Below are 121,737 nucleotides of genomic sequence, written 5' to 3'. Positions count from 1 at the left end.
TAAAGTTGAATAAAATAAATGGAATAGTATGTCGAAAAATTCAGTCGAAAAAGTCATGAATAAAGTCATAGAATAATATGTCGAAAAAAGTCATTGTATAATATATATACCTTTGCATAACTTAAATAATGGATAACTTACATATGCTGCTATTATACACCTGACGTACATGTAGTGTAAGTTTAAGCTTTCTTCTGCTATTTGCAGTATTCCACTTTCATATGTATCAGTAGGAACCAGTGCATATTTTAGTGCCAAATATTATGGACATTGATTGAGTTCTCTATTATCTTTAACTTATATTTTAAGTAACTGAGTGTTTTACAAGTAATTCATGTTTATACAGTTGTTGAAATCAGAGCATCTTTACTGTATATGTATTGAGATCATTCAATGTGACACACTGCCTCAGACACTTCAACAGAATGCATCTTCATGGGGTCTACATTTGAAGGTATGCATCACTGCATGATCAGGTAATAATGTTAGGATTTGAATGAAAGATACTTTAAATTTCCAGCAGCAATGTGCAGCTCTTGGATCAGAAAAATAGCAATTTCAATATGGCCCTGTTCACCCACTACTAAAATCAACTGGGAGGCTCTCTGAATGACGTGAAAGATCGAAACAGACCCCAACACTTGCAGGGGACACAATCACGTTTGTGGAGAGGGCTCTGCCCAGAATGCTGGACATAACTACACTGTCAGTATCGGTCTCCAGATCAGGAACGATAGTCTGAATGGACGGACTACCATTGCAAGATTCTTGTGATCAGGGGATAGAGTTTGTATTCTAAGAGACAGGAGAAATTTGGTAGATTGCCAAACATATTATGATCTTTCAAGATTTCTCCAGGGTAACTCCAGCGAGACAAGATAATACACCTGAAGTTACTACTCCATTCATGGGGGTAAGTTACTTTCACCTCTTTACAGTCTGTAAGTTTTGCTGAGTAGTAATCTATTTATTAATAATATAATAGAATTCTTAATTTTCTATACAGTATTGCTATGTTTATTCATGAGGGCGGTCACATGTGACTGGATCGGACCATGGCATACAGTGTTGAGGTAAGACAGAAAGCTCACAGTCATTTTGTGTGATTCAGATGAGCTGGTAGACTGAGATCATTAAACTAAGGTTATGACTATGGCCACACCTCAAACACTCCCTGTTTCATCATGTCTGTTCTTGTTTTTCCTCACATGCTCCATTTCAGACAAACAGCAATGGTCTCCCATGAGTGGCACAACAATATCTGTGTTTGTGTGTTGTGTGTATTTGAGGCAGAGAGCGGCAACACGTTCTCACTCCCAACTCGTCACATATTAACGTTTGGTCAGGACCCCCTTGAAAGCCCAGGGTACCCCTTCAGTGCCATTTTTCAACTTGCAGGGTAGCCTGATATACTTCAACTTGTGGTTAATGTGGTGAATCCCAACAAAACTTGTTTAAGTTTAGGCAACAAAAAAAAGTTGGTTAGGTTTAGGAAAAGATTATGGTTTGGGTTAAAATAAGCACGTCTGTTACGTAATTTAAGTTACATTTGTAAATTAAGTATGCATGTAATGGGTGTTAAGTAGGTTACCTAAGTTAAAGTTACTACAAGGAACTTTCATTTTGTGTAGATTTTGGCAGTGTCTGTGGATGAAAGCATTAGTGTTTCCAAGCACCAGTCTCACTTAATAAAACCTCTCTTTTTACTGCAACAGGGTCTAACAGTTTGCTCCCCACAATCCTGGTTCTGGTTCTCCAGTGCGTCCCTTCTCTCCAGCGAGCCCAGCAATACGGCCTGGGCCTCGAGCAGCTTGGTTTCTGTGTTCATACCAAATCGGACCAGTTGGCACCGATGACAAGCATTAAGAATAACTACATAGAAATAGCTACTCCTCTTGCTGATGGTCGTGTTTACTCATGTAGGTCATGTAGAGTTGTCAGAATTCAATTGAGGTTTCATAACCAGTTTAAACTTCCTCACAGTAGCTTAAGTAGGTAGTAGTATGTACTTAAGTAGTAAAATAAGTCAGCGTTTTTGGTTTCACACAGGTCACATACAGCAGTCTTTTTCGTTTGTTTGTTTGTTTGTCCCATCCATTCACCCTGACCTCCTCCCTAAGCTGACTTTGCTGCTCTTTAAACTAAGCTTCGCCTGACTTCCTACTAAACTCCCATCATATTTATCATGGCCACTATAGGCAGCCCTGCACATGCAAAACAGACACTAGTGGGAAGGTTGAGTATCATAGTTTGAGGAGGAGGGCCACTGACCAAGCTGCCGTAATTGAAGAGTTGAGTGAGAACATGTTACACACCTCACTTTTACCAAATTTCCCATTAGACCTCGCAAAGACAATAGCTTATATATCATATACAACAGACACAGCCAATGGTATACATGACAACATTTCATATTTAGGACAAGCATGACAATAGTGCAGGGACATTGCATAACATTAAAACAACATAATACAGTTTTGTTCATTTGTCTTTTCTATTTGTCGGCATTATGATGTGTGTACATTTACTCTTCTTTATAATCATGAAAGTCATTAACTTGCATCTATAGGTGTTTAAGCCAAAAATGAGCGCACATGAGAAGAAGTAATACAGCAGTGTTAACCTCTAATTATAAGGCATACCAAGCATGAATCAGTTACTTAACAACAACACAAATTAAACAGAAAAAAAATTAAAGAAAACTCAACAAAAGCACAAAATCAACAGCAAACTGAAAGCTTACCAGCATTTTCAAGTTCTGTAAATCTTAGTAAATGTTACATATTGTAGTCCAGAAGGACTTATATACAAGCTGTACAATTCCACGGATTCTAGGAGGAAACGTTGAATCTCCTGAGTACCTATTGGTCATTTCAGCACAACGTGGTAGCCAGCAGTGTTTTCATCTGGGTAACAGAAAACAATGGAGTAAAATACAAATAATCAAGCTACACGGGAGGGATACTGAATGTTTGACAGTGGGTTGTGAATTAGTTGTTGACAATGACAGTTACCTCTTATAGTGCTGAGTATGTAGCTTGTTTCCTCCCTGAAGTTCTGCACCATCTGAAACGAATAGATCGACTCATATAAACTCAGATCATTTAAGTGCTGCATACCGAATACGAGAAACTCTCCACTTGTGGTTCATCATCATGTTTAAATCCCAATCCTCCCGAACAACCATCCTTTTACAGCCTTAAAATGCCAGTGGTATGACTTTTATTGGCATACTATATTATTGCTTTTTGTTTTACTATTTTACAACAAACTAAACTATGTAGTGACTTTTTTAAACTTATTTCCTTTTTTTGACATACCATAATATGACTTTGTTTAACTTTTTCGACATATTACACAAACACGCTTTTGTGACTTTTTCAGACATACTATGACTTTTTGTTGACATTCCAACCCACAACTTTTTCCAAACATGCCATAATATGAACTTTTTATTGACTTCTTTTGGAATACTATACTATGATTTTTTTTTTTTACTTTTCTGACATGCTACACTATTACATTTTTTCAAGATACTATACCATGATTTTTTGGAAATACTATACTATGACTTTTTTTCTCTTTTTTACACATAATATACTATTACTTTTAATGACTTTTATTGACATACTTTACTATGAATTCTATATGCCTTTTTTGACATACTATACTATGAATTGTTTTCGACACGCTTCATTTTCTTGATGACTTTTTTCTACATACTATACAATGGCTTTTAAGACTTTTTCCCATTGACAAAACTATGACTTTTTAATCACTTATTTTGACATACTGTACTATGACTTTTTATAATTTTTTAAAATACTATACTGATTTTTTTTATGTCTTTCTGCGCAAATAGTATACTATGACTTTTTTTGCCATACTATTCTATCGCATTTTTTATGACTTATCGTCATACTATATTATGATTATGTTTTTTCAACACACTATGGCATTTTTTATGACTTTTATCAACAAAGTTGGGTATGGCTTTTTATTTTTTACTTTTTTGACATACCAAAATATGACTTTTTTTCTACTTTTTATGACTCACTATACTGTGACGCTTTTATGACTTGTATTAACATACTATACTATGACTTTTTAATGACTTTTTTCAAATGACTTTACTTTGAAGCTTTTAGGACTTTTTTCAACATACTATACTAAGGAATTTTTTAATGACTTTTATAGAAATACTATACTTTTTCTTCCCTTTTTTTCTTTCATTGGTCCAGGACACACACCGACCAATTGCATGCGTTGTAAATCATCTCACGCAATGCTGCTCAGCCATCAAATATGTGTATTCTGAGATATACACATACAGGGGAGAGACGGGGAGAGAGACCAGTCGGAGAAGTACCTGAGTCAGATAAGATATTTCACAAGGCGCACTCCATCCAACTTAAAGTAGTTTATTTTAGGAGTCACATTTTTCAAAGCTTCTGTTGTATGTATTTATTTTATTAATGTATGTATGTTTTCTGTATTTATTATATTAATGTATGTATGTTGTATGCATTACATTTTTTAATCCAACCCTTGAAATGAGAGAAGAACATTGATTTATTATTAGAGTGTGCATTATTTATAATTCATCCAGTTCAATTTGGAATCTGACAATGCATGCTGTTGAGATATAACTAAAATAAACTTTCTTTATTAGATTTGACAAACAGTTGTTGACTGCATACATAGGTTAAGAAAATCCTTAGGTTACTTCAATCTTTATGGCACTAAATTATAACAGCAGTTAGACATTGTAGTGATGTAGTGGACCTGTAGGTCACCTGTAGGTCACCTGTAGGTCACCTGTAGGTCACCTGATCTGAACTATAAATCAAAGCCATAAGTAACAGGAGAGCAATTAGCCCTTCTGTCAAGAATATATCCAGCTTAGTTGCGCTCACCAGGCCTGGGCCCTCTAACAGCACTCGTTGGTAAATGGTTCAAGGTACGAAGAATTAGCGGTTATAGAGGGGACGTAAGGATACCTCGTCAGAGACTAAGACGTGGATCCCGCTGGGTTTCTGTCTGTAGATGTGTGTTATTTGCTGTGGAGTGATGCCGTACAGCAGAGCGATCTTTTCCGAGAGGTCCAACAGTGTCAGCTCCTCCAGGTACAGAGCGTGATAGACTGCAGAGCACACAAACGGGACAAGAGGGAACACATGAACAATTCCATGACTACATTAGATCACATTATTCATTTTTTTAAGTTTTCCTCTGGGAGTTTTACCTATGTTTTCACAGTCCAAAATCTTTCTTTATATATTTTCCTGAATGGTGAATAATGTGTTAAAGAATTCATGATTTTTCAGATTTCCCCCCAAAATTTGATAACACCCTTTAAGGAGCAGTCAAATCAATTAAATTACGAGTTTAAGAATCATTTTATAAAGTATGTACACCTACTGTTTCCACCACCTGACTTGATGGGAGGTTGATGTCTGGTCTGCTGCTGACACACATAGATGGTGAGACGGGGCTGTATACACCTGGGGAATGTGAGCAGAGACTGTACTATTAATACTAGGTAGAACATGCCGCAGTAGTAACATGACGCAAGATACTTCTTCATTCGCCCTCTTGTCTAGGACTGAAATGCAGGTTATGGGAAGGTTCTGTTTTGCCAAAGATCTCTTACACAAAGCTATATTCTTTTTTTAAATACAAATCCGTATTTTGAGGAATAATAGCTGGCTGAGAAAAATGGCGGACTGAGAGGCATACAGTTAAGATAACTATCCTGTTGGATAAAAAATGAGGTACAGTAGAGAGGAAAAGCATGGGAGCTCATATATATATATTGTACTGTAGAAAACAGATTCTAAAACATTGAATCATTTGAATTAGTTTTAAAATAATACTGGAATAATACTATTACATTCAACGGTAGCGCAGACCTGTAACATCGTGATCGATACAGTCATGTGATGTAGATAAGACAAATAACTTGGGTTCACTTCAGTGTGAACAGTCTGCTGGTAATGGCATACCCATACTAACCAGTAATTGTTAATTTAGTATGCAGTATATACAGAGTATGTAGTAGGTTAGTATGCAACAACATTTTTATAAACTCAGATCATTTCTCCTTAGGATTTTTGCTTTCTGACAGTCAGTTTCAGTTTATTACTTTGAAAATGAACCTGAAACTCTACAAGTGAAGGAGACAAAATAGGAATTTGGACATGTCCCTGTCTTCCTCAGGGAAAATGAACCGTCTGCAGATGCAAAGTCAATTTGTGTGGAGCTTTCACACAGACTTCGACTTGTTGAATGGTGACATGTTTGAACCAAAAGCGGAACAAAACGAATTAACCCAGTTCTGTTGTGACTGAGCACTTAGAGGTGCATTTTAATGTCTCACCTTCCTTTCATGGTGTTAAAGAGGCGAATACCATCTGCTGGACCGCAGATCTGGATCAGATCCTCCCTGCTCATCCTCAACAGATCGGCACCTGCAACAACAGCAGAAGATCTATCCTTCCTGCTCACAGAGGATTTAGTGAATTCCTCAACTTCTTTCCCTATTTAGAATTAGACACACAGCTGTTTGCCTGCTGCATTGTTGTTTTTAACCCTGTTACCTGAGAAGCTGCAGAAGAGCCTTGAGAACGGTGAGAACCTGTAGCGGTGCAGCCACTGCTGGGTGTCCTGAGGTGAGGATGTTGGCAGAAGGTGCTACGTGTCAAAGAGAAGAGGAGCCCTTGAAATGAGAATAGTAGCACAGCATCCACTGTTTTCAAAAATAATGGGCTTAAAGGAATCAGAGAGCAGCATGAACACTTTCACACTGCATGCTTCTCTGTTACTTACTTCAGAGCAGCCGGGCAGGAGCAGCTCCCCTTGCTGGTTTGGAGAACAGTTGCTACAGAAACGTCCACATGAGGAGGAGAGAACAGATTGGGGGGATCAGTCAAGTTTTCTGACTGCTCTGCTCTGAAACACATAATTTACTGATAAAAACAGTTTCTAACGACACACACACTTATAAATAAACTATAATGTGTACAGGTTGTGGAAGTGCATTCTTCTGAAAAGTGTAGAGTAATCCCAGTAAGCACCCATAGAGGGAGCTATTACCATTGTTAGTATTACCCCACTGCTGTAAGCAGAGGTTAACCCTGGGCCCAGAGAGACATGTAGACTTTTATACAACTTTAGTCCACCTCGACATTGATCTACAGAGCAATGCTAAACACAGTCGATTAACTGTATCCATACTATTATGGTGATATGCGGCAGCGTGATTATGCTGACTCACCCATCTGTGAAGCTACAGGAAGTTGGGGAGCTGTGGTAAACTGGTGACGGAGTGCTGCTGCTGCTGTGGCTGCTCATATTTAGGGCATCGGGCCAAGGAGAACACTTGAGAAAGAGAAAGAGAGAAAGAGGAGGGAAGGTGTTTTCTGATTACTCAACCTGACAAAGTACTAACACTAAAGGCATAAACATTTTTCCAAAACTAAATATTAATAATACCATATTAAAGCTTCATTTATCAGTATTTTTATAACAACAATGGATCAAATGACTATATGTAATGTAATAGGTTTTGCACATAATAACAAACCTTCAAAGAAGAATCACTGAACTAAGTTGCTGCAGGTCTCAACCAGTCTCACTCGCTTTTTGGATCTTTATTTTAATGCCTCTTCTCAATGTTTTCAGCAGCATAGTGCAGTTCAGATGTACATTTACTCCAGAACTGGAACTTTTTGCTGTATTTTTTTAGTTCAGTGGTTCCATTTTATATAATGTATAGTTCTACTTCACTATAGCAAAATATTTTACTTTTTACATAACTAATTTATCTGACAACTATAGTTACTGATCGATACTACAGATTATTGGTTTGCATGAAAAGCATATGATCATTCAACAGAACATGATCTATTGATATGGATTAGACCAACCAACAGACCAAAAAAATGTAATCTCCACCTCAAGCTGTTATTAGTGAATTGCAGTTTATATGTCAATGCAGCAATAATTATAATATAATAATACATACCATTCTGAAGGAGGCCATTCTACAAAATAAGTACTTGAAGTGCATTTTCTGATAATACCTCTGCTCTTTTACTGAAGTCAATCTTTTAAGGACTATTATTTAAATGCAGTATTTTCACATTGTGGTATTGTTTTTTTTACTTTAGTAGAGGGTCTAAATCAGTGATCTATTTTGAAGCTCATACAGATGAATGGTTCCTAGTTTTAGCTTTGATCAGGTTTGTTTTTCATCCAGATGAATGACAAACCAGAATAACACCTTATCAGAATCCGCTGAGTCACTTGTCATTCAAAGACACTGAAGTGATGCACCCAATCATTGACAGAAGTAAGCGCCAAAGCAAGCACACTTCTAAAAGGAACAACTTAAAGCAACATATTAACATGGAGTGATGTTGAATGTTCTGTGGAAGCAAAGTGAGAGGAGGATTGTATTGTAACTGGCAGGTGAGGCACAAAGAAATGAAATGGCTGATAAGATTAGATAACACAAAAATGTACCGCTGTGGGATCAATAAAGTCGACAAAATGAAAGCAATCAAAGGGTCCTCTCAGATCTGGTGTGTTATGTTATGTGTCCAGACACGGAGGAGGCCTCACCTCTTTCAGCACCGTGTTCTCATGGGACAGCTGATACTTCTCCCTGTCTTGAGGGACCTTTTTATCTATCTTTTCCCTGTCTGTCTTCAGTTTGCGATCAGCTCCTTTAGGCTTCCAAAAAGAAAAAAAATGTAGATTAGGAGTCCGATTTAGAAAACCGTCATAGGAGTTATATTTCTGATGGACCATATGGCCCAATGATTATTAGAGCTTAGTATAACAAAGGTTACTGAACTGTAGGCCTAGTTCAATAAGCACAGGCTGAGCCCTCTACTGGACTCTATCCTCCATTATGAGCATGCATTGGATTACTGAAAATTTGCATAATCAATAACTATTCTACATCTGCTACAGCGAGCGCCGTAGGAGTGGCAGAGCCCCCCTGGTAGAGTTCTGCCTGTGCTAATAGAGCTAGCGCTACAGTATGGTTAACTTTGTTCTCACTCACAAAGGCTCTGCCCTCTACTGGACAGGATGGGTACAGTGGGGTCCGCACCGTGTTCGGGTAGGAGAGTGATACCCATAGAGTCCAGTAGAAGGCTCTGCCTGAGTCAGTTAGAACTTGGTGCAACACAAATATGAAGACAACCGTCAGTCAAGTTTCATACCTTGAAGACTTTGACCTGGCAGCCAGAAGAATGGACATGCTCCATGTATTCTCCGTGTTCGTTGGTGGTGAAAGTGTCCAGCTGGATACGAAAGGGCACACCTTTCTCCCCACCGTGCTTCCTGGGGGTGAACTCAGTGCTGATGCAGTTGACCTGAGGAAACATGATAGAAGAGGGACTGTAAGTTTGCCCTATTTGTATTAACGACCCCCCCCTCTAGACCTTTTACCAGAATCCATCCATACCTGGATGAAAACAGAAGAGTCCTTGACAGGATCCCAGAGGAACTCAATGGTGTTGAGATGCAGAGGGTGTGAACGGGGTTCCAGTATCCCCACTGACAATGGGATATCTGCATATAATGCAATAATGAGTCAGTCAGTTTACATTTGCTAACAAGACCGTGAAGATATGTTTTCTCGATCAGCTTCTTGCTGAGAGTGATGGGGTCCTAACTGAACAGACAATTTGGATCAGACCAATGGGTTGGATGACTTCCATGATATTTGGTACAGACATTCAGCATGCTGATGTTATCACAAAGTACTGCTGTGCCTTAGTACAGCCTCATAGTGCAGCCTGCATGGCTGCAGACTCCTCGTCTTGTATAGTGACAAACTCATAAATAATACCCAAAGATGTTTTTTCAAAGCATTCACTATGATTGTTACTTATTTAGATTTAGATAAAGTTGGACACTGGTGTCTGAGCCAATCAGAATTTAGTTCTATCAACTTATTGTAGCATGTACGCTCATAATTTAGTTTAATCAACTAATGTTTAGATGTCCGGCTCCTACTGAATTCAGAATTTTGTTGTTGTTAACATACTTAAGTTTTTCAATGGTTTGCTGGTCTTTTGGAGGCAGGAGATCAGCGCGACGCTTTGGTGTTTGAGCTGTCATGCTCACTTGGTTTCTCTCTTGCTTTGGAAATAACCAAAGTTTCCCGAGCCATCCGTGTCAACTTCTTTATTCAGTCCAGTATTTCGGAGAAATACCAGGAACACTTACTGAAAACACGATAAATGGCCCGAACAGTGTTTCAGAACAGCATTAGGCCCTGATCAGACAGAGTGCGTTTAAGCACACTGGTGTGGCTTGAGCGCTTCGTAATCATCTCAATGAAGCGTTTCTCATACTGATTTTGTGTAACTGTGAGCTTCGTATTTTCCTCTCTTTTAGAGGAGCGCACTGAACGCCTGAGTTTAAAAATAAATAAATGTGAAAGTGCCCAACATGGTAACTTTTGCTGTATACCCAGAGCTATATGTCTTTAAGAACAATAGTGGCCATGATGGAAAGATGCAAATTAGTGCGGTACTTTAGTTTACCTGTAATTTGTCTTCATTCATTTAAATTGTACTATTAAATATTTGGTAGGGTACAGTTCATGGTTTGTACTAAGCTTAACGTTAGCACTCATTTGGTTGTTGCCTAGCAACAATATTAAGAAAAGACATTAAACAAAGTGCAAAGAAACACTGTAAATGCGCTCTCTCTGATCAGGGCTGTAGTCAGACATCAATGATCCTCGTTCTGTGGGTGAGCTTAGATTATCAGCCCATATGTTAGTACACTCACCTATATCCAGGATTCGGTCTCCTGGTCGGTTCCACCTCCATCCTTCCAGCTGCTGGTGCTCCATATACTGCAGCCGACGGTCATGAAACACCACGCGTACAATGCTCTGTGAACAGGCAGGATCAGTTTAGGCCGGAGCACGGCTACAGCTCACACTTGGCCCAACAGTCCAGCTGTTGGGCCAAGTGCGAAAAACCCTCTCCCCTCATTTATTCATTTAAACATATTCATTGAGCAAGGGTAAGGAGCTGGAAACCCCATCTCCATCCCTACCAGTCAGTCACTCTTTACACTGAAAAAGAGCATCTGCATATATCCATGAGGGAAATGAGACTCCAATGAGCTACGTGTGATACCTGTGAGATGCACCAACTGTGATTTTCCAACATTAAATCAGGGTTCCCACATTTACTTGCACAACAAATTTAAAGATCCCATGGCCTCATACCGCACTAGTGGGCGCAACTGAAACTCCTGTTGATAAAATCATTACAAATATGACTTACGTTTTTTCCCTCTGAGTTCACTAGTTCAAATTTCTTTCATGTCATGTGGGAACCCTGAACGAAAAGACAGTCCACGTGTTCGATCTGTCAACTGTATGTATTGCAAATAGTAGATTTTGTTACGATCAACCAACTTTGTGTTGGCTTATAAATGATCTTTATGACCATTACAAACAGTAAATAAATACTACCGTCCCTGCTCATTGAGTAGGAGTTCATTAAGGGGGCGCTCCACCGGATTTACACATGAAGTTCGGTTTGTTCGTCTCGAGGAATACTTTCTTTAAGGACCAGTGTGTAGCATTTAGGGCGTTCATGTATTCATAATTTGAAACTGAGAATCAAGTTTTTGTTAGCTTTGAATGAGCCCTTCATGTCCACACAGGGTGCTGGTTCTCTTCAAAGAGTCCACCATGATACTGTTGTTACAGTGGTTTTGAACAGAAAGGCTGCACTGCCTGAGATGTGGAGTAGGCGGCATTCACTGTAGGAGGCAGTGAGGGTCATTATCCAGTTGCATTATGGGAAATGTAGGATCCCGTATTTGTGACCCATTCTAGGGACTAAAATTCAGGATATATTATCCTCTGCTGCTTTGATTTTGACCATTCTTCATTTTAAATATGTTTCTTGTGAGTCCCCTGACTTTATGAAAGTACACTTCTAAAACACTGGAGTGCCTCTTTAGCAGCAACCCTCTGAAATCCTGCGACGGCCCTCGGTCGGTCTGTCCTCGCTGCAGGTTCCCTGTAGGCGAGGTCAATCAGTGCAACTGGGAGCACCTGGCCAGTCTCCCAGAGTATTTAAGATCTGGCTGTCCCAGTCAATGGGCTCTCTACTTCCTCCATTCCTATGGCACAGTATTCTTGTTTGGTTGGCTTAGGCTGTGTTTCTAGTTTGGGTATTACACCATGATGACACTGTTTAACACAGCTCATAACCTCAGCATGTAATTTAAGTTATTGCATGTGAAGTTGTACTAACTTTTTTGTACACCTTTAGGTTTGAACCCTCCTGTCTCTTGTCATTAGTCGGGTCATGACACAGGACACGAAATAAATCAACAAATTAAATTAACAACCTGTAAAAACATGTACCTTTGGGATATTTATGGAGGGAGGCTCAAGCATGACTGAGCACCAGAGCTCAAAAGGCCCGGACGAGCCTGGCATGTGTTTGCATAGACGCCACCTGTCCCATTCTGGTGTTTCTAGGATGCTACTGCTTTGTTTAACGTTTCAGTCTCAAGCAATGTCAGAAGACCTGACAACAGAGACATGTCAAGTGGATGCACTCACACAGAAGTGAAATAAAAATGACCTCTCCTGACTCTTAAGTGAATGTGTTGTCAGTCGGTAACAGTGTGTGTGAAATGAAAGTGGCATGACCGAAATTATGAGCTGCTAGTGGGTTTTTATTCAGAAAGCCATGACATCGAGAATATACCACTTTATTTGTTTTAATTTCCATGAAAGAAACGTAATATTTACCAAAATAATATATGTATAAAGATGCCTAAGTCTTTAATGAAAAACAGTAAAGTAGAGAAAAGCAGATTGTCACGAGTTGAGTGTGTATTGTAAAAAAAAAAAAAGTGAGAATCAGATGACTAGTGTGTTTGTAAGGGGTTTGTGTGAGATCTAGGAGAGAGGAAAGGTAAGTTTGGGTGATAGTACCAAGCTCTCCAAGGTCGACACCCCACCCCAGAAGTGGAAGGGAGGGTCGAGGGACCTGTGACAAACCAGGAAAACGGATACATGAAAACAGATAGAGGAAGAGAGGAAGAGGTCATGTGAAGTCAAAAAAACAGACAAACACAATACCTTACACCTACCTTCACATATTTGCTGCTTATATCTGTATACTCCACTAGTTTTCTGTTAAGCATACGGATTTCGTAGGACTGACCTACATTTTAAAACATTAAAAAAAAAAACCTGATTAAAATTGAAAAATGGGAAAATCAGTCAATCAGAAAAGAGGGGCAGTGGAGATAGAAACTGAATCAATTCAGAAACCAGATAAGGCAGATATCAAGGCCAGCCACTGGAAACACTAACATATCTCCATCCTGATCAAATATGAAGTTTAAAATTACAAGAAAATATCATTAAATTTGCCAAAGAGGGACACTATAAGACTAACGATCAATGCTTTCTCAGCATAGTTACAAATCTAAACTACACACCCTGATGGCAATTAACTCCTAATCACTGCATGCCATCTTAACATGGCAGTCAAATCGTTTCAGGTTACAGCAAGCTCACTTTCATTGTGTTTTTACTCAAACCAAATTACTGTTACAGCAGATGAGCAGGGCAACAAATAAAAAATGTCAGCGTAAACAGAAACAATCAGAAGGTTCCAGAATGATGTGAAGAAGAAGAGGGAAGTACAATTTAGAAAGGAGAAAAAAGACAATAAAGAAAGAAAAGTTTAGATGAAAGTTAAAACACATGTAGGAGCTCATGTTCACACATACATCAATAATGCATAGGTTGGGATTCTATTCAAATCTTACTGCTATGATTTCAGTCAAGTTAGTAATTCAAAAGACTAAAATGCTTTATCTCTTCATCTTATTATATCTACAGTGTACAGCCTAGTCTATATGTGTGTATTAACAGCTGTCTACTGAAGCAAGAAAGGACCATAATAATTTGAAGCATCTGAATACCCAAGTGGGAAATTTATCCACGGCTGAACACTTACACTTTAAATACCTCTGAATTTATAGCTTTGAAGAATCGTACTCAGAAAACTATATGTCTGCATTCATGTGATTTGTTTCCCCATTTCGAAATTTACAGATTTCGGATTCCAAAACTTAATTTCAAGTCTTTAAGGATTCACAAATTCAAATCAGTCAAATTTAAAAAAATAAAATAAAGAAAAAGGTTGCTGTAAATTGGGACAGTTGATTTCAGACACCACTGCCGCCAAGGATAACTGATACTCCTATCAGTTCACTGAGAGGACCTCAGTCAAAACTGCATAAACTCAGACGGATGGTTTTTAGAAGTAAAAAGATTCAGTGCTACAGATTTTAATATTAAGAATACCCCAAAGTGTTCAGTAGTTGTTAAATTTATATAAGCAACGATTGGTTGATTAAGCAACTAATTGTTGCAGATCTACTTTTAAAAGAATGTTATCAGAAACTCTTTTGATAATTGATTAATCGATACTAATTTTACGAGCAAAAATACCAAACATTAGATTACAGAAAATAAAATATTCTAAAATTTAGACTGTTGGTTAGACAAAGACATGGCCTATAAGAAATTGTGAATAACAATTAAAAAAAAAAAATCTTCATATACCATTAACTAAATGATTAATCAAGAAAATAATAGGTGGATTATTCTAATGAAAATTGTATTTGCAGCCATAAATAAATTTCACAACTGGGTGTAAAATTATATGATAAAGAAATATGTATGTGTTGTAGTTGCAGGGTCCCAAACTCAGGGTATAATTAAGTGTGAATGGTAGTGGGTTTGAAATCCTGAATCAGCATTAATCTAGCCCTGCTGCTGGGGTTACATGGGACAAATGAGCTCCAGTCCATTGAGTCAACGTGGACATTCAGCTAGCGGGACAGATAGCTACCTTGATTGAGATAAGTGAGACTCTCCTCCTGCTGCTTCACAGCCGGCGAGGTGGCTGCACACAGAATGTACTGGAATGGGGTCCTCTTGGCACCGTGTTCAGCCATAAGCCTCGCTTCTTCGTTTCTCAAGAAAGGTGCCAAGGCCTCTCTGAAAGAGAGCCGAAGGAAAGAAGAGGGGCTGAGTGTGGGGGTGAAGAGGTGACTGTCCTTTCTCTGTACTATCTTATATTTCATCATAGGAACAAAGGGGCAAAAGGTTGATGTTACAAAATACTGCGTTACTCATCCAGCCTAACTCACTTAAAGTGTACTAATTTGAAAAAGGCAAAAAAAAGTAGTCCTTACATTTTATATTTGTAGTGTTAATGTGGATTTTGAAAGCAATGCTCCTTTAAATTAACCACAGTAGAGCACTTGAAAAAATGTTGTCTAACATGGCAGTTAATAGTTAATAAAAATACTGAAATGAGGCAGAATTACTGCAGATGTGCACATTTTAAAAATGAACTTCAAGCCACGGTAGCACTTCTACTTCTCTCTGTATACTATTGTGCACTTTGATTTAACCTGTTGCATCCAGAAATCCCCAAGTTAAAGCATGGTTTGTGCTTTACCTAATGTGACCAGCAGAGTGCTGGTGGTAGGACTCAGGCTGGGAATGGCAGAACAGCATATTTCCCAGTGCGGTGTCTTCTTGTATCCCAGGACCACGGGGGGGGAGGGGACGTGGAGACGGACTCAGCTAGCTTTGTGCCTGCTGGCTTCCTCCGAGTTCAGCTCAGAGAGGTTTTGCAGGCAGACCTCGTCGCCTGCCTCTTATATCTGCCCCGGTGATGTCATCAGGACTCATGACTTTTTCTTTTTTTGCATACCTTGGATGACCTTTGAGAGGCGGAGGCCCACCTCCCACTTCCAATGTTTAGCCGGGGTTGATGCATTAATGGCTTTCACCTGACCGGTTGTTGACACTACCAACAGTGTGGCCCTAAAAGTCGCCTTTAAAACTCACTTAGGGTAATCAAGTTTAGAGGTGAGTTTAAAAAAAAAAAAGGAAGACAAACAACCACAGCTTTTGGGGAACAAAGAAGGGCATGCAGCCCTCATTGAATGGAAGTAAACGGAATCATCTCCTGTGTGATTACAGGTCTGAGAACAGCTGCGGAAGAGCATTGCGATGCTTGTGATGTTTAAAATCTTAACAAATGTATGACTGCTAATATCACACTAACTAATGCTATAACAGAGGGACTGGAGTGGATGCTAAGTGAGACACATTGCTGGAAAAACACAGTTTGATCCCATCATGCTTGTTTCATTTGGACAAATGATCTGAGGACAGCAGGTTGAATACAAACCCCTGCAGCTGCTCTCCTGTCTCTGCTGAGCTCCTTGACCGGGTCAGAGATTAGGAGCAGGTCATGTGACAGTCTGCTCAGGTTAATGTTTATACAGAGCAGCTAAGCACACCTCAGCGTTGGGACGCGTGTGCTTGTAAATGGATGGACAACTGGCCCACGCTGCCGCAGGACAATCTGGGATCAATAACCAAAAGACGTTCAGATCAGTTCTTAGTCTGTTTATTTCTAGAGCAAACAATTTCTTTACATTGCTGCAAACCTATCACAGGTGGAAGTTAACAGCAACAAAAAAAACAAAAAAACCTTTCTGTACAGTATATCATGAGGACAAAATAAAATAAAATATATAAATACAGGTATGAATATTACATGACCGCTTGAGACAAAAGAAAGACAGTGTACTGTAGAACATGCATAGTGATCGGTTTGCAAAGAGAACCATGTGGTCTGTTTCTGGGACCAGCGGTGTGATAGAATGGGCCAGTATGTTGATTGGTGAACCTCCCCATTATTACTAGGATGATCAATGCTCCGGAGCTGCTGAGGGGATTCAGGAGAGAGAATGCTAAGGTAGAGTGCAGGCAGGCATATTACAGGGCGGCATGTTGCCAAAATCATTTTCAGTACCAACGCTTAAAAGCTAATCATAACACGTAATAAGTCTGTACATTCATTTACTTAAATAACCATCATTGGCCCACTCTCAGTGGATTCCCTGAATGAAAACACCACTCAACTAAAACAGTCCCCACTGTCCCCAAGGAACTTCTGGAATACTTGTATTTCCTTAATGTTGTCTTAATATTTAAAGGCATAATGAGGGTGATCCCTTCCTATCGTAGATTAACTGTAGGATGATGATGGGGGAAGCCTTTCCCGGTCAGGGATCCATGGACTCTGATCTCTCCGGGGAAAACTACCATCAACTTAAAGAGAGATCTCGGTGTAAGATCCAACATTTTCAAGCTTCTCGATATCTCAAACGTAACACGGAAATAAAAAAAATCACAGCCGATCCCAGATGTATGGATTCTGGATACTTAAATACACCAACATGAACACATTTTGGTCAAAAGAGTGTGGCCGATGTGAATTCCTCCTCGACTGAAACATGAAATCAGACTGAGTACTTTGATGATGTCACAAGTGCACTTTAACAGCTCGGGCCCTTCAAACAGCAGGTTGGCATGTGCTGCAGGTTACATGCAAGCTATTTCGCTAACGTGCAAAAAAAGTGACATAGTCGACCTGTTCACTTCTCTTCTTTTTTCATTTTTTTTTCACCAACATTATGTAAAAGTTTGCGAAGCAGTGGTCAAAACGTGTGTATGTACAAAACACTTTTTATGTGTGGATTGTGGACAGTTATTGCAGAAGCTGTGGTTACGTGATGGGGAACTGAAGGGGACCAGAGGAAACACTTAATACTGTATTTGCATCATCACAGGTCAAGAACACTGCCGGGGTCCGTTTTCCTGCAGATTCACATTTTTCGGAGAGTTACAGTGCTGAACGTGCGGCTCACTCTCCGAGGTCCCAGTCAACTGAATGATGTGTTGAAGTGAATAAGGCCTGGTAATGTCTTTTAGACCGTCTCCCATCGCTTGTCTCTCCCTCCCGACTCCAAGCAGGGAAAACATCTGCAACTATTTACAAAGGACTTCCTCTTCAAACAGAGCCAATCGTCTGAGCAGCAACCTGTTGGACAATAAGCACTGTTTCCAAACTCAATGCAGAAAGTTCTGTGAGGAAATACAGGCAACACAAACGATTGTGTTTTTAGACTAAGGAATCAGCATTCACACACACTTCAATTTGGAAGTTTAACAGAGATTAAATCTTCTGGACCTCAAAATAAAGTTCTTCGCTAAATTTGAAGGATTGTCAATTCTGTAGCTGAAAGGTTTTGACAACTTGTCGAGTGTAACAAGGTTTTTGTAAAAGGGATATTCAATGGATTGAGCCACTTTTAATTACAAATTAGCATTAAAAAAAACAAAACTAGAATCAATGGACATGCTTCTATGAGCCTCGATAATCATCAATAAACTTAAAATATGAACTTAAAATATTTTTTGCTGTCACATTGTTCCCCTACACATTTCTTCCTTTTTTTCATACAATATTTGGTTTTCATGCTCCCCAAACCAGAATTATCCCACAACATATGGGCTTATTACCATCACTGGGCCAGCCAAATGACATTTCATCCCAAACTCTAGTCGATCCGACAGAAACGTCTCCACTCTGATCACAAATATTTCACGGCATCATGTTTGAACTCAATCTGCCAAATGCTAGGGCTCAAGGAGAAACGGGCTTCCACAGACAGAAGGCGGCGTTGAGGTTGTGGGAACCGTCGAGGAGGAGAAAGTGCATTTCCTACATCCAAAAATTCCAAATATGTTGATTCCCTCCCCACCAGACCCAAACCACAGTTACATTCAAAAAGTTCCTAGAGCAAAAGTGGGGGGGAGGGGGGGAACTACATGACAAATAGGTTGCTGACAGGATCTCCTCCGAACGGGAGAGAAGCGCAGTGGAGCTGGAGGAGGAGGAGGAGGAGCAGGAGGAGGAGGAGGAGGAGGAAGCTGGAGGAGGAGCTGGAGGAAGAGGGGAAGCTCGGAGACGGAAAATTCTGACAGAAGCCCGGCTTTGCCCCGGAGATCTTCCAGCGTCGTCCATCCACAGGGTTTCTGAATGAAACCTCCCTCCTTTAACTGTGAGAGGAGACGTCCGAGGAGCTGCTGCTATTACTGTTGGTCGTCTGGGCTCGCTTGATGTACAGGTTCAGTAACTTCATCTGCAAACAAGCAAAGACAACAGATGTTAGTCTTTTCCTCAGCACAGAGTACTTGAAGAGAATCCCATCTGACTTCCCTTTCAGGGCTGAAAAGGTGTCCTTTTTACCTATTTGTCATGTTTTTTGTGTCTAAGTAACAAACGGTGACGCTAAAGGAGCAGCTAAGTTAACATTCAGAACGCCACTAAAAGTTCTTGTTTTCCCACTGACGGGCTCAAGTGTCTGACAACATTAAGGAAAGAACCCTGAATAGAAATACATCCCAGGCCTCGCTGAAGAACCGCCTACTCAACTGACGTCTCATTCATATTAACCACATCTGACAATTTAGAAAAAGCCCACAGATACAGAGGTACTAGTCTGTCAAACATACTGGGTGATGAGTTTGTCTGAAACTCACCAAGTTATAGACCTAGTGTGTTTTGTTTTCATTTTGTTTCTTCTTATTCTTCTTCTTCTTCTTCCCATTTAAATTCCCACAGACTAAACACAGAAAGTGCAGCTTGCCTAAAAACAGATTCTGCATATGAATGCAGAATCTGCTTGTAGGCAACAGAACCAGATTTTGGTGTCTGAAGCATTCTGGTTTGTGGTTTGTAGTCCGAGCAGTATTGACCAATCAAATTGGAGCCAGCTTCAGTTGAATGCAGGTAAACAGTCCGTGTTGAGATCAAAAGAGTAGGAATAAATTGACCGAAATGCAATCCGGAAACCCAGCAGCTATCATCTGATGATGATTTAGCTTTTTATTAGCTTGTAAACTAGCTACTTGTGAAACAATCCGGACGCAGATGTCGTCTCTAAACTCCAACTCCTGGCATGCATCTGGAGTTGCTTGTTGGACTGAAGGAAGTTGTGACCACTGGCAGCTACACCAGAACTAAAGAACCTGCTCCCTGAGGCTTCTCTGTCAGACCGATGGGTTCAGAGATGCTAAATGGACTGTTCTCATATAGCGCTATTTTTAGTCTCCTGACCACTCAAAGCACTTTAACACAACATGTCATCATTCATCCATTCACACCCATTCATACACTTATGACAGGGGCTACCATGCAATTTGCCCTAACTAACATACACACCCACACATACACAGTAGGCACAGCCTTAGGGAACAACTTAGGGTGAAGGGTTAAGTGTCCTGCCCAAGAACACATCGACATGAACTTGTACTTGTATAGCAAGTTTTGGAGGACAGGGATTGAACTGCCATCTTCTGATTGAAAGAGGAGCCGCTCTGCCTCTGAGCTTGGTACTTGCAAACAGAAATGATGTAGGTTGCGGGTGAGTGAGATCCGATCACAGGTGGTCACTGGAGACCCACGGGGAGACGCATTCTAATGCCAGGTGTTATTAGAAATCACTAAACAAATCCCACCACAGCTTACCCTATCCATCGATGGCATCACTGTTCCTGCTTCCTCAAATGTCCGTCCCCTTGGCGTCATTTTTGATCAAACCCTCTCGTTCAAACGTCACGTCAATCACATCACTGCCTTCTTTCACCTAAAATAAATTTCCCGTCTACGCCCCTCCCTCTCCTCCTCAGCCGCTGAAACACCCATCCACACCTTCATCACCTCTCGAGTGGACTACTGAAACAGCATTCTTTATGGCACATCCACTAAAATCATCAACAAACTACAAAACATCCAAAACTCTGCTGCCCGTCTGCTCTCCTACTCCCGCACCACATCACCCCAGTCCTTCGAAACCTCCACTGGCTCCCCATACAACAAAGAATACAGTTCAAGATTCTTCTCTCATTACATACAGCCCTAAACCCCTGCATACCTGTCGGACCTCCTACACCGACACACTCCCACCTGAAACCTAAGATTCGCCGACGCCAACCTACTCACCCCTCCTACTCTGTCCAAGCACCTGACCTAGGGGGGCAGGGCCTTCTCTATTCCTGCCCCCCCCCCTCTAGAATTATCCCCCAGCACCTCAGACAATTATTTGAGTACCTTTTAAAGTGCTTTACAAATAAAATGTATTATTATTATCATTTATTAAAAGACTAACGTTTCATGTGATATTGGTAACACAGTTTTGGTACATTTTGTGATGATTTGGCCTTGTCTATTTTCAGTTGGATTCTCTTGAACAAGTACATTCCTAACACCATATGAATTTGCCTTAACATCCTACCTGGAAGTAAAACAGTTTTTTCAGGTTTTGTTCGCACTAAGACTCCACCTCAAAGTACAACGTGAGAATGTGACCGTGCTTGCTCAGTAGATACTGTATGTAGACTCTTTTCAGATAACAAGCTTTCCAACAGGTCAAAGGCAAGGGTCCCTCTATTGAGGTGAACCTGACCCCCCAACCGCAACTCTTACATAACCCAAGGACACATGTTGTAGTGAAAGTAGGGCAAATATATATATATACATATATATATATATATATATATATATATATATATATATATATATATATATATATATATATATATATATACCCCCGCTTTACAACTGAAGAACCGGTTAAAACCTGCTGAGAAATAACAACATGGGAAGATGATAAGGCTCCGCGTCTGTTGAAGAGGTTTTGGTAAAAAAAAGAAAAAAAAAAAGGTTGGTGTGTTTGTGTGAGAACGTGTACATGCAAAGAAATCAAAAGTCAAGTTACCTTGCTGCCCGTGAGCAGTGCCAGGTGGGGTTTGAGATCCTCACCAATCACAGAGTAGATAGCCACCAGACAGAACACGCTGGCCTTGCGAACGCTGCTCTCTGTGTTGTCATAGCCCTGCAGAGAAACCAGACAGCATCAGGCATTGCACGCACAAACACACACACACACAAGCACAAACACACACGCGCACACACACACGTGGGAGGAGTCGCAAAAGAGTGCAGAGTACACGCAAACATTTCCAGGGACAAATAAGGCAAATAGTTCCCGGTGTCCAAATATGAACATTGTCCAAATAAGCCCTTTTGGAGCTAACAAGAATGTATCTACTCGGCCTGTCCCCAAACAACTCTTTTATTTAATCCATATGAATGAGGAAAAGCATTTAACACTTTTGTCTAGCAAATAATTTTATTATTATTTAATTTCAGTTTCCTAAAAGATGGTTTGCCATTTTGTGACTTTCCAGTCTGATAAAACAAGCAGTTAATGGAATTAAATCTTATCTAAACCATAAAAATGTGCAGATATAACGATCAAAATCTATATTTCTTTGAGAACTCCAGCTGTGTAATGTTTCAGTCCCAGACCTGTAGGAGTCCTGGGATGATGTCAGGCAGCAGCTGCAGTAAGGAGTCCTTGGCGATGCGTTCAATGACTTTGGTTTGCATCTTGATGGCAGCCAGGTTGATGGGGTAGTCGGCTGTCTGCACAATGGGACACAGCACCTTGATGCACTGCTCCGGGTGGATGGAGCCGGCCAGGGTGGACGCCGCCTCCTCGGCCGCACGCACCACCTAAAAAACACGTGCAAGTCGTAAATTTACAGGACAAACAAAAAAACATACATGTATTACTTTAATCTCGGAGAATATTCAAGTTATGTTTATGACTTTGATCTCGAAGATGAAATTAGTGTTTTCTGAGATTGCCCCTCTCTGGCTCCATAATAGTTTTTTCTTTTAACCTAAAATGGACCTAATGCATCGTCATATGAAAATGACATAGAGAATACATAAAATTAGACATTAATACACACATACTCATCAAACCTGCAGTAGACTTAAAAGGTCGCTCTGGAATCCCTAAAGCAAAGTTTTGTTATCTGGATGGTGTATTTTTGATTTCTTGTCTGACTATGAGCAGTGCTTCTTCATCCCAAACTATGGATTATTATTATTGATCTGGGAGTTCCATCAAAGGGCAGTCCCAGTGTATAATTTGTGTATTCTACGTTCAATTTGTTCAGTTCTAATACTGAAGGCTTATTTGATTTGAAAGGATGTTCTCGCTCTTCTCCCTACTGGCTTGGCTAAGAGTTTGATTGAAATATGGTGGCCAGGTATTTTTTTCAAAGTGCCTGCCCTTTAATAAACTGTTTCCAATAAAGGCATCTCAGATGGTTCTGTGTAACAGATCAGGTCAGGTTAGGGGTTACTGTTTGATGAAACCTTTAAACCAACAAGTATCACCCTTTTGAACTCTAGGTTGATTTATATGTCCTAGATATGCCATATATTGTCATGTGTGTGGTGTTACACATATTCTATGGACAACCCACCCTTTAATGGACCACATTTTTTTTTTTTACATTAAAGGAGGTTTTCACAAGTGGGGTTGTATAAGGTTCTTCTCCATAGTCAGTGTATTAACTCTGGTAGATGGATTTTGACAAAAGAGACAGGAGTACCAGCACAGGAACAAAGTAATGAGACAGCTATTTCTGACAGGGATCAGAAGCCCGCCAGTCAGTTATTTTGTGTTAATGTGTGAATCCAAACTAACACTTTAAAACACCAAAGTCTCACAATAACACAAACAAACCAACCGATCGATGAAGCTGTAGACCAGAAATTCCAGTGTTCCAGTGAGGTTAAATTAGTGTTCTTGTCAGAGCAGCTGCTGGTTTTGAAGAGAAAGGGCTGTCTGACTGCAAGGTAAAGCTGAGCAACCCCACTTCAAAAAGATTCCAACTATCCCTTTAATGATGGATCAAATGATGTGTGCTTAATGAGAAAAGGGTCACATGTGGTAGTGAACCCACAGAGTGATCACCAACAGATACAGTATCTCAGGAGTTGGTGGGGACCAAAACAGATCTAAAAAAGAGAGTGAATATTGGACTTGGATCCATCAGGTCGACACAAATATGACTCCAAATAAATGCTAATTTTGCTCTGTATCTGCTGGATGTATAAAGGTAACAGTTTGCTTAAAAGTGATATGCATAATATGTCAATGAGTTTCGGCTTTTTCTGCTGTTCCAGAGAGAAACAAAATAAACACAATGAATGCATTTTGAAAGTACTGCAATGTGGTGTATTCTCCCATTTGTATGTGCTGTGTACCTCTTTATGAGAGTCTTTGTGAGCCTCCAGGGTCTTCATGATGGTTAGCTCAGCATAGTTTTTGAAGCGGGCCGGCTGGTTCCTCAGAATCTCTTTGAGCAGACGCAGGGCCAGGGCTCGGATGGTGTGCTGGGGGGACAGTGGCATGGGCAATCAGGTCAAAGTAGAAATACCCTTTGATAAACTCAAGAATTTGAGTGGATGTGTGGATATATCCAGCAGTGTGTGATTCCCACCGGTGCCTGTTATGCTTAGTGGGAATCCATATCATCCACACTCAAACATTCATGCTATTTAATTGTAGGAAAACTAGCAAACCTCTTTAGAAACACACACACAGATCCATGAAATAACATACATCTTTATCACCCAGCGTCTCCAGCAGGAGGAGGAGGATGGTTTTAAAGTGTTCATCCCACACAGCCAGGCTGTCCTCCCGTGTGATCTTCAGCAGCTCCACCAGGGCGCCTTTACGCTCCTCGGAGCGCTCGTTGTGATTGGACAGTTCCTTAAGCAGGTCAGCTACCAGGTCCGAGTGGTCGTGACTGATTGCTAGCCAGACGGGATGAGAGTGATAACTTAAATATTAAATTGCACATGGCAAATAAAGCCACTGTCATCTTTCAACAGCCCCCAAAAATATAAACAGTCTTAGAGTCATCCAGCAGTCATTTAATCTAGCATCAGTCTTCATTCCAAGAAACTCAATCAAAAATGTGACAAAATTTGATTTGTCTCCAATTCAAATTAATTAACTCATAAAGTAATCTGTAATTAATTCAAAATGGATTGTAAAAACGTGTTCTGACTTGTTTGGAGAAAATTGCACTTTTAAGACTGGACACAAGGTTAAATGTCATGCCAAGATGGACGCTCTAGTGCATTCTGTGTGAGAGATACATCTCTGACTATTGTGCATTGAAGGCCTAAAGTCAGGGCACCATGGGACTTAAGCATTACATTTAAGAAATGAATTTAGCTGAATATTTCCATGCTTTGTTGGACAAAATATCTCTGTGTCATACATGTTAGTGTGACTAAGCTATTATCATGTATTGTGACTAGATATTCAACTGTTGAGAACATGTTGGTTATTATTACCATACTCTGGGACCCTAAAGAAGAAGAAACCCCACTAACTCAAACCACCTCCAACATCCAGTTCATCACAGAGAATACCACAGCTGTTAGTAAAAAAAATCAAGTCCGGCACTGGCAGCAGGACAGGTTGCTCTCAGTGAACACAAGTGGAGTTAGCAAGAAGTTGGAAGACCACGTTTGGATAATGCAAACACACATGGAGGGTGAATGGAGTGAGGGTGCAGTCAGTAAATCAGTCATGAAGTCTGTCAGTCAGGTGGGTGGGAGGCATGTTTACCGGGAGCAAAGACGTTGGGCAGCGTCATCTTGTTTTCACCACTTTCCTGACGTCGGCCTGGAGAAGAGGAGGACGGAGGAGGGATGGAGGTGGAGGTGGGGAGGGGCAGAGGGGTAGGGGGGAGGTTAGGTGGAGAGCAAAGGATGTGATGAAGACAACAACAGCTGACACATGGAGCGTGGCTGACTACAAATACAGTAACTATTGCCACATTTATGGTAGAGGTCTTCTGTGTCAGATCTCTGCTTCTGTTGACAGCAGCAGCCTCGCAGGGTGTCCTCCTTCACGTTGTCAGACATGACACATTACACAACGAGGGGGGATGGGGGAAGACAGACAGGTTGGCAGGATGATGAGGGGAAAGTCACAGCTGGCGGCTTGTGCTCTTGTGATTCTTTTCACAGATGATCTAGTCACACACAACCCCTCCACCAAAGTGTGAAAGTGCTTCAAAATCATCTGTGAAACATTTTGTATAGTTCAGCTGTAAAAGCCAAAAGCCAAGCTTTTTACGGGCTCCTGACACATGTCCTATTTTTTTCATTATCAGAATTTTATGCATTGTTACTTGTGTGCAATTGAACATTAAATAAAGAAAATAATAGAGTTCTGAGATTAATGTCTTTGATTGTGTTTGGGAGTATATGCAAGATGGTTTCAGCACATTTTGTGTGCGTGAGATGTGAAACGTGTGTAAGGAACACATCCAATAGTGTATATTGTATTGTATAATAATAGTATTTTGTTCCAGAATAAGAGAGCTTCTAAAGAGCTTCTCTTTATTGAATAGAGATAGTGAGGGAAGGGGGAGAGAGATCTCCATGGGTTGGTTTCGAACCACAGCCTTTCTGGTAACGACTCAGCATGGTTACATGGTGACTTCCGGGTCTACCCCAACAACAGAGCTCTAAAACGCTAACTGTATGCTCTTTAAACAATATGCACAGTGCAGTATGTATATTAACTATATGTATATGTACAGTACAGTATGAACATGTTTGTGTACAGTACAGTATATATGTGTATATGTACAGTATGTGTATGTACAGTATGTTTGTGTACAGCAAAGTATGTATGTATGTATGTATGTATGTATGTATGTATGTATGTATGTGTACAGTACAGTGTGTATGTGTACAGTACAGTATGTATGTGTAGAGTACAGTGTCTTCTGTGATAGTCCCCTCCCCTGGTGTAACAAAGCTTCATGATCACATGGACTCACAGTCTCTGAACTGCTCCACGTCGTCGTCGAACACGGCCTCCTTCAGGGCGCTCTTGTCGTATGTGCAGATGGTTTCTCCGTAGCCATAAGGAGCAAACTCCCGGCCCCGCGGCCCGGAGAAGGAGCGAGGTGATGGCGTGTTGAGTAGGGAGGTCTTGTTGTCCAAGGCGGTGCGGCCCCCTTCCACCGCGTCGAGGCCGAGGCGGGCGTCAGAGCCAGGAGAGGAAGCTACGCCCTCTCTTCCTGCCTGTGAGACACAAGGGTAGATGGGAGGAGGGACGATATGAGACAGGATTCTGACCATTGTTATTCCTTGGGAGCCGTCCGGCGGCTGTCGACCTCAGGGAACTGTCTCTGTATCACTCATACCTGTGTCCTTCTGTCCCGACTCCAAACTCCTAGTTTTTTCAGTAGTAACTGCAGCAAAGATTGAGGCTTCAGCAGTCTCATTTAGACAAATCAAGTGGGTTTCATCCAAAGTTGCAGTGTTTTTAGTATTAATTCCCTCTTTGTGTTTCCCCTAATGGTGGTTCCTCTTTAAGCTGTGGTGGGGTAGTGACTGAAAGAGGGTTTTTTTGGCTTATAGGAAATTTTGGAAGATACTAGTCTTCATCTGGACAGCGATGTTTTTATTTAATCTTAGTTCTGTGTCAAAGGTCCTTGTTAGTTTTTATCAAATTCAATTGACCTTATCCTCTTTAGTCTAGTTTCAGTTGACCAAAAGTCTGGGCATTTTAGTCGTATTTATCGACAACCAGAACTTTTTAAGATTAGTTTTAGTCAATGAACCTATTGTTGCCGCTGTTAACTTAAACCTTACAGTCTTTAGATACGTTGAGCCACTTGCTTCACCGTTGGGCAAATTCAAAACAAGTCTTGACCTTGAGGCCTGTGTAAATTTACACAAATAATATTATATACTAAATTTAAATAACATTTAACTAAAGTTAAGTATTTTATGCAAATTTAAACAGACAGATTTCAAAATGTTGGATAGAGACAAAAAAAGCTCATTTTTTCAGGCATGAATACTGAAGAAAATGCTGCTGTGAAAAGCGGTTGACTTACGGCATCGTCCCTCTTGCCCTCCTGTCTGATTGGCTCATTCAGGTCCTCCTGGCTCCGGTAGCTGAAGCTCTGGATGGCCTCTGTGACGCCGCGCAGCGAGCTGTAGATCTCCTCTGAGTTCATGTTCTCGGTGTCGTACTCCATCATGCTACCCGGACACATAAACACAAAAAGTAATACACACAGGATTTATATGAAATGCATATCTGAAGAAGATGCATAGGCATGCCGTTGTTATGCCACCATGAAAAGTGCTTTAGTGCTGCTTTTGACTTAGAAACTGATGTTTTTGTAAAGGGAAAGGTCAGGTGTTAATAAACCTTTGTTTTATTGTCTATCACTGGACACACAGCACATTATTACCACATTTTAGGATTAATGTAAAATTATATTTTAATTTGATTAGAAAATATGCATTCAGTAAGAAATTGACATATTAGAAAACAGAGAGATTCGCTCAACAGTTTTTTTGACAAAGGCAATTTGGATAAGGAAAAGGATCAGGGTCCGGCTTCCTTGTGGGAATAATTGCATGTGTGTCTCAGCCCGCCTCGTTACCTGGGTGAATATGCTCTGCGGAGGACCCTTAGGGAGGGGGCAGCAGGGGTGGAGTGGGGCGGAGGAGGAGGAGGAGGGGCAGGGGGATGCTTTGAGAGTCCGTCGACACCCCAACCCCATAACCGACTGTTGCCACAGCGCAGCCGGGAGGGAAGGATGGACCGACAGACAGGAGGGGGGGAGAGAGAGAGAGAGAGAGAGAGAGAGAGAGAGAGAGAGAGAGTGGGGCGAGGCAGAAGGAAATCAAGAACGAGGGGAGACCACAAGACGAGACAAGAGATGGGGGGAGGAGAAAGGGAAAAAAACAAGTGTGCAGAAAGAGAAGAGACAAAAAGAAAATAGTCTGAACTTTGAGGTTAAATGAAAGTGTTAATTAAAGGAGAGAACTGGAAAGTAGCAGAATCCCACAAAGTCAGCTCCACATAGATGAAGAAAAGTCTCCTAATCATGAGCCAGGGGCCATTTTCCACATGTTTAGGCCAGGACATGAAGTTAAGTTCAGGTTCAACTAAGGTCATTACTAACAGGACATTCAATAGCTGCCTTATCTGTGTTTATGGGTTTCTGCTTGCAGGTCAAAAGACTGTTCAGTGCCTCAGGTGAATGAGCTGCTCAGTCAGAGAGAATAAAACAGTATTGTAGGAAACCGTCAGTACCAGATAAAAAGCTCTTCCCTGTTTGTCATTTAATATTAACAGCCCCCCATATAAGACGACATCAAAGAGCCTGGTTATCAGATGTTTTACAGCAACAACCGTGTCTAAGGTACTTCATAATTTATCAGCAGCCAAGTGGATTAGAGGTGTTTTAGAAGTTGTATTTGAGCCGTGGGAAGGAAAAAATATTTGGCTACTTTATTTCTACCCAAAAATACTTGGAGAAAGGATAAAGTTCTAACCTCTCTGAGCAACTCACACAGTATCATGCTCCTACCAACGGCCCGTTAGTTTGACCACAAATGACAGATCAGGACAGCAGCAGTATCCGTGTGATTAGACCAAAGCCATGCGTTAGGACCATAGACTGTATATAAAGATGGATGACACGACAGCTCCCCAAAAAGGGAAAACATCTATTGGCACCTGCTGGCTGGCCGCACGTTAGCTAATATATCCTGCTCTCTCTATGTTAGCGGGTGGGACATGGGCCAAACTAAAAAGTAGTCAAATACATTTTTCCTATAGAGGGTTTCTCTCATTTTAAGTAGTTCTAAGCATGCTGATGAATGCTCACATGTTCATTTTTCTGACACTTGTGGTTGTGATCAATTAGTTGTTGTGTTTTTGTAGCCAAACAGCTACCGTGGCACGACGTCAGATCAGTACAGCAGCTAGGTGGCTCACACTAACAAGCCTAGATTAGCTCGGGCAGTGTATGGGCGGGGCCTCGATACCGCGGCTCCATCCCTCCTTCACCACTGCGTAGACGCCAAATGACGTCAACAGTGCAAGATGGTAGCATGCAAATTCACAATATTTTTGCTTGACATTTGTACGGTGGGAGGAAGAGGAAAGGCGTCATCGATCCTAATATAGAGTCTATGATTAGTACGGGAGGTGTGTTGTAGATAAAAGTTAATAACAGATGAGTGATTGGTAACCTTGGAGACAGTCCTCCGTGGGAACAGTTTGTTGGAGAGGTGAGAGGGCTGGTTCTGCTGGGGGTGTGGCGTGTCGGCGTCCGGCCAATGGTGTTGCTTGGAGACCCCTGGAAGACAAGGAAACCGTGGTGAAATGTGGCAAACCTGCTGTCTGATGGTTCTACTGATCTACAAGCTCCTAGCATGGTTTACTACTGGAAGGTCACTGGTACACAGGTTTTCATCTGAGTGGGGCTTCCATCAAGTACTACAGCGTCTCGTTTGACTTACCACACCGCTGCTGGTGTTGCTGGAGTTCTTCAGGTGGTTGTGCAGCAGTTTGGTGGCTCCGTCCTGGAAGGTTTTGGGGAGAGCTCCCAACAGCATGGTGAACTCCGGGGTGTTGAGCTCAAACAACGAGATCAGCACCACCTGGGCCGCCTGGAGGCAGTGGAGCACAACGGGTTAGGATGATAGGACACAACAGCTTCTGAGGTTCAGATGGTTTCTTTGGTTCCACAAGCAGCTTGACCATTTGTTTCTAACAGCCATTTCTTAAGAGTGATTCAGAGGAGCCGACATTATGAAATTATTTTTATAAAAGAGCAAGTTAGTAAAGATTGTGACATGAATTCTTTTTTTATATTTGACAATGTTCCACATGCTCAGCATCTGTAAAGACTAATCTGATGCAAAGGCTAACGTTGATAAAAGGTACAAAACATTTGTGAAACCATGGAAACCACCTTTTCAGCTTCTTTGTGCACTTTTATAGGTTGACTCATATGCATTAGCCTGTGGAAAGAAACAGTTAAAAGGTGAGAGTTCAAAGCTGCATTCAGTGGAAAGATAATGAAGTATGCAACTATTCAGAGATCTTGTTACTACATCAATGTTGCAACATGCAATGAGTACCAGTCAAACTTGAAGGGAGCTGGAGAAAATACTTGTTTGCTATGGTTGCTAGGGAACTTTAATGCTACAAAAGGTGGTGAAGTTCATCAGAAGACGTTCAAACGTCCTAAATGTTTAACTCTAGGAGACATTTGAGGGATAATCACAATTTTGTGATCATAGCTACAGTAACTAACCCTTAGCTGTTTTAGCTTCTTTTGTTTTTCTTACATATATGTACAGGTTGATGGCAGTGTCACTACATGCCAGAAAAAAAATGTTGTTTTTCTTGTTTGTTTTATATCTACAATGCGAACAGGGTTCCCATCATGTTTCAGATGAAGAAAATGTAAAGTATAATGTTGCAATGTGAGTCAGTGAGTTAGGTTTGGGCTAACTCGTGCATAACGGTAGTTGCTGTATTTTTTGCCCATATTTGTTTATAGATTTTGGTGAATCTGCACTGTGAAAAGTCATGCTTCAACTACCAGCAGGTCCTGGTTGCTGTAAGCATGAATGTCCAGAGAACAATCACTGTGATTTTGATACTAAATCAAGATACTAATGGAATGAGCTAGATTTAGTCCAGCAGTTGATTCCAGCAGTCTGTGTGTAATAACTGCGTGTCCTACAAAAATTATTGACTAACAATCTGATCTTAAGATCTGGCTAGCAACCTCAAGTGGGATGAAACCTGTGACAGTATACACTATATATGTGTTCTCTATATTTCATAAATATCTTTTTCAAGAGTGGTTCTCTTAATTTATGCCAAGGCCAAACCCTCAACACTTTTTAGTTTGAGAGGAATATATGATGGTGTATTACGGCCACAGTAGGTCAATTTCTTTTTATAATTACGGAGCTGAGGGGGTAATATTCAGAGAATATCCCCATATTTTTCTCAGGCTTCGTAATTATATATATTTTTTTTAACCTACAATGGTGCTAATACGCCATCATATGAATGCACTTCTAATTTTTGATGACATCTAGCTCTTGAGGTTTGAATATATCTTGTATGTTGCTTTGGAAAAATGTATACAACATGATTTATGTAATCATCATTAACTTTTGAATTTTGTTACTTGGCACTATACATACAGATATCCTATTACATTATAATAAGCCTGAGCTGAACTAGTTTTAATACATCTTTGGAACCGCTCATGTACAAGAAATGTTTACAACATGCAGGTATGCAGGTGGATCAAAAGTTGATGAGGTGAGTCAGACAAACATTATGTGTTAGGCACAAAGAGTAACAAAACAGCATTCCTATCGATGTTGAGCTATAGAGTCAGCTTAAACGTCCACTCAGACAAGGCAACAAGCATTTCCTGACACTTTGAAAAATACCAAGGTTAAAGGTCTTAAGGTCTTCTGTGGTTGCACAACAAGCTTAATCTACTTGGTGAGTGACCAATCTGCAAGGCACAAAGTGATATTTAGGTTGTTACAGCAAAAACAGCAGGAGCGTAAATGGTAGGGGTGAGTGACAGGTTCCAGACTCAAGTCTTCCGGGTCTCGGAGGGGTTGGTTAGGCACTGGGCAGGCGGGGCATTGCGTGCTTATCGTGTCGTCTTGTGATTGGCTGTTGGGGCGGGCTCTACCTGCTTACACCTCTCTTCCTGGTTGCCCTCAGCGGACAGTGAGGCCGCGGTACTGGACCTGCCAGCTAGCTCCTCGCTCACCCAGTTATGAAGGGTCTGGGGCACAGTGGCAAGGCAGAACGGGCATTAAAGCAAGACACAGGTCCTCCACTATCACATATGGATGCAACACTCAACCATTCTTCATGACAGCCTAGCCTAGCACAAAGCTACGGAAACTGTAAGAGGCAGGAAATGAAAAATTCCAGGGATCCATTTTCTAAGTCTGATCCAAACTGTTTTCTTCTTGTTTTTATAACAATTTTTTTATCTGTGAAACAATGTCTTAACATTTGCCAGGTGAAAAAAAAGTTTTTTTTCTTAGTATTTGTTGTTGTAATACTAATTTTTGTTATTCGTGTTATAAATAGTACTTGAATCATTCGTGTTTTCTTCCAGGTGAGTTTTGATTTACATAACTTGCAAACACACCATAACAATAAGCAACAATGTACATTGTGTCTAAAGTGCATGGAGAAATTAATACTTACCAGGAAGAAAGCATGAATGCAATGGATAGTGGTGCATTTCAGCCTCTTGTGGACCAAATGAGTATTACAACAACCACCAATGAAAACAATGATCCGACAAAAAAAGAATTAAAACCTGCCCAAACATCAGTTTTCCCAGATGCAAATTCAAGAATATAAAAACATTTGAGGGAACTATTTTTCAACTAAAAATGATCCCGGCAGAACTTTTCCCATACCTGGTCTTTAGTCATAAACACAGGAGAGAAAACACTTTAGATCACAGAAAATGGATCACTTGAAAAAAAAGTCTCTCTTGCCTGTCACGGCTTCTGTACCAACAATAAAGTGTGGATCAAACCTCTCAGATAATGGATATGTATGTACTGATGAAAACCAACTAAAGTGAGGATTGCTGACACAACTATTCTCTCCTCCATCCCACATTCAGCGTGTCTGCCTGGAGGTCAGGCCCTGATTCAAGACTAGGTGAGGATTTCATTTGGAAGAACAGCAATAGAAGACAAACAGAAGGGGACATGTAGGGAGAACACATGACGTGCGTCAGACAAGGGGACTATAATGGGCTGTTGACCCAAGGCCATCAAACGGAGGCTGCCTATCATCTAAGTGTGCAACTGTTGCTGAACAAACACTACAGGCTGAGGAATTTAAAAGAAATGTGGAGGTCTACAAGATGCCACTGGCTGTCGAGTGTGTCCTCTGATTAAAAGTCGAGGGAAAAATGTCTCCTTTTTGGATGATGGATCTGCTCTGCAAATAAATGAACAATTTGCGTCTCATTTCACACTACGTCATGTTAATCATACTAAACAAGTCTCCAAGCAATTAGTTTTGCAATAAGCTTTTTCACTCACTTTTAACGTTCTTTTAATAGAAAAAAATGGCATTACTTCCTTTGCAGATTATATCCATATATCTATCTATTTTAATTTATTGTAGGCCTTAAATGTCCTTGTTAGAACTGAACATAAAACATATGTGCCGTACTTAAAATAACAATATATGAAAAAAAAAAAAAAAAAGGGAATAAAGAAAAAGCCAAGCATTTTTCTAGAGCAAAGCAATTTCCATCATCAGTGCTGAATAACAATCATGTATCCTCATCAAATCATGGCTTACCTTCCTGACATCAGAACTTTTGGGTTCGGTGGTCCAGGTGATGATGCGAGATACGGCCAGGCGCGTCTCGCTGGAGTTGACGAAGTCCGTCGGGTCCATCTGCCGAGCCAGGGACTCGATGTACTTCAGGATGGCCACCTTAACCTAGAGAGACGACGGACATTCAGTCACGTGCCTTACAAAAAGCTGCATCAATCACACTAACCAATCAAAAACAAATGCCTATGATTAGAATCAGTGTTCCTGGTTTTACTCTACCTTCAGATTAGGCGTCTGAGTCTGATCCACGATGAACCTCATCAGGATGTTGAACTGTTGGTCAAATGGGAAGGACTCTCTGAGAAAGAGATGGAGATGAGGGGTTAACCTTTCCCATGCTATCAGACTCTGTATCCAATGCTGGAACATTAATGAACATGCTTGATTGTTCAATGATACGGTTGACCACTAAGTGAGTGGTTTAGGAAGTGTCTTTCAAACAGATCTCACTGTCACAGTTTTCATCTGTGTAAAACATGACATGGTTGTGAGGGTGTTTACTGATTAGTTTAGTCACAAACTGAGTGAAGCAGAAGCACGGAAACAGAAATCTCTCCGTGACCTGGACAGCCATGTCTGCGTGCGTTTCAGACCTTGTGATATCCAGAGCCTTCTGGACCTTGGCCTGGACTGAACCCAGCAGATCTGCCCCCATCTTCTTCAGCAGCTGAGTGAGCAGGACAAAGAGCCAGTCCTGCAGGTCTTCCCTGTGTACTGTGATGAAGTCCACAAGAGTCTCCAGGAACATGCTGAACACCTGGGGACAGTTTGTAACACATATTACACAACACTGCTTGATTTGACTTGAAAAGATTGAACTGCTCTTGTTCAGACAGAATGCCTGTAGTGATATGGATAAAAGACACACACTTACTCTCTGTTGTTAGATCCACAGCAAGACAGGCCATGCGACAAGAGACACTTCATTAGTTTCAAGTAAGTCACAGCTACATCAAGTATTGCTGTATTTCGATTAACATGCCTTTACACTAACTTGATGAATAGTTTCGTGCTTCAGTAAGTACAAGTCACCTTCTCTACCTTGCTATGTGGATCTGCAAACATCCTTGTGAAGATCTCACAAAGTCTCTTCAGCTCCACTCGGCTGCAGTGAACAAAAGACACCAGGAGGTCAGTAAAGAGGGGCAGGTTTACCAAAATCCTGCATAAGCTTCTCGCTGATAAAGGATAAAAAAACAGACATCCTTTACCTGAAGTCGGAGAATTCTTTCACGAGTCTACAGAGCTTGGGCAGGTCCTACTATATATTATGTTAAATGAGTGTACATCAAAGCTTAGATGATCATAAAACCCTCAGCTGTTTAGCCCCGACAGTTCCATGTCAGCTGTTTCCTAAACTAATCAGTGCTCTCACTAACACTGTACCAGGTCTTTTAACATTAGACCCCATGGTCCAGGATTGGTCATGTTCCTGGCCTGTACCACAGCTGCAAAAAGTCACAGGCCTGCAACAACAACAAAACGCTTTTCTCTGCGGTTTCAGTGATGGAACATATGCTACACCTGTCCAGTTGCAGGCCGTAATGAGCCTATAAGCTGGTTTAAGGGCCGACAATAATCAGCATGTTGGATTCAGATTGAAAATAAGAGAATCACGATAGAACCTCCACACTGTTCTTCTTTTTTGATTATACTTCTTTTAGCCCAAACAGCCTTCCTTCACGAGGCTCTGCTTTTCTAAATATGAATTTGTTCTTAATTAATTGTCTCGCTGAATAAAGGTTAAGTCAAAAATAAAAATACAATTCTTGATGTGACTGAAGAGAATAATCACATATCTGAAACTGTCAGTGTCAACATACATGTGTTCACTCCTTAATTATTATATCAGACAGAAAGCCTTCTAAATAATATCATATCATGTCTCTTTTAGGTGCTGTAGACCTGCCTGTTTTAGATAATTCAGATTAACGTCTTTATTAATGTATCCCTCCTCTTGGCTCCTGAATTGGCTATTATTTTACTGTCATCTGATTGTGGCTGTAATACTGCATGCTTGAGTCCACTTTCAAACGAATCATCTGAGCTGGACTGAACCATGTACAGTATTAGCGTCTTTCAGTGTGGGTGATGGATGGACCCATAGGGAGAAAACCACCTGGACACACAGTCCGGTCATGCTGTTGTAATGTCATGAGGGATGGAAGGGAGTGATACCTTACCTATCGCCACCAACTTACTGACAGAATCAACCATGTGAGCTTTCATAGCAACTACATACTGACTGATGAAAAATCCTGATTATGTTTCCATCCCGAGATATCTGCATGCTCTCTCTTACTGTACCAGCTCTTACACATTAACGTTTCCTTTTACTGTCAAGCAGATGACACACAGTTAGAACCTTTGGTCACACTTGACTGGACATGGTACAAAAGCTAACATTTTCACTCTGGCACTGTTTGACACCTCAAATACACGAGCCTAATCCCACCTCAATATTCTTTGGCTCTTGAGGAGATTTTGCAGGCCCAGCAGGCCCTCCTTCCTCTCCGACCAGTTGGAGCTGGCGCAGTGGTTCAGGACCTCCGCCACGTCCTCCGTCTGCCTCAGGTAATGGGGGATGCCTCCGTTCCTCGAGCCGTACGAGCGTTCCGAGCAGGCACTGGACGCATCGCTGTTGGCGTCGTCGTCGGAGTACATGCCAGGAGACTCGTACCTCCGCCTCAACGGCTTCCTCTGTGGGAGAGAGAAGAACGTGAAGGAGACACACAGTGCGGCACCTACATCTTACCAGGCTCTGCAGGAAAGGTGCTCAGGCAAATAAAATCAGCCATGAAATAAAATAATTGGATACAAGGTCGCCAGTAGCGTCATGCAGTTTTCTGTACTATTCCATGTTTTGTTCTGAGGCTGTACCTATTCAGTTTAGGGGTAAATTTGATACATACACAGTTGTGGTTTTTAATTCCTGAGTTATTACATTTATTATATTATATTTGTTTTTTGTTTTAAACCTTGTGCCTCACTTAAAAAAAGCTGGTCCTAATAGGATAAAAATAAGCCAGAAAACTGCCATGCAATTTTATATTGATATTTTTTGAGTTCAATTTTTCAACAAATATCAGCCTTGATCATAACTACTAAAATCCATTCATTTTCAGAATCTTAACCCTTAAAATGGCAGTTTCTTTACATAATGCCACAGTGGTTTATATGGGGGACAGAAGACACCCAGTTTTCTGCGTACTAAAAGCTAGAGGGATTGTTTTTTTCCACAGTCAATTTTGAATTTGATGCCTTTTTTTTGCCATCTTAGATTTAAAAACGTATATCAGATAATTATTCATTTTCAAGTTTTTTATATTTTTGTTTACATAATGTCACTGATGCTTTTTTATGAGAACAAAATTGATTTGTTTGCTGTATACTAGATGCTAGAGGGATTTTGCTTCAATGAGAAAATGGCTCAATCTGGTGTAACATTGCAGGGGTCAAGATTAAAAGCCTGATATAATAAAATGCATTATCTTATGCTGTAAGGGCCTTAGGATCAAAAATTGTGGCTTTAATAGGTTTAAATGGGGACACATTTGTCCTTAAGGGTCAGATTCTCTCCATTTTGGCTACACAGTTTATTGTAAACTTGTTATTTGTTATATGTTTTCTTACATTTAAGAAACACAACCCACATACAAAATGTATGCCATATGCAGCAAGAGAGCCAAAAATGTTCTAAAATTTTAATAATGTACCAAAACAAAGAGATTCAATACAATAATACTACAATGTAAAACAAAAGTTGCAGGGTGCCATACGGTAGATGCACACTACGGGGATGCGTAGGACGTAAACATTCAAGGTAAAATAATAAAATAATTCAATTAAAAAAAGAAATAAAAGGGGTGGAGGAGTGTCATGAGCCAATATAATGAGTCAAGCTGCATTAATGTTCTCTGAACTTGATTAGTGCGTGGTGGCATAGATGTACGAACAGTATGTAAAATGACCAACTACCTTATTCCTGGAGTCTCCTAATAGCTGAAATGGTACAAACAACCAAGAGGGAAAGATGAGAGAGGGCAGGTTTAAGAAGGAAACAAAGAACAAGTACAGTCCTTCTGAGGGGACAAAACTAGACATTTCACATTTCAATTGAAAATGCTGAAAAAATGTTCCAGAGCAGTTTACCAGAGCATCAGCAACTGCTGCCTCCACCTCAGTGCCAGTGTTTAGGACCCTCATGGCGTTGACTGACGCTGAGATCCTTGCTTGGTGAATTAAACCATATCGATCTTGACAGGCAATGGGAAAAGAAAAAAGGTAAAGGAAGAAGGTGAGTGAACTTTTCATAAAGTAAAGGTGGCAACTGTAACTTACCTGGATGAACAAAACAACTGATGCTTTTCTTACTTTATATGCAACTGTGTCCAAAGGACACAGTAACTTACAAAAGACATACACCGTAAATTAATGAGCGGAAAAGATCCCCGGAGGTAGATAATCTCAAAGTCTCCAACCACCGAAAGTATAAACACAAAAAGAGGATGACCATGACCTCAGGCAGGAAAAAACAGATAACATTGCAGCTATGCTGTTTCCCTGGGAGATGAAGAATGTAAAGCACCAACGAAGCACCAAAGACGGGAAACCACAATGATTTGCTGATATGGTAAAAAAAAAAAAAAAAAAGAAAAAGAGAAAAAAGAGGTAAAAAAAAAAAGAGACACAATTCACAAAGTTCAATTGATGACGTGGCAAATCAACAAGTAAAGCTAGGCTGAGTCAGCTCACAAAAGGCTGTAGATCACAATTCCACAGAAATCACAGCTAAAATGAAATAAAATGTGGTGAATAAGGGTCAAGCAGATGAAACTAATGGCTCCCTTTACATGCTGAACAAATACATCTTGTCAATTCTTACCTTTCCTGTTTGCTAAAATACCGAATCAAATGCTAAATAAAGACTCTGGAGGGAAATAAAGTAAAGTACGATGGATGCTACCTGCCAACAAATTACTAAAAACAACAACCACAGACGCATGCTGGTTCGGTAGGCATTATTGCCTATAAAATAGGGACTTTGGCGGGGGTGTGGGGGGGACCAAGAGGGACTGGGAGGTTGGGCGATCTGGGCATGCAGGTCACCTGACTGGCCGTGATGGTCGGCTGTGGAGAGAGCGCTGGTTGAACGGGAGTGACGGCGGGAGGCTGCAGGGGACAGGAGAAGTGGGCAACATCCGGACCACGGAGTTAGTGACACACACACACACACACACCCCCACACACACACACACTACAGTTTAACACCAACCTCTAAGGTAAGACTCAGGGGAAATTTTCACATATGCTGCGCTGACCATTAGATACAACTGGACTGATTTTGTCTTGTTCTTTTATTTAATTGGAAAATGAATGTAGCAGACTCTGGCTTGACTTGAAATAAGTGGGGGTTGTACAAAAGACATGGGAGGAACCTGTTCCTAAATCATGAATACAGGAGAGAAAATAATCTAGATCAGACTTAATTATTGCTAAATAGATTAGTAATTACCTGCTAACTTTACCATCAAGATCATTTCCTTCCTGCTGCTGTCAACATGACACATGTGCAATACAAATACAAATACAAAATACACTGTGCAATTTAAAGCTGTAATAGTTTTTCTGTCTGTACATATAATATTTCAGTTATTGTGGATTTTCTTTACTGTTTTATTGCTTATTTATAATACTTGTTTTTTATTTCATTTTATTTTATCTTGTTTTTCTCTGACTATGTTTCTTGTTTTGCACTATACTCTATGCTGCTGTAATCCTGTAAATTTCCCCGCTGCGGGACTAATAAAGGATTATCTTATCTCATCTCTTATTTTACCTGAGATTTTAGTGAGCTCTGCAGTGTGAAAAGGGTCATAGCTCGATGCAATACATTTGGATATACACTACAGAATAGTAGGGCATGGCCCTTTTGTTTATGACCTATAATCAAATTTCATTCCACAAAATCTAGAAATAAAAAGGGGGTAAAACAGTACGTCACTGTTCAGAGTCAAATAGAGAACGTAAAGGAGCAGTCCAAATTGTATTTCAAGTCTGCAAAGTCAAATAATGACCAACAACCCCATCTCTCAGACTGACGGTTGATAAAAACTACAAGTTAAGCTATGCTATGCTAACAGCACTAACTGTCCTTAAGCCTGACTCTAAAGCACCACTTGATGGCATACTTCTCCACTCCTGCTTTACAGATTCCTTGATGATACAGCAATGGCTGCACATCACTCCCCAGGATGTAACAGCACAAGAACTGCAGATGCACGGCCAGCTGTGAATACTGACTGTATCTGTTTCCTCTACTTCTTGCTCTATGTCATCCCCAATTGTTAATGATGGCACTTACACTTAAAGTCCCAGGATTGGTAAACAGATTATCACAGAAGAAACCAACTTTAAACAGCCGGGAAAAAAAGAAGGTACATTACAACACTAAAAAAAACTGGATTCAGAAGAGACACTGGACACAGAACAGCAACTATCCTAAACCCAGAGAGATACGATCAGTGCAAGCGCAGAGAAAGACAGGCAGAGGTAGAATGACACTACGAAGGACACCGAAAACAGAAGGGAAGACTAGTGTTAGCATCCAGTAAAGACTCTCCGGCTGGTACACTCACTAGGAGAGGTATTCTGGACAGCTGTTAGCTCAGCGGTACTCACCCAGAGGAGTGAAGCCCCGAGCGGGGCTGGTGTCGCGGCTGCTCTCGCGACTGGTGTCGCGACTGCAACCCTGACTCATGCTGGGACGGGGAATACGGCTCCGGGCTAGCGTGCGGTAGGGAAGAGCAGCAGGAGGAAGAGCTTTACCACACAGGCTGGCTGTCAGGACAACAAGTTAGGTGGGAATGTCAGTGTGCATTCATGACGGATGAGGGGCAGAGAGTCAGAAATGAGGAGAAGAAGGGTAGAGGTTAAGAAAGAAAGAAGACTGAAAGGATAAAGCCCTGGACGAAACAACAAACTGGTGGTTTTTCTTAGAGCTTTGCTTTTCGTGGTGCTTAAAACTAAAATTTGCATAGCATAGAGTCTATGCTATGCAAATTTTAGTCTATGCCATAGACTATATGATCAGTAAAATCGAAAGGCTTTATTGCCTTGATTACAGACAATTTCTTGGCAATTTGTTCAATAGGTGATTTTATGTTACAATTTGACATTTTGGCCTGAGGGACAATGCAACAGCCCTGATCATGATTTGTCAAAAATGAAAAATTCTTTGATGTGCAAGAACTAATACACATTCAGTAGACTGACAGGCCGATGAACTGACATCGCCATCCCAGGGGCCCTGACACTAGTGACATAAACTATAGAGAGAGACAAAAATGTACTGGAGAGATGAGAAGAAGATGAAGAAGAATTCAAAGTTCAGAGTCACAGTAAAATAGAGACAGAAGCAGTGGCAGGATGCTGGGTGAGTGAGTTGGTCAAACAGCAAACTGCTAGTAAAGGTTAGATAGTCTGGACAACTCAAGCTTCTGTTAACGTGTGACAGTGATGAGATCCATAAGAACAGGATTATAGGGTTTGTCAGTGAGATATTATGAAAGTAAAAAATCAAATTGTGATAAAAAATAGAAGTAAGAGAAGAACAGTATCCTCATGTTATTGAAAACAAAACAAAAAGTCTCTCTAATAAAAGTTGAAGACCAGGAAGAGCTACAGAGTTTTGGAAGACTCCGATGTTGAGCCTTATTTATTCAGATCCACGGACCAAAGAAATGAGAGGAGAGAACGGCCGAGTCTGCGGCTGCGTTGGCTGTGCAAGAGGATGTGGCCGGTGGAGATCCTCTGGGCGTCAGAAGCTTGTGCGCAATGCATCCTGGTACATGTAGGCACTGCCAGCACGGCTCTGGGAGCAGCAGAACTCAGCTTTCTGGGTCAATATAGCAGCACAGAGGAATGTATTGCTTTCGATTGACTACATTTACCATCAACACTGATTGGACTCCAACATGAAAGGTGGCCAATGTTCCCTTTAAGGAAGACATCAATCCAACCTTGACAAATAAGAAAAAAGAATGCCTGACTCTGACATCTACTCCCAGTGCTGGATTCTGCAGAGCTAGATGGTCATAATGCATTTGTGTCCAACAGTAGCCAGCCACCCTATTTAACCCCAATGATGATGACTACCAAACAGTAACAGTTCATCCTCTGTAGATGTTTCATCTTCGGGCGCAGTTGTGAACACCCATAACCACCACTCTTAACCAATCGTACATCAGAACAGATCTGTGATGATGTCTGAAGACCAAAACTATGTGTGTACATTTATACCATGATGGAAAGAGAACTAGCAGAACACATCTGCACACTGGTTGTTGTCTTGAGTGCTGCGGTGTTTCAAGGTGCAAAACAGAAACATCTGTTTACTCTCTTTATCAGGAAGTTAAGATAGGAAGGTCTTTGACATAATCATGTGTCAACGATATGTCCCTTATCAGTATTATGTGTTGATGCGCTGCATGGTGACGAGCCCACCTGTGTGGATTAGTGATTGCTCAGCTCCTTTAATAGGTATATAATAAACTGGGTAGCCAAAATGCATACACAGTGCTACCATTAAATCCACAATTACATCAGGTTTATTCTAGAGCCCTGGACTCACAACTTTTATTATCCTCCACCAGCTTGAGCCATTTTCAGGAAAATAATAGCTGTTTTTATGGTTTCCTGCACAAAAAATAAATATGCATCAATATCAAATTGTTGCTAATCATTGACACTGACTGTGAAAAAAAATTCCCATAGCATTTAGTATTCTATACAGAATAGTTTTAAAAAAAGTAAAAAAAAAAAGTAAAATTAAACTAAACAAAGATGGACTTGTGTGAGTAATCCTGGCCTTACCAAGACCCAGTCGGCTGGGGCTGGTCTCGCGGCTACATCCCTGGCTGCGGGGGATCCTGCTGCGCTTGTCGGCCGGCGTGGTGGAGGCGGACACCGTGGCCCGAGGGATCCGGCCGTAGCTGCTGTGGCCGAGCAGCTTGCCTGGGGAGCTGGAGCGGCTGCCGGCTGCCAGACATACACAAAAACATGTATTGTGGTTAGACAGTATATGGAGTGGCTGAGACACCGGTGGGGATGAGGGTAAGGGAGTGGTCCAACCTTTAGTAACATGCCTGGTTGAATCTCTAAACACAAGCCCTGTGTGTCAGGCCCTGTGACAGTGCAGCAACGTAACATTTTATAATGTCTTCTTCTACATTTATACATCTCAGTGTGGAGTGTAAACCTATGTCATCTATTTCATGGATTTATTTATGTTTAAAGGTGAACAAATGCTATTTTCCCGGGAACACAGAAGTTGAACACAAACAGAACTTCACAGGAAATTAAAATACAGTCTGTATGAACAAAAACAGACACGCATTCATGGTGGGTGGGGGTGGGTGGGGGGGGGTGGACCCACGTTCAAACTAACTATGCTGTGTGGGGACATCTACTGAGGCACCAGTAACCATACAACACTTCACGGTGAAAACAAAGGCTACAGAGACACACTACTGATTGCAAACAGCCACTCAAACTGTGGGAAAGTAATCACAAAAATGTGTGTACGTGATGAGCGGAGCATGCTGCTACTGTACGTGGTGACACAAACACAAAAGGCTAAGAGAATGGGGACGCGTGCTAAGGGATGATGAGGCGTCTGGCTTGTGATTGGATGAAGCTGAGGCCTTACCATTGATGGGATTGGCTGATCTGGATCCTGGGTGATGGAAGCAATAGGCAGGACAGGGTGGAGAACGGTCAAAATGAGACAGAAGGGGTTATGTTTATTGCATTTACCCATCATGCACTCTGAACGGCTGTGAACATGTCGGCTGCGTTTTGATTCCTGACAGATTGTGTAGACGGCCGTGTTTTGATTCCTGACAGATCGTATAGACGAACGTATAGATACCAACATACACGCAAACTGTGCATGCATGTAGGCTCACAAACACACAAGGTTTGTGAGTGACCGGGAGTGTTTATCAGGGCGCTGTAGCACATGACACACACACACATACAAGAAACAGAAAACATCTGGTATGATCTCAAAACCGACGCAGACAAAGATCATACCGCACATGAGAGTGAGGCATTGGTATGCAGTTTGCGCACACATAAAGAAAGTGTGTGATTTCAATTCAACTTCACAGTATATGAGCCGTGTGGGGGGTGCATATACGTACGCTGGGACTGAGAGACAACTTTGGCTCGGCTCCGCCCCCTACTGTCCACCACAGAAGGACTGGCTCCGCCCACGCTGCCCGAGCTCTGTCTCCTGGTACGAACGCGACCTGGATGGCAAGGGAGGGAGCAAGAAGAGAGGCAGTGGGAGTTTTATTTCACTTGAATTACTTGAATTTGTTTAACCCCGACCCTGGACAGAGACGCTGGAGAAGACAAAGTCTGGGGAGACAGAATGAAGGAGACCTGGGTGAGGGGATGGAGCCCCCCTGAAAACACTCACACAGGAGGGAGACAGACAAACCTGGGTCTATTGGTTTGCAAATAATTCTCAGTGCAAGCTAAGACATGAGCCACAGAAAAGCACAACTTAAGCAACTTGGCAACATCAGTAGTCTAATTAAAACCAAGGGGTGCTGCTAGCTGCGAGCGAGCTAAAAGGCTAGTTTTAGGCTTTAAGGTAGATACATAAAATTGACAGAAACCCATCTATTGTAAGTGTGTTACAAATCCAAATTTAGCATGTTATGGTTTTGATAAGTTAAACATGCAGTGGGTCTGAAGCCGTTAGTGACATCTAACAAATAAAACCCAACGAAAACTTGGGGAAGAAAAACTTAAATATCTTTCAACTCTAGCCTCTGCGTTCTGAAAATTCTTAGTTCTCATAGTTCACACGTATGCAGGCAAACATTTTTTGTTTTTAAATTCCTCCCACTCTCGTTAAATTGACAAGTTGAATTGTACGGAAGCCCTAAGAGGACATTTCATTGTTTGAGAGGTGATTGTAGTTGTAAAGCTGGCCACAAGAGGATGAAGTGCACCACTACCCTATGTTCTGAATAGGACAAAAAGCTGCACATTAGCACCAATTAAGATACATTTCAGGCCAAAAGAAAGAAATGACACCAATGTTTTCTAACCCGTTCTTAAAGGAAGGGTTGGTAATATTATTCTGCCCGTTGTTTACGTTCATGGTGATCATTTTTTATGGGGGGGAGTGGCTTTGGAGGGAGGCTTAAGGGACGGTCTGTCAGTGTTGTTGACTTGGCGACTTAATTCTTAGATTTAGCAACTTTTAAAACTCGTGCTGCTAGCTACTTTTATAGAAAAAGAGTTGACTACAGGGCTTTGTTTAAATGTTTGATACGTTTTAAAATCTAGCTAACCCTCGCTGGTTTCTCAAGATTACACGCCCTATCTTTAAGTCATAAACACAGAGAGAAAACTATTTAGATTCAGGCTAAGAAAATGGATCACCATACTTTTTAATATTTTTTTCATTTGCCCCTCCAGGCTTCCGTCCTTTTGACTTGTTGGGTAACTGACACAAAAAGAAAAGGATCTGTAGTATGAGACCTTACATAATATCAAAAAACAAGTGCTTTGGTTTTAAATTTCATGCCACATTGTGTACACAGCAGAACAGTCCAACCCTTTGACCAGATTTTGTAATCCTGTGGGTAATAAGGGACAGTTAAGAGCTTGAGTAGGATGTCAAATTTGGCCACCATTTAGTTCATGAAACGTTGCAGTGCACCGTCCGTTACAGTGGCACATCAATTTCTGTGAAGTAAGACAAAAACCAAGAAGGAAAAAAAGAAAACAACCTTCTCTACTAATTGTAACAAGACCCATCAGTATGAACCAGCAACATTGGACTTGATGGCTGTGTAAGTAACAGAGTTGATGGATACAGTTGTTAGGGTTACAGTAAGAGGAGGAAATCCATGCAGACGGTCCATGCAGTCCCACAGAACTGGCTACCACTGGGGGGGGGGGGGGGCACACGACATATGATGTGAACCTGTAACCCGGGACAGCTGACAAAAAGAACACACTCGTCCGTCTTCACTTTCTTGTGATATGTGCAAGTTGCACACACACACATACACACACACACAGACACAGACGCACACTAAAAGACACAAGTCTTACCATCACTTTTACCGGGAGTGCCATCTTTTGGGCATTTAAGAAAGGCGGTGCAGCAGCGAGTGGAGGGAGAGGTATAGAGGAAGACATTAGTAGCAATTGAAGCAGGAACAGGAGTGAGTGGGTGAGCAAGGGGCCTCATCATCATCATCATCATCAATAATTGCCAATATCGGGCTATAGGGACTCATTGGATAAGAACAAGGTGGGAAGGAGTGTATGGCCAATAGGATCACAGTACACTTCATATGGATTGGTGGGGAATGGGGCTTAAACATTCCCCATTAGCTTTAACATTGTGAAAACATCCTTAAACTGCATCTGGGTTTTCATCAGTGCCCTCATTACATCCATTTGTCAAAAGTGTCAACGTAGGATTTAAACAGTTCCTGCTGACAGAGCAGTCTAATGACAACCTCAGTAGTCATTAATAACCACAGTCAGGCCCATAAAAGCCAGTGACTACAGGAGAAAATGTTTTATTACTTCATGATGATGGGAGACTCTGACAATAACTGATGAGTGGGCCTCTAATGTAGGATTTCAACTATGCTCTGCTAAATTACTGTACATAGTGGCTCATTGCCGAGTAAATCTCAACAGATGCAGCACTGCAGAGGTGTATTCCAGGGGTTTCAGTCTTTTGTTGAGCGTGTCAAAGAGTTAGCAAAACTGTAGCTTATTTAATTATTTTTGATTCCAGTTTCATGGACATCTTGGACCAAGCAAGCTTTGTCCTCAAACTACTCGCATGGATTCTCTGAACACTGTGTTTGTATTTACACTCAGCGTGTGCAGTTTTTGCAGAGTAAAGAGGGAATTCTCCTACATATGATGTAGTTTATTGGTACAATATTGTCTATCAAATATGCATCAAAAAACACATGCATACAGTGCTTTGTTTTTCTGCTTTCACGGGGTTAGCAGAAGATGACTGATTACCTAACGAGGCGTAGGACCCTGGGGGGAGGGCAGCCACAGAGCTGAACGGCGAGGAGGCAGGAACGGTGGACAGACGTGACTTGGCGCTGGAGGCGGCGTTGACATCGATGTCACTGCGGGAACGCTGGAGAGAACCCGATGTGGTGGACAACCTGGAGCCCACCAGCTTACCTGTGGTAGCACACATATGAGAGCTGTACAGTCACGGAGGCCTCATGCATCACCTACATCTGCTTCTTAACTTGTCACCTCCCACCAAAGCTTGGAGACCTGACTCTTACCTACTTACTCTTACACATGTACATTTGCATGGCTACATACAAATGCACGTATATAGTACATGCACAAATCATGTATATTGTCGAAATAATAGAACGTAGATTGTGTATATATATCTTATTAATGTAATTAACAGAGATTTCTTATTTTGTCATTATTATTTTAAATGGTTTTTTTTACTGTTACCTATCCCTTTAGACCGCTTCTTTAATGCTGTAACGTGTGAATTTTCCAGCAAAGTCTTCTCTCATCTCATCTTAACCACTGAGCTATAGATTAGTGCAGTAGGGGTCAGTATGGATACGAGGTCATGACTGAGGGAGCATTACTCTGCTTTTTCTCAATGCTAACTCCGCCACAGTAGTGCCTAACCATACACAGTATACATGTCAGACCACACATAGGCTTAGAAAGTGAGTACTATACTTACTCCTTGTTATGCTCCCTCCTATGACGCTCTTCACGGACATCGGACGGCTGAACATCATAGAAGTAGGGAGACACTTTTTAGACTTTATGTACATCACATTGCAGCACAATGAGCATCTGGCAACATTAGAAAGTTAAGGTACCTAAGAATTAAAGCAATTAATATGAGAATATTTATGTGAAATGTACTGGAAACTTTAGCTTCCTGTGAGACAGAAAAAAATATCTCACCCTCACCCAAAAACACACACACACACACACACACACACACACACACACACACACACACACACACACACACACACACACACACACACACACACACACACACACACACACACACACACACACACACACACACAGTCGCCTTTTTATGACTTTTGGGGACATTGCATTGACATTCATTTGCTGGAGACTTACCCTTACCATAGCCATTACCACCACCAGCCTAATCCTAACCCTTACCTTAACCTTACCCTCACCTTAGACTAAGTCTACACTCTGAAATGTTATGATTTACGTTATGGGGACGTACAATTGTCCCCATTTTGTGACTGTGTAATCATATCTATGTCCAGACAAGGAGGGAAAAACCCACACTGATGGATTGAATATGAGGTCATTAGTCAACATGCTCCATAGGGAATCTATAAACTGGGTGAACAATGGCAATCGATCCAATAGTGTGTGTGTGTGTGTGTGTGTGTGTGTGTGTGTGTGTGTGTGTGTGTGTGTGTGTGTGTGTGTGTGTGTGTGTGTTAGTACATGTGGCTGTGATATGTGATGATCAACTTATAATTACCAAAGCTTTACAATCATATTCCTCCAATCTATTACAGCTAATAGATGTGCAAAAGCTTTGAGAATATAGAAAAATGGAAAAGAGGACAGAGAGGGGGATGGGAGGAGGTGTTTTCTCTGGAGAGACTAAAGTAATAGAGTAAAGATGGAACCAAAGTAACCGGGACGGGAACATAACGTGGTAAAGGGTGAGGACAGAAGGAGGGCGTCACGGTCCTTACTTCAGACTCTCCTGGGAGGACGAGGAGGAGCGGTCCGACTGGGGAAGAGACACGATGCTGTCAGAGCCCTTCAGGTGAGACTGGAGGGCCTTCTGATAGGTGGACTCCAGCGCCTGGAACAGATGCTCTGCCTCCCGGCTGTAGTGACCATGGAAACCCCAATAGCACCTACAGGTGAAAAGCAGAAGATATACGAATGCACTTCGACATAAAGCTCACCATAGGAATGAGAAAAGGGAAGCACTCAGTGTTCATTCTGTGAACGGAGACTATGACTAAATGATAGGCCCCAGCATCATTCCAATTTTGCCATATGCTGAGTATTGCATCATCAAATATTGGGATATTTCCCAATTTATAACCTACTTTCATTTGCAAATTATGCAGTTTGTCAACATCTGCTTTATCTTATAAGTTAATGTTTTTCACTCGGTTCATCTCACTACAGTCCATTCAGGCCTATAGCCAATCAACTAAAATATATATCATCATCATCAACTACCTCATCTCACTTTGTTTAAGTCATCTATAGTGGTCATTTTCATAAAAAAAACATAGCACAAATGATTTAGAAATTAAAGATTGTATATTTAATGATAATAAATTCTTGACATTAGTCATTTTAATGATGTATTATGAGCTGCTTAGTGCTAGTGTTAGGAAGTTAAACAACTGTAGTTATACAAGTTTTTTTTTACCAAACACTACATTTAACAAGATTACACTTGAACACATCATGATAACGTTATAATTTAGTTCTAATGAAAACTGAACTTATATAACCTCAGTTGCGGCCAAATCGGTATATCCCAGACATTCCTTATCGCAATATTAATAGTTTATATAATAAAAGATCGATACTTGCTGTTTGTGTATTGACACAATATCTCCCGGCAAAGTATCCCGATACTATGCTGTAATGATTTTTCCCCCTACCCTACCAAATATGTTCTGAACAACCCTTTCCCCCCCTAGGTCAAAGATGAGACGACAATGAGAAGGCGCCTGGTTCCTGGGTTCCCCGCTCACCTGCAGGCAAAAGTCCACCGGATGACGCCAAATTATGTTTGGTTTTTTTTGGTCATCCAGTCGAATCTCACCCAGAAATGAGCAGGGAGCTCCGGGTGCAGGCAACACTGATGGAAGCTAGCCATCGTTCATTTGCACACACCTCCCACATTGCAACTATTCAAAGCCAGTTTAAAAACTGTAAAATGTCCCTTTAAACACTAACTGTGACTTTATCAACATGCGGTACTGTTGAGGAAAAAAGACGAGAACAAAATGTTGTTTGAAAACTTTACCAGAGTCTCTGACTAAAAAAACGGAAGACAAACTATTAAGGACAGTTTTCTTCCATGCATGCTTTTGAACACAATGAACACATTCAGGAGGACTTAGTTAACAATGAAAACAGGTTCATTGACTAAAACTCACCTAAGACTAAGATGAGACTAAAGTACCCAGACTTTTGTCAACTGAAACTTGACAAAAAAAACAAAACAAGATGAGGTTGACTAATTATGATAGAAACTAACAAGGACATTTGACACAGAGCTAAGACTGAATAAAAACACAGCTGACGAACTAAATGAGCACTAGGAACAATGACACTTACTTTCTTGCAATGGATCTGGCCTCAGAGTCTGCATCGTGTATGCCTTTCTTGATGGTCTCAGTCAGAACAGCCACATGTCTGGGGTAGTAAGGGAACATGGTGAGGAAGACACATGCAGGTAACCCAAGAGACCCAAGACCTTGTTCAGACAAAACCCGGAAGTAAAAGGTGGACGACAGCTGGCACCTTAAACCACAAATGCTAAACTAACAAAAAAAAAACCTGGAGTATATCTCTGTTCTATCTCTTTTTACTGTCTCTTCCACTTTCATTCCTGTGGTGGTCCACAGGCGGTGTGCCACCAACAGGGTTTTCACACGCTTTTTAAAGACTCTGCTGCGGTTGTCATGGTTACAGTGATGGAAAGCCGCCTTATAGCTGCGGGTCTTGATGATGGCGGCTCTCTCAGGACTCATCAATTTAATGGGCCTCATCAGTGAGGCATCGGACCGACACATAGCCAACTCAAATGTCATCACGTGAGAGGAGGAAGAAGAAGAAGAAGAAGAAGAAGAAGAAGAAGAAGAAGAAGAAGAAGAAGAAGAAGAAGAAGAAGAAGAAGAAGAAGAAGCTTTTACCTCCACCTCACATAAACACCCACAACATGCACCCACACCAACTTTGTTCTGCCCACACACAAACACACACACACACATACCGTACACCACTTCATCCATTTGACACACATATCATGCACACTTGCCAAGTGCTTTGGTGCTTCAGACACAACTTACCTTTCCAGTGTATTAGTGGGCCACTCTTGTAGCATGAGGTCTAAGAACTCAAAACAGCGTCTGGAAAGGGGACAAAACAACACCGTGACAGGATATTTAACATAGGAGCAAAACTACAAACCAAAAACACAAAATATGACACGTGTCAATTAAAGCAAATGCCACACAAGAAATTCAAAATAAAACCATAACATGCTTGTGTTTCTAGAAACTAATCAAGAATGTAAAATAGTGAATAGTTTATACCTATTCATGTTATATACTGTATAGTAGGAGGAAGCATTGGGCCATTCTAGGTAAAGAATAAATACATTACAGAGCGGGGGAAGGGAGGTCATTTTTGAGGAAAAAAACTAGAGAAAAACTAAGCTATTCTCTGACATAAAAGTGGTAGATTTACGAGAATAAACATCTGAAATATTGTGGGAGTTTTTTGGAAATCAATGAGCCACATTGCCTCACTTTGCACGGTTGAATCACTCCACAGTCACTCCACCGTTAAACACTGCAGTAACTTTAACGCTTCACTCCTATTTTGGACTCGGCGCAGTGTTTAACAGTGGCGTCTGATGAGGACGTGATGAGGTTGATCCAACCTGGCAAAGTGAAGCAATGTGTTTTCTTGACCCTAAAAAACACTCTTTTCCAAGTTTTACAATGTACATTTTTGAGTATTTTCTCATATATTTACACATTATTTTTGTTCGGAACATTACCCCCTACCCCAGCTCCATATACATTTATATATATTTTTTACCTATAATGGCCCTAATACAAAGTCGTAGTAATTTGAAATTCAACTCATTCTTAAAAATCATCTAACAAAAAGTAGAAGAGGAACATATTATTTCATTTAGTAGCAGGGTTGAGGTCCTCTTACCGTCTGACTGCTACTGATTTGGAGATGCAGTTACTGGTGATGATGGGGATGAGACGTGGGTAGTGTGTGCGCTGGAAGAGAAAATCAAAAAGTAAAGTTTCACTCTTGTGCTCGCATGGTTTAAATGACAGCGCTGTCAATTTATCGTCGTGGATGAACGTAAATATTTGCAGGGGGCCTGAGGAACCGCATGGACTCTCCTTACCCTAAGAATGAGGCGGATGGTGGCCACTCCGGACGTAGCCATGACTTTGGCACTGTTGGGCACAAGGTTCAGCAGGGTGGGCATGATGCTCTCCGCTCCGTGGTCAAACTTGTTACCCAGTATTGATGACAAATGTCTGACAGAGGGAGAGGGAAGGAAGGACGTTAAAGAACAAGTGTGTGACCCATCTGATGATCCATTCATGGTGATGTGTTGGTCTTTCTCACAAAGAGGACTGTGGTAGCGGTGTTAAAAGTGCAGCACCTCCAACGAGTAAGCTGTATACAGCTATAAACTGTATAATCTTTAAGATGTATAATAGATTATTTAATTCTCTGCATTTTAACTAAGGGATAAAATGGGAAGAGTGAGACAATTACTCAGGTAAAAACACATGTAGGATTAGAGAGGCAGCTGTCTCTTTTTTGGCAAAGCACACAAAAGAGAGACATTGATAGACAGACCCTAAGAAACCCTTAATGCACAGAGGTTATAATTGTCTAGAAACTAAAGAAAAGTTCCATATGTGCTCTGCCTCAGCTGGGGAAAGTTTGTATCGCATAGAGAGCCAAACTGTGGTGGAGACGTTACAGCGATGGAAGGATCCACCAAGCTGCCATCTATTCATCAACCTGCTGCTCTTTCCGAGCGCCTCTGCTCTGTTCCACCTCATCGGGGTTGTATTAAAATTTGGATGATGGATGTATTTGAGTGTAGAGCACGCTGCTCGTTTCATACCCGAGCGGGGCTCATGTTCATTAGCTTAAGTATGTGGAAAGAAAACATTTTAGCATTTTCCTGGAGTAGCCCAATCAGTTAGAAAGTTAATATCACTGCTGCCAATCAAAGACATTAAGAGTAAGCTGGCAAGGCCAGTGATGCTGATCCATTAATGGAAACTGAGGGGCTGAAGCCGTTTTCTATGCTCTCTTCAAAGCCAAGACTCCTTTGACAAATACAAGTATTTTACCTGGCAGCAGAAAGGAGTTGCTGTTAGTTTGTTTCTGTTATTCTCAGGGGTCTAAGAAACAAGCGAAAATATTGAGTTTCGCAATATTGGGTTTTGTGATACTGTATCAGTTCAAAGAAACACTGAATCGATGTTTAATTAATAGTTTACATGCAAATTCTAACTCAGTTAATACTTTGTTTCTTTTGCATTTCCTCAGTGTATGTGCCCTCTCAAAGTAGTGCTATGATGTTGGATGTTACAGGGAATGTGATTGATGCAAATCCACATCTCACTGCGGATTTTATGCAGGTGGTGGTTTGTTCTTTATACTATGATAGTATAAATACTTTATCCTAAAATTATTGAGTTAAAAAGTTAAAAGAAACGCCTTACTAACTATGTTTTGTCAATGGAGTCTTGTGGCTTTGAAGAGAGCCTAGATAGAGGCTTCAGTTCACCTAAAGAAAGGGCTGTCTGACATTAAAGTAAAGCAGTGAAAATATTCTTATTATAGCGTACAGCTGAACTATTATTGATTTTATAAAGGTGTCTATAATATGTTTAGCTAGTGGACGGGGCAACAGCTAAACATATTATAGACGTTACATTACTTTGCTCCTGTGCTGGTTCTCCTGCCTGTTCCTCTAAACTGGGGGCGTGCTGACGTGCTGCCATCTACTGTACCGACTTTGGATAAGTACCTCACACAACCCCTCTTCCAAACTATTCCTTTAAGACTGATGTCTGAAAACTCTGTGCACAAGGGGAAACTGTTAATCCCATTATTTGTCATTTCTTAGTTAGTTCTGCCAGAGTTCAAACTGGGGTTACCAGATTAAAGCTGCTGTAAAGTGGTACTAACTCTTGTTTCCCACAAACATAGAGAAACCCCGGCGGGACAGTGCATCCTCCTCGACTCAGGATCTTACCCCAGAGTGATGCAGGCCTCGCGGACCACCTGGGAGCGCAAGTCTTTAGCTGACAGCTTGAGGGGAGCCTCCAGGAGACGCAGCTGCTGAGGGAAACCCTCGTACTCAGTGGCCCCGGCCAGCAGGAGAGAACGCACCTTCTTCAGCTGGAGAGGAACCGAAAAAGAAAAAAAAAAGAGGGTGAAAACGTATATCAGTATTTCCTCAGTGGATTCATGCACTTCCACATTATGTGTGTGTATGTGTGTGTGCTTTCCGAGTCTCACCGCGACCACTCGGTGCTCCCAGTCGTGTTTGTCATCAGACAGCACTTCTCTGATCTTGGCCAGCTGGTCCTCTAGCTCTCTGTTGGAGTAGATCTGGACACAGAGAGAGGCGTGAAGACTTTTGCTCACTCTAACTTGATGCCACATGTGTGTGAGTACTTTGTCGGTGGATGTTTTGTGAAATGCAACCAGCAGCTTAAATAAGATAAGATAAGATAATCCTTTATTAGTCCCGCAGCGGATTATCTTATCTTAAAAGCTCAACAGTTGCTGTGCAACTCTAGTTGTCACAGCTTGGTTGAAAATCAGCAGCTGAAAATATGAGATAATAAGTAGAGTAATGGTATAAGGACCCAACAAAGGTAAGGAATAAAAAAATGTCACTATGGTTCGATGTGGAGTGAGATGCACCACATTATAAGAAATAGCAAGCAACTACTTCTCTTGTCAAAAAATATGACATTGTGCAATTAAAGAAGAAATGTGCTTGTGGTTTGTGTGTGAGTGGTGTTTAGATCCATCTTAATACCGTCCACTGTCTTCATGTCATCTTGCCTTTTGTGCTGGATTTTGCACCAGCTAACAAAACCAAACAATACAGAGCTCAGCATACCTGGACTGAGGGCACGTCTTCAAAGGTTTTAATAAAATCCTCTTCATCAACAGCCCCGGCAGCTGCTTCTTTACCTTTGAAAAAAAAAAAAAAAATCGTACCTGAGATTCACAACACAATATTTCTTAAGAATGATTCAGGCAGCAGGAACGGGTTTACTGATAGCTCCTCAGCACATGCAGTGTCAACACAATACTAGACATATTAGTGAAAGTCACAATCACTGTTATTAATGTGAAGGTACTGCACAGTGAATGTATTATAGCTGTGTGCATCTGATTGGACTGAACCCCTCCCTCACTTGTGGGCTTGGTCGTCGAGGTGGCTGAGCTGGGTCTTCTCACAACGCTCGCTACAGGCCTCCTGCCACTGGGGGGAGCTTTGGATGATAGGGAGGAGGAGGAGGACCGGCCTCCATCCACAGAGTCCTCATCCTCAAAGTTCTTATCTGCAACAACAGAAGCAGAAAAAGAGAATATGTATGACATAATTGTCTATTAAAAAATCCACCTTGGGATAACTGGCTGATCGATTCATCATTATTCCTTCATCATCTGGGGACACGTCGCTCCCCTTCTTCCTGGTTAGTGTCCTTGCTGAAATGCATCATCACTCTCTTCTCATTAATCTGCCGGCTACAGTAAACCCTGAGTCATCTCTGTGCTCCATGACCTCTGCCTCAAATCTGTCAGGTTGTGAGTATGTATTCATTCAGCCTGTATCCATCCATCCGTCTGACTTTAATCTGGTTTGGCAGCCATGCATGGACACACAGCCCACCCCCCACAGTCACCTGCTCAACGTGACCAGTCACACGAGGGATTAGCCCCGGGGCAGATGTGATGGTGCTGGGAGGTTGCCAGTAGCGACATGATGGTTTATAGCTCATTGATTTAAAAACAATTCCTCAATCCGTTTTTTGGGGGGAAAGCATGTGTCCCTGTGGATGTTTAGGAATGAAGCCTACCCCCTTTTAGCTGCACATTAACAGTGCTTTCATCAGTGGAGCCCAGTCACATGAACTGATACAAGTGGGAAATAAAAAAGGAAAGCACACAACAGTGATCAGGCACGTACGCAAAAAACAGCTCCTTAAATGTCCCTGTGCCGATCAGCACCATGACCATGACACAGCATTTATATCCCAGACACAACATCAACAAAGTGGAAGACGAAAGACAAAGAGGCAACAGGTCGAGAGAGGAAAGGGCAGTGAAGGTAAAGAGACGTATACATCCAGAGAATTCAGAGCGATGGCTGAGAGCAGAGCAGAGCGGGGAGAGAACGGAGAGGGGAGGAAAAGAGGATTATAAAGCATCATCTTACGTGCGCAGATTTTCTTGCACATCAGCTTCTTCAGCATGTCTCTGCTGCACCGGCCAACGCGCTCTCTCTTTTTCACCAGGCATCTGTCGACACGATGTGTGTGTGCGTGTGTGTCTCTGTGTGTGTGTGTGTGTGTGTGTGTGTGTGTGTGTGTGTGTGTGTGTGTGTGTGTGTGTGTGTGTGTGCCTCTGTAGCACGATGGGCGCTGACAAAATGCCAGACTAACCAGCCCGTAAGCCCTGCTCTCTGGGTTCAGTTATCAGTGTGTGTGTGTGTGTTGTGTGTGTGTGTGTGTTGTGTGTTGTGTGTGTTGATGTGCGATGCTGTTGGACTTTAGGGACATGTCATGGTGAAAAGAGGGAGGGGTCTATTGTTGTGAGATCCCTTTTTTCTTGCTCACCCTTATACAACACCATCAAAACAGATACTGTGTTTAAAAGAAATATCAACACAGTATCTCAGAGTGAGGTCATTACTGCAGACATGACAGGGGTCGAGAAACAATAGGCTTTAAGAATAGGGCCACACCTATCGGATGCAATCCAAATGTATTCATAAAGCACATTTAAAAACAACAACCGTTGACCGAAGTGCTGCACTGTCAAAATGCGGCCAGAAACCAGAAAATCAACACAGTGAAAACACAAAGACCCGTTTAAAAAGACAAAGAACAGAACAACTGTCACAGTGAGTTAGAGGCCAGGGAATAGAGACAGCGTTTAAAACAGCCAGTGTCTGGGTCAGACTAGCATGCAGAGACAACTCATTCCAGAGTCTGGGGGCTAGTGGCTCTGAGCTACATTCTCCAATCAGATCAGAGATCAGTGGTTAGACCCCTTGGGACACATGGACAAGGAGCCGGGGGTGTAACAGGCGACCCGCTCTACCACTGAGCCACAGCCCCGTGTGTCCTTGGGCAAGACACTGTGTGTGTGAATGGGTGAATGATGACATGATGACAAGCGCTTTGAGTGGTCGGAACACTAGAAAGGCTCTATATGTCCATTAACCATTTACAACTTCAAAAGGTGCGTATGTATTTTCATCGGGTTGTCCATGTTTCTGCAGTTCTGCATTAAATAACACAGAAAGAACGCACAAAACCATCTTTAGAACATTGTAGTTTTGCTGTACAGAGTTTATTTTTTGTAAAAGTCTCCTCTGGAGATGCTAATTTACGGGTTGGCCTACAAGAACACATCATCCCTGCAGCACTTTAAGTGTCCCAGTAAGCCATGACAGAGCCAGAATGCACAATACCGGAATCCCTAAAACAGATGCGACTAGATGGAATTCAGCCATCATTAATTTCATGATTCCATTATTAAAATCTCCTACTGTGATGCAGCGAAATGTCTAACTTTTAAAAAAATCCTTCTCTAAACTATTCTAATGGATCCTTGTGCTTGTTTACATGTACCATCTTCATACTGTAGAGGCCACAAACATGTGTTATCTGCCAGGCTGTAGGTAGAAAACTAAAGCTATTTCATTTAATTATGGGCACAGTGGTGAAGCAGTCTATAGGTGCAATCTTGGTGAGGAGGTTTTGGTAAAAAAAAGTAAACAGAAAATCATAAAAAGAAGAATGCAACGATAAAAACAGAGATTGCACTGCCGGGCTCCACTTGAGTTTTGTACTTCAGACCTCATGTTTTTTTAAATACAATAAAAGGAAGATAAAGAATTGTGTTTCACTCCCAGCTCGACTTGGATATATTCCAAAGACGCCACTTCACCGGAAAACGCCAGACATGAAGGCCGGCCTTGTCATTACATTGAAGGAAAACTAAAACATACAGAAAATGATCCATATATCTAAACATAAAAGGATGTGCTACCTTCTATGCTCACTAGGTGTCAGGATGCACTGCCGACACACTGAAGTACTCAAAGTTGCTGAAGCTGCATTGGCATCAGCGGAGTCACCAGTAAAGCACACATTTATATAATAGGCAGGGAAAGAGTAAAAGCCCAGAGGCAGGAGGGATTAAGAGAAAGTTAAGACGCTTGATAACGTTCTTTACTGCCTGACAGGAAGGGTGAGATAGAAGATTATCATACAATCTCTCTACCGCTGACCCTTTGACCCCCAGGGTCTTGCCCTTCACACAGCCTGTAGAGAAACATAAGACTTACATAAGAGACAGATGACTGGTGATCAGTGTTATGCCATAACAAAGAATGTCTTGTTTTGCTGAAAAACCATAGAGGCTGCTGGCAGGGCTGAAATTTAACCTTGTGGTCGCAAGTTATGAATTGATTCAATTTTACATTTACAAAAACATTGCCTCGACACTACACCACATGTGTTTAGTTCCCATCAGGAGGCTCACCTCTTAAATCCAGACAGGGTGGAAGTCTGTCAGATATCTGCTGGGAACTGAGCCCTTAGCTGGCAGAGGAGCAGCTGTCTCTGACTGAACTGGGGCTGCTGATGATGGGTTTGAATGGTTAGTGTGTCACTTGCTCTTCACTTGGATGCAGTAGGAAGAACATCTTACTGATCCGTCACCTGATGACTCATTAAACCTCTATTCATTGGTTCCTCTGAACCCCAAGCACACTGGGGGTGTTCTTTGCTCATATCACATTTTACTGATTTTCACTGCAATATAGAAGAGTCCTGCAACTCTTTGGAAAAAGCACCATCATGGCTGCAAGCAGAGAGAATTCAAACATGTATTTTGTTCAGTATAACACAGTTACCATGCTATAAATCATAAAAAAAAAACTGTTGATTACTTTATTAATTTATTTTACAAAAATTGGGAAAACACTGGAATCTATGTATCCAACATTTTTCCAAGTGTCCACAATTGTTACCAATTTTGGAAAAAAATGGAGGCTCTACATGCTACAAATATTGAACTATTTGCATTTAAACAACCTCTACTTCCAGCCTCTCCTCTCCTCTCTGCTCTGTGTTCAGAAGCCTGCAGTTCAGTCCAAGTTTCACTGGTTTTTTGTCACGTGACTGTTGGTTCTCAGCCGAGTCAATCAAGGCTTCCTAGTTGAGCTGAGGAGCTCAGAATTTAATGTTTCTTACACAATATGGCTAAAGCAAAAGGTTTATTTGGGGCGAGATTTTAAATGAGACATGAAGAATGAAATGTTTTTGATGAAATATCACAACATTAAGCTTCGATTTGGTTGCTTTTTCTGTCGGAAGTGTCAGTCGCACATGGTGTGTTAAAGGACCATCAGCTTCTGGCTGATGATAAACGGTGTAGTTTCGGCCGGGTTTTGGGGTTCAGAGGGTTGTAGTCCTGAACACCCAATAAGGACATCAGAAGGCGGGCTTTGATTTGTCCGTCTGTGTCAGAAAATGATGATTGATCCTCTGGAGTTGAAGTCTGACCGAGTTCTGACAAGCACTGCTCTGAAGCCTCAAAAGGCCCCGCTCACTAAAATGCTAACTATCTGTCACACTATCTGTCAAAGGTAAATGCTGAGTGTCACAGCAGAGCACCAGTACCAATGAAATACGTCATATCTCAGCATCTTTGCAAATAAGGAGGAGAGATCATGATAAAATGGTGAAAAAAGAATCAACACACAGATATGAATCCATCCATTTGAAACTAAAACCGGACATAAGCAACCTCAAAAGAATAACACATAGCACTGCAAACAGAACACAGACAGAACAGAAACACATTATTGTAGCCCGGCTAGTCCCGAGGACAAAGAGCTGGTTGTCCCACTCAGCCTTTACAATCAGCTGAAGAGATGAGGAGCAGAAGCAGAGATTGACTCCTTCATTTCCCGGTGGTCATGTTTAACCACCAGGATCTTATACAGACCAACTAACCGTGGTTCCAGGTGCTTTTACCAGACTGATTTCAAGACAAGCTATATCTGTCAGAATGTCTCATAAGATAAACTAGGTGTTAGGGTCACTGCCAACATGCTCAGCTCGTCCTTAGAGTTTTAATACTAGTGTTATTTACTTTGGGTTTGGAGTGTCGCTGAGGAAACAGAGCTATATCTTCCTCCATAACATCAAATATGCCCCCTGGAAAACAGGGCAGCACCAATCTAATCACATGGTGTGTATTTTCCATCGGACTACCATCAATGGGGCTGTTTGGCATCAGCCGTGAGTCACTCGTTCATCTCCTCCTACGCTGCACGTCTTCAGTGATGGCATCAGATGAGAAAAATCTAAATGCAGAGACGGAAGAAGATAGAAATGTAGAAACACAGGAAAACAGACATAGAGACGGGCTGATCGGTTTTGAATGTATGGTTATACTGCATCTCATTGTTCCATAAAAGTAACGTCCCAGAAACGTTTTGAGTATTTAAGCCTAGGAAGTTAATTTCCTTGTTTTTTTACTTGGGTAAAAATGAGATATAGTTTTTAATGGCATCGGCACCTGCCACTAACAACAATGTCAATCGTCTCTCTTTCCGTTTTCTCTCTGTCCTCCTCTCTAATCTGGACAGGGACAGAGCTAAAGGGGAACCTTCAAGCTCTGTCTGGTGCAGATAATCGGTGCAGTTGGCGGAGATAAGCCTGACCGCTGTCCCCTTGTTGGGCCCCTCACAGACCCCCTCTGATCCTCAGAGCCGCTGGGACGGAGGGGCTGCTGGCCCATTCCACTGGGCAGAGGGCATCAGGAAGACAAGGACATCATTCAGTGCTCTGCTCACAGTCTATGCCCACGGCCCTCTCTCTCCTAACTATGTGCCGACTATTCAAACCAAAGCCGGCAGCATCTCCGGATCCTCCATAAGACTCTCAGTGATAACAACTGATGCTAAAAAAAAAAAAAACCTTATATGCTGAGGTGATCCAAATGGACGGCATTTATTAGCGTGTCGTCTACATTTTTGTGATTGTCATCAAAAGACCAAAACAAACAATGAATTGATTACTCTATGCTATCAAGCTGTGTGCTCGCTAAAATGAGTAAAAACTAGAATAGGCCAATCCGTATCCTTTAATTTCAATTTAGCTTAAAGTATTTAGGGTTTAAGTGTTTCAGCATCACGTTCTATAATATTATTAACTTTGAGCAGTAAGTCACCAAAAGATGTGACCAGATTCGCAGCTCTGTGGAAACCTCTGTGGTTCACACAGCAGTTTGTTCCATAATTAAGCAAAAATATTCAGACACTGACAACATTTTAACAAACACCTGGATGCCACGCTGCCCTAAAATACAAACAATACTGAACGACTTCTGTGTTTATAAAGGTAACTGTGACTATATAGTCCCTTTCTACAAAAAATGATCTCCTATATAATACTTGATGATATATACACATTACCATATATCTAAATGAAATCTGAATGCATCACAAAATGTATGCAGTAAAAAAAAAAAAACCTTATATAGAAAAAGATCTTTCTTCAGAGCCGCCTCCACACTGTGCAGCAGCCAAAGGCAGTGGATAGTTACACACACACACACCCTATTCATAAACGCGTAAGAAAAGGCGTTAAGCTCTTTGCAAAGCAGTGCACTCAATCTATGTGTGTGTGTGTGTGTGTGTGTGTGTGTGTGTGTGTGTGTGTGTGTGTGTGTGTGTGTGTGTGTGTGTGTGTGTGTGTGTGTGTGTGTGTGTGTGTGTGTGTGTGTGTGTGTGTGATCAAAGGGCTTCCTCAGAATAAGCATTCAGCCCCCACTGGTGTTAACCATTCCTTCATGGTGCAGGATATATTAGCTACAAACACACACACACACACACACACACACACACACACACACACACACACACACACACACACACACACACACACACACACACACACACACACACACACACACACACACACACACACACACACACACACACACACACACACACACGGGGAAAAGACTGACTTACAGTGTCCTCAATGTTAATGGAACAGAGGGTACCGACTAGGACGCTGGAGGCAGCTCATGCACACACACACACACACAAAAATACACACAAAGCCTTGGTGGATTAAGCCAATCACAAAGGCGTTGTGTGATTGTATTGAAGAAAGTGAGAACCCATCCCAACCCTCCAATATTCACAGTTCCCCCGTTTTCAGACTGCTGGCCGACAGTCCTCTCTGTGCTTCAATAGAAATACTGCCTTCACTTTGCATTATGCATTGATCTGCTGTGAACGGTCCAGTACAGAACCAGACGACCCATAGACACCAACAGTCCCACTATTAAACACAGTCAGTTACAATCATCAGATAGCGGGTGGGATCTCGGTTTATGGTGGTAAGCCTTTCAGCAGTCTAAAACGAATCTGTCATGTTAGACTGAATCTATTAGAACAGGCCATAGTATAGCATATCAAAGAAGAAATACAAAGTGACAGTATAGTAAAAAATCCTTAAAAAAGTGATATCGCATTTCAGTATCATGACAGAAGCTATTTATAGTGGAACGACTGCAACAACAGGGCGAGGATGTAACAATTTTGATAAACGATTAATCATTCGAGTCAAAAAAGTCTCTGGTTCCTGTTTGTAAAATGTGGAAATATTTTTGTTTTCTATCTGTTCTCTTTGGGTTTTGGACTGTTGGTGATAAAACAACACAGACGTTTTACCATGGGCTCTGTGAACTTGTGATATAACTTTTCCACTATTTGCTGACATTTTACAGAACAAACATTTAAGGGATTATTGAGGCAATAATCAATAGATAGTGAACATACTCGTTAGTCACACTATACACTCCCTACATGCTGACCAACAGATTTCAGCTCTGGTACAACTACTCAGACGTACATTTGTTTGTCTTTTAAGATGACACATCAGAACATGTCTGGAATTCCCTCAAATCCATGAGTTTATAAAATGTCAGAATGCATGTTATCCCTGAATGGCATTTATTCAGCTCACTGTTTACCCCCTTTTCTACTGCTGACACCAGCATGAATAAGTAAGCTTATAAATACTCAGCCAATCAACCTAATGAAGTACTTAAGATGTACAGATTGAGATCTGTGCACTTTTAGGGGGTTTAGCTGTACAGCATTAGCTTAAGAGGCTTATAATGAGAGTTGCGAGAGTAATCTTAAAATGCTTAATACAGTAGTAAAGAAGGCCTTCAGACACAGAGATCCTAATGAGGGAATAAAACCCATCACACCTGGTTTAAATGAGTCCGGGTAGAAAGCATCCTTGTCATTTGCAAACATCCCCACACAAGTTCAAAACCTGCAGAGAAATACAAAGTGCTGACTCACTCACTCAGAAGCATTTTGAGTTAATAAGCAGACTGTTACTAATAACTTGACTACAGACTGGTGGCTTTGAGGAGAGCATGTTGATTGGATGTTCTGTATGCTTATGAATGATAAGAATTGTACAAATTCCTGCTGGTTTTATATGTAATAAATTAAATTCAACATACGTCACATAGCATCGCACTGGAAAAGAAAAATGAGGGGTTTCCACTCCATCACAGCAGAGCTGGAGCCAATAAATACCTGTACTGTAGAGTCATTACTCCTGGAAGTGAATGCTGATCGTAAGTGTTCCCACTGGACACAACTGCCACATGCTAGTGGGTTTTGTCCAGTGGGGAAAGGGGCTTTAATGTAAGTCACATAGCTGTAGCTGGGGGTAAAAATGACAATGACGTGAACACTTTCCTTACGCTTTACATGCCCCTTTTTATAGGCAGTAGAAGGCAAACGTATTCCAACGTAACTGAACATCAAGTCAACAGAAATGAACTGGATGAATGGATTGCATAACAACAATAACTTATATGAATTACAAAGAGAGCCTAATGGACTCTTTACATATTTAAAGGTAACTCTGACCAAGATGAAACAAGTGTTGGGATGCTCGGGGGGGCTGAGAGGAGACCGGAGGTGAGAGCGTTTCCACGGTAGCAATAAGTGAGAGGCACGACACGTAACGTTACAGTCCTGTGCTGCAAAACAACATCCACAGAGATCACTCAGGAGAGACACTGTCCCTGGGATGAGAGGAGGAGATGAGACCTCCTCCACGCACACCCAGCTTTGTTACGCAACAAGAACGGATCAAAACACAGCTGAAAAAAAAAATAATACGCACCAAAACCGATTACATAAGAGAGTGAAAACTGTTATGTTCTCCTTATGGACCATCCTCCGTGCCCGTCATCCACATATGTGTGATCTGACCTCAGCAAAGACAGAACTTTAATTCTATTTGCAGTCTTACCTTCTCCAGCTGTCATGGTGCAAAGCCGTCCTCTCAGCTCTGAAGCCAGGGAGGAACGCTGCTGCACAGCTGACAGCCCAGCCCAGCTCTCTCTCTCTCTCTCTATAGTCTCTGCGTTATTATCTCTCGCCCTCTCCACGTCTCAGTGGTGCAACAGAAATGGCTGCTTTGTTTTGCTCTCTGTCCCTCCCTCCCTCCCTCCCTCTATCCACCCCCCCCCTTACCCTTCTTGCCTGTGTGACCCCCACTCTGCCTCCATCTCTCTTATCTTCCTACTTCCTCCTCCTTTTTCAATATCATTGACAATATCTCTCCCAATATTACTTTTCTATTTTAGTTTCCATTATTAGTATCACTTCTTATACACTTTGTAATTTTACTTTTTTATGTAATCTTTGTTGTTTACCTTTTCTATTTCCTTTACTTTATTTAGTAACCTTACTCTCATTTCTATTGTGTTCTATTTTGCAATGCTGTCAGTATTATTTCATTTACACGCAATAGTTGTTCATATATGTTTATATTTGTATTCTATAGTTTTTTGCTATTCTTCTATTGTAATCTTTAAAGAAACTCTGTAATATTTCCTTTTGGATTAATAAAGTTCAATCTTATCTTATTTTATCTTGTTAATAACATGTAAACATCTCACAAGACAAGACAGAACTTTGCTATTTTGTGTCATACCTTTGAACCCTTACTCTAAATATTGTGCGAGTATTCCTCTTTATTTTGGAGCCGTTTCACAGCGCAGCTCATTCTCTGTCCACATTAACATCAGACATTCTTCTCAGCTCTGAGGCAAATGCATTTTAATTAAAACGAGTCGTCACACAGCGTTACAGAGTCACTTTCAGAGCAGCTGTGAAGGAGAGAAGTGGAGCCTGTGAGGAGCCGAGCAGCTGATCCTGATGAATATGATGCTCCGCTATCTCATAACTGCTAAAATGAGTCACATTGGCGTGTTCCTCCTAACTTTCCAAATAAATTGACAGCGACTCTGCTGACGGCAGAGGCTCATTAGGAATCATATTCAGCATCGTTTTTAATTTCTTCTTTAAACGCTGCCAAGTAAGACAGTACATTCACACCTCCTAAACAACTGAACAAGATTCTCATCGTTTTTATCTTGAATTAGAGCAGATTATTCGGCAATGGACTCTACTTTCTTCTGTCAGGGGAAGATTCTTGGACTTGTGTTATAAACTAAAAGACAAAGGAAGAATAAGCTGTTTTTATTACACAAATTATTGAATTTGTCTTCTTTGGCATTTTGCTTTGCTGTGATTAAGTGATAAAATAATGAATGACTGTTCTCTGACTGGGTCTTGCTCAAAAAAAGGAAAGGTGAAAATCAATCCAACAGAGACTGAGAAATTCAGACTTTTAGCCTCTAGTAAGGGTGAGGCTCCGAATCCTACTATTCCCATAATGCAGTGCAATAGCATCTTTCATTAGAACCTCCATATCAGGTAAACTGGCACATCTTTAAGACTCCACAACCCCAGTGTTTGATGCAGGATTTTTTGTTTGAAACATGCAGAGTTGCTGAGAAAATAACAGATGTGACATCACTATGACATCATCAGGGTTACTTGCTGGTGCAGAGCCACAGAAGACATCATGCGACATGACAAGTAGAGTTGGTGAGTGAGTGATCCGTTAATGCTGTTATGAATAAAGGGCGTCTATTGTGTTATACTGTCAGAGCCGTATATGTTACTGAAATAATGCGACAGATAAACAGAGCAGTAAAAAGGAAGCGCGACGGGTTCTTTATGAGTTACACTATGAGTCGGCAGTTTAAGTTAGTTAAGTTTGAAATGTTTGCTATAATAATTGACTAGGCAGACAGACTGTGGTTCATGAAGCAGCTAATCCATCATGTTCCACTACGGGGTCAGCAGGCTCTCCTGTGTCACTACGTGGTCCTCCGTGTGTGTGTGTGAGTGGCACCATTAATTAAGTGGTCGTGGCAGTTGAGCTCCACATGTGAAATGTTGTGGAGAAGCTGGAAGGTGATGCTGCAGACTGTTTTTGAAACGCTGAGCCCTGTCTGACTGTATTCTCCTTAGCTCAGCTGTTCTGTAATGGGACAGAGTCAGCAGAGAGGATTCCACCTGCACAGAGGTCGCGCCTCTACTAACTCAGTAAACACTCACAACCACAGCTGTCTGTTTATTTCAATGTGTCTCGTTGTCCGTTTTGATATATTTGTACAGTCTGTTCTGCTCTTTCGCTCCACAGAGGGACATCTGAAAGCTCCAGTGGAGGCCCAGCTCCTGTGGAGAAATCTCATCCCCTTTAGCTGCAGGCTGTCCGTCTGCTCTGCAACTCCCTCCCCGCTTCTTCCTCCACACACATAGCAACACACACACACACACACAGAAAACTAAAAAAAAAAACACTACAGACGTAGCACAGAAAACAAGCAGACACACACTAAACGCAGTGACAGAAAGACGGGTGGTGATACAAGGGACAAACAGTCAGCTGACAGACACCGACAATGTGATGAAAATGGAAGCCCGCTACTTAACTCATCATATAAAAAAGCATCAGATATTCATAATGTTTTCCTTTCACCATATAACAAACTACCCACCAAGCTGTTCTGAATCTACGCACAGTCCTCAGTTCATACACTGTTATTCTGAGTATACAACAGCCCTTATACTCACAGTGCGTCTGCCCGACCAGCAGTGAATAAAAAAAAATGTGGGCAACCTAAAGACTGTTTCTGAATGCCTTGAGATAAATAATAATGTTTGATGAAACTGTGGGGATGCTGTGTTGATGGATGCACAGTGACACAAGAGGAACACTCACCCGAACTGGAGGATGACATCATGTTCCCGGATCTTTGGACTTCATCAAATTTGCTGAAGATTACATTCAACCTGTATAAGAAAATAAAATACAAATCAGTGTCAGAAAACTGAAGCCGATGGAAAGGACCCTGGACTGCTCCATCCATCACTTCAGAGGAGAGAAGCTTTTCCCTCTGCTACCAGCAGCAGGGCTAGCAGGACCAAAATAGATGGTGTCCAAAACGGCCACACACACATGACACACTGCCACGGAGGCCAGAGAAAGAGAGGGAGGTAATGTTGGAATGCAGGGACATGTTGTCAAGTGTAAAAAAAAAAATAGGACGAAGAGGACATAACAGTAACAGAAACACTGTCACCGTTCACTGGCGTGTGATGTAACAAAAAAAGAAATACAGCCCATCCAAATCGGACCTATGAAATTCTGGCACCTTGTTCAAAGGGCCTGTTCAAGGCCGTTTACAAGACGGGAGACTATGAATCATGTTTAGTGGCTGGAAAAAAATAAACTGGGTGTTCAGTCATGAGTTTATATCAAATAAATCAAACATAGGAAAAGAAACACTGTATCTCTCATAGTCTGAGGGGAAACATGAGAAGCCTCATGCTCATCTAGTGAGAATATAAACAACCACAATCCAAGGTTGTCTGAAATCATCTGGATTATATGGAAGGAGCAACAGAAAGGTCTTCACCTCAGTGACTATTTCTGATCTCTTCTCTTTCAACCCAACTGTGGAGCTGCTCAGCTGAGGTGATTACATACACAAGATTTTGTATCTTGAAAATGTCCTGACAATACTAACAATGAAAGTATTAACATGTGTGCTAAATAAACCGATAGGATAATTACCCACAAACTGTATCCTCTAATAAGATTATAATGTTAAATAAACACCTTTCTAAAACGGGCGCAAACAGAAACGGAACAATAGAACTTTCATGGCAGAATTGATCTTTAGACAGCATTTGTTTAAGCCAGGTGCACCTGATAAACCTCCAACTGAGTGTAAATCTCCCCTCATAGACCAGTACTCTAAAGCTGCATTGCTTAATTCTGCCACTAGAGGGAGAACCACAGTGTTGTGGCCCGCTACCTCTTTGACCACAATGGCAGCACCTGACCTACCCACACTGTGCCCACCTGTGTGTATGAGGAAGTATTAGTGAGTGAGTGAAGGATGCATAGGCAGAGAAGAACAACAGAGGAGGATATGGGGGTGGGGGGGTCCTCGTACCGTGACTGGGGCAGGCCCTTTTTGCAGAGATCCATCCTCACCCTCTCGCCCACGTGTCTGTAGATCTCCACCAAGCAGCTCATAGCCCCGTCACGTACCTGATGAACACAATGACACGGCAAATCAGGCGCTGGTCCTTGTTCACGTGTTTCTTTTACTCACATTCATTGTGTTTAGACCTTTATTCAAATACCTGACACAGCAGTGAAAAAACATACTGACTAGAGACCAACGATTTGTTTCAAAAACTACTTTGATGATCAATTCATAATTAATAATGAATTATTAGTTCTTGAAATGTCCAAGAGAATTGCAAACACCTCACACAAGAACCACAAACCCTGAGATTATCTAAGAATTTCACTGAATGAAACCAGTAAAACAGATGTTCAGTTTACAACAATATGAAAGCAAACATTTTTTTTTAACATTTCTCTGATTAATCTGTCATTGCTCAGTGTGATATTGTTTCCCCAAAGTGTTGTCTTTCTGTTCTACTACGAGGTCCTCAAACCTCAGACTGAAATACATGTCATGTATGTAACAGTAACAGTTGCAAAGTGAGTGGGCATACCTGACTGGTGGGGTCCCCCAGGAGGTTACATATGTGGGGAACTATTTTACTGAGGGTCAGGCCTTGAGCTCCGTATCTGGAAGGCAAGAATTTAAAGAAATCAGCCTAATGAACCGACAACAGGAGATATACAAGAGCCCCTACTGTCTGGACAGGGAACATAGTTTAGAAACACTGGAATTATAAGGAGTACGCAAATGAGGATGTCCTTCTTTTCTTTACCAGTATGACCAGTGTAACTGAAATGGGAGAGGGGTAGCGGACTCACGTGCTCAGCGTGGCTATGAGGCAAAGGCACACTCCTTCTCTGGTCCTGTTGTTCTTATGCTTGAAGCCCCCCAGCATCCTGTCCCACACATACTGCAGCACACACACACACACACACACACACCAAAAGAGACAGATTCATTGTTGTTGTACTGGATCTCTGTAATAAAATACATTATAGGACAGGAGAGGACAACAGCCGGATGGAGACCTAGCCCCCCCCTAACCGTGTCCTGCTACCTAACCTGACAGCTGTCTGAGAGCATGTTTTTATTCCTCAGCTGCCACTGTGGCAGGTCACTTCACATTGCTACCAGCCACTCAATTATTCTGTCTGCCACTTCTGAAATATATATAGAACACTTTAGAATTATAAAAACTGAGTCAGTGTAACTAGGCAGTAGAAATATGGAATTCATAACATAATCTTAATTGAAACTTTTAATTTACAATTTGTTTTAAATAATGTTTCTTAATAGACCTTTTCAAACTTGACAATATAAACATTGTGGACACATTAGTATTTCCTGTTATATTTGTTAATGCAGTAGCTAAACCAAACCAAAGCTGTTGCCCTAGCAACATAAGGGCAATGAGCAGGTCCATATAATTATCCCTGTCTGCCATAGTGGAAGGGGACCTGAAGTTTTTCCCTGCCACAGCCAACTTTCACCCTGTACATCCTGTGTCACTCATGAAGCGTACCATTACTGTACAAAAGGTGCTTCAAAAAAAGAATCAGTCCATTTGCCAATATTATATTTTAAGAATCAGGCTAAATAGCTTAGGGCAGTGTGTTTCCTCGCTGTGAACTAGATACAAGGCTATCTGGGACTAGGACTGTGCACTCGTGGTTATTCAGGAGAACAGCAAGACAAAAATAAATAAAAAAGAATATTGGCAGCGAATCTAAATGAGTCATCGTTGGAATTATTTCAGGCTGCGTGCTCAAACTCATGGAAATAAAGAGCTGTGTGAGTGTGTGTGTGTGTGTGTTGGTACCTGTGGGCTGGCAGCTTGTTCCATGATCTTGAGCAGCACTGTTTGGTCTTGGTCTCGCACTTGGTCTTTAGAGTCTCCCAATCGATCAATAAGGCTGGGCAGAACTGAGGAGAGGAGCAAGAAAGACAATCAGAGTACTACAGCAGCACAGGCTTTGTGTTACCAACAGCTTTCGTGCCAAAAACTAAATGTACTTATCTTTTTGTTAATGATAATAATCATCCTTTTTTTAATGCCTTTTTAGCATTTGAAAATACATTACAAATTTACAGAAAACATACAAGCATTCATGTTGCAGATTATGTCCATGTCTGTCCAAAATGTCATCACTTAATCATTATATTCTATTGGACATTTGTGTGAAATTGTTGCATATGAATTCTTGAGTTATGGAAAAAAGTGTTTTCTAAAAGGTCACAGTGACCTTTGACCACCAAATTCTAATCACTTAATCCTTAAATCAAAGCACTATAGATGCTTGTACCACATCTGAAGAAATTGGGAAGGCGTAATCTGAATTGTAAAGTAATGTCTTCTTATTTAAATGAAGTGCAGAAAAGGGAGGGGGGCAGAGAATGGTCAACCATCCAGGTGATGGAGAGCAGAGGACAGTCGTCAAAAACACACCCAGGATAATAGAAATGTCATTGTTTAGTTATTCAAATTCAAAGATCAGCTGTCAGGGGGCACAATGAGTGACAATCTGACCCCCTACCTAACAAAAAACTATCCTTAAATGACTTAAGAACAGATTCAACTGAGCGGTGGATGTTATTTCACAAGAGAAAGAAGATTAGAAAATATAATGTGATGGGACTGAAATCTGTGGCAAGATGCTTTTAGCACCATTAAGAAAATAATGACATGGTACAAATACAGATATGATACAAGATATCATACACACTCATGTGTGAGTGAGTGAGTGAGTGAGTGAGTGAGTGAGTTACCGGTTCCCACGTGGGCCCTAAACCGCTCCTTTAACCTCGTCACTAAGGCAGATAAGAGGTCCAAGCCGAGCAGAGCCACCTGGTGGAGACACAATTAAACATTTTTAAATAAAAGAAGCTTTATTCAAACTAAAACATCCATTTTGTCAAATCCCCCTACATAGTGCTCATAATCCCAGATGAATGGAATAATCCTTGCTACAACGGTGGACGAGCCCAGGTTGAAGGGTGTGTTCAAAATGGTCTATTGCAAAGGATTATGGGTAAAGGGAACTTTTGTATATTTCTAAGCTTCTGCTGCGTTTATGGATACACTGGCCTCCTGCATCCTTCACAGTGTCGGATTATATCACATTTGGGACCCTTGTAGCAAATAAAATACATGTTCAGTCCCGCACCATGACTGAACACCCTCTGACCAAACCTTCATTAAAAACGTTTACCCCTCACTGGTTAACCTTCCTTGTCATGGGGTGAGTGAGCTGCTCAATGAACGTGTAGTGAGAGCAGCCCTGCCAACGCCATAACGACACTTTAGCATCACCTGGACTTCTGTCCAGATCATGGTGCAATTTTTGGAACCTTTATGTCTGTGAAATAAAAAAATATATCTTTGGAATTGAAGTTAAATGATGTGACTCTGCTGCCTCCTGGTGGGAGCACTGCTGATTAACATGGGAGTGCATGATAGAGCAGTTTTTATGCTGCCCATGTGATCAAATTATTTCTTTTTTTTTCTTTTGTGTTCATGTTCATTTTTTTCTTTTTTCTTCAGATGACATTAAAGCATATTTCTAAAGTTCCAGGTGTCATTCCTTTTCATATAACTTTATTCTACTCTGATTTATAGGGATTACCAGCAGACAAAAGACTCCAGAGCAGGACGGCTCTGGAGTCTTTTGTGATCCACTCATTTAGAGCACACGCTGTACGTCCTTGCTATTCCACTGGAAGAACAGGTAGTGAGCGTCCCAGCAGGCGGAGGGCCTGGTGTCCACAGGCCTAATCCTCAGATCAGTCCCTTTGTTCTCCAACTGGAGGGAATTACAGTCATTAGACTGATGACAGGGCCCCAACAGAGACTCAACGACAGCTCAGAGAGGGATAGGCGGGGTTAAACCACGGTGTAGATCTCCGCCGAAACTCAACTGCTCGGTTTTTGAAACTGCCCCTCAGATCTGGAAGGTCCATGCAGGAGGTCTGTCTAACCTTTCTTAGCGACACAACTGGAGGTAAACCCTGTTTTTCCTCGCTCCTTTCCTGGACTCGAGGGGGAAGACGAGTGACAAAGGGACCATGGCAACAACTGCACCCTGTGTTTGAGTGCGAGTCCAGCAGAAGAAAGGCACAGAATACATAAACAAGGCAGTCCAGTCCAGTGCAGATGAGGATGGACAGGATTCTCCTCTTTGCAGACAGATGGCTAACTCCCCTGTTGCTGTCATCCACATCCGGACCCCCACAATACAAATACACACAAACATGATTCCCCCCCCTCTCCTTTTGAGGCTCTTAACCTAAATCTGACAGACGGCATCCCTTTCCCAAATCCTCCTACTGACAAACTGGGTCCTTCTCTTATCTATAGTAGACTGCATCAGCATATACTAAATATTAAATAACACCAATCCTCATTGGAGGAAACTCCTGACCTGGATATCCTTTACCTATGAGATGAATACTGGCTGTAAACACATTGTATAGGACCAATATGATGACAACTGTGTGGTTGGGTAGAAAGATAAACACATCTTTTCAGGGCTCCAGGTTCTTCCACTGCCAGCAGCCTCTCTTAACGCCTCTTTTGTTTTCTCAGACAGAAACCTACCAAACTGCAGCCTTTTTATAACCTGACCTTTTCAAAACATGCGAGGCTTTGGCACCAGGTTCCTCTGTGCATTTCCTTTGTTCGCTACAAACCAAAACAATTTAGGGAAAACATCATAGCGAAGGAAAGAGCAGGACACACTTTGTCATTTGTCTGTGCTGTGAGTATAAGTTAGAAGCTGTGAGAAGACAAAGAGTGGAACAAAAATGGATATTTCACTGATTATATTTCACGTTAAATTGAGATAAAAGTTCAGAAGAGATAGGAAAGGAGATGGGGGGAAAAAAAGTCAGAAAAAGTGAACTGATGCATCGACTTGTGGTTGCCATAGACCTGATGAGCGACAGCGAGCTTCTCTAACGCCATCAACAGATGTCATACACACCCGTAGCTTAGCATTGTAACCGCACTCATGCTCCTGATGGCGGACAGAGAACACCACCTCATAGCTGGACACCAGATAAGGCAGGGCAAAATCAAACATCTTCTGTAACTTTCAGCTAATGGCCAGGTGAGTAGGAACTGAACGTCTCCACAACGACTCACGACTCAGGATCTTAGGAGGCCCTCTGGCTTCTAAGGACTTGGTTCTAAATACACATCATTCATCCAGAGCTTGATCAAAACAAGGAATGAAACCTAAAAATCACAAGTAGCCTATCAAAGTGTGCAGAAGTTGAGGGATATGACCTCTTTGCTTTGTACAGTACTTCATCATGTATACCCTGGTCTTAGTTTGAATGGTTTTAAATGGCATAAGTCTTTATCCAATCACAGTCTTACTGCTATAAATAGCACAAATGTTCCAGTCTTGAAACTTTACCATGTGTTCAGACAAATTCATACAAAAGGAGGCACGTTGCCTCTTGCCTTTGTCTCTATCTGTAGCTGTTGGGTATGCATGCAGGGAGCACTTCATTTACATATCCTGCTCTGATTGGGCAGTCTTTCTGTATGCAACTGTGATGTACAAGAGTCCGTTTCTCCTTAGTTGAACATGGATTCATTTTTCTCATTTTACACCTGCACACTTCCGTTGATAGTGCTTTTTCGTTGGTTTCCATTGACGATGACACCCTGCATGTCTGAACACACAGCGGATCATAAAGATAAGATGGCGAAAGTAAGTTAGAAGCTAATGTGGTTGACGACCAATCATTACACTGTGTATAGAGGAAGTTCTGCTACCTGTGGAGGTTCTGTTTCATGTTTTGGATATTAATGTAGAGCCGAGCTGACGGTGACTTTCACCAACGACTTTGGAGACAAAAGAAGCCCATTTTCCAACACGACATACACAGCAAATACAGAAACCATACAGTTGTAAATCAACAGTTGAATGTTGCGCTAAGCATTCTTCTTCTTCTGCGTGTCTTTTCATTTCTGCACAGTCGCAGATACAGATTAGGCTACACTAACATTACAATTATCATACTATTTGTAGAACAAGATTCTACGATTGGCTCTGACTCGTGTGATCCAAACATTTTCAATAACTCCAGAGTCAAAAATGTATAGAAAAAAAAAAAGATACATGTTATTATTTCCAGAATTCAGATTGTATTTTATTTAACACAATATTCTACTCAATCCATATTTGTTGGCCTTTCAAAAACAACTCCTGCCACACAAAAATGGAGGACGCACCTGTGTTGATGGGTGGTTTAGCAGCATAAAGGAATTACGTTTATACAACCACAACACTAACACCGTTAAAATAGATGACCTAAGTCCTTATGATTTTGTAATAAAATATGACATCCGACATTCAACGCCTCATTCTAAAACCTCAATAGAAGCTTAAAGTAAAAAATAAAAAAAAAAGAGTGATAAATCTCAAGGAACAACCTCTGAACAAACTAACCCACTGACATCAATCCCAGTTCAATAAAACACATGTGCCTGTTCACCCTGAAAAGCAGCCGGCCTCGGCCTGTTCCTCCATCTGTGTCCATGTGGAAATCAAGGATTTCTCTCTTTTCTCACAACAAAGCCTGTCATCTCATTACTGCACACGCACGCACGCACGCACGCACGCACGCACACACACACACACGTATTTAGGGAAAGCAGACAGTAGTGCAGAAACATGTCGGAATATTCACAGTGAGCTCCTCTAAATCAAGAGAACAGCTGGGTATAAACTTTTTACTTTTTACATATTTAAGTGAAGAAGATTTAACAGCAAACGGAGCAATTCAAACAGTGTTAGACAACTTTGCTTCTTTTTAAATGATTTCCCGACACACAAGCACAGAACAGACGGCTGTATAGTTTATGGCAGAGTGCTTTATGATTATGCAGCATACCGGGCCCCTCCTCCCTCCCTCCCTCCCTCCCTCCTTCCAGTAGTGCAGAAAGACTACTGGAAATCCTTCAGCATCTTAACCAACAGACGCTGACATATGCAGGTATGTTTTCACGCTGTCTAAATTGCTTCTGCTCATCGCCATTAGCCCTCAAACTGACAAAAGAAGCGCACTTCTCCCGGGATGTTTGTTGGCGGCTTGTTCACTGAGCCACAAGCAGCACAAGACAGGACATGTGCCTGTGTTTACAGATGAGCTAGAGAGCTGATGTGTGCTGCAGATTACAGTCCAGAACAGTGAGTGTTACTGCTTGGTGCAAATACAGTTGAATATTAGAGACCATCTTGAGATGGGAACACACCAGTGACTTAACTCTTTGGTACTGATTTTACACAGGACATTCAATTTACAGAGCAGATTAATATTCAGTAGCAATGTTTAATTTATGTTCATCAATCAACAATTTGCCAAATACTCATCTTGGATAACATTTATTTGAAGGTATATAAAGTAACTCGGACATCTCCTGTTGGTAATAGAGCAGCTGCTGACAATGCACACCGCCGCAGGAGTCTTGGCCCGCTCAGATCCAAGCCAACCTTCCTTTAGATGTAATGTGACTTCATCACTTCCTCCTAAAAGGTGGGATGGGTCGTTCTGAAGCCATGCCAGCGTTTGGAGGCTGCAGCAGTGCCGTCATCGTACTGCTGAGGCCTGATCAGCCGGCGGTGACCACACGGTGACTCAGCAGAGCTCAGCAGAGCTCACAACCCCAGGCACGGTGGCAACTAGACGGCGGAATGTGCTGTAAACACTCATTATGGAACACACCGGAGAGCGCTAGCTCACGCACGGACAGATACAGAGATACAGCACACAAAGAAAACAGAGTTGTACACAAACACACACTGTCTTTTCCGGTTCACTTCCTCCAGAGGCAACACTTTACGCTCGACTTCCTGCAGTGAAAACACTGAAACGGGAGCATCCTCCTCCAGACATGGTGCTACTGATACTAATATATCTCTCCCTCTCCCTCCCTCTCTCTCTCTCCCCTGCACTCTCCCTCCATCTCCCTCTACATGTGTGTTTGTGTGTGTGATGTAAATTATGAAGTCAGCAGTAACGTTGTAGCTGTGAACCTAGCAGTGCAGTGTGTGGACAGTTTATTTGTCAGTGAATAAATACTACAACTCCTCCAGACTCAAGCCAAGTTGCCGCCTGCTGATTAAAGTGAAGTGAGCCCAGGCTCACTTAAGGTGGGCTGACTTTTAAGGTGGATCAGCTGTATTCCTTTAAGTGACAAAACTGTGCCACTGAGTTGTGCTCAGCTTGTAACTGTTTAACTGATAGCATTCGTTTGTAGAACTTCTACATTTAGAAGGTTTCATGGTTTACTCGGACTTGAGAGCAGTTGAAATGATTTTTGCAACAGTGGTAGAAAAAAATCAATCGTCTTGTAGACCAGCTGCTATAACCAAACAACAAAGGGATATGTATCTTCCAATGGGGAACGTCATTGATCGGCAATTAGTATTGGCGGCAAAAAAATGCCAGAGATCTCTAAAAGTTATATTTGCTCAATTTTTTTTGTGCCGATCCGATCCGTGTCTCTGTTCTGTGGTACGACCCGAACTGTGAGTTGTATGATCCGTTGCACCACCTGGTAGTAATGATTTAAGCTCCTGTACGAGTAAGTAACACACACACACACACACACACACACACACACACACACACACACACACACACACACACACACACACACACACACACACACACACACACACACACACACACACACACACACACACACACACTGCAAACCCTGACTTTATGCACTAGTATAGAGCCAACACAGTCTCTTCTCAGGCCTGAACACAACACAGCTGTGGGGAATGGCGCTCAGACTGAATAATGATTTGAAGAGAATAACACGTGTGTATTTGTGAACACAAACAGTTTTGACACTGAAACCAAGAGCAATCGGAGCCCCGTCATTAGCTCCGTCTGGTAACAAACAGCACATGAGACATGCAGGATGGACAAGAGGAGGAGGTGGGACGACGGGAGAGAAGCTAGGGAGCAGGAAAAGGTGCCGATATAAAAGAGATGGGTGCACAAGGAGGGAACTAAAATGTTCATGATCACTTAAGAGCTCTATTGGAACCACTGTGTAGGAACAGTTCTCCTGCTGGACCAGAGTCTTTGGTGAGGAACAGACACAAAGAGTGGAATGTAGAGGTGGACACGTTCAGACATCCTTCAACTCACTTGACTTGTTAAGCAACCAAATATTGAGAGGTCATAATCTATTCTAAGAATGATTTCCTTCAGGTTGGTAGAAATGGAAGAAAACATCGGAAAACAAGACAACCAAACAACATGTAAACAAGAAAGCAGATGTTTGTTCTGTAACCCAGGAGCACCCACGGTTTTTCAGCCCTCATCTCGGGGCAGCTAAAAGACTGTTTATTTAAGGCAGGCTTGGAGCAGCCGGCTTTAACTGAGTCCTAGAGGTAGAGATGTGGCCTATCAGAGGGCCACCACGGGACGGGCAGTGACGTGAGCCCAGATGCTCATGAGACCCATTTGTCACGGGTAGATATGAAAAAAAGCTGCGGCAAATCAGAGAAAACACACCAACACCGATACCGTCTCAGCTGTCATAGGTGAAAAAGGTCAGCACCTATAGGTTTGAATACGTTATGCTAACGTTGCTGATACCTTTGGTGTGTTTTAAAGATATAGTAAGCAGCATTTTTCTAATCTACAGAGAACCTGCCCTCTTCCTGCATTTGCTCTTTTCTTATTATTTTGCAATGGTCGGGACATTTCTAGGTGTCAGAGTCTCTGGGCCCAATGTGGGGCTGTAATAGGGATGCAACGGATCACCAAACTCACAATTAGTCACTGACTGGATCAGCAGAAAAAAATCAAAGATAGGACAGCAAATAATAATGACTTTTAAAGATGCCCCGATCATGTTTTTCTGCTGCATACTGATTGCCATTTGTCGATGAGTGATATCGGCCAATACAGATAGTTTCTGTTGGTTTTTTTGTTATAGCAGCTGATATTCACGGCTCCAGGTTATTCTTTACCCCCATCCCAAAAACTGCATTTTACAAGATTGCATTTTAACATAACTACAGTCTGTAGGGCACTAAGCATTGTGAGTAGCCCAGTCTCAATCCCACGTCGCCAAATACCACCACTCTGTCACACCCCTCAGCGTCTGATACCAAGGAACAAGGCACCTTTTAGCGTCTGTATCAAGCAGCAACCTCCGGTTCTGCCGAGTGAAGCCAATGCTGAAGTGTCTTAAAACCTGCATTCTCTCTATTGACCATCAGGGGGCGACTCCTCAGATTGTATAGAAGTCTATGAGAAAATGACTCTACTTCTCTCTTGATTTATTCCCTCAGTAAACATTGTAAACATGAGTTTATGGTCTCAATCTCTAGTTTCAAGTCTTCTTCAATACAGCATGATGTTCATTTAGTAAAGTATGGTCCATTTAGAGTCAAATAGACCATAAAGGTATGCTTTAGTGAGGGTTTACAGTGAGTGACAGGTCGCTGCCGCTAACAGAGCTGTATACGGCGTCGCAATGCCCCTCCTCCGCATTCCAAATATGGTAACTTTCGTTCATTGGTTGCTAAAAAAAACCCAAAAACATGGCGACGCCCATAATCCAAGATGGAGGGGGTGAAATCGCCAAACTCGAGGCATCAAAACAGCAGTCTACATACCGAAGGGTGACGTCACCATGACTACGTCCACTTCCTATGCAGTCTATGGTCTGTATGATGCAGAGCGGTGGAGTATGGGTTGTTCCATCGCTGTGTGCTTTTGTCAGAGCTTCCCCTGTCTTTGTCTCTCTCCTCTGCTGTGTGCTGCTGTCGGTGTGTCTGTATGACCGAGAGGCGCCACACACAGCAGCACACAGGCCACAGCAGGATGGCGCTTTCTGCTTCGGCTGCATTCATTGAAAATCCAGCACCTTCCCGCAGGGCTGTGCTTATGTGTGCGTGGATGTAATTTGTGCTTTAGATTGTAACCGCTGTGAAACAATGAGAAAATAACTATTTTTTCAAAAATGAACCCACATTCCAGCTGGCTCGACCACCGCTGTGCTCTATCACTTTCGCTAACTGCCTATGCTACATAGTTGGTTTAAAGAGCACATACACACAAACCAACAGCTGCTCAAACCCTTATACACACACACACACACACACACACACACACACACACGTTCACATCATATTCCGATATAACAGCAACACTTCAAGGACATTCAACATTCATGACACAACAACATTTTGCAGCAGGTTCCGCATCCCTAAAACTGTAGTACATGAACTGAACTGTTTCTTAGTTGCCGTTTGTAGTTCTGGACTGAATTGCAGTGTTTAGTCTAAGCCTCAAACACAAAGTTAGCGTCTGAGGGTTGCGGTTGAGACACCGCCATAGCATCCGCCAGACGGGATCGAGGAAGACATCACTCTGTGGGCAGACAACAGCCTCAATGAAAGTGGCAGCACAACTAACGTGTCTACTAAAAACAACTGGACATGTAGGCGGAGAGACAGCTGACCAGGATGTGGCCGTGAGACTGCTTACTCAAAACAAACACACAAACAGTGGAGGGGTGGTTTGTTCCCCGGCTGATGGAGGTCAAGGAGACGCATACATTTACCATATTGTGCTATATGAAGGTATTAGAAAATATTCAGATGAATATTGTGGTAATGACTTGAGCAATACTGCCCAGATCACATTATAGATAGATATAGATATTCCTTTATTGATCCACCATGGGGGACATTCGGGTGTTGCAGCAGCTCAACTGCAGAGAAACGGATTAAGATAATAAATAAAAAATGTACAGTATATTTACATGTATAGCTATATTATTCCTCACATATCCACTTTGTAAAAAAGAAACTGAATCGTGTGATACTGAATACTTGTATCCATGGGTAGCACCAAAGGAAGATTAACCACCGGCACATCGAATCGAATTTGGCTGTTCAAAACGAATTATTTGACTTTTCATTGGTTTTTTTCTGGATATCCAAAAAATATTTGTGCATGAGTCTCAATGATGATTTCCATCACATTATCATCAAACTTGTGACCTGCCACAGATTTATAGTGAGCCAGAGCCTACCTGGGAGTATTTTCTCAGCGATAAATATCAAAGTTGAGCTGTTCTAGACTTCAGTTAATCACCATGTAGGTAACACCGCTTAACAGAGCTCACAGAGTGACTACTCAGTTTAAGAAACAAATCCAAAAGGATCCTGAACAAAGACAGTCCTTGTTGTGAGGAAGTGTTGTGACAATAGTGTGGCAACTTGAAGGAGTCATGTGGACAGTTTCTAGGGGGAAACCTCGGGCGGCGCCGGGGGGTTTGCGACGACACTCTTCTCCACGATGACTGCTCACATTTCAGAAATCATAGCGACCAGGGTGTTGAACATTAGGTGAGAAGTCCCCTCAGGTCAACTGAATCCCTGTTCACAAGGCTGCTTTAATTAAGTTTTTTCATTCATTTTTCATTTTCATCATCTGATGTATTTGGCTATTTCAAAAAATAGACACTTGCTGAGGCCCATGTTTATGGTTTACAAAAGGAATAAACAGAGACATTCATAAGGAAAATACAGTACCAGTCAAAAGTTTGGACACACCTTCTCATTCAATGGTTTTTCTTTATTTTTATTTTTATTCTTTTCTACATTGTAGATTAATATTGAAGACATCCAAACTATGAAGGAACACATATGTAATTATGTGGTAAACAAACAAATGCTCAACAAACCAGAATATGTTTTATATTTTAGATTCTTCAAAGTAGTTGAATGAGAAGGTGTGTCCAATCTTTTGACTGGTGCTGTATGTCAATAACTATTGTATTACAGCCACTCAAAAGGTCAAAGATTCATCCTTTTAAACCAAGTATACCAACTGTTAGCCAGAACAAAGCTACAGAATCTAGCCAGCAGTCCTAGTGTCATTGCATAAATGTTTCCATACGAAAGGAGCAGGAAGTCAAACTAGCGGTCTTAAACATGAGCATCTCAAATAGAAGCAGGTCACAACTGTGTCTACATTTCCCCGAATAATCCCACGCACTTTCTTCCAATTTTCCTTGTTTCTGAGGGCAACAATGCTGCAAGTAGGAGCGGGTACATCAGGAACACAAGTGTTCACACTCAATCGCACTCTTATCATCCCCTCATCAGCAAACCGTCGTCTCAAATCAATGCTGATATAAGATCAGGTCCAACCAGTCTCCAGATATGTGCTGTATAATTGTGATGGAAGCAATTTGGGATTGAAATAACCAGGTGAGCATATTGAGTTGACATGCATACAGTTTCCTATCCCCAGATTTATTTCACAGCATAATTACACAGACTTGTTAATGACGTAATAGCAACATGATTACTACTGACTGAGATTCACGCTGATTTCCCATCCAGCTCTACAATTCATACAGCACTCTTTTTCATTTAAGTGTGAATTATGCAAATTTGACAAAGCCATCTCTTTAGAATACTAGCTGCCGTGCTAGCTAACAGCCATTTGTGTGTGTGTGTGTGTGTGTGTGTGTGTGTGTGTGTGTGTGTGTGTGTGTGTGTGTGTGACATAGCTTTTTCTATGATATGTTGCTCTCAATGCTGTCCCTGATACTGTCCATGCTGAGCAGTGCAGCACAGTAATATGAAGAAAACCAGGACATTTCTGTAACACACACACACACACACACACACACACACACACACACACACACACACACACACACACACACACACACACACACACACACACACACACACACACACACACACACACACACACACACACACACACTCGTCCATGACACAGCATTCTTCCACAATACTCCCTTTGGAACCATGACAGAGCACATTAGCTGCACAATCCACTCCGTGGCTTCCTTCTTTGGTTCTGCTGACTTGGCAGAACAAATGGCCAAACTGATAACATGATGCGGGTGTTAGAGCTCCAGCGGGCTGACATGGAAAATGACACGGACAAGAACAGACCAAAGGAAAACCGGCTGGCTTGAAAACACTCCCTTCCTCTGAGGGTGACTCAAGCACAATATGACACTTTTCCTTTCACTTCTATACAAAAGTGGCTCCTCCGTGTGCTTTCCCTCCACCGCATGCACACCACCGTCCTACAACCACACAGTATCATGCTTTGTCCTATATTAATGTGTATTTGTCTCATGTCCCCTTTTAATTGCACCATAAGATAAATTAAAACGACAGAGCAACTTGAAAGAAAACAGTTGTAGCAGCATTCAGCATCATGTTGGCCAATCAAATATGTGAAAGCGTACAATCCTGGAAGATGACTTTGCAAAATTTAAAGTGTAATTTTACTGTTTATTTTGTGTTTGTGAAGACGGAAGATATACTGGCTGGCACTGTGATGGATGTAAAATCCTGTCTGGTACAATCATAAACAAAGCTGGCATTCGATAAGCCTTCAAGGTCATGGATCTCGTACTGAAACAACCGTATTTCATTGTGCCACCGTTAACTGAAGCAACAAGCCCCCCACCAACACCCACAACATGCAGACCTATTCTCAGTGAGCATGCCTATCCAGAAATGAAGTGTTCTGGACACTTTGTGCCCCTTTTATGACTCCACACACAAATCAGACAACAACTTTTAGTTTTCTCCATTATGTTTCTTGACACAGATTCATGATTGATCAAGTGTGGAGTGAAAATCGGACGAAACGCTGAAATCAGTGAACCACTCAAATGTAATCACTGGACTTGTGGACACATTTACATTACAGTCATTTCATTTACATTACATTACAGTCATTTAGCAGACGCTTTTATCCAAAGCGACTTACAATCAGTAGTATATTACATATCATTCACCCATTCACACACTGATGACAGGCTACCATGCAAGGTGCCACCATCAGACTCTAACTAACATTCATGCAACATCCAGTCCACACCGATGGCAAGCCTTCAGGAGCAACTTGGGGTTAAGTGTCTTGCCCAAGGACACATCGACTGCCGAAGCCGGGTATTGAACCACCGACCCTCTGATTGGAGAACTACCTTGCTCTCCACTACGCCACAGCCGGCGACACGTGAGTCTACATTCAAGTTATTCCTCAAGTAGCCTCATGCAAGCATTTACTCAGGACTAGTCTATAGTATGAACTGCCCTCATTTGGACGAGTTTGTATCTTTACCTCTGGTTCTAAAAAGTTAAGTCAATGTGGAAGTGTCTTAAACCTGCATTCTTTTTAATGGCCAGCAGGGGGCGACTCCTCCTCGATGCAAAACGAAGTCAGAGTGTATGGAAGTCTAGGAGAAATGAAGAAGACTTGAAACTAGAGATTGAGACCTTAAACTCATGGTCATGGTCTCAATCGCTAGTTTCAGTCAAATAGAGCATAAACAGACTATGCTTTAGGGCGGGGCTCCACAGTGATTGCCAGATCCCTGCTAGAAAATATGGTCACTTCCCCTCACTGGTTGCAAAAAACCAAGATGGCGAACTAGAGGCTTCATAACAGCAGTCCACAAACCAATGGGCGACGTCACAATGACTATGTCAACTTGTTATATGCAGTCTATGGATACAACACTATTTTTTCAGACGGCATCTTTTATTTATTAAAAAAAATAAAAAAGGGTAGTTTGGTAGTTACATTTTTTTTTGTTTAGCTAAAAATCATAAGTCGGATGTGATTTGAACAAATCTGAGATTTCATTTTTAGATTGTATCACCCAGGCCTAGCTTGTTGTTGTTGATTCATGATGTTAACATGCATCCATTATACGCTGGTTTTACATACAGTGTTTCACTTCAGTCTAGCTGGTAATACGCGGATCACAGAGGTGGACTAGTCACCGCTGTGTTAAGAGGTGACTGTCAACTTCGTTGTTCAGGGAGAAGACAAACTGGTGTCCCCTCAGGCAGGACTGGGTGCTGCTCTACTGGTGATGTAATCCAGTTGCTTTAGGAGAGTCTGCAGTGTTGTCTGCTGCAAAGGACAAAGCCACCTTGTACAACATAAGAGGAAAGCAAATTGCATCAAGTCTGGTAATTGACAGGTTACTGAAATAACACATCGGGTGTAGCATAAGAGGAAGGCATTATATGTCAGACCACATGTATCCTCAGTTTTGAATAAAGTGCAGGTTGTATTCATTCAGAGAAAGTAGTCCGTGCAGAAGAAGCCCTGCTAAAAGTACTACCATGCAGCTACCTAAGGACTAGGATAATTGGCCAAATTGTGAGCCGTGTATTGTCTGAGTTGTATAAATATTTAGACCGATTTACAATCTACACAGAATGACAGAGCGCTGCTCAGGCAGAGAAAGAGCTGAGAGTTCAACACAAAGGGCAGAAAGCAAAAGATGGAGACAGCCAGCGTGTGTTCAGAGGAACAGTTTCCTTCTGGGTCTGAGTGTTCCTTTATCACTGACGAACACGCAGTAAAGGGAACTATAAAACTATCTTTATCCTCACATATGGACAAAATACATAAATAGTGCTTGAAAGCTGACAGTCCCATAATAACCTTTCAACATATTGTAAGTGGTCTGAAGTGGTCTGAGAGAAACCCTCCTCTTGGCTCGTTTTTTTTTAGTTTTTAGAAAAATCTAGCCTGTGACAGGCAGACTTTGGCCTATCAGAGGGCATGTCAGAAAGAGAATGGTTCTTTTGGCTGTTGTACAAATGCATATGTGTACGCACGTCACTTCACTGGAGGAATATTATGCGGGAAAAGTTGCTATTCCAAAAACTACCTTCACTACAAAGCAACAAAAAAAAAAAAAGAAAAGACGCACTTTTCTAAACAGAGAGTCTGACGTCATCGGTCAAGCATTTCAGTGATGGAGAGCAAAGGTTGCAAGGTTTAGCCTTCTGCTCATAGCTGCAGCTAGCTCACGGCTACCGTTAGCAGGAGGCTAAACTATTAGCAACATTTTCTCTCCGTCTCTAAAACACTTTGGACGGCTAATATTGTGGCTAGCTTAGAGCCTGAGAATCACAATGTGTCATCCCAGGCCCATAATGAAGACGGGGACGGTGTTTGAAAAGAATGACTAGAACTCTACAGGTTACTGCATGATGGATGATGTTTGAAACCAATTAATAGAACGCAACCTGATCATTCTGGAATTCTTGCCTAACGATGCCAAAAATAAACTGCCAACTCCAGCTTTAATTGTTACATTACATAAAATTGAGATATAGACACACACACACGCCCAACACGGACCAGAGTTCTGAAGAGAACAAGCTTCCACACTGAAGCTCAGCTGATCAGTGCCTGGGGGTTCTTTCCTCAGGCAACACACACACACACAAGAAAAGACAGCGCTGTGAAAAAGGCTTCCGTAATGTTCTGTGACTTTCTCCTGAGGGAAGCTGGTCTAAATGAGGAAGAACGACTAACATGATATGTCGAAGTAATTGAATTATACGAGTATGTGATTTCGCACTCGGTGTGACCTCACCTGATGTTCTTTGATGTGAAGCCTGGTTTCTTGGTTTCCTCCTTAAAATAGGGTGGTATGAGCAAATAGCTGGCTTATAAACATGACATTGACACATTTAGCTCGTGGATTAACAGTTCGCAGTGTCAGTCAGCTGGAGAGACAGACTACCATCTTTAGCGTTAAGTACCATTACACATTAATATGAACATCAGTCTAGACGGTGGTGTTTACTTCAGTCTGTTATGTTTTGCTAGGATGGAAAACAAAGTAACTCCTGGCTATCAGATGTCCAAATCCATCTCCTTATACCCACAATGCCTTGCTATTTCATTGGCTTGAATAGGCCCCCACGAACAAACCTGACCTTTTTCTAATTTTTGACATTTCATTCATCCTTTACCCCTAATGGATGTAACAACAGAATTAAAGCAAGACAAGACTGGTACAGTTTGTGATTCCTCTTTTATTCTGAAGTATACACCTCTGCCTTAATAAGAGCAACCATATCCAATCCTGGAACACATTATTTTCATGTTTTTTTACTTTTACTTGAGAAGTGAGTTTAGTTTAGGCAACCTGGTTCGGTATGACTTTGACCCTAATGGGACTTACCTACAGAACCTTGCTGACAAGGCAAAAGGCCAGTCTGCTGCTCTGATCAAATGGTCATTAATCCATTGTTGCAAATAATCCATATTCATATATTAAACTGAATCTTTTAATATCAAAACATCTTTGTGTTTTTGTGATCATTGTTTTGTATCTTTGTTAGAACAAGATCAATCTGTGCATGTTCTTTTCTAAATAACCAAACACACCTTTGTCATCTGCATACAGTTTTGAAATTGAAACACATTTTACTGCATAACTGATTGTCCTCTCTGTTCTCTTCAGAAAATCAAGAAGGGATCGCTGCTTGAGAAAGATATGTTTATCTTCAAATTAAATGACTAATTCAAACTAAAAAAAAAAATATCGGAAGAAATATGAGGCACTTAATAGGCAACTGTAAAAGCCTTTTTGGCCCCAGTGTGGCGCAGATAAGATTTATTGGCCCTTCATTGGTCTCTCAGCGGGCTGTAATGAGACTGCTGACTGGCAGAGGCAGACAGACCAGTGGTCCATCTCCTCTCTCCGTCTGCCAGACAGTAGTGCACATTAATTGCCAACTGATTGTTACCCAAAGGAATTACAAATGTAATTTACATTCAGAGAGTTCGGGGCGACCAAGAGAAACAGAATGCTTCACTTTTCAATGTGAATGACAAAAACTACAGACTACATCTCACACACATCAAATGACATGCAGTGACCTGATAAAATGGGGGATTGCCACACACGTGCTATCTTAACGCAGCAAAAAAGGGAAAGAAATCCTTGAGTTGATCAGATTAAAGAGAGCAGATTATGTCTATGGAGGGGGGTGGGTCATTAGGACACAAGGATTTACAGCTGCTGCTGTTGTTGGTGACAATGATGGTGGCCATGGTGGTCACACACACACACAAAGGAATCACCTTTCACACAGTGCAAACTCTAAATATGGCAGGAAGATTGCAACGAGGGAGATAACAGAGGAGGTGGGAGGGTTGTCAGTTTAAAATGGGGCAGGATCAGTGGGCGAGAATAGAGAGAGAGAAGAGGAAAGGGGAAGCAGAGTGTGAGAATATGCTTGTGTGTGGGAAAGATAGAGGAAAAAAAAAATCAAAAGAGACGGAATAAATCAGATAACAAGAGAAAAAAGGGCGTGGACATAAAGATGTAAGAGGAGCCGGAACAGAGAAGTGAAAAGGGTCTGGTTGTGGATCCAGGTCCTGGGGGCTCCAACACTGAACATCAGCAAGAGGTCCATCACCACACTCCCTCTGCACTCCTCCTCCTCCTCCTTCTCTGCTCCTCCCACTTCATCCATTGCTGCGTCATGGCGCAGCCCTGTTTGCCAAGCTGGCAACACACACACACACACACACACACACACTATTCCCGCGGCCCTGCACAGCCCACACACCCCCAACAGGCAGGGAGGTTCCCTACATCAGGTTAAAGGGGGACCCATCCAGACTTGGTTTGGCGTCTACCATGCAGGATTACATTCTTACCCACCTCTTCCTTTTCGATGATGAGATGATATTGGAGTGAAATGTGTTTCCTCCGTAGAGTCTGCACAGGTTTCCCTCAGAAGCTCCCGTTTCCTCCCACGATTAACCTTCCCGTTAGGTCAGGTTCCAGCTCTGAACTACCTGTAGGTGTCAGTGTGTTTGTTTGTACAATGCATGAGAGTGGTGTGTGTGTTTTATTTGTTTAGTGTACATCTGAAACGTGTTTGACATAATGTATGAAGTACCATGTATTAGCTTGCTTTCTTCTTGTTTTCTCTTTCCTCTGCAGGTAATGTTTAGTTAGTAGAGTCTTCTTTAGGTCTATGTGTGAGCTCTGCAGTAGACAGGTGTGCCTCACTCACCCAAAGCATGCTGGGACAGGCTCCAGACCCAAAACCTTAAAACCTCTATATTAATGTGTAGCCTTTGGCGAGGGCTTGAATTAAACACTCCCGACACTCCCGACATTCCCAATAGCGTCTTCTCCCATAGGTCTACTCGACAATTAGGGTGAGTCAAAGCTCTGTAGTCAACTGAATTTACAGACAATAACATTGGTGGAGATACAATGTTGTGCTGACCCATGTGGAATTTGGCAGCTTAACCCAATTACAGTCATACTACAGAAAGAGCAAATATCACATAAAGGACTAGTTCCACTCATTAATCCCAGACTTAAGCCATGTGCTTCGAAACACACAAAGATAAAGTCAGAATTAAATGATCGTGTTTGTTTACCAAATACCTTTATTGTCATTTTGAACATTCATGGTTCATTCATAACACACTGCATGCACACACAGAAGCAATCTGACTTATAAATCACCCATGAAGCCTCACGCAACCCACCCCCACCCCGTGTTCCTCACACTCACACTCACACACACACACACACACACACACACACACACACACACACACACACACACACACACACACACACACACACACACACACACACACACACACACACACACACACACACACACACACACACACACACACACACACACACACACACCTTTTGTGTTTTGTAAATCAGCTGAACGTCATAGCCGAGGTGAGCTCTGCCTCATCTTGAAGGCTTTCCTTCATCAGTACAGCAGAGTGCTGTGTGTCGCAGCTTTTCCGTCTGAGCTCTGCACAAATCTCTGCTCTCCAAGGGTTCACAAAGTCAACACGGTTCGGGATTAACATTTAACACGGGGCTGTGCCAAGGCTCCAAAGTCCTCCTTCCAGCTGCAATGACTGCTTCACTCTGGAAATGGACCTTAAGGTTTCCCCTGGTGTACAAGCATACTCACTTCACATGGGCTCATTCTGTAAACACTTACAGATAAACTATGAAATGTCACTTCCAAAGATTTACAAGAGGACTGCTAGACTGTCAGTTTAAAGAGAATCGACTAGGCGACAGGAGATGTGTGTTTCTGTTTCTTTAAGAGTATGTGTGTTTGCTGGTGTGTGAACACACACAAACACTCGGCTGTCCAAGGTCGATTGATCCAAAGTATTAACAGAATCTTTGGACAAATGTCAAAGAGGCTCCTCTACGGGTTTGCCACTGTCATTCAAACTGACTTTAGACACACACACTCCATTCTCACCTCCACAACATCCTGATGCAGTTAATAAAAGATTCCATGAGGGAAAGACAAACAAACACAGACCAACAGGGTAGTGATTACATTGTCTCCGTTTCTGGAAAAGCTTTGCTGAGTAAAACCTTTAAAGAGAAGAATCTTGAAGCCCTGTGTGCCTAGAAACGCAGACTCGGCCCGGGAACTGAGTTTGGTCAAACTTTCTTCAGTCTAATGGAGTCTGAGGTCGTGCCTGTGTGCCTCCATGTCTAACAGCGGAGTGGATCTGAAGAGACGGGCTGTCCCCTGGTGTGTGCGTTGTGCCGGAAAAACCACACGTGTGTTGCTGCTCTCTTTTAATCGTCGTTCATCGGCGATGCATCGTGCTGCTGCCAGTGTTTCTGTTCTCCATCGGTTTGAGTCTCCCCAGGTGGACAGCATTTTGGATCAAACAACATATTATTGGTTCTATTTGGTCTTTGGGTCATTTTCGGATCAGGTCTTTTATATATTTATTTATTTAATACACTTTCTTAGTTCCAGATTGATTAAGGAACACAGATATGAACGTGTGTAAATAGATTCTACGACGTAACAGATAACTGCACGTTTGAACATTTCTGTAGAGATGTGGTGGCTGATCCGGGCTTATTTCAAAACAGATCATATCGGCTAAAAAGAAGCCGATCGAACCGCAACCCTCTCTTTACTGTACTCTACTGTACTCTGCTGTCTAGCTCTCCTCTCCTGCATCTACAGTGTGAACATTTTGCTGCATGTGAGGGTGAAAATTAAGATTGGAAATCATTTGGGTTCACCAGTGATCGACTCTGTTCTGACATCCCGGTTAGCTAGATACACAGATTGGCTAAGCTCAGACGCCGATTAACATTGGCAAAGCACAGAGTAGAAAAACATTCAGTCAGCAGAGTCTCATTTTGAGCCGGCCCATCATGTCACCGGTGGCAACTCATATCAGCTGTCTAATTGCGATTAATGCTTTAACTTGGTGGCAGGTACAAATGAAACCCTGATTAATATTCAGTTCAATTTCAATCTGCAGCCAGTGGATTTCTGCGTCAAAGAAGAAAAAAAAAAAAGAGGACAAGAGAGAAGGTGAGAGGGCAAGATGGGCTCAAGTGAACCTTTTACCATGATGAAGACTTAAATATTCGATTATTAAATATACTGCCCTACAGCTGTATTCCATCTGCCTGTCTCAGGTGGTAGTGGTTGTATACTTAGACTAAAGCCCATCCAAAGGTGAGCATTCAAATGTTGTCAGAGGGTCTCCAGCCTTAATAGGCCTCTATATCTGCTGAACAATGTCCTGTTGAGACGTCGTGCTCCCCTGCAGGGCAACAGAAGCAGCGTTTTATGAATACGACTTCAAAGTGATGTCATTCAGCTGCAGCCCGGGAGTGCAGAGCACCACACAGCTAACCGTCTGTCCGGTCTTTGATGATGCCGGTTGGACGGTCCTCCCTTCAGCCACAGACTCTCCTGTCCACTCTCATTTTCATGTAATTGTCCCCCCCCCGAAAGCCACTTGTACCACCGTGATTCAGTAACAAAACGCCTGCAGTGGGTACATCACATGAAACTCATGGCTACAATAAGACGACTGAGATTAAATGTTGAAGTGAGACGGTGCTTCGGGCCTGTGCTAGGGCCGCTCAGTCTGCAGTACAACACCTCTTATACAACACATGATGAAGTCATTGTTATGATGCACACGGCAAACATAAAACCACATAACAGCTATTTGTGTTAAAGGAAGTGAGAAGAAACAGCATTATCAGAAAAGCAAAAAGCTCTCCCATAGCAGGAAATACACCTAGGGACAAAACACTACATGACTCCCCAAAGACAGCACCAGTCCTCTGCCATGAATCTGAGAAACACCAGCTTGAACTCATTTCACTTAAAGCTGAGCTGGCTAGAACCCCGGGGGAAGCTCAGCCTGGTAAAGCAGAGGTCATGATGCTAGCTTCCTAAGGCATCAGAAACTGAACACGGGCCTGGTACCTGGAGTTATCAAGCAGAATAAAAAGAAATTAATATTTGGTGACCAGGACCAGAGGTAAAAAAAAAAATAGTCTGCAGCTACATTTTTCATCTTTTCTGTTCGTATCATAATGGTGGTCATATTGCCAGTCCTGTGGTCAGTTTGAGCCACTCCACTCAGACATGTCTGAGAGCGACATCGCAGGTGGCACCGGGTTGTCTGAGCAATCACTTCAAGGACTCGTCAGCCCGGAAACCGGTCCTGCCAGCCTTCATTGATTCAATAAGTAAACCAGCTCAGCTCCCAGGCTCAGCTCCGGGAGAGGAAGAGATGAAAATGACAGAGGGGAAGGGAGGACGTGATGGATGGTTAATGACAAGAGCCTAACCGCTCTATTGGAGGAGGGAAAGGTGTGGAAACGAAGTACAAACACATCCTTTACTGTTTTTGTGCTCCTGCAACATTGGGAGGTTAAAGTGGCCCAAAATCTATCCCCCAAAAAAATGATGCAATGTTGCACAGGAGGATGCTTTGAATACAAGAGTCCATCAAATATGATAGATTTTAGCGTGTAGTAGAATGTTACAATTCAAATGAAAGCATGAGCGTGAATGAGAGGAAGAGGAAGCCTTAATACAAGAACAAGTACTTTAGTTTTTGTTAGCTTGCCATTATTGAATGGTTGAATTAAATTAAGTAGTAGAAGACTGCATTAAATGCTCTATATTATTAAAATTCTTTAGCATGATCGCCAATCTCAAAAGATTTATTTGAATCTAACGTCGTAAACAACTGGAGTCAGTCAGTGCTGTTGTCATGGTGAGTGAAGCTTATTTAATACTTTGTGTATTAAGGTCAGCCAACTGCATGCAAAGGCAGACAATGATGTGATGTGAAATGTTAAAGAATAAAAGAAGGTCATGTGGTTACAGCAGAAGTCTGAATCCTGAGGTGGGCGTGGTCTCTGCATGGCAGCATACAGGATCAACCATCAATTACAGAGCAGCGAGGGAACACTTCACACGTCAGCTGGGTTGTGCAAACAGCAGATACACCCAGAGACACACACGGACAACTAGCACACTAAGTTTAACCTTGTCAACAGACGGCAGATTATATACAAAACCCATCACAGTGAATCCGGTGTGCCTCTGACAAAGACGCTGCTCCACACACACACACACACACACACACACACACACACACACACACACACACACACACACACACACACACACACACACACACACACACACACACACACACACACACACACACACACACACACACACACACACACACACACACACACACACACACACACACCTCTGCGTTTAGCTGATCATCGACTGTACGTGGACTAGTTTCTGGATGATTCAGCAGCTGAAGCCTCAGCTGGGATGTGGCTGCTGACTTGCCACACCCCGAGATGGATAGGTCACACAGAAGGAGATCGCCCTGGAAAATGACAACTGCACCAAGAGGTGTCCGTCTATCGCTCACTTGACTCATTTCATTTGAAAATCCATGTGCATGAATCATTCAATCCCTCTATATAGAAACGGAATAGCTTGGCAACAGCAATCACTGGTGTCCGTGGCTTCTGCTCCTTTAAGAGGGGCATTTCAAAGACAGGGCTGATCACATTGCACACAAATGGAGACGTTACTAAATAACTGTTTAGTCGTTAACTTACAATAAGAATTTATACCAAATCAGTTGAAACAGTTCAAAGAAATGTAAAAAACAAAAAAGGTAAAAGCAGAACAAAACTCAGAGGAGGGACTGGTCACCTAATGGCTGTTCCAACTTAAAAGGTCAGCCCACCTTAAGTGAGCCAGAGCTGATGCCGTTGCTAGCTTTGGGGCTAACCCCCTTCTCAGGAACTTGGCTTATGTCTGTAGGAGTTGAGGCATTTCTTCACCGACAAATAAACTGTTCACCCTGCTATGTTCCTATCTCATAAACATGGCTGCTCACTTCACACACACATTACATTACATTACATTACATTACAGTCATTTAGCAGACGCTTTTATCCAAAGCGACTTACAGGAAGTGTATTCAACATAGGTATTCAAGAGAACTACTAGTCACCAGAAGTCATAAGTGCATCTCCTTTCTTAAACAAGCATCTTAAAGCATAAACCAGAGCAAAAGTATAGTGCAGAGGCGAGTTACTACGAAAACAATAATTGCAACAGACTAATCCGAATATAGTAAGTGCTACAAACTACTACGAATAGGATAAGTGCAGTAAACAAATACAAATTCAATAAGTGCAGCGAACTGATACAAATACAGTAAGTGCAACAACTAATAAGTGCTACGAGGAAGGCTCAGGGTAGTACTTCTTGAAGAGGTGAGTTTTCAGCCTGCGCCTAAAGATGGGCAGCGACTCTGCTGTCCTGACGTCGGTGGGGAGTTCATTCCACCACTGAGGGGCCAGGACAGAAAAAAGCTGTGACCGGGTGGATCGGCCGGAGGGACCTCTGAGCGACGGGGAAACCAATCGCCCCGAGGCAGCAGAGCGAAGTGGTCGGGCAGGGGTGTAGGGCTTGACCAAGGCCTGGAGATAGGAAGGAGCTGTTCCTTTCACTGCCCTGTAGGCTAGCACCAGAGTCTTAAACACACACACGCTCTCTTCAGGGAAGACATGGTGAAGCGGTAGCAGATTATACAAGCTGTACGATTCACACAAAGACACCTCAGGAGTTTTTTAGGACTTCCATACTGTCATTTCTTTGAGATATTTAACCTGGATTTAGAATAACCTGTGAAATGAGATTTTCCTAAGATGAACAGCTGTACCGTGATCAAGTATGTTCTGTTACCAATATTAGACAAGAAGGTTTTTCTCCTGTCAAGTTCCTGAGACGCATGGAGAGTTTGCTAGGCAGCAGGTTACTGTGGGTCTGTAAATCCGTCATGTTAAAGATGAAATCCTCCGTTGTTATCTTGGACACTATGATTACATCATGACAGCTAAGCAGGAGCAGGTACCTTGTCAGCAAGCACACCTTAGACTAGACAAACAAATGTACACAGTATAAGATAACATATGCAAACATCAACAAGTACCACAGTTACCATTTGAAGAAAGCTGAGAAGCACAAAGGTTACAGCCTGAAACCCCCGAAAACATAAACGCAGAACACTACAAATGCAAAATGTCTACCCTATGCACTCATGCTTGAGACTGTAAAATTAAAAAAAAAAACTTGGTGGAAGCTTTTGGTGTTGGAATAACACATGAGACACAGTGCCAGTGTTGCTTTAGTTACAATTGAATTGTGTTGACGAAAAATGTTATGGACCTATACTGTTAGCTTGGAAAGTTAAACTCCTTTCAGTTACGGAGCTGCTTCTGTTGCTCTGCAAATAAGAGTTCTTAACTATTGCGTCAGCTAACCAGTAAAGCAGAACAACCATCTAGTGTTTGTCATACAAACAGAAAAGGTAAGTGTAGCAGAGAAAACACACAGGACGACAGCTAAGAGAATGTTAAAGACTGTAGAGCTCTCTCTTTAAACAGTTGCTTGGTATTGGAGGCATCCGCCCAAAGCACCATTTATGGCAAATGAATCCATCTCTCTCTCTCTCTCTTTCCCTCCCTCCCTCTCTCTCTCTCTCTCTCTCTCTCTCTCTCACACACACACACACACACACACACACACACACTAAATAGTTTCCACATTAGTTGCCAAGTGATCAGCTCGGCCTGTGCTGAGGATACTGCCTGTGTTGGGCTAACTAACACCACAAAAGTAGAGCAGCGGTTGTCTACCAGCCCCATCAGACGTGCCTTTGACAGGATGACAGACTGACTCAGCCGAGCCTACACAGGGCTTTCTAGCATCCAGAAAACACAGAAGAAACATTAAGAGAATGCTGTGGTGTTATCCCAACAGGGAAGATGATTTGATGCATCTTTGACAGATTATTTAACCGGGATGGATCCGGTTCAGCTTCTCTTGCTCCTTGTCTTAAACTCACATTTCAAACTCCCCCCTAACCTTTCTTCACCATTCCTCTCAGGCATGTGTCAGACGTCTGGGAGCAAAAATGCAGCAGTGCAACAAAGCCTACATGGTCATTTGAAGCACACAAACTTCATTGCACAGCATGGCCTCACAGCACTGGGACTGGAGAGACAAGTGTTCCCCGTCCTCGCTGAGCTGCAGTATGTAGGGCGTTGGGGGCAGGTCTGGTTCTGTTCATTCAGATATCACTGACATTTTTAAGCACCTATAACGCAAACGCAGCAAATCCCAACATAAAATCAGACATCTATAAAACAATGTGCTTCAACAGTTATGGCAGAGAAATCAACCTTTGGCTGGGCACTGAAAGAACAGCTGATGTTTCCACAATGCAGGGTAAGATTACATTTTTCCCCAGATCAAACTCCAAAATAAAGCACAATCGACCACAGAAGAAGAATGTGTGCCAGCTCTATGGTGAGGGGAAACAATAATGCTGTGTGCCTGGGCCTGCCTGAGAACATTTGGCTTTGCAGCCCAACAAACAAAACTGGAAATTCCTCCTTACAGCAAACTAGAAAAGGCTATTTATTGTCTGTACAATAAAATGGAAGTGCAGTCTAAACACAGAATAGAAACGGAGAATTCTGCAACAAGCTTACACTGGAGCATAGATTTTTTTGGTCTAAAGTATGGTCCATTTAGATTGTAATGTTGTAAAAGTTAATTGAAACATTTTGGTCGCCTAAAAATGTCTAATTCAGTGTTCGGTTGAATTTAGCTCCACCCCTTTGTACTACTTCGGTTTGCAAAAAAAAAACAAATGTCTACAGCCAAAAGGCATGATGGCAACAGAAAAAAATGCAGAAATTGAGGCTTTAAAACAGCATTCCACAAACCAATGGGAGATGCCACTACGTCCACTTCTTACATAGAGCCTAAGGCTGGAAGTGATGTATTGTAGCCACGGTTAAGGTTTAAGATGAGTGAGCAATGCACCGGACTGCATTAAAACAAATAGCCTTTTAATTGCTACACTGTCAGTCAGTAACTGGTCACAGTTGGTCGGCACTCACAGGGGAATGAGCCACAACAGACGCTTCCTAATAATCTGAACTCACCTAACAGGCTGTTGAACAAAACACTACCTCTTACATCGAGCCCATCCACAATAGCAGAACTTTTCAGTGGGTGGAAATTGAGGATGAAAAGTGCACACAGAGATGGCTGGGTGCAGTAATGTCCCTTTGTCTAAAAAGACAATTGGAATGGGGAATCAAAGAGCTTTTAGGTTTTAGTAAAAGCCTAAACCAGTGTGAGAGCAGGTGTGTGGAAACCTGCCCACAACTTGATCCTGTGATCCCTACAGTTTACCGCCTCGTCAGGGGAGTTTACCTTGAAGTTGCTGCAGTTGACCCAGGAGCTGGCGATGCCATCCACCATCTTGTCCAGTGCCGTCTGATCCTGCTCCAGGTCGTGGGACTTCTCCTTGTCCAAGATGTAATCAATGATCTCCTGCCCCACCTGCAGCCGGCGGCCCATATCCTTCTGTAGGACCTGGACCAGACAGCTCTCCATGCTGGGCTCCATCATCCTGGCCTCTGATAACAGACCCCTCTGGCTTCCTCAGTCTGCCTGGCTGAATGACTGACTGGCTGGCTGCTAGCAATCCCCCGCTGCTCAAACCAGCGAGAACGACAGCTAAACAAAAGGAGCCCCAGTTAATGGGTGTTTGTCTGGGTGACCCTGGAAAAGGGAGAAAAAAGAAAGGAGGCAAGCACACACAGTCTGCTTGTATTTTTAACCCCCCAGGACAGGCCTCGTCTTTGTGCCAAGTGCTAGCTAGCTAGCGAGATTTTGGCCGTGCCCTAGGGATGGATGGAGCAGGGCTTGGGGAATGGCGGCAATGCAGCATGTGTGTGTCTGGGCAGCAGCTGGGGAAAGTTTACTACTCCCTCCCACTTGGGTTGTTTTTTTTCCCCCTCTTCTTCTCTGAGAGGAGTCTGGGCCAAACCGCTACAGCAAGGGTAGAGGAGGTGGTTTTGGCGAGCAGCGAGCAGGGCGGCAAACGGAGTTGGATGGAGAGGGCTAGCTTAGAGCTCCATGTGTTGTCCCGGGATCTGCCCTGGAGAGCCCTAAAGGAGCAGAGAGGAAGGCAGACAGTAGCAGTACGTTCATTATCATATCTCTTCATTGTTGATTCCTGCTGGTACATTACAATGTATCACTCCTACATCTTTGAGTAAAACAAGAGATGGGTTTAATTAATAAAAAACGGACTCAGTATTATACAATATGTAGCCAAAAGTTAATTGCTTCTCGTCTGCAAAGAAAATCAAAATGCCCCGGCATTAAATGAATTCATCTAATAATAATAATCCATTATCTCAAAAAATTATGCCAGAAAGTAGGGCTGCAATGAAAACTGCCTTGCTCAAGAGTTTCCCCACCAGAGTATCTATGGTGATGTGTTCAGATCACTTGTTTTGTCAAACCAACATTTCAAAACCCAAAGATATTCAGTTCACAATAACATAAAACACAGAAAAGCAGCAAATCGTCATATTTAGAAAGCTGAAAGATAATGTTTTGCATATTTCCTTGAAAAGAGGCTTAAATCCGAGGCTTAAATAAAGGTGTAACGTTTGGGTGTCCAACTACTTTTGGCCATGGTGTAGGTAAGTCCCCAGTATTCTAGGGTAATCCAGAGTAGTGTTGAATAAGATAACGTGCCGAACCACATGCAGGCAGCCAGTGATGCTTAAAAACAGATCTACTTTCACAAATAGGTTTTAATCAAATCTTTTAGGAAAATCAACATTCCAAAACTCAATGACAGTTGAATCGAGGCTCTTCTCAGCTTGTCGTCCCCCCACTACCGTGGAAACACAGGGGCCAAGGGGTTGCGCTTCAGGAGCTACTCAAAATAAGACACAAGGACGTCACTCTGGTGTTTATTTGCTGGAGTTCCGAACTGCTCGATCATAGGCCGACTAAGCTTATTCCCTTCAAACAAAACCCAGGTTTTTGGTGTGACAAGAATTTCTAGCAGAAAAGACTGCTTAAACATCCTCCATCAGATACGGGCCTTGGTTCTGGGAGGGGAAACTCAAACCTGCATGTCTTGAAGCAGCTAGATGAGGGCCAGATTCAGAGGACGTATGTCTGTCTTGGTGCCATAATGTGTGAACCACTTCCTCCTTGTTTGATTATGTTATGTGTACGTGCACTCTTTATTCTAAAAAAAAAAAAAAAAAAAAAAAAAAAAAAGCCAGGGTAAGGTGAGTGTGTTGGGTTGGGTTTTTTCTCTCTTTTATGTGTACCATTTCTGTATTTCATATTAACAAAAGATACATATACAAATACTGCAAAAAGCATGCGGGATTAGAACAGCTGACCCAATATAACAGACTGTATGCATGTGTATAGGCATGCATCAACCTGTATGTATGCATTTACATTTAAGTGAGAGAGTGTGTGTGTGTGTGTGTAAAGTAAATGTTGAAGAAGCTGCACTTGACTCAGTGTAATAAATGTATGTAATATGGGCGGCTGTGGCGTAGTGGAGAGCAAGGTAGTTCTCCAATCAGAGGGTCGGTGGTTCGATACCCGGCTTCGGCAGTCGATGTGTCCTTGGGCAAGACACTTAACCCCAAGTTGCTCCTGAAGGCTTGCCATCGGTGTGGACTGGATGTTGCATGAATGTTAGTTAGAGTCTGATGGTGGCACCTTGCATGGTAGCCTGTCATCAGTGTGTGAATGGGTGAATGATATGTAATATACTACTGACTGTAAGTCGCTTTGGATAAAAGCGTCTGCTAAATGACTGTAATGTAATGTAATAATGTATGAAGTCTTTATTTATGAAGTTATTTGAGCTGTTACATTGAATCCATGACATGACAGTACGTATCATCATTTTAGGATTATATCATCAACATTCTCTTTGTTCCAGTCACACAGGACCTCCTCTCACCTTTGACAAGCCTTTCATCCTGGCAGCACAGATTTGCTCCCTGTCTATCTTGTCTCACACACCCCTATTGCTTTCTTTCTTTTTATTTTTTCATTTTACATCGTTAGCTGGGCTCCAGCTAGCAGACAGTCTGACCATCACTGCTAGCTATGCCAAACCAAGGAGGCGCCTCTGACAGCTAACGTTACAAACCACCGCTAACGTTCAACAAAAAGCTTTCCACGTAAATCACCCCGGAGGCCGTAAAACCTTACGTTTCTTTGTTTCTCTCTCAAACAGCTGTACCGGACGGGGTAGGTGTGTTTCGGGGATAAAAGCTAACGTTAGCCCCCCTAGCGAAGCCCTTCCTTTCAATGAAACGTCAGTCCACAGACAGGGCAGCACAAAGAGAAGCACAATGTGACAAGAGGACGAGGAGGTGTCCCCGCAGCTCCTATTCTCCTACTCACCATATCCTGCTTAAACCCCGCAGCCGGTTCGGACATTCAACTCGCGTTTTTCGGTATAAATGCACTGTCTTCGGCCTCAAACCTCCTCTGCCTTTCTCTTTCTCTCACTCACTCTCTCTCTCCACCCGGAATGCTGCCTGCAGGACAAGAATGGGATCGTCGTGCGCAGGCGCAGTCGACCCAGGGATGATGTTGGCACTTGGAAAACTGTCGCATGGCAATGCAAAAAAAACGAAAAAGAAAACCTGTCGGTGTGCATCGTGGAGGTGTGTAACTAGACGAAGAGCGACATCTAGTGGACACACGGTGCAATGGGAGAGCAGGAGAAATTTGGAAAAGATACCCTCTGCCCCACTAAAAAACACTGTTGACACAAACTACTTCATCCTTTCTAATGTTAAAAAAAAAAAATTGCATAATGACCCCAAGAACCACAAACATATCGTATTAGTTGTTGCACTTACTGTATTCGTATCAGTTCGCTGCACTTATTGAATTTGTATTTGTTTACTGCACTTATCCTATTCGTAGTAGTTTGTAGCACTTATTATATTCGTATTAGTCTGTTGCAATTATTGTTTTCATAGTAATCTGCCTCTGCACTATACTTTTGCTCTGGCTTATGCTTTGAGATGCTTATTTAAGAAAGGAGATGCACTTATGACTTCTGGTGACTAGTAGTTCTCTTGAATACCTATGTTGAATACACTTCCTGTAAGTCGCTTTGGATAAAAGCGTCTGCTAAATGACTGTAATGTAATGTAAAAACAGCCCACTGTGTCAGGGACTCCACAACACAATTATGCACAACAACCAGTTTATCTGACAATATTGTATTGCCGTCTTATTCGGTCTCTATTTTGTAAATCTGCCTACCAGTCAAACACTATTTATGTAAATTAATCAGATCATTTACAGGGTCTGGTGGTAAAGGTGACTTTTTATTACCTATTAATGTGAAGCCAATCTCATTCTATAAGGGTCAAACCTACAATAATTTAAATTTGCTCTTAGTAACACACCTTTGCACAACTCTACAACCCTTCTACACTTGACCCTTTCTTTACATACTCTAAATTTATCATAGTTTCTATTTTTAAAATGTCTTTTACTATTGCAGTTTAGGTCACACACCAATCAACAAGCAAAATTCCTTGTATGGCTATCGTACTTCGCAATAAACCGTATCCGAGGATGATGTGGTTGTGGAAATTTCATAACAATTGCAGAATTTGATATTTTGTCACTAATCAGCACACATCAGGATCACAGGTGTTACTAATAACATTAATGGTTCAGTTCCATTCACGTGCCCATGTGAGCCATGACAGCATGACAGTTAAAAGACAAAGAATATTAGAACCCAGAAACTGAAGCAGCCAAATTAACTTAATTTGTTTTACTGAGACATACATTTCCTACAGTGACGTCAATACATCTTCTGATTAAAAATAAATGAAAAAAATAAAAAATACTTAGCTTTGCCTCTGTGTGAATGAAATTGCCTTTCTGTTAGCTTGTTCTTCTTAAAAAATATATATATATACCCCAATAACAAATGGACCCTAGAGTACATTATCACATCATTTATTTTTAATGAACATAGTTTATATAGTACAAATTTAATCACGCTTTTAGACAAGTGGGCATGACGGGAAAAAAATGCCTGTTTTGCATCAACACTACGGCCCTGTGTGGCAGAGGAAGCGGCCCGCTCCAAGACTCAAATGAACATTTGTCAAAGAAGTCCAGTCTAAACTGGCCCATTACTCAGGCTCACTGTGATGGTTTTGCAAGGTCCACTCAATGGTACTCACTACTGTAGTACCCACAGTTATGGTGGAAACTTTCATAGGGGCGTCTTCCTCAAACGTGATGGGATTTCCACACACTGAAAGACTCACTGGGGTTTGTGAACACAGTTCAAAGATGAGCCTGATGTGTGTAACTGTACTGTGACAGCCACAGAACCAAGTCAATGATAAAACAGAGGGGACTTTCACTCTGCGTCCGCTTCAGCCGGTTCCTCGCTCTCCGAGCCATCGTCCTCTCCGTCTTCCTCCTCCTCTGAGGAGCACTCTTCATCTTTCTCTATAGGCGGCATCTTAATGATAATTTCATCATCTGCGTCGTCATCGACAACCGTGGACTTCCTCCTCTCCAGGACGGAGGGGGTACAGACTGGTGTGGCGTCCTGAAATTGGAAGAGGGAAGCTCATTAGCCACACATGCTCATTCTGGTACAAGACGATTTGTTGAAACATTTTTTCTCCATTGGTGAAAGGGTTAGTATACAAAACAGGGGCAGTCACATAACACAAAAAGTAATAGACTGACAAAGGAAATAAGACAAAACAAGACAGACAAAACAATATGAAAAATAATAACTATAAATGCAAATTACTTTCTACAAATATGCAAACCAGTCGTTTCTATAATAGACCACACGTGTTTGTGTATGAATGTGTGATATTTGGAACGGATAGAGAGAGGGAAGCCTGAGTAAATACAATTAATAACAAATAGTAATGCAATAATATAACTACTAAGAATGTAATAATGAGAAGCATGCAATAATAAAACATATTTTCTGCTTTGATTTGAGTTCATACAGTGTGTTGGTACATGGGTTTTATCACGAAGCCACCAGGAGACGCACGCAATAAGCTTAATGCACCACAGTGCTATAGGCCCAATTATCTGACCCCAGATCACTGGTTCATCTGGGGTCATTTTCAGTTTGGGCCAAAAGCTACATATGATATTATATTACATAAGCTTTGGCCTTACATCGCTACATGTAGATGCATCCATGGAATCAGAGGACTTCTTCTGGGGCACCTGGGCAGCCTGGAAAAGCAAACAGAGCACTAAAGGTTATAATGATGTCAACTGAGCAAAGTTTAGATACTAGTAGAAATGCTCTACAATGTTAAACGCCTATAAAACCCAAGGGTGCCAATTATCACGACTCACATGACATTTACTTTATTCTTAATGTTAAGTTTCCAAGGACCGATATCGAGAGTGTATTTTTAAAGGTTGACTGACATTCTAGGGATGAATCTTTTGTTTCTAGCTCCCGATAAACAGACAGCAGCTGCCGTGTCAAGTTGCCATCCCGGTCTCAAAGCACTTACAAATCCAGGGAAGTCGTAGTCGATGCCGTGGGCTGCCAGTCTCTTGCGGAGCTTGGCTTCTTTCCGCAGAAGCTTGTCCTTCATCTTGGTCACCTCCTCCTCAGTGTGGGTCTTGTTGTAGCGGGCCACAGCAGGAAATGAGGGCTTTTTGAATTCCCTCTGGGAGCCGACGAACAGCTTTTCGTGCACATTCTCTGGTGCAACAATGTGACCTGGGAAACAGTAAGAGGCAACATTGGGCTGATGATCTTGTAGCTATTTACATCATCAGTGAGTAAAAATCATTGTCCATCTTTACTGCAAGCATTTTCTATTCATTTATTATTGGTTCTATCATGGCACTGACGGGATCTACAGGATCCTATCTTTTCTGATTGAATGTCTGGTAATCGTGCTGGTAACGTGAGCCATACTCACATTTGATCAGTCTCTCTCCCATGAGGTAATTGTTCATGGTCTCTGCAACAATTTTGGCTACTTCATCACAGTCAAACTCTACAAATGCATAGCCTTTGCTTCCACCTGTCTGAGACAAACACAGGCAGAAATAAAGGTGAATATCACATAGTATCAATCACACATCTGCATTTGAATAAGGTGGGTCTGGGTGACAATTCAATATGATAGTTTAGCATCTTCAATGGAATCAGTTACGACTAAATCTTATTAAGACGAATAAAGTGAATTGATAATGAAAAGCACAAATCTGAATTGATAGGAAATCAGCTCCTGGGAAAACTCCAGAGTATTTAAATTAATCTATTGTCTTAATCTGATCACTCTGTATTTGTGAGCATGAACGTAAACAACGTATAGCTGGAAATATGTATTTTCACTAAAGTTCTTAATTAAATGAGAAAATAATCAGTATTGTTTTTATTTGTGAAGTATGTCATTCACATAGGATTATACAAAAATAGGCTTCTATTGAATTACCAGAAAACATGCTATATAATGATATGTATCATTTTCGAGACATTAAATGACCTATATCTAATAGAAGACATTGGCCATACTGCCGGCCCTAGATTAAAGCCAATCTGACCTCTGTTTTAATGGAATGCATTTATAGTGCAGAATACTTGAGCTTTTGTTGGCACATGGGTTTTATCGCTCTGCCAATGGGTGAGCAGGTGATAAGCTTAAACGCGCCACAATACTTTAGGCTCAGATATCTGACCTCAGACCACTGTTCCATCTGAGGTCATTTTCAGTCTGAGCCAAACCTCGGCAGGATGTCCAGTCCAACCGAGAACTGCACTCTCTAAAACGTGAACACATTTCACTCTGCTGGAAAGAGGAAGAGTTACATCAGTCCAACAGGTTTGTGTATTTAGTCATCATTCCTGCTACCTTTTTACTCCTGGACAGCCGTAGCCTCAGGACTTTCCCAAACTGTTCGAAGTAGGATTTGAGCTGAGGTTCAAAAAGGCCGTGTGGTAGGTGACCCACATAGACCACTCCAGGGGCTAAATGCCCCCCCTGGGGGAAAAAGAAAAAAAAAATACATAAATTAATTAATTCAAAAAATACAATAAACAAGAGGAAAAAGTTACATAAACTAACACTTGTGTAATAAAAAAGCAATAATTGGTTATGTATTTTACATGTGCACAGATAAAGCCTTTTCAGTGCATGCCTTTTTTTGGACATGTCACACGTGTAGTTAATCAAATGAATGATGGCTGAGTTCCATTAAACTGCTTCAGGTTCCTGGAGCATGTTCACTGTCCCTCACATGGTCATGGCTTACTGGGGCCACTTCACTCCAACAGAGCATCGTTAGTGTCATTAGTCACACCTGTGCTTGCTCTAATGTCTTGAGTGAAAAGGGCCCAACCATGCCTCGGCCTTTACCAAAAGTTTATAACCATTTCGAATGAAATGACTGTGAAACTAAACATTACAGGTTTAATTAACAGCTCCCTGAAGGACCGGACTGTGGCTTAATAATGACGCTACCGTTCTAAAAAAGAAAAAAAGAAAACGTGGTCACCATTATCTGTAAGAGCAATTACTTCAATATGTCGACCTGAAATGTCTAATTAGGTCACAAAATCTAAAGGGTGACGAAATACTGTGTACCACCGGTTAACTTAGGACGTAGGAAGACTGTGTTGGTTAAATAAAGAGATATCCCCCCTCGTGTTGAGTGAGCCATGTTTCCCTCAGGGCCACTGTTCCCTCTTCACTTACCTTGCTAGATTTGTTCTTCTTCGCCTCCTGCACCTTCTTCTTGAACTCGGACTCTTGTTTGGGGTTCAGAGCGAGGAGCTCTTTGGCCGGCTTAGGAGCCGTCCCTGCCTTACTTTCAGTCATTTTTCGATGAATTAAAGATACGAAGACATAGATTGTGGAGTAAAAACAACGGCGTCACTCGACTGTCTGCGCACCACGCTGGTCTCTTCATCCGGTCGCCCATGCGGTGACGACAGAAGAAGTTCGGAGGGAAGGTACGGCTGTTAGCTACAGTGGTGCTCTCGTCGCAGCGCCGCCTACCGGCAGGGAGGATTAACTGTACCTTTACAGTAGCACTCATCCATATCTGCCACCTGAAACAAAACACTACATATACATATATATTATTATTCTTATGTGTTTTCCTATTACTTTTATCTCCTGATTATTCATAATATTAAATACCCAATTTATTTATTTGTTTTATAGTTATTTTATTCAGTTCTTATTACAATTACTTATTACAACTTACAATCACAATTATGAGGTGTTTCATCAATAGATAATGAGACACATTAAATGTTCTTGACTTAATATGTCACAATTATTATAAACCACCATGAATTAAAAACACACAACTATAATGTCATATCATTAGATAATAATTTATAATTGGGATTTGTTTGGAACACTCACTAATGAGACTCATTTGTGAGGTGTTTTTTTTTTTTTTTGCTTTTTGTAAATGGTGGAAATGGGCTTCCATTAAAATATATATATATATAACAAATACAAGAATTTACACATACACAGAGGGGGGGAAACTGTAGGTTGCTTTGAATGAATTAGCCTATACTTCTAATGTGTGTTTTGGAGAAGTGCTACAGTACAAAAGAAGGAAAGGAGAAGGGGGAGCACCGGAGGAGGTGGCGAGAATAAAAACAAGGGGGAGGAGTGTTTTCCAGTAAAACAATGAGGGAGACAGACTTCAGATCCAGATCAGCACTGCAAACAGCAAGATCGGTGGCTCTGAATTCATGACATGGCAACGAAAATCATCTTCTTCACCGTGAATGGGAGACCAGAGCAGGCTGAGTTCCCTGTGGATTGCCCTGCCCAGGATGTCAAAGGTAGGAGCTTAAAGTTCACTTATCTGTATTAGAAAGGCATTTTAAGGTATGTCAAATATAGTGGGTTTTTTTATGTAATAAAAAGAGTGCATTTGGTATTTTTACCAATATTTTTCACTTATTTGATGTGAATATAGATATATGTAAATTTAAGATGCATTCACAGATATAGTGACAGACAAATATTCTAACAGCTTTTTTTGTAAACCAAACAAGAAAACATCTTGATAAGTGCCCATGGATCAAAAGCACAGTCAGTGATTAGACAAGCAGGTCAAACAAGTGTATAAATGTTAAGGAGGTTAACTGAGCGTTGGACAGCCGTACAGCTGCCACTGACAGCTTCTCATCTGTCACATAGGTGAGGGCTTTGTCCAGCACTGGTTTCACATGTTCTTTCTGTATGCTTTGTTTCATGAGGCGGGGAGGGCAGAGGGAACCTTATTGAAGATCTCACATATATTGTCAATTAAACGGTTGTTTGTTAATTTTTTAAAGCTTGTGTTGATTGGATTATTGCTAATCTAGCTGTAAAGTCTGCATGCCTCTGTGGTAGTGTGATACAAAAGTAGTAACAATGTCTTGAAGAAAATCAATGAATAAAATATTTAGTTACAACTCATAAAACTTTTTTGAAGGGTTCCTAAAGAGGTATTATTAAGATTGACAAGTAAATTATAACTCAAGGACCACTTAATAGCTTTTTCCAGTGCTTTCCGGGCTTTCCTGAGCAGTTGAGGAAACCTGTGAAGTCATTATTCATGGCATAGTGTGAACTGAAAGGTGAGTTGTTCTTTTACAGATCTGTTCCGCTCTGCAGCTGAGGCAGGACCCCATGACATCCTGAAGCTGTACAACCCCAAAGGCAACATCATCAACATCTCCACGGGTCTGGAGCCCAACAGCCCAAACTCCTGCTACAAGCTTGAGGTGGTGGCCGCCGACTGCAACAGTGAGCCGTTAGGTATCTTTCACTTTGCACCATGGGAATCGCAGTGCTTGGGCTCATTTAAAACTGCTGATAGACTCCCTCTCTTGTCATTTCAGGTGCGGAGCTTGCCGGTGCACTCGGATTTGACCTCTCCTCTATGGAGAAAAGGTAGGCATTGAGAAATAAGAGAAACAGGACATACTTAGATATATTCCTGAGGTAAATATGATGCATATTTTACATGAAAGGTGAAAAGACCAGTTGACTTTGGACAAGAAGGCCAGATGAACAACACAAGACTTTCAGACTTTGAACACTGCAGACCAAAGATATAGATGAATATGTGAGGACCTGACACCTCACTGGTTGTGTGATCTCAGACTGCAGGGCCTGGAGAAGAAAATCCTGTTTGAGGCCGGCGAGACTCCTGCAGTTGTGTACGAGATGAAGAAACAGGTGGATTCATTCCGGGAGAAACTAGAGGTACGGTACTCAGTGGCTTTAAAGCTACTCTGAAAATTTGGGGGAAAGTACATGGAGCCTATGAATATAATAATACAAAGATATAGTCATCTGCATAGGGAGTTTTTCAATCCTCATCAGAAAACAAAACGTTCCTAACTCGAGCCAACAGTCAGCCCAACCGTGACGTCGGCCATTGATTTGTGGACTACGATCTTGTCCGTCGCCGTCTTGTTTTTTTGCAGCCAGAAGTGACACGAGAGGGTTGAACTAAAACATTAATAGCCGCCTGAAATGTTACAATTAACATTCATGAACGGAAAACACACTGTTAAAGTTTTAAAGTTTAAGACGAAAACGTGAAAAACTCTCAGACTAGGCAACGTTGTGGTAGCGACCTGTCAATCAAAAGGTAACCCTGCCCTAAAGCATTCCCTGCTTTATGAATTCCCTGCATGAACTCATGTTTACAATGTTTACTGAGGGAATAAATCAAGAGAGAAGTAGAGTCATTTTCTCATAGACTTCTATACAAGCAGACTTCTTTTTTGCAGGCGCCCCCTGCTGGCCAGTAGAAATATTTTTTTCATTATTGAAAAGATGTGTACATGTCAATATTTTTGTATAACCCGTGTATAAAAGGATTTTGTTGTAATGTTAAAAAGGGTTGCTCGTAGTGATGGCAGAGAGAATTATCACCTGCAGTCTCAATTCCCATTTTTTAACATCTTTGGCTCATTGTTTTTGTTTTCTGGGACACAAACTCTACTCTGAAGGGTCAATCTGGGGATTTAATGTGTGCCACCCCTGACTCGATTTACCCCCGTCCTCTTTCAGAGTGTGGAGCACCTGAGCTGGCTGGGATTGTTTAAAGACCTGTCCGAGGGAACGCACAAGCCCTCACCCTTCTACCACAAGAGAACCCTGCATAAAACCAGGAAGGAGTGCGAGCATGTACGGGAGAAGTTTCTACAAATGAGGCACGTTCACATGCAAAACTCACTGAAAACTACCACTGCCCTCTATATATTATATGTTCAAATATCTAGTAACCATTAATGCTTATGTTGTCAACACTGCAGCTCCTTGGAGGTGTCAGAGGAAGTGAGGCAGTACTTAAAGACCCCAACCTTTGATAACTGGTAAGTATGAATCTAGAGATGAATAGGGTCACTTGCAGCATCATTTTCATCTCCACGATGTTCTGGGTGTGATCAGGAACAAACCACCAGTGCACCTGTTTCCTCAGTGTAGAGACAGTGAGGCAGACGTTCGGCTAATGACCGTCGTGCCATACAGGCACCTCTGATGCACTTCTGAGGATTGGAGACGTCACCCTGTACCTCTGATGGACACTCATCTCAATATGAATAGGCCTGCAGAGGGCCCACAAATCAAAAGGGTCTTTGTGAAAGGCTTGATTAACAAACCATGTTTGAAGTGGGCTTCATGGGGAGGAAGCGCATGCTGCATTCAGCGAGGCTTGCTCATCGTTTCATTTGTCCAAAAAAGCTTTTAATGCAAACCCATAATGGCGGCGGTGGATGGATAAGCGGCCATGCACAGGCTACAGAATGAGAACTGAAGCTTGGGTCGCACCTGATCAAGATTCCTTTGTAACCCTGAAAAATATGCTTCTCGTTGCTCCCTGCTATGTGGGCATAGAGATATTATGAAGGATGAGGCTGGCCTCATTCTACATTTCTGGTTGTCAACAGATCCATTAAAAACTGTATATCAATATTTAATGACTGCTCAGCACCAAGCCATTCTGCTTAAGACCCTCATCTTTAAAAAAATATTCCACAATATATAATTACATTTTTATAAAGGCTCAGCAACTGTAGCTTTTACCTTCATTGGAAAAGAGTTTTTTTGGGACAATTTCCTAAAACAGCTGGGCACTGTAGTTTTTAACAAATTCTCTAATAAAACAGCAACTCAGGGCTGGGTTTTTAATTTGGATAATTTTTCAAAATCTTGCTGGTTTCTCAATATTACCAACCCTGGCTTCCCATTGTGTATTTTGTGTGTGTCTGTGCAGGCAGTGGGAGGACGCAGAGATCATGGTGCTCCTGCAGGTCATGTACACAGATTTAGATTTTATAGCGGCATTCAACATTGAGCCAGAAGTACTGCAACAGTTCCTGTTTGAGGTCTACCGAAGATACAACAACATCCCTTTCCACAACTTCAAGCACTGCTTTTGTGTCACCCAGATGGTGAGTGTGTGTGTGTGTGTGTGTGTGTGTGTGTGTGTGTGTGTGTGTGTGTGTGTGTTTCTGTGTGTGTGTGGATGCCCAATTCTCTCTGTAATCATGTTATAGTGCAATTATGCCATCACCTTGATTGCTAATTAGTGAAGGACATCTGGCCGTCAGAGTGGAGAGGTGACTCAGCTCAGCGGACAATCGCTAATCTCAAAACACCCATTAAAGAGGTTACATGTTGAATTATATTCTTTAGCATTTCTTAACAAATAGCTAATGCATAAAGGATTTTATAAACCTGCATTAAAAACTCAGATAAACCCCTAAAAGCAAAGATATCTGCCCTTCTCCAGATGGCTTAAGGCAATGTTTGTAAAGTAAAAATCTGTGCATTTAACAAGCTGAAGAGCCTGAAGAGCCAACTCAGGAGTTGGTGGAGACCAAAGCAGGAGCTAAAAGGAGAGTGCCTATTAGACACTGAACAGAACTTAAAATGCATTTTAATGTACTTCCATAACTGCTGGATGATTGATATAATGACTATGTATATAATTAAAAATGATTTGCACCACCATAAGCTCTACTGATAATTTTAACCTCTTTCAGCACATTTTTTGATTTTTTTTAGGAGTGCAAATGTAGTGATTGATTTGCTAGCAGGCAGCTGTTATCAGCATTAAAAAAAAAACTTCTGATAAGCCATCTACACTCTACTGCTCAGCAGCAAACAGCAGTCAGACAAAGTTAGCAACTAGCTGGAGCATTTAGCAGCTAAAGAGAAAGATATTTCCTTCAGGAATATAAAAGAGAGTGAATATTGGACTTGCATTCATCATTTTGTTTGTTATGTCATTGATGTGTTTGGAGCTTGTTCCACTGCCCCCAAGTGGATAAGAAAAAATCAAGTAAGACAGAAACCATTTAATAGAGTGGGACGCAGCCTTCTTTTTCCACAGTAACTACAGGACAATATCTCCCGTTTCCATTCTGTACTATTATTGATCTCTGAGCAGATGTACGGTTTGATCTGGCTGACTGACCTGAAGAGTAAGATGGACAGCGTGGACCTGCTGATCATGCTAACCTCTGCCGTCTGCCACGACCTCGACCACACAGGATACAACAACGCCTATCAGGTTTATAAAAATCCCCTCTTTTGTTGCCGAAAGCGTGAATTTGATAGTAATAAAACCGTCATTCAGAAAGATACACACTTGACTTGTACAACTCTGCTGAAGCCTCATATTAACTTAAGCTGAACTTTAGCAAACCTTTTTTCGTAAAACGAAGACTGTGGATTTTGAGCCACCTCTTAAGGCCTTTTTATTTTTGGTATCCGTTTTTTTTTTCTATTTATCTGTCATCCGATAAAAATCATTACCCACAGAACACTGCAACCGATGCATTTTATTATTATATTCATCACAGAATTTTGCTTTACAAGACAAAACTGAATTAATTACTTCATAATGGATGGTGAGAGATCCGTTTAGCTGCCTGGAGCACATTCACTACTCTTTCGCACATCCTTGACTTTTTGATTTTTACCTTTCGTCCCTGATTCAAAGCTGTTCTGCGATCACCTGCCACAATCTCTATTTCAATTCTGCATCTCTATATTCTTTACTTTGTTTGTTGTAAAGTGCTTTGTGCTTGGAGACGTCAATCAGCTCATCAGATGCGGCTTTGGCTGATGACATCTGCATGTACGGTGGCTCTGAGTGGTCAAACAACTCCCTAAAGGCTTTTGACGGATGCGAAAAAATGCAGAAAATCAAACTTTAATGAGGACGAAAGTTTTGGAGTTGATATTTAAACTTTACTGACACAACTTTATTTTAAACATGCTGCATTTTCGGACAATAAATACAGATTTGGTTTGCAAAGGCCTTTACATAGCAATGCTTTAAGAAGGGATCTTTTTACAGCTGGTATGGACCAATACAAACAGAACAGTTTTTGGCATTAACTCTAAACTAAGTCTGACCATCTTTCAGATTAATGCTCGGACTGAACTTGCCCTCCGATACAACGACATCTCTCCACTGGAGAACCACCACTGTGCTGTGGCTTTTGAGATACTAGAGAAGGTAAGGAGGACAACCGGCTGTTTGTTCAAAACTCTCTGTCCAAGCTGCCATCACATACTTTTCAGTATGTACCATTACCATAACATGGAGCCTGTCCACTCTGCAGTCAGCGACTATGAACAGAGGGTTTTCTGTTTTGTAGACAGAGAGCAACATCTTCAGAAACTTGTCCATGGATCAATACAAACGGATAAGAGAAGGGATCATCAAGTGAGATCATCTTTCTGTTTCTCTTAGCATGCACATTTTCAAATGTTATGATAGCACAACAGCATGGCGTATGGTTTTCATTCTACATCGTCATTGCAGATGCATTCTGGCCACTGACATGACAAGGCACAATGAGATTCTCATCAAGTTCAAGTCCATCCTGCCAGCTTTTGACTTCACCAACAAGGAGCACCGAGATGTGGTAAGAGGAGAGCAAACAGTAGAAATATATAAATTGATTGAAAAAAATATATATACAGCGGGTAAAATAAGTATTAAACACGTCACCATTTCTCTCAGTAAATATATTTGTAAAGGTGCTATTGACATGGGGGAAGACAGGGAAAAGTATTGAAATATGCTTCAAATTTATTTAATACTTGGTACAGAAGCCTTGTTGGTAATGACAGCTTCAAGTGTACCTGTCACACATTCATGTTATCAAATCATACTAAATGACAATAAGATAGCACAAATATTAAGTAAAACTATTTGAGACTAATACTAGAAAAAAACAGTTGAAATATTAAAAGGAGAAACCAATAAAATAAATAAGAGATTGACATATTACATAGTCAATAAATTTATTCTAATAAAAGTTCATTTTGATATGCCCAAATGTATGTATGTATATATATATGCCGAAATATATGTTCCCATAAACTATGGTGTTTTTGGGGTGATGTGCATATATGGTGTGTATTATGGCATCCAAAGAGTAATATATATATATATATTTCACATTTATAACATCCATTAAAGATATCAACACTTTGAGGTTCTCTTAGCTCCTCATGCTGATGTGTGGTAAAATCTAAAAACCACCTCACAAACCTGAGGGCCATCCCTGTTCAGACATTTAAAGTTAAATACAACATGTCAGACATATGCAGATAGGAAAGAATTGCAATAGTTTGGCCTTAACGTCAAAGCATGCATTAACGACCACACATTTCAACCCTTTTAACGATTTTGCCGACATTAGGACGTATAAATTACAAACTATAAAACAAAAAACTTTTCTTGCTTTCAGTGGAGCTCAGGTCGCTTTGAGGCCCCATCATATGATAGTAGCTCTTTTTTCTCTGCGTTTCACTTCAAACTCATGTGTAGCTGCCTACTCTCTGATTCCTACTGTTGTGTGTGCAGCTGATGATGATTCTGATCAAAGTGAGTGACATATCCAATGAGGCGCGGCCCATGGAGGTGGCTGAGCCCTGGTTGGACTGTCTTCTACAGGAATTCTATAACCAGGTAACTGAGTGCTCTTGTAACGAAAGACTGTGACAACACCCGAATATGCCCACAGCAATGGAGGATCTCTACACATACATTTACTTTTGAGGCCAGATTCAGAGGCAGCAAAGCTAAAGGAAATAAAAGCAACAGAAGCAACCCCCTGCTACATGTATCTTCTATCTGCCCTCAGAGTGATAAGGAGAAGTTAGAGGGTCTTCCGGTCACCCCCTTCATGGACCGGGACAAAGTGACCAAGCCTTCATCTCAAACAGGCTTCATCAGATTTGTCCTTTTGCCTCTCTTCATCGAACTGGCCAACCTCTTCCCCTGCTTGGAGGTAATTTATTTGAAAAGAGATTCACTCACTAATATCCAGCGTATGTACTAACCGTTTGATTGTGACAAATTACTCTAGGAAATGTAGGGAATCCCTTACTTAATGAGAAGTGGACATGGTTGAGGGAAAGTTTGCTCACTAAGGGTGCAATTTGATCAATCCCTCATTCATTTTGTAGCAACACATCATCGACCCGGTACGGAAGGCTCTGGATTACTACACAGAGATGGAGAAAGCACTGGAGAGGGAGAAACAGATCCGGGCTCAGAGTGAGAATGCAGCCAAGAGCAAGGAGACAATGGTGGGCACGCAGAGCCCAGCTGACAGCCACACAGAGGCTGAACCTGAAGCCTCAAAGCCAGAACCACAGTGAACTATGTGAAGGGCACATGTAAGAACTGCACAGGGCATCTATCTGAAGACGCTATGACTTAACACTGATTTAAATGTATTTCATCAATCTGATTTGTACTTTTACTTGTTTACTTACTGGGCTAAGCACAATCACTGTATGTTGTTCTGATCTGTTTGTGTTGTAGTTTTGGTGTATGCAGTATTAAATGGAATGTGATGAGGTGGAAAATTAATTTTACTTGATGAGCTCCATACTAATTCTATAACAGTAATATATATTTTTTTAAGTATTTTTAAAGTACAGTGCAACAAATTTTCTTTAATTTAGAAAAAAATATTTAAGCTAGATTTGAGCGCGCTCATTTTTTTAACAAGCTAATATCATATATTGTTGTAGTGTTAATTGTTCTATTAGTGACTGATTTTTTTGGGAGGAAAGTTATGGTACTAAGTAGAGAGAGAGAAATTAGAGTAGAAGGTAAGGTAAAAGCAGGGGCACTTTTTCAGTCTCTGGCTTAACATCCTCATTCTCTGCATTAATAACCGACACCAAAAGGAGACGTGATAGATCTGCTTCCTTACCAGTCTTCACTGGAGTCAATTGAGACAGTGCGAGACGCCTCTTTAGAAAGCACAGTGGGTTCATTTAGGGTCTTTTGGAACTTTATGTCTCTAGTTGACGTCCTCATCCTTCATATTATCAACCAACAAAGGGGGGGACAGAATTCAGGTTTATGTCTTTTCTGGAGCTGATGGAGGAGGTAGGAGCTGCTCTTCAAGAAATGGAGAGCCAGGTTTTAAGTCACTGCTCTCTGACACAAGATCATCATCCATATCCACCTGGAACTTTTTTCCCTTTTATTTTTTGTAATGACCACTCCTTGGAGGGTGTGTCCATTTCCACGCAGATCCCCTATCTCAGATGAGTGCATATTTGTCTTGCTCCAGACGTTTCCCTCCGCTGGCTGAGATGTGCTTGTAAGGGATGGAGTTGAGGGAGTATTTATATAACAATGCCCTACTTCAGAGGGTCAGAGATCAGGTCTTCGGGACATGGAAATCCTTCCAAACCCTGTTCGGTGTCCATCCGATAGTCTTCCTCTGTGTCTGGTGTTGTCTCACCTCGGTGCTCCACAAACACTTGCCGGAGGTTAAAGAACTTTCTCAACTGCCGCTCCAACTTTTGTTAAGCGTGACAAGTCGCTGACGCTTTATCTTCCTCGTCACCTTCTTTAAACGTAGAGCGCTCCTCAGCCTTCCACCTGGAAATGGGCTACATCAGCTCATCAAGTGTTTTTGAGATGAGCATGCTGGCAATTTCAGAGGTTACTGAGATGTTAGTCTATGTAGATGAGACCGTCTCATCGCTTTCCGTGCTTGAGGGTATGGAGATTGAGTTTGATAATAGCTACATATTGTTCACTGATAACTAAAACATTGCCAAACCAAACCTACACGTTATTGTTAATTAAATTTATAACTGACTCAAATATTTTATCTTGATCTGAGGATTCTGGTTGATCATTCATTCTAAGCCAAGCAGCAAGAAGTTGCTTTATGATAAGACACTTTTTTGGAATCCCTTCACAGCAAGAAGTGATGCTCATGTCTTTTCTGTCCACAGCGCCAACTTCTGCTCCAGACTCTGAATATCTAAAAGAGCTAAAGCTCGTCTGACCAAACCAAAACATGGCCCATTATGACCTGTAAATTCAATCTACAGACAGGACAGAGGAATTACATTGTAATTCACAAGATGTTACTGTAATATTTCCCAATAAATTATATTATTACTACATGAGTGATATTTCACAATAAGTACAGTATTCAGGCTTTAACTGTGAAATGAATGCAAGATGTGGCTTGAATTCACTGGAATAGGGGATTTTCCTACATTCTTCCATGAGCATCATCTGGAGCTCTCATCCCGACCTGATCCTGACTAAGTTACGGTAAGTTAAGTTATGTTGAAATATCAACTATTTTCAACAATGACCGAATGTTGCTTTTGCTGTGATAGTGCAGGTTATTTAATCATATGAACCACATAACGTTAGTTGTAGGTCCTGCTGTCATTTGTAGGTCCTGCTGTCATTTGTAGGTCCTGCTGTCATTTGTGTGTTTTCCCAGTTAGACCAAGCTGCACCCATCTTTGATTTGCAAATACATTTGTAACATAGTCAAAAGACTTACAAAGATTTGTAGTTCTTAGTTTTTGTTATTAAGAATTTCCAGAACCTTCCAGCAGTACGGACAACACTTCAGGGTGGTGAAGGCTAACAACCATGGCTGTCCTATATAGAGCCTAAAGATTCGGATATAACTAATGTGTGTGTATTGTTCGTTAGTTTTTCCATCATACAAAGTCTATGACATAATTCTAATTGCTCTACATCAACATTTTACAGAGGCAGTTAAAGCTGAAAAATTTTTTTAAATGTAAATGAACACTCAAAAGCAAAAAATCCTTCAGCCACTGTATATTTCTTTGCAACAGAATACAAACGTCAAACAAAGCCCTCAGCATCCAGATAAAATTCAGAATAAGGCGGAAAGAAAGACAAATTCAATCTCCATGCCCTCCACTAAGGAAAGCAAGAAGATGGTTTTCTCTACATCGCGGACACCTCGGTTATCTCTGAATTACCAGCATGCTCGTCTGAAATACACTTGATCGGGTTTCTGGTAATATTGACTAGCTGATGTAGTCCATCTCAAGGTGGAACACTGAGGAGCGAGGAAAATAAATCTTCAGCGGTTTGTCACGTCAACCAAAAGAAGGAGCGGCAGTTAAGACGGTTAACTGTCTGTGTCTTGCGGAGCGCTGAGGAGAGACACCGCAAGACACAGAGGAAGATGGATTCAACTTCAGGACAAGACGACAATGTTGCACCTTCACCTGTCAATCCACAGAAGTCTAGTGAGATATCTGCATGCTTAGTCATCTATAAGAAGTTCAAGTTTATATTCAAGTGCTACTTCATGTTTTTTGGATCTGCTAAACTGACACCATTTAGCAGATTTCATATGGCTCCCTCTGGGGCAACAGAAGGCTTTAAACTCAAAAGGGTTCTTTCTCTGGGGAGCAGGAACGTGCCAAGAATGCACAGACAAATAAATAAATGAATAAAACAGAATCAATTAATGCAGATGCTTCCGGAGAGGGCAGAAGGAGCATAATTGTTTGAGGAGTCTGAAAGAAGGTATGAATCAGATGCTATAACGTTCGTGATCACCCAATCCAGAATAATGATTTTTTAAAATTAGCAAATTAATGAACATGTATTATTATATAAAACTTTATTGATCGCTTTGTAATATTCACAAGCTACCTGGCTGTATACAAGTCATTTAAAATTAGCTCAACCTGGATATAATTCATATTAATTATTATGAAATGGGTCATTCTGCATAATGAGTATTTTTTATTTTGGTACTTTTAATTATGCTTTGATACCAGAGTAATACTTTTACTACAGTTTAAGAACTGAGCGCTTTTAACTTTGGTACTTAAAAGTATATATTGATGCTTGTACTTATTAATGCAGGACTTTTCCATGAGTTTTTCTACACTGTGTTTACAATGGTTTTAAAAACAAAAACAAAAAAAAGAGTGTATTTTGTCTTAATATACCTGTGTTTAAACATCCTCCGTTTAAACGCCTGTCTCCCCAAAAAGCACAGTCTGCTCTGATTGGCTTGCGAGAAAAAAAAAATGTGTCGCTTTTGCAAATGTAGTTCTCAAGCTGTGCAACCCAGACTGGGTTGTCTTATTTCCCAGTATGTTGGTAAGGCACTCCAGATACCCAAATGTATATGCACGAGGATTGATAAAGGGAGTTTTTCATGATAGGTCCCCTTTAGGTGAAAGATCTGAATATTTCTGCTTCCACTATCCGTAGGAATATCATAACTGTAATCACCTGGAAGTTGCTGCTGGTGAGCAGCTATTTTAATGGACAATAAAATTCCCATCCAACCTTTGATGATGTCTTATTATTTCCCTCTAAACAATATAATGATGTTAATTTAAAATGTAAATGCGGTGCCCTTTTGTCTTTTGGCAGTTTAGATGTAAAGCCTAGCCCGTAGGCACATCATACATCAAACTATACAGGCAAAGAGCAGCAGCTTTCCTCAACTCTGAACACTACCACAAGTAATGATATCACCCCTCTGGAACGGACCCGCACCAGAGTTTGACACAGTCAAGTCATGTAACTTCATGTTGAACTTCAATCCCATGGCACTGGTGTTTAAGGGAAGTGTCCTGTTTCCCCTGCCCCTTACAAGAACTGGAAAACAAACTGTGCATATGCTTTGTTTTTCTACAAGTGAGCAATTATTTCCAAGATATGAATGGGTTTAAGCTATTTCAGTGGAAGCAGTATAATATTGCTGAACCTGTTTTTACATATGCAATGCAAAGTCAATGGTGGAATTTCAGTCAGTTTGTACAGAAGGGGGCTTGGGTCCATTGACTTTGCATTGGTGTGCAACTAACTAGATGGAGCCAGTATGAGGAACGGCATGGATTGTGCTGAGAGAAGAACTCAATGGATCAACAATATCATACAGCATCCGCCCTATAAATAGGAGTTAGGAGGAACAGATATTATTATTGCAGAAGAATGTCACGTCCCAGAAATACTCAAGTATTACCTCACCAAGAGATTAAAAAGCGGAATATTAAATGTCCAGGTAGGTATGGAAATACCACAGGGAAGACTCAAGGCATGCCTGTAAACAGATCAGATGATACTTTTCACAATATGATTGAATGCATATATGAATTTTCACCGCATTCATTTTGAGCTTTACAACGTAGGGTGGAAATTGCCCCCTTCACCACCACAGAACTGCTACACAATGGCTGCAAAGATCGGGAGGATAAAAAGTACACATAAAAAAAATCAGGAACAATATTAAACATATCTTTCGGTGCAATGCTGAATTCATAAATGACACAATTTAAAGTCACCATACTTTCTGTTGAAGAGGTCTTTGTGGTGGGGGCTGACCTTTGTGTCCTTTTCTCTTATAGGAAATCAAACATTACACCTTGCGGTAAAGATTACATCGTCATTCTGTAATTTTCTCAGTTCAAAGTTGTTTACCTGTTAAGCATAACATTACCTTTGGCTTTGCCAAGCCATTTTGGATGACCATGGTGGGTGCACATCATTAGTTGTGCCCTGGTTTGTGCATCATGAAACATATTAAGCATCAGCACCTATTGACACACAAATGACGAAGTGAGAAACTATTACTGAAACAGGTCTTCCTTCATCTTTTTGGCCTCTCAAAGCACCTTTACTGTAACACCAAGAATATACAAGCTTCAACATCCTAGCTGCGAGTGCCTTGACCGAAGCCTCATACTGCTACTGCATGTTATAGGGAAGGAAAGGTTTTGGTGGCAAGCTTTTATTTCTTCCTTAATCTACCAAAACAAAGCTCTTGGAGCTGGCTGTGTGCCAAAATGGATCAGACTTCGCAGACAGAGGACAGCACATAAAGGATGCAGCGCAAAGGAGCACTGTGCTTCTGATTCTGATTGGTTCACCACTGAGGTTGTGGCTGTACCTGTATGGACAAAAAAACCCGATTTAATATTGGATTACAAAGTTGCAGCTGTAATTGCATTAATTTAAAAAACAATCTACACATTTGTGAATATTTTTTCAATTGACTTCAAATTCAGCTCAAATGTGTGTTATATCTTATATAAGTAAAATTTTAACATAAGGGTTTAGATGTTTGTTCTACAAGGTCTCACATTGTATTCTACAAATTCTCACATCAAGTCTACAATCTCTAGTGTTTTGCAAAAATATCTACCTTCATATGGTTGGTGTGCACCTCTGATTGTTTGTAACTAGGCGCCTGCTGCATGTGTGCACAGTGCTTTCAGAAATGACTGCTACCAATATGTAACTGATAAAAGCACTGTTGACAATCAAGAGGAAGGCAGCCAATTCATTTTTAGATGCTTTAAAAAAACAGGAGGTCATAAAAATCTACATTTGAGTAAATCTTTTCCAGCCAAATCTAATTGTTTACAGCTTGTATAAAGGCAATAAAGTAGTCCATGAATATGAGATATGAGTTTATAGTTAATTGCAATCCGTCCTCGACATTGAGGAGGTTGGTTTCCGGCATTTTACTGATAACACTTGTCTTCACAAATTATTTAGTTGGTACACCCTCTGGCGTTTTGGAAAAGAAAGCAAAGAATAGCACGTTGAGCATAGTTTGTGCTTGTTTGTAGCTTGCGTCTCGTCTGTGGAGTCTCTTACCACGTTTTAAATAAATCTTTTAGTCCACCAAGTGGGACATCTACTGTGGTCCGAGATAAAGAGCAAAGAGATCTTGCCGACCTTGTTACACCGGCTGAGGTTTGGTTGGAGGTGAAGGTGTTTTGACAGGCTGAGGTTAAGACAGAGAATTGAACAGCTGCTGGGCGTCTGCTGGTTGGGTCAGCGACTGAGCGCTGAGTGGAGCCTTAACCTCCGCCTTGGCAGCAATAGCTGAGATAATTAAGAAACATCCATCTGTTGTTATTGAGACTGACTCTACAATCTTATAATTATGATAAGAAAATACACTTCATTCTTGGAAGTCATTTTAAGGCACTTGCTACTGAAATGATGCAGGCCCTGTCACATAGACGTTAAGTTCATTAGGTTTATTCCTCGTAAAAATATAGCAGTAGAGTAGCTCTACAAAACAGCATTAAAAAGGATCTCCTCGGTACTTGTTTAGAGAGTCAAAGCTGCAGACAGGGGTGTGCTGGAGAGGGCTGGGGAGGGCGCCTCCATTCACCACCTCTCCAATCAACACTGCCTTCTTTGCCAGGATGACCTCTGACTTCTTCTGGGACAGAGGCAGCTCTGGCTCCTGATACGCTTTGCGACTGAGCTCGACCACACTGTGAACAAATATGTATAAAGGAGGTTATGTTTATGGTCCTGTTTGACTGTCTCTTAGCAGCAGGGTATCTTTAAAAAACTTGAATATGTTTTATTGAAACTACAGAGAGCGCCACTAGCACCATCATGTGGGCTTCTATAAATATATTTACATATTTGCTCATAACGACTTACCTCTGAGGTTTATACATTTTTTTCAAAACATAATCATCAAATTTAAGCGCTCAAACTTCTATCAGACCACTAGTAGACTCTCACCCATCGGTGACACTGAGGCCATACTGCTGGATGAAGTCAGTTGCCTCTTCAGTGTTTCGGA

At 41.6% G+C, this 121,737-nt stretch overlaps 4 protein-coding genes and 3 non-coding genes across 9 annotated transcripts; 2 read left to right on the top strand and 5 right to left on the bottom strand.

Moving 5' to 3' along the window:
• Window positions 1-2,320: 2,320 nt before the first annotated feature.
• On the bottom strand, window positions 2,321-15,710 carry tfcp2l1 (transcription factor CP2-like 1). Of its 3 annotated transcripts, none has more exons than XM_054615441.1 (15): window positions 15,549-15,710; window positions 14,934-15,082; window positions 13,156-13,229; window positions 10,816-10,921; window positions 9,479-9,585; window positions 9,234-9,386; window positions 8,626-8,736; window positions 7,277-7,380; window positions 6,829-6,880; window positions 6,600-6,693; window positions 6,380-6,470; window positions 5,422-5,504; window positions 5,001-5,143; window positions 3,015-3,066; window positions 2,321-2,906 (listed from the first exon to the last, which is right to left on the bottom strand). In XM_054615441.1, the coding sequence occupies exons 1-15, from the start codon at window positions 15,605-15,607 to the stop codon at window positions 2,869-2,871; spliced, it is 1,416 nt and encodes a 471-aa protein (XP_054471416.1). In that variant the 5' UTR covers window positions 15,608-15,710; the 3' UTR covers window positions 2,321-2,868. The 3 variants fall into 3 exon arrangements, with proteins under 3 accessions (XP_054471416.1, XP_054471418.1, XP_054471417.1); XM_054615443.1 differs by lacking the exon at window positions 15,549-15,710 and adding an exon at window positions 12,419-13,052 and having other exon boundaries at window positions 2,322-2,906; window positions 14,934-14,949; XM_054615442.1 differs by lacking the exons at window positions 13,156-13,229; window positions 15,549-15,710 and adding an exon at window positions 12,419-13,052 and having other exon boundaries at window positions 2,322-2,906; window positions 14,934-15,024.
• An 800-nt stretch (window positions 15,711-16,510) lies between these two features.
• On the bottom strand, window positions 16,511-100,354 carry clasp1a (cytoplasmic linker associated protein 1a). The gene is made up of 39 exons (XM_054615733.1): window positions 100,206-100,354; window positions 97,176-97,915; window positions 71,443-71,521; window positions 70,496-70,599; window positions 69,495-69,586; window positions 69,227-69,302; window positions 68,653-68,750; window positions 67,413-67,483; window positions 55,398-55,544; window positions 55,097-55,170; window positions 54,484-54,576; window positions 54,218-54,363; window positions 52,337-52,472; window positions 52,132-52,202; window positions 51,252-51,311; window positions 50,518-50,595; window positions 48,900-49,067; window positions 47,879-47,925; window positions 47,170-47,340; window positions 44,295-44,402; window positions 42,964-43,128; window positions 40,771-40,929; window positions 38,242-38,345; window positions 38,068-38,091; window positions 36,545-36,789; window positions 35,122-35,194; window positions 34,683-34,846; window positions 34,309-34,387; window positions 34,051-34,194; window positions 30,183-30,332; window positions 29,913-30,019; window positions 27,755-27,902; window positions 26,687-26,933; window positions 25,462-25,518; window positions 24,442-24,635; window positions 24,084-24,212; window positions 22,326-22,532; window positions 21,733-21,849; window positions 16,511-19,095 (listed from the first exon to the last, which is right to left on the bottom strand). The coding sequence occupies exons 2-39, from the start codon at window positions 97,371-97,373 to the stop codon at window positions 19,009-19,011; spliced, it is 4,617 nt and encodes a 1,538-aa protein (XP_054471708.1). The 5' UTR covers window positions 97,374-97,915; window positions 100,206-100,354; the 3' UTR covers window positions 16,511-19,008.
• Window positions 71,899-72,025, top strand: LOC129105149 (U4atac minor spliceosomal RNA). The gene has a single exon (XR_008531818.1). It is a non-coding gene; the product is annotated as a U4atac minor spliceosomal RNA (small nuclear RNA).
• A 1,235-nt stretch (window positions 100,355-101,589) lies between the features above and the next one.
• Window positions 101,590-105,785, bottom strand: nifk (nucleolar protein interacting with the FHA domain of MKI67). Its single transcript, XM_054615440.1, has 6 exons — window positions 105,542-105,785; window positions 104,699-104,827; window positions 103,763-103,871; window positions 103,346-103,557; window positions 102,996-103,055; window positions 101,590-102,399 (listed from the first exon to the last, which is right to left on the bottom strand). The coding sequence occupies exons 1-6, from the start codon at window positions 105,662-105,664 to the stop codon at window positions 102,205-102,207; spliced, it is 828 nt and encodes a 275-aa protein (XP_054471415.1). The 5' UTR covers window positions 105,665-105,785; the 3' UTR covers window positions 101,590-102,204.
• LOC129105151 (small nucleolar RNA ACA64) lies at window positions 102,819-102,949 on the bottom strand. Its single transcript, XR_008531820.1, has one exon. It is a non-coding gene; the product is annotated as a small nucleolar RNA ACA64 (small nucleolar RNA).
• Window positions 104,434-104,564, bottom strand: LOC129105150 (small nucleolar RNA ACA64). The gene has a single exon (XR_008531819.1). It is a non-coding gene; the product is annotated as a small nucleolar RNA ACA64 (small nucleolar RNA).
• A 735-nt stretch (window positions 105,786-106,520) lies between the features above and the next one.
• Window positions 106,521-114,505, top strand: si:dkey-219c10.4 (high affinity cGMP-specific 3',5'-cyclic phosphodiesterase 9A). Its single transcript, XM_054615739.1, has 14 exons — window positions 106,521-106,653; window positions 107,456-107,605; window positions 107,701-107,752; window positions 107,965-108,067; window positions 108,884-109,026; window positions 109,129-109,188; window positions 110,091-110,268; window positions 111,270-111,392; window positions 112,254-112,346; window positions 112,489-112,556; window positions 112,656-112,758; window positions 113,706-113,810; window positions 113,986-114,132; window positions 114,311-114,505. The coding sequence occupies exons 1-14, from the start codon at window positions 106,566-106,568 to the stop codon at window positions 114,503-114,505; spliced, it is 1,608 nt and encodes a 535-aa protein (XP_054471714.1). The 5' UTR covers window positions 106,521-106,565.
• Window positions 114,506-121,737: the final 7,232 nt, after the last annotated feature.

This window comes from Anoplopoma fimbria, chromosome 16 (genome assembly GCF_027596085.1).
Source record: "Anoplopoma fimbria isolate UVic2021 breed Golden Eagle Sablefish chromosome 16, Afim_UVic_2022, whole genome shotgun sequence".
Lineage (NCBI taxonomy): Eukaryota > Metazoa > Chordata > Actinopteri > Perciformes > Anoplopomatidae > Anoplopoma > Anoplopoma fimbria.
This window is presented reverse-complemented; position numbering and strand designations above follow the sequence as displayed.

Bases quoted from the DNA above. Each gene is read 5' to 3' on its own strand.
- tfcp2l1 (XM_054615441.1), bottom strand. From the start codon at position 15,607: ATGCTGTTCTGCCATTCCCAGCCTGAGTCCTACCACCAGCACTCTGCT. The intron at 15,083-15,548 runs GTAAAGCACAAA...GCTCTCTTTCAG, and splicing joins CACTCTGCTGGTCACATTAG to AGAGGCCTTGGCACCTTTCT. The intron at 9,387-9,478 runs GTATGGATGGAT...ATGTTTCCTCAG, and splicing joins ACTCTTCTGTTTTCATCCAG to GTCAACTGCATCAGCACTGA.
- clasp1a (XM_054615733.1), bottom strand. From the start codon at position 97,373: ATGATGGAGCCCAGCATGGAGAGCTGTCTGGTCCAGGTCCTACAGAAG. The intron at 69,587-70,495 runs GTACCAACACAC...TGTGTGCTGCAG, and splicing joins AACAAGCTGCCAGCCCACAG to TATGTGTGGGACAGGATGCT. The intron at 38,346-40,770 runs GTGAGTACCGCT...TTGCCTGTCAAG, and splicing joins TCGGGGCTTCACTCCTCTGG to ATCGATATGGTTTAATTCAC.
- nifk (XM_054615440.1), bottom strand. From the start codon at position 105,664: ATGACTGAAAGTAAGGCAGGGACGGCTCCTAAGCCGGCCAAAGAGCTC. The intron at 103,872-104,698 runs GTAGCAGGAATG...TGTTTGTCTCAG, and splicing joins GGCTGTCCAGGAGTAAAAAG to ACAGGTGGAAGCAAAGGCTA. The intron at 103,558-103,762 runs GTGAGTATGGCT...ACTGTTTCCCAG, and splicing joins GGGAGAGAGACTGATCAAAT to GTCACATTGTTGCACCAGAG.
- si:dkey-219c10.4 (XM_054615739.1), top strand. From the start codon at position 106,566: ATGGCAACGAAAATCATCTTCTTCACCGTGAATGGGAGACCAGAGCAG. The intron at 106,654-107,455 runs GTAGGAGCTTAA...GTTCTTTTACAG, and splicing joins CCCTGCCCAGGATGTCAAAG to ATCTGTTCCGCTCTGCAGCT. The intron at 114,133-114,310 runs GTAATTTATTTG...TTCATTTTGTAG, and splicing joins ACCTCTTCCCCTGCTTGGAG to CAACACATCATCGACCCGGT.